We start from the raw sequence: 144,179 nt of genomic DNA, 5'->3' as shown, positions 1-144,179 counted from the left end.
CGCAAAGATCATGATAATTATATTGGATCCATTGGAACACAGGTTATTTTGTGTCCATTTTAAAAAGTAACAATTTTGGACATACAAGGTTTCTGCCTGACCTCCATACTTTAACTTCCCCTCTTTTCTCTTCATTATTTGCTTGAATAAAGTTATAACTTTTTTTCCTTCTAGTGTGTCTGAGTTTTTTACAAATGGAACCAAATGGACCCGTGGTCCATTTGGTTCTATTCGTAGTACTGACAGTATACGTATCCAGGCTGTTTATGTAATGACAGGGTACAGTATATGTAGGCCTACGCTAAGCTGTATAATATAGTGACAGGGTACATTAGATGTATACTAGGTTGTATAATATAGTGACAGGGTATAGTATATGTATACTAGGTTGTATAATATAGTGACAGGGTACAGTATATGTATACTAGGTTGTATAATATAGTGACAGGGTATAGTATATGTGGCTCTTGGTCACATAGCAAACTCACATAGTTAAACCTATTTGTGCTTTATCTATTTTTGATAAAGTTAAAAATATAGCTTTTTTTTTGCCCTGTCATAGTATCAACTAAACATTTTTTTTAGCTTTAACTGTAAAATTTGCACTATCAGCGCCGCTTGCGTTGCGTCATTTAACGGGTGGCGGGCCAGCGGTTTGCGTCGTTTGCGTTCAATGCCCGTCATTCGTGAAGAATATGTAAGGGACTGGACCAGTTTTTTTTATTATTGGGTCACGGCCAGCGTTTGTGTGATTTATGTCTCGTAGCATTTCGCGTCATTTGCGTTAAGTAATTTGATTTGCGTCGCGTCTCAGGATTTCACGTCATATCCGTGCAGGTAAGTCTTCATCACGTCAGCCCACATCACATAAGTCCATGGTGTAGTGTAGTGTAGTATGTGATGTGGATTGATGTGATGTATGTGTTGTCATTTCACAACACATGCGGGTAAAAATTACATTTGATTTCACGTCGCTTCCGTCATATGCAGGTAAGTCTTCATCACGTCAGCCCACATCACATATGACCGTACACGGGGGCCGTATGTGATGTGCATTGATGTGATGTATGTCTTGTGTTGTGTCATTTCACAACATATGCGGGTAAAACATCATCACGTTAGTCCACGTCACATATGAACATATGTGGAGGTATGTGATGCATGTCGTCCTTTACGTCGTGTGTCGTTTCGCGTAATTGTATTGCCGTTGTACCGTTTCAGGCTATTTGCGAGTAAAGCTTCATCACGTCAATCCACATCACATAATAATAATAATAATAATAATAATAACATCACATTACTGGTCGTAGGGTTAGGGTTATATGTGATGTGGATTTATGTGATTTTGTGATTATTTCACGACATTTGCGGATAGCTCGTCATTCACATCGGTCGGCAATTTTTTCTTTTAGGCGAGGTACACGCCATTGTTTACAGTAGGTCAGAACAGGGAGAGATGTAGGGCCATCATTCATATCATATGCATTTAATGACTTTGGTTATTCCTGTTGCTTGTTTTGTATGTTGTGTATTAATGTCATTCATAGTGTTGTATATTGTGTACTAATGTCATTCATAGTGTTGTGTACTAATGTCATTCATGCTGTTGCTGTATTGTTGACAAATATTGGCACAATTGATTTTGCGTTGCGTCATTTGCGGTAAAGCTTAATCACGCCAATCCACATCGCATATGACCAGTATGTGATGTGAAGGTGTTTGACGGATGTCGGCATGTGCATCACGTATAGTTACTCGTTATTTGTGCCGTCATTTGCGAGTAAAGCTTCATCACGTCAATCCACATCACATAATAATAATAATAATAATAATATAATAATATAATATAAACGATACATACAACCATATGACCAGTATGTGATGTGGACTTCGTTTCACGTTGTTTGCGTACAATGCTCGTCATTTGGCCGGAGAATAATGAAGAAAATGGACTGATGCTGGACTGAGACTGATGCAGAGAACATGAAACAAAGAATGCTGCTGCCATTGCGTCATGTGCGCCTCGTATGATTTATGTCAATCGTTCACAAATGATGTAAATTATACGAGTCTCTCTATCTATCCCTCTCTCTGTCTCTTCATCCCTCATCTCTCTATCTCTCCCCCTGCTAAGTATGTTGGTGAATGTAATGCACATTACAAAGTGCTTTGGTTAAAGGGACTATAGATAAATGCACCATTTAAATTGAAACTTTGAATTGAACTCATAGGCATCAGCTAGCAGCCACTGTGACACTGTGTAAGAGGCAGTTCAGTCACTGTAGACTGTATTACTTCTGGAAAATAAAATAAACATTAGTCATAACTGTGTGATTGCATTCTAAACATTACAGTCATAACTGATGTCATTCAAAATGTGTAAGCTCTATATTTAACAGCTACCAGGCATTGTGCCACTGCAGAGGTTCCCAAACCTTTTAGCTCAGGACCCAAACTAGTGAAGATAATAGATTTGCAAGCTCACAACGAGCATGTAAATCTATTTTCACAACCTCTTTTTTTTGTTTTGTTTCTAATTTATTGCTTAGATTTGTTGTTTTCACGAAATGGCACATGTTCTATTTTGCTTGCTTCTTATATGTGCTTTTAATTCATTTTCATTTTACTATTTGACCCCAGAAAAAATAGTCACTGTTTGAATCTGGATCTGAAATTATCAATAAACAAGCAATGGCAAAAACACACTGGAATGTAAACATTTCAGTGTAAAGATTTTCATAACGTTTTAGCTCGAGACCCAAAAGAGAAATGTGATGTCTCCCTGGGACCTAGTGAGAATAGCAGATCTACAAGCTCGGCTTGTAGATCTGCTATTTTCATTACTCTTATTTTAATATTTTAAATTGAATTTCTTTGATTTTTGTTTTTAAATGTATCGGGTTCTTTTGAAACATAAGAACGTTTTACTACTCTAAATATTGTATTTTATTCATGTAAAACAAATGTAGGATGCTAAAAGGAAAGAGGAATATTCACTGACTGATCTCAAAAATAAATTAAAACTGGCAGAAATAAAGACTCACTCCATAAAAACCTTAAGGAAAACTCCTCAGACAGAGACTAAGAACATATATTTTTATTTTATTTTTTCTATGTTCATAAAGTGCTCCAAGTGCTCAAAGTGAAAAGTGCAGCGACACACATTTAGGTCGTAGGACCATCGTCAGTGCAATTAAAGCTTCATCACGTCAGTCCACATCACATAATGACCGTAATGTAGTGTAGTGTAGTATGTGATGTGGATTTCTGTGTTGTCATTTGTGGGTAAAGCTTCATTATTCATGCCGGTCAATAGGCGAGGCACTGACGATGGTCCTTTGACCCAAACGTTTGCTGCTGCACTTTTCACTTTTAGCACTTGGAGCTCTTTATGAGCATGAACAAATAAAACACTAATATATTTTTTTAGTCTCTGTCTAAGGTGTTTTTCTTAAGGTTTTTGTGGAGTGAGTCTTTTCTTCAATCGGTTTTTATTTTTTTAAAAGATGTTAACATAGCTACCCATTTATGGTCTGTAAATGATTACATTATTACAAATTTTAAAAATATAAAATTGGTTGGAGGAGTCGAGATTTTATTTCACACTTGTAAGTTTTGTGGACATTTTTGTTTTTTGATAACAAATATGATCTATATGTCATTTACCCGATTAAAAGCATTATCAGGTTTTTATTAAAACAAAGTAAAACAATGTCTACAGAGCTTTAAAAAGTGTTAAATAAAATAAAGTTCCTCTAAAAATGTCAATCTTAATTGTGAAACTTAATTACATGTTGCTCATGTACTTAATCCATAGGGTTAGGTTTTCATCTGCCGTAGTTGTAGATCTTTAATTAAATGTTCATGTACAGTGTGTTAATCCATAGGGTTATGTTTTCATCTGCTGTAGTTGTAGATCTTTGAAATGTGTAAATCAGTTGTTCTCAACCTTATTCTGGATCTGACCACTTAACATGGCAGCCGTGTTAAGTGGACAGATGGGTGGGCCTTTTCAGATCATGCTTTAAAGACCAATCAATCCATTGGTACTAACTTAGTATAAATTATTTATTTAGTATAACTTTTTTATATTAAATCTTAATGTTTTTGCCAAATATTTAGGAGGAGAACCACTGGTTTAAATTTCAACTAAATGTAAGTTGTATGTCAAACAAATGATTCCCCTACTTTATGGAATTGCTTCTTTTTTAATTTACTTTATTAAATTAGTTTGAGCTTGTAGATCTTCACTCTTGTAGATTTTCATTATTTTCTTTTCTTTATGGAATTTCTTATTTAGCATTTTCCTAAATTACATTATTTTGAATGTTTTTCTTTATTTTTGTGACATTGATCTTGTAGATCGGCTATTTTCACATTGTATAATGTTTTTTGGACATCAACAATATTCCAATATGTCATATCTGCTCTATTCAGAACAAACCAATGTCATTTTCAAATGTATTTAATACATTACAATGTTCAATGAACCGTAATCCACAGGCCAATCACCTGCTGGAAGCTTTGATTGAATACTTTAACAGGTTCGGGGGAGGGGTGGGGGGTGGGTTATTTACTCATGACCCAAGAAAATGTGTCCACGACCCATTATTGAGTCCCGACCCATAACTTGGGAAACAGTGGACCAGGGTCCATTTGTTGCCTTAAATGTATGAGGTTCTTTTGAAATATGAGAACTTTTTATTTCTGTAAATGTTTTATTTAAAAAAAATGTAAGAAACTAAAAGGAAAAAGAGGAAGATTTATAGACGGAGATTAAGAAAATCTATTTTTGTTTTATTTGTTTCATGATCATAAAGTGATCCAAGTGCTCAAAGTGAAAAGTGCAGCAACACACATTTAGGTCATAGGACCATCGTCAGTGCTATATCATCAGATCTAATCATTTGCGGTTAAAGCTTCATTACGTCAGTCCACATCACATAATGACCATAGTGTATGTCTGGTGTAGTGTAGTGTAGTGTAGTATGTGATGTGGATTTATGTCTTGTATCATTTTGCGTAATTTGATTTGCGTCTCGTCATATCATTTCACGTCACTTATAATTCATTTGCAGGTAAGTCTTCATGTCAGTCCACATCACATATGACCATAGGCGCTGTTTGTGATGTGGATTTATGTGTTGTCATTTGCGGGTAAAGCTTCATTATTCACAGCGGTCAGTAGGCGATGCACTGACGATGGTCCTTTGACCCAAACATTTGCTGTTGCACTTTTCACTTTTAGCACTTGGAGCTCTTTATGAGCATGAAAAATTAAAACACTAATATATTTACTTAGTCTTTGTCTAAGGAGTTTTCCATAAGGTTTTTGTGGAGTGAGTCTTTTCTTCAACCGTTTTTTATTTTTTATAAAGATGTTAACATGGCTACCCATTTATGGTCTGTAAATGATTACATTATTACAATTTTCAAAAATATAAAATTGGTTGGAGGAGTCAAGATTTTATTTCACACTTGTAAGTTTAGTGGACATTTTTGTTTTTTGATAACAAATATGATCTATATGTCGTTTACCCGATTAAAAGCATTATCAGGTTTTTATTAAAACAATGTCCACAGAGCTTTAAAAAAGTGTTAAATAAAATGAAGTTCCTCTAAAAATGTCAATCTTAATTGTGAAACTTAATTACATGTTGCTCATGTACTTAATCCATAGGGTTAGGTTTTCATCTGCCGTAGTTGTAGATCTTTAATTAAATGTTCATTTCTGCTGTAGTTGTAGATCTTTGAAATGTGTAAATCAGTGGTTCTCAACCTTATTCTGGATCTGACCACTTAACATGGCAGCCGTGTTAAGTGGACAGATGGGTGGGCCTTTCCAGAGCATGCTTTAAAGACCAATCAATCCATTGGTACTAACTTAGTATAAATTCTTTAACTTTTTTATATTAAATCTTAATGTTTTTGCCAAATATTTAGGAGGAGAACCACTGGTTTAAATTTCAACTAAATGCAAGTTGTATGTTAAACAAATGATTCCCCTACTTTATGGAATTGCTTTTCTTTTTTGAATTTACTTTATGAAATTAGTTTGAGCTTGTAGATCTTCACTCTTGTAGATTTTCATTATTTTCTTTTCTTCATGGAATTTCTTATTTAGCATTTTCTTAAATTACATTATTTTGAATGTTTTTCTTTATTTTGTGACATTGATCTTGTAGATCGGCTATTTTCACTTTTTATAATGTTTTTTGGACATCAACAATATTCCAATATGTCATATCTAATCCATTCAGAACAAACCAATGTCATTTCAAATGTATTTAATACATTACAATGTTCAATGAACCGTAATCCACAGGCCAATAACCTGCTGGAAGCTTTGATTGAATACTTAATTAACAGGTTGGGGGGGGGGGGTGGGGGTTATTTACTCATGACCCAAGAAAATGTGTCCACGACCCATTATTGAGTCCCGACCCATAACTTGGGAAACAGTGGACAAGGGTCCATTTTTTTCCATGTTTCCTTAAATATATGAGGTTCCTTTGAAAAATAACGTTTTATTTCTGTACATTTCTTTCTTTTTTTTTATTGTAGGAAACTAAAAGGAAAAAGAGGAATATTTACTGACTGTAACTGGTCTCAAAAACAAAGCAAAACTGGCAGAAAAAAAGACTCCCTCCACAAACTCCTTAGACGGAGACAAAGAAAAGCTATTTTTATTTTATTCGTTTCATGACCATAAAGTGCTCCAAGGGATCGAAGTGAAAAGTGCAGCAGCAAACATTTAGGTCATAGGACCATCGTCAGTGCTATATCATCAGATCTAATCATTTGCGGTTAAAGTTTCATTACGTCAGTCCACATCACATATGACCATAGTGTATGTCTGGTGTAGTGTAGTGTAGTGTAGTCTGTGATGTGGATTTATGTCTCGTTTCATTTTGCGTAATTTGATTTGCGTCTCGTCTTATCATTTCACGTCACTTCAGTCATGTGCAGGTAAGTCTTCATCACGTCAGTCCACATCACATATGACCATAGGCGCTGTATGTGATGTGGATTTATGTGTTGTCATTTGCGGGTAAAGCTTCATTATTCACGGCGGTCAGTAGGCGAGGCACTGACGATGGTCCTTTGACCCAAAAGTTTGCTGCTGCACTTTTCACTTAGCTCTTGGAGCACTTTATGAGCATGAACAAATAAAATGCAAATATATTTTCTTAATCTCTGTCTAAGGAGTTTTCCTTAAAGTTTGTGTGGAGTGAAAACATGGCTACCTATTTATGGCCTGTTCATGAATTTTCCATGGCCAGACATTTGGGATCAATAAAAGTAGGAAAAAAGGCTGTTATTCTAGTCCGGACTTGTCCTTTAACATGGCAGCCTTGTTAAGTGGATAAACTAAATTGGTAAATGGATGAACTGTGACGGGATAGATGAGGGAGGTCAGCAAGAGTTTTTTTTGTGCAAATATTAATTTGAATATCTGTTAGTTTATTGTATCTTATCTGTATTTTGTTTTAGTTTTTCTCCTTTTTTATTGTTGTAATGTTAATTATTGACATGTATTTTGGGTTATTGTTTTCCTGTTTTCTTCTTGGTCGTCATGACTTCATAGGCTTGTCAAAATTACATAATAGCATTAGTCTTGATGGATAATATCATTGGAAATTATGTAATATTTGCACAAAAAATATTTCAGTTGTAATGTATGTTTTGTTTTAACTTCCATTTACTGTATTTGAATGTGATGGTATTCTATGTATGTGTTTACCTTGTTTATTGTGAGTCACTCTGGACAAAGAGTATAGATGAATATCTACATTGAAAATTGTGAAGTGACTTTACTGTTGAAATGTAAATGAGTGAATGTTACCATGTGATTTGTAAATAACAACATAAAAACAAAGGCTCTGGTGTGGTTCTCCTGGTTTACCGGGATGGGGTTCAATTCCCTGCAGTGCCCTACTCATAGTGTTGTATTTACCATTTTATATGGTCTGTTTTATTTATGTTCATAGTGTTGTATTTACCCTTTATGGTTTTATTCTTTGTTCATTGTGTTGTATTTACCCTTACATGGTTTGTTTTATTCTTTATGTTCATTGTGTAGGGTTGGGATCCTTCATTATCATTATAATTGTTGATGACCAAATGGACCATTACAGGTCTGTAACTCTTTAGTGTACAAATGGAACCAAATGGACCCGTTATGGTGGTCCTTGAAACGTAAAAGTTTGAAGACCACTGGTATTGTAATGGTTTATCAGACGTGAAGTCCACACACCAGCTCTTAGTGTGATGGATACGGTTCCAAATGCTAACGCAGCTACAAGCTCTTAGCCTGTCTCAAAGTGGGGTCCGGGGACCCCCAGGGGTCCTTGGGGGGATTTCAGGGGGTTCCCAGCTAGAGTAGTTAAGGTAGCATCATAAACATTTTAACCACTTTATCCATTTACTAGAGTCTCGGGGGACTACGCCCCCCGAGACCCCAGCCGTTGCGCGGGGCTTTGCGTTTGCTGGTGCCTACGTGTGTCTGTCTTTGTGTTTGTGTCGCTGTAGCACAGAGTGGGCATTAGGATGGGATGTATGCTCCTTTAAGGGAGGTGGATCGTGGGATTCTGTTGTTTGCAAAGAGGCGTTGTGAATATTGTCTCATTGCAGACTCACCTTATTGCCACCTGATCGTGTGAGTGAGTGTTGTGTGTACGTAGGGCGGAATAGCTTGCGGGGTTGTGTGCTTTTTTGTTTGCTACTGGGCCTTGCATAGGAATGGATATTTTGAAAAGATGTAACAGTGTAAGGAAGTGTCTTTTGTGTGAAGTGGTAGGCCTTGACAATTATGTAGTGCAAGCATAAATGACACATGGAAGAATGCAACAGATGTACCTCAATGGGGAAGAAGCAGATGTCCATGTTGTAAGGAAGTTGGCACGTCATCAGGTTCCAGAGATTGGCAACGCAGGGCCTGCAGAATGGGAGTGAAAGAGCAGCCAGGAATCAACCACACAATGTGACATGTTGAAGAGGGATTATGTGAAAGGAAAGGCAGTGATATGTGTGTGAAGTGTTAAGCAGCAGCACTATTAGTTATGTGGATTCATGAGAAAGGAATGTAACAATGCATGAACCTTGCCTCAAGGGGGACGAAGCAGTAGTCCAGGAAAGAAGCAGCAAGGCCGGCAGGTGGCGCGGGTTGTCATGAGAGGCTCTGCAGAATGGCTGAATGGCAGCGGTGACTTTGATGACAGCGGTTGTGGTGCTGTGTGATAAGCAGAAGGGGGTTGTGACCTATGTGGTGCCAGAAGTTGTTGGAACAGTACGGGATAAAAGTGTATCCCTGTATCACAACGACTTTGGCAACCACCAATTGGTCAGCTCATCGTCACGTTGATTAGGGGGGAAAACTGTAGTAATAGTAGTGGATTGTTTGTTTGACGGGGGGCAACTGCAGGTGGTGGAGGACTGCTGTGAGATGGTCTGTGGAACGGGCACTGGTGTGCGGGCAAGGCAGTGAAATGTCTGTGAAGTGGTAATTTGCGTCATTGTCAGCAGCACTTATGTAGATGAATGAGAAATGGCACATGTGACAATGCAGCAGACGTACCTCTTTGTGAAGGAGCACTTGACCATGAAGGGAAGTTGCAACGGGCTGAGGTTACACAGATAGTCATCCATGACAGAGGCTGCAGAATGGGAGAAATGGAGAAGGCGGGAAGGAAGCACACAATGTGAGACGTCCACCATGGATCATGTGACAGTGAAGACAGTGATTTGTGTTTGAAGCGGTAGGTATTGTCAATTATGTAGAGCAATTACAAATGGCACATGGAAGAATGCAAGACTTTTACCTCAATGTGGAAGAAGCACTTGTTTGAAAACCACATTTTCAGTGTGGTCTGTCTGGTGCGGAATGGCAAACGTCAGGGCTGCTGGGTCACCCGTCCTTGAACTGGTAACATAAAGCTGTCCGTGGCTGAAGACAGGGGACTGTAGCCAGACTCCCACTCTTCTGAGGGACTTGTTGATGGTGGTGGCAAAAGCAGTGCGGATCGGAAACTGTCGTCTGGCCCAGTCAAAAGGGAACTGTCCAGCTTCAGGAAGTAACTTGATGCGAGGGATCAAGACTTCCTGTTGTGTGGCTGCGATTGTGCACAGCAGGAGCTTGTTGTTGAGGGACCTCTGGAAGAAGAGTTTGGTGCCATTGCACAGTCCGTCTTTAGGGCTGATGTTGCGGAGTAGCATCAAGGGCATTCCAGGCTTGAGGGTGATGATGTGGCGGGGAAATCCACTGGGGCAGAGGGTGTTGAGATATTTGATGGTGAAGCGCATAACATCTTGGTAGTCCACCAGGGTGTCAGCACTGGTGAGCTTGGTAGCCATACCTGGCATCCAGGTCTCCATGATGTCATTGATGGTGTCCACCTCTTTGTTGGTAGGGGCAAGCAGTGATCTGCCGTGCAGCCAGTCAGTGCGTGCGTAATTGGTTGGCAAGTCTGGAAACACTGTGTTGCAAAATTCTTTCATGGATGTGGCCTCTGCGACGTTGTTGCGATCTGTGTTAGGTTGAATGTGGAAACGCATGCTTTCAGGGATGGAGACAAAGTCGTTGGCATCATTTGCTGTGCCATCGCCAAGGCTGAGGGTCCACGTGTCGAAGTCCTCCAGACGTGGGTCTCCACTGGCCTTGACGCGCATGTTTTCTGTGAGGGAGAAGACGGAGAATTTTTCCCAGAGTTTGGAATTGTTCAGGCAGCTGTCTATAATCTGGCCCTCATTGGCCCCTCGAATCACTGGGAGACACTGTCGGAAGTCACCTGCCAAGACAATAATTTTGCCACCAAATGGAGTGTTTGTCTTCTGGAGTAGGTCTTGCAGTGAGCGGTCAAGTGCCTCTAGCAGGTGGCGGTGCATCATGGTGGCTTCATCAATCAGCAGGAGGCGTGAGCGGCGTAGTAGTTTGGCCAGGCTGCTCTGTGCTGTGATGTTCAAGGTAGTGTTCTTTGTGAGGTGGAGAGGAGCTTTCAGGCGCGAATGGAGCGTTCTGCCGAGGTGAAGGAGTTGGGCTGCAATGCCAGTGGTGGCCATGGCAAGGGCAATGCAGCCACCTGGTTCCAGACTCCGCACTGCATCTAGGAGGGCATTGAGCAGGAAGGTTTTACCGCAGCCTTCACGTGCAGATATGAAGACTTGTAGGCTTTGTTGTTGTGTGACAGCTGACATGACTGTGTCGTAAATCTGTTGTTGTGCTGTAGTGAACTTTGGTATCGTTGCCTCCACAGTGGCGGAGAGCTCGCGCACATCGTAGTTCATTTCTTCACGGATGAGGGCGTCTTCCATGTTGACCAGCCCATGGACATTGGCCTTTTCAGCATCAGTCATTGGTTCCAGGAAAACGTTGTGGAGGTCCTGGTGATGTGACTGGAGTGAGGCTTGTAGATCCAGTCGGACCATGGTTTTCAGCTGGTCCTCAGTGAAGGAGAGATTCCTAAGCTGTGCTGTGCGCTTGAAATCATCAGTCCACTGTGACCAGTTGTCGTTGAACAGTGTTTTGGGGTCAGCTGGTTGGCAGAAGAGGAGGATGATTACGAATAAGAGACGAATCTGTGGGCACAGCTGTGTGATTGCAGCCTCAGTGAGGACAGTGGCCCACTCGTTGTCGTCATCCAATAGGCCGAGCTCCCTGCACACTTCCTTGTAGGTTTCCAGGGTCCTGCCATTGATGGAGTAGAGGTCATCAAAACTTGTTTTCCCTCTGCAGTGGTCATGGTGGAGTAGCATTCTCAAGTAGAAGACGTCGCCTGCCACGGGGTTGACGGTGTGGACGCGACCAATGGTGACTGCCTTTTTTTTCCTGAGCTTCCATTTTTTGGTTTGTGGTAGGTAGGTGTATTTCTGAGGCATGTCAACATAGCGCGGCATGGTTGTAGGGTCGAAGTGTGGACCTGCGAGGGCTTTCTGTTTGTCATTGTTGTCGAAGAAAGCAGTCAACTCTGTGGCCCTCTCCTGCTGCACCACAGTCTCCTCATGACCATGGGCAAAATAGACTTGCTGCTGCTCTTTCAGATGCAGGCGGAGGGCTTTGACAGGAGGGTGGTTCTTTGATATGTTGAAGGAGAAGAGTTTCCAGCAGGCCTCACTGGATCCAACTCGCGATCCACATACTCGCGAATCTCATCACGTGCCTGTTGGACCGTCCGCTTCAGCAGATACCATTGCACGGTCATGCCCTTTGGCAGGCAAATGTAGATAGGGGTGTGGGTGTAGAGAGTAGTAAATGCAGGCGTTGCATGTTGGTGTGTATGTAGTGTGGTGTGCTGTTTGTGGAGGGGGAAGCAGTGTATTAGTTATAGGGCATGTGTGAAATGACTCTGCCGTCATGTGGAATGTGAAGTGCATGGAAGTGCAGAGGAGGGGCAACTAAGGAGCAGAGATAAGGGCAAAGAGGGCTGTGTGTTGCAGACAGAACATGCACACACACACACGCAATGCACAGGGAGACACATACCCAGACTGTGTGCATGTATGTGGTGTGTGAGTATAGGGTGTATGACAGTGCAGAGGAGAGAATGTGTGCAAGAGTGGAGAAGAGCATAAGTCATTACCTTGTTTGGGAGACAGCTGCAAGGAAGGTTGTGTTGTGGCTGCAGCCTGGCGCAAAAGTCTCAAGGAGCGTCTCTGTGTGTTGGGCTGCGGTTGGTGCTGCTGGCAGCGTGTGTTCTTTGCGAGGAGTTGAGCTGAGAAGTGAAGACAGTTGGCTATGAAGTAGTGTGAGGAGCAATTATGCAGTGTGGATGAGAGGTGCGTGAATTGGCAGTAAGGCAGTCTGTGTGATGTAAGTGATAGATATTGGGGGCTGGTGTAGTAGGTAGCTAGTGTTCAGTGTGAAGATGTACATAGGAATGTGGGGTGGAGACGGAAAGAATTGCACACACATGTATGTTGCGGTGTATATAGTGTGTGGTGCTGTTTGTGGAGGTGAAGCAATGTGAAGGTGAAAGGCAATGAGGGCAAAGAGTGTGATGTGAAGGCCAATGCAACAGCAGAGGACGTCCACCTGAGGACAACAGATGTGCGCAAGGACGTCTGTGTCATGCAGACAATAGAGTGAAACACAGACACTCTGTGTGACAGAGAGACACAGACACACAGACACACACACACACACACACACACACACACACACACACACACACACACACACACACACACACACACACACACACACACACACACACACTGCCACACAGACAGACACACACACACACACACACACACACACACACACACACACACACACACACACACACACACGCGCGCGCGCGCGCGCGCGCACACACACAGACACACAGGCTGTAGTTGTGTGTGCATGGTGGTGATGTGAAAGAGTAGGTAGTACATGGATGACAGCGGACTGCATGAGTGGAAGTAATGAGAATTGCATTAGGCAGTACCTTGCTTGTGAGGCAGCTGCAAGGAAGGGCCTGCTGTGTGTGCAGCGTGCTCCGGTGTGTGGTGACTGTGTTGATGGTGTTGTTGTTGTTCTGTGCCAGTAGGCAGGTGTGTGCTGAGGCGATTGGGTTGATGGTCTGCACCTAATAATGGAAGACAGTTGAGGTGGATATATTTGTTGCATTGGAAAGGCAAGTAAAGGCATCAATGAGCAATGTGTTTTTGACATGGTAGGTGTACTGTGGAAGAGAAGTAGGTGAGGGTGATGTGGTGAGGATGTGAAATAAAGAGGTCCCTGAAGTGAAGAGAATGTGTTGGAGGGTCAATGTAATAGCATGAGTCATCACCTGTGGCATGGTGCTGGGTGAATGTGCGTGTCCGTGTGTCTGGCGGCTGTTGCTGGTTGTGCGGGTGTGTGTCCTTTGCGAGGAGTTGAGCTGGGAAGTGAAGATAGTTAGAGATGAGGTAGTGGAATGAGCAGTAATGGCATGTGGATGTGATTATTGCAAGGACGGCTGCGTGTTGCAGACGATAAAGGGCCACGCACATAGACAGACACACAGACTGGCAGTGTTCCTCTGTGTGCATGTTGGTGATGTGAGGGAAAAGGTTGTACATATGCTTTTGCGAAGAGAATGGCTGGAAGTTTGGGAATGCAGTGAAGTCTACCTTGGCTGTCAGGCAGCTGCAATGAAGGGGTGTGAAGCTGGCGTTGTGGTGTGGCATCATGACCGGCATCTGAGAAGTGATGTGGCATGTACAGTATATGAGGTAAACATTGGATGAAAAGGATTAAGTGCAGGTGGGAGACGTGGCGTGCTTTGGGTGGACATAGAATGTGCGAGAAGGTGAGTGTAGTCATGATGGGAAAGTGTGCGCCAGTAATGAGCAGTAATGCGATATATGTGAATCAGTGAGACAAAAGAAGTGGTGGTGTGTTGTTGTGCTGGGCAGAGCATATGTTGGTGATGAGAGATTATAGGTGGGAAATAGTGTAGAGTGGAAAGACTGCATGGAAGGGATGAGGACAACAGAAGTCATCACCTTGGCTGTCAGGCTGCTGCGGTGAAGGTGTGGGAGGTAGGGCTGGTGATGTGGACTCACTTCGTGCTTGTTAGCTGAGAAGTGAGGTATGCATGTTAATAGGTGTTGAATAGGATTGACTGCATGTGTGGTGACACACACACATATGTATGCATAGTGGCTGTGGCATGATGTGTAATGATATGCGCAAGGGAAGAGCTAAGGACATGCAATGGAGGGGACTGCATAGTGAAAGAGACGTACAGAGAAGGTGGTGAAATGGAAGTACTGCATTACCTGATGTGTGTGGCAAGTGTGGCCGCTTGCGTCGTCTAGCCAATGCAGGCCTTTTCCTTTTCATGACTGCCAGACAATGTGACGGTCCCAAGCAGGAGTGGGGTGGTTGTAGGTAAACTGTGAAGTAGGGAACATTGTGAGGCAGTGTAAGTGTGGTGTGACACCTTGTGAGGGCAAATGAAAATGTAATAACGGTGTGTACAATACAGCTGCGTTCCTCATAGACATGCTGTGCAAAGTGCTGTGGCCAACGAGAAGCAGCAAAAGGCACAATAGGATTGACAACGTAAAAGAGGGCCGAAGAAAACAATGTCTTGAAAGTAATGGGTCCAAGACAACATAACAGGCAGTGAGGCAAAGAGTGAAGAGATGAATTAGAACATAGAGAGTGGGAAGAGAGGAATGGAACTGAGTGCTAGAGTGAAGGAAGAAGTGTCGGCATGTGCTTAGAAACACACGTGCAGTAAGTGGGGCCACAGACAGCGTGTGAGGTGATGGGTGTGTATGGCGTTGTTGTGATTCAGTTAGATGGAGACATGGTGGCAGTTGTGGTGTGCAACGGCTCCTTAGTATAGTTTTGTGTGTGAAGATGTTGTATTGAATGATGTACTGCCTTGGCATGAGATGACATTACATTGTTGGTATGTGAAGGCGTGATAGCATGTGAAACATTTGTAGTGGCAGTGTGTTAAAGAGCAGTGTGCTGAGGTGGTTTGTAAACATGTATTGGCATTAATGTTAGCAGTCATGAAATACAGGGGAAAAAAGCATCCGTTTAGAAAACAATCATACATGTGCATAGAAAGAGTGTGAATTAGCATGGAGAAAATGCGAGGTTGTGAAAAGCATGGAGATAAGATGGGAAGATGAAAGAAAGAGGTGAAAACATGAGTGTTAAAAAGGCATTACACATTACATTGTTGGTTTGTGAAGGCGTGATAGCATGAGAAACATTTGTAGTGGCGTTGTGTGAAAGTGGTGTGTGCTGTGGTGCTTTGTAAACATGTTATGGCATGAATGTGAAGAGGCATGAAATAGAGGCAAAAGAACGTGCATCCGTTGTAAAGACAATCGGGTGCATTTCTCCTTTCCGACATGTCGCCTTTCCGACGTTGACGAACCCTATACCTAACCCTAACCCTAACCCTAACCGCACGCGGAAGCCACTAGTCGGAGTGGTGACATGTCGGAATGGAGAGTGAACACCAAGACAATCGTACATGTGCAATAGAAAGGGTGTGAATTAGCATGGGGAAAAGGCAGCGTTGTAAAAAGCATACACATAAAAGCGAAGATGAAAGAAAGAGGTGAAAACATGTGTTAAAAAAGCATTGCAAAGTGCATTGTGTATGTGAGTGTAAAGAAAGGCTCCATACTAGAGAGTGGGCTCAACTGGGGAGATCTTGAAAGAACCGCTAAGAACCGAGTGAAATGGAGGACACTTAAGTCAAGTAAGTCAAGACTATATTATGTTGTAAAAGAAAGTATATGCTGTCATACTACGTTGGATGTTTCCATAGTGTAAAAGCAACACCACATGAAGCCACAACCTCCCCAGTTTGATTACAGAAAGAGAACATCAATTGCAGTCAAAATATCATCGCCGCCGCTAGCATCACTCAACGCCATTGTCGGGAGTTTACATCTTGAATTATTTAGCGGAGTGACGAATCTGCCGATCCACACAAACCATCTTTTGACCTCTCCCTTCAACCTCAAATATGCCCTTAAACATCTCATCGATGTGAAAGGCCTGGCTGCACAAGAGAAGGTGGAGATGCTTCACAAATCTGATGATTGGGGGTTTGAATCTTAAATGTCCGGTGCAATGACATTTTCTGATATTTTTATACAACTACATTCTGACAAGGAGCACGTTTTTAAGATTGAGTAATTAAGATTGTTTTTTAAGGGACTTTTGATACAAAAATACACAAAAATTAGTTTAATTTGTTTTGGGCATCTATTGTTAGGTATGCCCATATAATAACGTGCAGCTATGAGTATCACACAGGTGAACAAAATCAAGATAAATTCATACTCATAAAAGTGTATATCCCTCCTCACACTTTCACTCACTCAATGACATATGTCAGTAACATGGTCAGTATCATGGTCAGTTAAAACTCAGTGTCAAAAGTAGCAGAAATAAGCGATCTACAAGACCCCAACATATCGTGTGTGACGTGTGTGGGTGTGTGTGTGTGGGTGTGGGTGTGGGTGTGGGTGTGTGTGTGTGTGTGTGTGTGTGTGTGTGTTTGTGTGTGTGTGTGTGTGTGTGTGTGTGTGTGTGTGTGTGTGTGTGTGTGTGTGTGTGTGTGTGTGTGTGTGTGTGTGTGTGTGTCTTTAATTCACAGAGAGGAGGAAACCAGACAAACTGCTGTCCTGTGCATTTAGGGGAATAAAAAATACCATTACATCACCCTAATAATAATAATTTGACCTATTTGATCCTGTGGCGTAGACTCAGTTTCCAGCTTTACCCAGCTGATGGTTTACCACAGTTAGGGGTCCAATGCCTTGCTCATAGACACGATGACACACTCCGATGAACTCTCCAGGTGGATTCTCTCTCCATTCAGCTATGAAGCCTCGCACTGCACCTTCCATCACCATGTCCTGAGACACTTGTTCAGACCTACAGTCTGTTCTGTGTTCAGAATGTTCAGTTTTTTTTTACATGCAATGATGGGGTCCTTTCCAAATGCAGTAATGTTATGCTAGTAACACTAGGTTAGAGGGGAGTGCTGATGCGACGCGTTGTGAGCTTTTAGATCTGCTATTTTCAAACATTTTAGTACTTTAACTTTTGGTACTTTAAGCACATTTTGATACCAATACTTTTGCATTTTTACTCAAGTAAACTTCTACATTGCAGTATTGACTTAAGTCAAACATTTGAGTACTTTTTCCACCAGTGAAATTCATTTTATTTAAATGGATTTATGCCTGATTCAAACTTACTTTATACATAGCTAAGCTTTTTTTTTCGTTTCGGTAGTGACACTACCGAAACAAAAAAAAAATTGTTCCCCCAAAAACCTGTTAGGAGTGCGTTTCAGGCAATTTAAAGTTGATTGGTAGTGACTTTTTTGTGACTTTTTTTTGGTCCCTAACATTCATCGAGCTCTGGACTTAGATTTTTTTTTTTCGTTTCGGTAGTGACACTACCGAAACGAAAAAAAAATTGTTCCCCCAAAAACCTGTTAGGAGTACGTTTCAGGCAATTTAAAGTTGATTGGTAGTGACTTTTTTGTGATTTTTTTTTTCCGTTTCGGTAGTGACACTACCGAAACAAAAAAAAAATTGTTCCCCCAAAAACCTGTTAGGAGTACGTTTCAGGCAATTTAAAGTTGATTGGTAGTGACTTTTTTGTGATTTTTTTTTTCCGTTTCGGTAGTGACACTACCGAAACGGAAAAAAAAATGTTCCCCCAAAAACCTGTTAGGAGTACGTTTCAGGCAATTTAAAGTTGATTGGTAGTGACTTTTTTTTTGGTCCCTAACATTCATCGAGCTCTGGACTTAGTCATTTTTTTTTCGTTTCGGTAGTGACACTACCGAAACGAAAAAAAATTGTTCCCCCAAAAACCTGTTAGGAGTACGTTTCAGGCAATTTAAAGTTGATTGGTAGTCACTTTTTTTTGGTCCCTAACATTCATCGAGCTCTGGACTTAGTAATTTTTTTTCCGTTTCGGTAGTGACACTACCGAAACTTGGTAGTGTCACTTTTGACTTTTTTTTTGACTTTTTTTTTGGTCCCTAACATTCATCGAGCTCTGGACTTTGTAATTTTTTTTCCGTTTCGGTAGTGACACAATGGTGTCACTACCGAAACGAAAAAAAAATTGTTCCCCCAAAAACCTGTTAGGAGTACGTTTCAGGCAATTTAAAGTTGATTGGTAGGGACTTTTTTTTTGGTCCCTAACATTCATCGAGCTCTGGACATTTTTCGTCATTTTTCGTCACCAGCATTTTTTCGTCACCAGCATTTTTCGTCATTTTTCGTCACCAGCATTTTTTCGTCACCAGCATTTTTCGTCATTTTTCGTCACCAGCATTTTTTCGTCACCAGCATTTTTCGTCATTTTTCGTCACCAGCATTTTTTCGTCACCAGCATTTTTCGTCATTTTTCGTCACCAGCATTTTTCGTCACCAGCATTTTTTCGTCACCAGCATTTTTTCGTCACCAGCATTTTTTGTCATTTTTCGTCACCAGCATTTTTTCGTCATTTTTCGTCACCAGCATTTTTTCGTCACCAGCATTTTTTTCGTCACCAGCATTTTTCGTCATTTTTCGTCACCAGCATTCTTTCGTCACCAGCATTTTTCGTCATTTTTCGTCACCAGCATTTTTCGTCATTTTTCGTCACCAGCATTTTTCGTCACCAGCATTTTTCGTCATTTTTCGTCACCAGCATTTTTTCGTCACCAGCATTTTTTTCATCACCAGCATTTTTCGTCATTTTTCGTCACCAGCATTTTTCGTCATTTTTCGTCACCAGCATTTTTTCGTCACCAGCATTTTTCGTCATTTTTCGTCACCAGTATTTTTTCGTCACCAGCATTTTTCGTCATTTTTCGTCACCAGCATTTTTTCGTCACCAGCATTTTTCGTCATTTTTCGTCACCAGCATTTTTTCGTCATTTTTCGTCACCAGCATTTTTTCGTCACCAGCATTTTTTGTCATTTTTCGTCACCAGCATTTTTTGTCATTTTTGTCAAAAAAGTTCCCCCAAAAACCTGTTAGGAGTACGTTTCAGGCAATTTAAAGTTGATTGGTAGTGACTTTTTTTTTGGTCCCTAACATTCATCGAGCTCTGGACTTAGTCATTTTTTTTCCGTTTCGGTAGTGACACTACCGAAACGAAAAAAAAATTGTTCCTCCAAAAACCTGTTAGGAGTACGTTTCAGGCAATTTAAAGTTGATTGGTAGTGACTTTTTTTTTGGTCCCTAACATTCATCGAGCTCTTGACTTAGTAATTTTTTTTCCGTTTCGGTAGTGACACTACCGAAACGAAAAAAAAATTGTTCCCCCAAAAACCTGTAAGGAGTACGTTTCAGGCAATTTAAAGTTGATTGGTAGTGACTTTTTTTTGGGTCATTTTTCGTCACCAGCACTTTTTCGTCACCAGCATTTTTCGTCATTTTTCGTCACCAGCATTTTTTCGTCACCAGCATTTTTCGTCATTTTTCGTCACCAGCATTTTTTGTCATTTTTCGTCACCAGCATTTTTTCGTCACCAGCATTTTTCGTCATTTTTCGTCACCAGCATTTTTCGTCATTTTTCGTCACCAGCATTTTTCGTCACCAGCATTTTTCGTCATTTTTTGTCACCAGCATTTTTCGTCATTTTTCGTCACCAGCATTTTTCGTCATTTTTCGTCACCAGCATTTTTCGTCATTTTTCGTCATTCCCGTCATTTTTCGTCATTTTTCGTCACCAGCATTTTTCGTCATTTTTTGTCACCATCATTTTTCGTCATTTTTCGTCACCAGCATTTTTCGTCACCAGCATTTTTTTCGTCACCAGCATTTTTTCGTCATTTTTCGTCACCAGCATTTTTTCGTCACCAGCATTTTTTTCGTCACCAGCATTTTTCGTCATTTTTCGTCACCAGCATTTTTTCGTCACCAGCATTTTTCGTCATTTTTCGTCACCAGCATTTTTTGTCATTTTTCGTCACCAGCATTTTTTCGTCACCAGCATTTTTCGTCATTTTTCGTCACCAGCATTTTTCGTCATTTTTCGTCACCAGCATTTTTTCGTCACCAGCATTTTTTTCGTCACCAGCATTTTTCGTCATTTTTTGTCACCAGCATTTTTCGTCATTTTTTCGTCACCAGCATTTTTCGTCATTTTTCGTCACCAGCATTTTTTCGTCACCAGCATTTTTCGTCATTTTTCGTCACCAGCATTTTTCGTCACCAGCATTTTTTCGTCACCAGCATTTTTCGTCATTTTTCGTCACCAGCATTTTTCGTCACCAGCATTTTTCGTCACCAGCATTTTTTGTCATTTTTCGTCACCAGCATTTTTTCGTCACCAGCATTTTTCGTCATTTTTCGTCACCAGCATTTTTCGTCATTTTTCGTCACCAGCATTTTTTCGTCACCAGCATTTTTTTCGTCACCAGCATTTTTCGTCATTTTTCGTCACCAGCATTTTTCGTCATTTTTCGTCACCAGCATTTTTCGTCACCAGCATTTTTCGTCACCAGCATTTTTCGTCATTTTTTGTCACCAGCATTTTTCGTCATTTTTCGTCACCAGCATTTTTCGTCATTTTTCGTCACCAGCATTTTTTCGTCACCAGCATTTTTCGTCATTTTTTGTCACCATCATTTTTCGTCATTTTTCGTCACCAGCATTTTTCGTCATTTTTCGTCACCAGCATTTTTCGTCATTTTTTGTCACCAGCATTTTTCGTCATTTTTCGTCACCAGCATTTTTTCGTTACCAGCATTTTTCGTCATTTTTCGTCACCAGGATTTTTTTCGTCACCAGCATTTTTCGTCATTTTTCGTTACCAGCATTTTTTCGTCACCAGCATTTTTCGTCATTTTTCGTCACCAGCATTTTTCGTCACCAGCATTTTTTCGTCACCAGCATTTTTCGTCATTTTTCGTCACCAGCATTTTTTGTCATTTTTCGTCACCAGCATTTTTTCGTCACCAGCATTTTTCGTCATTTTTCGTCACCAGCATTTTTCGTCATTTTTCGTCACCAGCATTTTTTCGTCACCAGCATTTTTCGTCATTTTTCGTCACCAGCATTTTTCGTCACCAGCATTTTTTCGTCACCAGCATTTTTTCGTCACCAGCATTTTTCGTCATTTTTCGTCACCAGCATTTTTTCGTCATTTTTCGTCACCAGCATTTTTCGTCATTTTTCGTCACCAGCATTTTTTCGTCATTTTTCGTCACCAGCATTTTTCGTCATTTTTCGTCACCAGCATTTTTTCGTCACCAGCATTTTTCGTCATTTTTCGTCACCAGCATTTTTTGTCATTTTTCGTCACCAGCATTTTTTCGTCACCAGCATTTTTCGTCATTTTTCGTCACCAGCATTTTTCGTCACCAGCATTTTTTGTCATTTTTCGTCACCAGCATTTTTTCGTCACCAGCATTTTTCGTCATTTTTCGTCACCAGCATTTTTCGTCACCAGCATTTTTTCGTCACCAGCATTTTTTCGTCACCAGCATTTTTTGTCATTTTTCGTCACCAGCATTTTTTCGTCATTTTTCGTCACCAGCATTTTTTCGTCACCAGCATTTTTTTCGTCACCAGCATTTTTCGTCATTTTTCGTCACCAGCATTCTTTCGTCACCAGCATTTTTCGTCATTTTTCGTCACCAGCATTTTTCGTCATTTTTCGTCACCAGCATTTTTCGTCATTTTTCGTCACCAGCATTTTTCGTCATTTTTCGTCACCAGCATTTTTTCGTCACCAGCATTTTTTTCGTCACCAGCATTTTTCGTCATTTTTCGTCACCAGCATTTTTCGTCATTTTTCGTCACCAGCATTTTTTCGTCACCAGCATTTTTCGTCATTTTTCGTCACCAGTATTTTTTCGTCACCAGCATTTTTCGTCATTTTTCGTCACCAGCATTTTTTCGTCACCAGCATTTTTCGTCATTTTTCGTCACCAGCATTTTTTCGTCATTTTTCGTCACCAGCATTTTTTGTCATTTTTCGTCACCAGCATTTTTTGTCATTTTTGTCAAAAAAGTTCCCCCAAAAACCTGTTAGGAGTACGTTTCAGGCAATTTAAAGTTGATTGGTAGTGACTTTTTTTTTGGTCCCTAACATTCATCGAGCTCTGGACTTAGTCATTTTTTTTCCGTTTCGGTAGTGACACTACCGAAACGAAAAAAAAATTGTTCCTCCAAAAACCTGTTAGGAGTACGTTTCAGGCAATTTAAAGTTGATTGGTAGTGACTTTTTTTTTGGTCCCTAACATTCATCGAGCTCTTGACTTAGTAATTTTTTTTCCGTTTCGGTAGTGACACTACCGAAACGAAAAAAAATTTGTTCCCCCAAAAACCTGTAAGGAGTACGTTTCAGGCAATTTAAAGTTGATTGGTAGTGACTTTTTTTTGGGTCATTTTTCGTCACCAGCACTTTTTCGTCACCAGCATTTTTCGTCATTTTTCGTCACCAGCATTTTTTCGTCACCAGCATTTTTCGTCATTTTTCGTCACCAGCATTTTTTGTCATTTTTCGTCACCAGCATTTTTTCGTCACCAGCATTTTTCGTCATTTTTCGTCATTTCCGTCATTTTTCGTCATTTTTCGTCACCAGCATTTTTCGTCACCAGCATTTTTCGTCATTTTTTGTCACCAGCATTTTTCGTCATTTTTCGTCACCAGCATTTTTCGTCATTTTTCGTCACCAGCATTTTTTCGTCACCAGCATTTTTCGTCATTTTTCGTCATTTCCGTCATTTTTCGTCATTTTTCGTCACCAGCATTTTTCGTCATTTTTTGTCACCATCATTTTTCGTCATTTTTCGTCACCAGCATTTTTCGTCACCAGCATTTTTTTCGTCACCAGCATTTTTTCGTCATTTTTCGTCACCAGCATTTTTTCGTCACCAGCATTTTTTTCGTCACCAGCATTTTTCGTCATTTTTCGTCACCAGCATTTTTTCGTCATTTTTCGTCACCAGCATTTTTCGTCATTTTTCGTCACCAGCATTTTTTCGTCATTTTTCGTCACCAGCATTTTTTTCGTCACCAGCATTTTTCGTCATTTTTCGTCACCAGCATTTTTTCGTCATTTTTCGTCACCAGCATTTTTCGTCATTTTTCGTCACCAGCATTTTTTCGTCATTTTTCGTCACCAGCATTTTTTCGTCACCAGCATTTTTTTCGTCACCAGCATTTTTCGTCATTTTTCGTCACCAGCATTTTTTCGTCACCAGCATTTTTTTCGTCACCAGCATTTTTCGTCATTTTTCGTCACCAGCATTTTTTCGTCATTTTTCGTCACCAGCATTTTTCGTCATTTTTCGTCACCAGCATTTTTTCGTCATTTTTCGTCACCAGCATTTTTTTCGTCACCAGCATTTTTCGTCATTTTTCGTCACCAGCATTTTTTCGTCATTTTTCGTCACCAGCATTTTTCGTCATTTTTCGTCACCAGCATTTTTTCGTCATTTTTCGTCACCAGCATTTTTTTCGTCACCAGCATTTTTCGTCATTTTTCGTCACCAGCATTTTTTCGTCACCAGCATTTTTCGTCATTTTTCGTCACCAGCATTTTTTGTCATTTTTCGTCACCAGCATTTTTTCGTCACCAGCATTTTTCGTCATTTTTCGTCACCAGCATTTTTCGTCACCAGCATTTTTTGTCATTTTTCGTCACCAGCATTTTTTCGTCACCAGCATTTTTCGTCATTTTTCGTCACCAGCATTTTTCGTCACCAGCATTTTTTCGTCACCAGCATTTTTTCGTCACCAGCATTTTTTGTCATTTTTCGTCACCAGCATTTTTTCGTCATTTTTCGTCACCAGCATTTTTTCGTCACCAGCATTTTTTTCGTCACCAGCATTTTTCGTCATTTTTCGTCACCAGCATTCTTTCGTCACCAGCATTTTTCGTCATTTTTCGTCACCAGCATTTTTCGTCATTTTTCGTCACCAGCATTTTTCGTCATTTTTCGTCACCAGCATTTTTCGTCATTTTTCGTCACAAGCATTTTTTCGTCACCAGCATTTTTTTCATCACCAGCATTTTTCGTCATTTTTCGTCACCAGCATTTTTCGTCATTTTTCGTCACCAGCATTTTTTCGTCACCAGCATTTTTCGTCATTTTTCGTCACCAGTATTTTTTCGTCACCAGCATTTTTCGTCATTTTTCGTCACCAGCATTTTTTCGTCACCAGCATTTTTCGTCATTTTTCGTCACCAGCATTTTTTCGTCATTTTTCGTCACCAGCATTTTTTGTCATTTTTCGTCACCAGCATTTTTCGTCATTTTTGTCAAAAAAGTTCCCCCAAAAACCTGTTAGGAGTACGTTTCAGGCAATTTAAAGTTGATTGGTAGTGACTTTTTTTTTGGTCCCTAACATTCATCGAGCTCTGGACTTAGTCATTTTTTTTCCGTTTCGGTAGTGACACTACCGAAACGAAAAAAAAATTGTTCCTCCAAAAACCTGTTAGGAGTACGTTTCAGGCAATTTAAAGTTGATTGGTAGTGACTTTTTTTTTGGTCCCTAACATTCATCGAGCTCTTGACTTAGTAATTTTTTTTCCGTTTCGGTAGTGACACTACCGAAACGAAAAAAAATTTGTTCCCCCAAAAACCTGTAAGGAGTACGTTTCAGGCAATTTAAAGTTGATTGGTAGTGACTTTTTTTTGGGTCATTTTTCGTCACCAGCACTTTTTCGTCACCAGCATTTTTCGTCATTTTTCGTCACCAGCATTTTTTCGTCACCAGCATTTTTCGTCATTTTTCGTCACCAGCATTTTTTGTCATTTTTCGTCACCAGCATTTTTTCGTCACCAGCATTTTTCGTCATTTTTCGTCACCAGCATTTTTCGTCATTTTTCGTCACCAGCATTTTTCGTCACCAGCATTTTTCGTCATTTTTTGTCACCAGCATTTTTCGTCATTTTTCGTCACCAGCATTTTTCGTCATTTTTCGTCACCAGCATTTTTCGTCATTTTTCGTCATTCCCGTCATTTTTCGTCATTTTTCGTCACCAGCATTTTTCGTCATTTTTTGTCACCATCATTTTTCGTCATTTTTCGTCACCAGCATTTTTCGTCACCAGCATTTTTTTCGTCACCAGCATTTTTTCGTCATTTTTCGTCACCAGCATTTTTTCGTCACCAGCATTTTTTTCGTCACCAGCATTTTTCGTCATTTTTCGTCACCAGCATTTTTTCGTCACCAGCATTTTTCGTCATTTTTCGTCACCAGCATTTTTTGTCATTTTTCGTCACCAGCATTTTTTCGTCACCAGCATTTTTCGTCATTTTTCGTCACCAGCATTTTTCGTCATTTTTCGTCACCAGCATTTTTTCGTCACCAGCATTTTTTTCGTCACCAGCATTTTTCGTCATTTTTTGTCACCAGCATTTTTCGTCATTTTTTCGTCACCAGCATTTTTCGTCATTTTTCGTCACCAGGATTTTTTTCGTCACCAGCATTTTTCGTCATTTTTCGTCACCAGCATTTTTTCGTCACCAGCATTTTTCGTCATTTTTCGTCACCAGCATTTTTCGTCACCAGCATTTTTTCGTCACCAGCATTTTTCGTCATTTTTCGTCACCAGCATTTTTCGTCACCAGCATTTTTCGTCACCAGCATTTTTTGTCATTTTTCGTCACCAGCATTTTTTCGTCACCAGCATTTTTCGTCATTTTTCGTCACCAGCATTATTCGTCATTTTTCGTCACCAGCATTTTTTCGTCACCAGCATTTTTTTCGTCACCAGCATTTTTCGTCATTTTTCGTCACCAGCATTTTTCGTCATTTTTCGTCACCAGCATTTTTCGTCACCAGCATTTTTCGTCACCAACATTTTTCGTCATTTTTTGTCACCAGCATTTTTCGTCATTTTTCGTCACCAGCATTTTTCGTCATTTTTCGTCACCAGCATTTTTTCGTCACCAGCATTTTTCGTCATTTTTTGTCACCATCATTTTTCGTCATTTTTCGTCACCAGCATTTTTCGTCATTTTTCGTCACCAGCATTTTTCGTCATTTTTTGTCACCAGCATTTTTCGTCATTTTTCGTCACCAGCATTTTTTCGTTACCAGCATTTTTCGTCATTTTTCGTCACCAGGATTTTTTTCGTCACCAGCATTTTTCGTCATTTTTCGTTACCAGCATTTTTTCGTCACCAGCATTTTTCGTCATTTTTCGTCACCAGCATTTTTCGTCACCAGCATTTTTTCGTCACCAGCATTTTTCGTCATTTTTCGTCACCAGCATTTTTTGTCATTTTTCGTCACCAGCATTTTTTCGTCACCAGCATTTTTCGTCATTTTTCGTCACCAGCATTTTTCGTCATTTTTCGTCACCAGCATTTTTTCGTCACCAGCATTTTTCGTCATTTTTCGTCACCAGCATTTTTCGTCACCAGCATTTTTTCGTCACCAGCATTTTTTCGTCACCAGCATTTTTCGTCATTTTTCGTCACCAGCATTTTTTCGTCATTTTTCGTCACCAGCATTTTTCGTCATTTTTCGTCACCAGCATTTTTTCGTCATTTTTCGTCACCAGCATTTTTCGTCATTTTTCGTCACCAGCATTTTTTCGTCACCAGCATTTTTCGTCATTTTTCGTCACCAGCATTTTTTGTCATTTTTCGTCACCAGCATTTTTTCGTCACCAGCATTTTTCGTCATTTTTCGTCACCAGCATTTTTCGTCACCAGCATTTTTTGTCATTTTTCGTCACCAGCATTTTTTCGTCACCAGCATTTTTCGTCATTTTTCGTCACCAGCATTTTTCGTCACCAGCATTTTTTCGTCACCAGCATTTTTTCGTCACCAGCATTTTTTGTCATTTTTCGTCACCAGCATTTTTTCGTCATTTTTCGTCACCAGCATTTTTTCGTCACCAGCATTTTTTTCGTCACCAGCATTTTTCGTCATTTTTCGTCACCAGCATTCTTTCGTCACCAGCATTTTTCGTCATTTTTCGTCACCAGCATTTTTCGTCATTTTTCGTCACCAGCATTTTTCGTCATTTTTCGTCACCAGCATTTTTCGTCATTTTTCGTCACCAGCATTTTTTCGTCACCAGCATTTTTTTCGTCACCAGCATTTTTCGTCATTTTTCGTCACCAGCATTTTTCGTCATTTTTCGTCACCAGCATTTTTTCGTCACCAGCATTTTTCGTCATTTTTCGTCACCAGTATTTTTTCGTCACCAGCATTTTTCGTCATTTTTCGTCACCAGCATTTTTTCGTCACCAGCATTTTTCGTCATTTTTCGTCACCAGCATTTTTTCGTCATTTTTCGTCACCAGCATTTTTTGTCATTTTTCGTCACCAGCATTTTTTGTCATTTTTGTCAAAAAAGTTCCCCCAAAAACCTGTTAGGAGTACGTTTCAGGCAATTTAAAGTTGATTGGTAGTGACTTTTTTTTTGGTCCCTAACATTCATCGAGCTCTGGACTTAGTCATTTTTTTTCCGTTTCGGTAGTGACACTACCGAAACGAAAAAAAAATTGTTCCTCCAAAAACCTGTTAGGAGTACGTTTCAGGCAATTTAAAGTTGATTGGTAGTGACTTTTTTTTTGGTCCCTAACATTCATCGAGCTCTTGACTTAGTAATTTTTTTTCCGTTTCGGTAGTGACACTACCGAAACGAAAAAAAATTTGTTCCCCCAAAAACCTGTAAGGAGTACGTTTCAGGCAATTTAAAGTTGATTGGTAGTGACTTTTTTTTGGGTCATTTTTCGTCACCAGCACTTTTTCGTCACCAGCATTTTTCGTCATTTTTCGTCACCAGCATTTTTTCGTCACCAGCATTTTTCGTCATTTTTCGTCACCAGCATTTTTTGTCATTTTTCGTCACCAGCATTTTTTCGTCACCAGCATTTTTCGTCATTTTTCGTCATTTCCGTCATTTTTCGTCATTTTTCGTCACCAGCATTTTTCGTCACCAGCATTTTTCGTCATTTTTTGTCACCAGCATTTTTCGTCATTTTTCGTCACCAGCATTTTTCGTCATTTTTCGTCACCAGCATTTTTTCGTCACCAGCATTTTTCGTCATTTTTCGTCATTTCCGTCATTTTTCGTCATTTTTCGTCACCAGCATTTTTCGTCATTTTTTGTCACCATCATTTTTCGTCATTTTTCGTCACCAGCATTTTTCGTCACCAGCATTTTTTTCGTCACCAGCATTTTTTCGTCATTTTTCGTCACCAGCATTTTTTCGTCACCAGCATTTTTTTCGTCACCAGCATTTTTCGTCATTTTTCGTCACCAGCATTTTTTCGTCATTTTTCGTCACCAGCATTTTTCGTCATTTTTCGTCACCAGCATTTTTTCGTCATTTTTCGTCACCAGCATTTTTTTCGTCACCAGCATTTTTCGTCATTTTTCGTCACCAGCATTTTTTCGTCATTTTTCGTCACCAGCATTTTTCGTCATTTTTCGTCACCAGCATTTTTTCGTCATTTTTCGTCACCAGCATTTTTTCGTCACCAGCATTTTTTTCGTCACCAGCATTTTTCGTCATTTTTCGTCACCAGCATTTTTTCGTCACCAGCATTTTTTTCGTCACCAGCATTTTTCGTCATTTTTCGTCACCAGCATTTTTTCGTCATTTTTCGTCACCAGCATTTTTCGTCATTTTTCGTCACCAGCATTTTTTCGTCATTTTTCGTCACCAGCATTTTTTTCGTCACCAGCATTTTTCGTCATTTTTCGTCACCAGCATTTTTTCGTCATTTTTCGTCACCAGCATTTTTCGTCATTTTTCGTCACCAGCATTTTTTCGTCATTTTTCGTCACCAGCATTTTTTTCGTCACCAGCATTTTTCGTCATTTTTCGTCACCAGCATTTTTTCGTCACCAGCATTTTTCGTCATTTTTCGTCACCAGCATTTTTTGTCATTTTTCGTCACCAGCATTTTTTCGTCACCAGCATTTTTCGTCATTTTTCGTCACCAGCATTTTTCGTCACCAGCATTTTTTGTCATTTTTCGTCACCAGCATTTTTTCGTCACCAGCATTTTTCGTCATTTTTCGTCACCAGCATTTTTCGTCACCAGCATTTTTTCGTCACCAGCATTTTTTCGTCACCAGCATTTTTTGTCATTTTTCGTCACCAGCATTTTTTCGTCATTTTTCGTCACCAGCATTTTTTCGTCACCAGCATTTTTTTCGTCACCAGCATTTTTCGTCATTTTTCGTCACCAGCATTCTTTCGTCACCAGCATTTTTCGTCATTTTTCGTCACCAGCATTTTTCGTCATTTTTCGTCACCAGCATTTTTCGTCATTTTTCGTCACCAGCATTTTTCGTCATTTTTCGTCACAAGCATTTTTTCGTCACCAGCATTTTTTTCATCACCAGCATTTTTCGTCATTTTTCGTCACCAGCATTTTTCGTCATTTTTCGTCACCAGCATTTTTTCGTCACCAGCATTTTTCGTCATTTTTCGTCACCAGTATTTTTTCGTCACCAGCATTTTTCGTCATTTTTCGTCACCAGCATTTTTTCGTCACCAGCATTTTTCGTCATTTTTCGTCACCAGCATTTTTTCGTCATTTTTCGTCACCAGCATTTTTTGTCATTTTTCGTCACCAGCATTTTTCGTCATTTTTGTCAAAAAAGTTCCCCCAAAAACCTGTTAGGAGTACGTTTCAGGCAATTTAAAGTTGATTGGTAGTGACTTTTTTTTTGGTCCCTAACATTCATCGAGCTCTGGACTTAGTCATTTTTTTTCCGTTTCGGTAGTGACACTACCGAAACGAAAAAAAAATTGTTCCTCCAAAAACCTGTTAGGAGTACGTTTCAGGCAATTTAAAGTTGATTGGTAGTGACTTTTTTTTTGGTCCCTAACATTCATCGAGCTCTTGACTTAGTAATTTTTTTTCCGTTTCGGTAGTGACACTACCGAAACGAAAAAAAATTTGTTCCCCCAAAAACCTGTAAGGAGTACGTTTCAGGCAATTTAAAGTTGATTGGTAGTGACTTTTTTTTGGGTCATTTTTCGTCACCAGCACTTTTTCGTCACCAGCATTTTTCGTCATTTTTCGTCACCAGCATTTTTTCGTCACCAGCATTTTTCGTCATTTTTCGTCACCAGCATTTTTTGTCATTTTTCGTCACCAGCATTTTTTCGTCACCAGCATTTTTCGTCATTTTTCGTCACCAGCATTTTTCGTCACCAGCATTTTTCGTCACCAGCATTTTTCGTCATTTTTTGTCACCAGCATTTTTCGTCATTTTTCGTCACCAGCATTTTTCGTCATTTTTCGTCACCAGCATTTTTTCGTCACCAGCATTTTTCGTCATTTTTCGTCATTTCCGTCATTTTTCGTCATTTTTCGTCACCAGCATTTTTCGTCATTTTTTGTCACCATCATTTTTCGTCATTTTTCGTCACCAGCATTTTTCGTCACCAGCATTTTTTTCGTCACCAGCATTTTTTCGTCATTTTTCGTCACCAGCATTTTTTCGTCACCGGCATTTTTTTCGTCACCAGCATTTTTCGTCATTTTTCGTCACCAGCATTTTTTCGTCACCAGCATTTTTCGTCATTTTTCGTCACCAGCATTTTTTGTCATTTTTCGTCACCAGCATTTTTTCGTCACCAGCATTTTTCGTCATTTTTCGTCACCAGCATTTTTCGTCATTTTTCGTCACCAGCATTTTTTCGTCACCAGCATTTTTTTCGTCACCAGCATTTTTCGTCATTTTTTGTCACCAGCATTTTTCGTCATTTTTTCGTCACCAGCATTTTTCGTCATTTTTCGTCACCAGGATTTTTTTCGTCACCAGCATTTTTCGTCATTTTTCGTCACCAGCATTTTTTCGTCACCAGCATTTTTCGTCATTTTTCGTCACCAGCATTTTTCGTCACCAGCATTTTTTCGTCACCAGCATTTTTCGTCATTTTTCGTCACCAGCATTTTTCGTCACCAGCATTTTTTCGTCACCAGCATTTTTTCGTCACCAGCATTTTTCGTCATTTTTTGTCACCAGCATTTTTCGTCATTTTTTCGTCACCAGCATTTTTCGTCATTTTTCGTCACCAGGATTTTTTTCGTCACCAGCATTTTTCGTCATTTTTCGTCACCAGCATTTTTTCGTCACCAGCATTTTTCGTCATTTTTCGTCACCAGCATTTTTCGTCACCAGCATTTTTTCGTCACCAGCATTTTTCGTCATTTTTCGTCACCAGCATTTTTTCGTCACCAGCATTTTTTTCGTCACCAGCATTTTTCGTCATTTTTCGTCACCAGCATTTTTTCGTCACCAGCATTTTTCGTCACCAGCATTTTTTGTCATTTTTTGTCACCAGCATTTTTTCGTCACCAGCATTTTTCGTCATTTTTCGTCACCAGCATTTTTCGTCATTTTTCGTCACCAGCATTTTTTCGTCACCAGCATTTTTTTCGTCACCAGCATTTTTCGTCATTTTTCGTCACCAGCATTTTTCGTCACCAGCATTTTTTCGTCACCAGCATTTTTCGTCATTTTTCGTCACCAGCATTTTTCGTCACCAGCATTTTTTCGTCACCAGCATTTTTTCGTCACCAGCATTTTTTGTAATTTTTCGTCACCAGCATTTTTTGTCATTTTTCGTCACCAGCATTTTTTCGTCACCAGCATTTTTCGTCATTTTTCGTCACCAGCATTTTTCGTCATTTTTCGTCACCAGCATTTTTCGTCACCAGCATTTTTCGTCATTTTTTGTCACCAGCATTTTTCGTCATTTTTCGTCACCAGCATTTTTCGTCATTTTTCGTCACCAGCATTTTTTCGTCACCAGCATTTTTCGTCATTTTTCGTCATTTTTCGTCATTTTCGTCATTTTTCGTCATTTTTCGTCACCAGCATTTTTCGTCATTTTTTGTCACCATCATTTTTCGTCATTTTTCGTCACCAGCATTTTTTGTCATGTTTCGTCACCAGCATTTTTCGTCATTTTTTGTCACCAGCATTTTTCGTCATTTTTCGTCACCAGCATTTTTTCGTTACCAGCATTTTTCGTCATTTTTCGTCACCAGGATTTTTTTCGTCACCAGCATTTTTCGTCATTTTTCGTTACCAGCATTTTTTCGTCACCAGCATTTTTCGTCATTTTTCGTCACCAGCATTTTTCGTCACCAGCATTTTTTCGTCACCAGCATTTTTCGTCATTTTTCGTCACCAGCATTTTTCGTCACCAGCATTTTTTCGTCACCAGCATTTTTTCGTCACCAGCATTTTCTGTAATTTTTCGTCATCAGCATTTTTTTCGTCACCAGCATTTTTCGTCATTTTTCGTCACCAGCATTTTTTCGTCATTTTTCGTCACCAGCATTTTTTCGTCATTTTTCGTCACCAGCATTTTTTCGTCACCAGCATTTTTTTCGTCACCAGCATTTTTCGTCATTTTTCGTCACCAGCATTTTTTCGTCACCAGCATTTTACGTCATTTTTCGTCACCAGCATTTTTTCGTCATTTTTCGTCACCAGCATTTTTTCGTCACCAGCATTTTTTTCGTCACCAGCATTTTTCGTCATTTTTCGTCACCAGCATTTTTTCGTCACCAGCATTTTTCGTCATTTTTCGTCACCAGCATTTTTCGTCACCAGCATTTTTTGTCATTTTTCGTCACCAGCATTTTTTCGTCACCAGCATTTTTCGTCATTTTTCGTCACCAGCATTTTTCGTCACCAGCATTTTTTCGTCACCAGCATTTTTTCGTCACCAGCATTTTTTGTCATTTTTCGTCACCAGCATTTTTTCGTCATTTTTCGTCACCAGCATTTTTTCGTCACCAGCATTTTTTCGTCACCAGCATTTTTCGTCATTTTTCGTCACCAGCATTCTTTCGTCACCAGCATTTTTCGTCATTTTTCGTCACCAGCATTTTTCGTCATTTTTCGTCACCAGCATTTTTCGTCATTTTTCGTCACCAGCATTTTTCGTCATTTTTCGTCACCAGCATTTTTTCGTCACCAGCATTTTTCGTCATTTTTCGTCACCAGCATTTTTTGTCATTTTTCGTCACCAGCATTTTTTCGTCACCAGCATTTTTCGTCATTTTTCGTCACCAGCATTTTTCGTCATTTTTCGTCACCAGCATTTTTTCGTCACCAGCATTTTTCGTCATTTTTCGTCACCAGCATTTTTCGTCACCAGCATTTTTTCGTCACCAGCATTTTTTCGTCACCAGCATTTTTCGTCATTTTTCGTCACCAGCATTTTTTCGTCATTTTTCGTCACCAGCATTTTTCGTCATTTTTCGTCACCAGCATTTTTTCGTCATTTTTCGTCACCAGCATTTTTTCGTCACCAGCATTTTTTTCGTCACCAGCATTTTTCGTCATTTTTCGTCACCAGCATTTTTTCGTCACCAGCATTTTTCGTCATTTTTCGTCACCAGCATTTTTTGTCATTTTTCGTCACCAGCATTTTTTCGTCACCAGCATTTTTCGTCATTTTTCGTCACCAGCATTTTTCGTCACCAGCATTTTTTTGTCATTTTTCGTCACCAGCATTTTTTCGTCACCAGCATTTTTCGTAATTTTTCGTCACCAGCATTTTTCGTCACCAGCATTTTTTCGTCACCATCATTTTTTCGTCACCAGCATTTTTTGTCATTTTTCGTCACCAGCATTTTTTCGTCATTTTTCGTCACCAGCATTTTTTCGTCACCAGCATTTTTTTCGTCACCAGCATTTTTCGTCATTTTTCGTCACCAGCATTCTTTCGTCACCAGCATTTTTCGTCATTTTTCGTCACCAGCATTCTTCGTCATTTTTCGTCACCAGCATTTTTCGTCATTTTTCGTCACCAGCATTTTTCGTCATTTTTCGTCACAAGCATTTTTTCGTCACCAGCATTTTTTTCGTCACCAGCATTTTTCGTCATTTTTCGTCACCAGCATTTTTCGTCATTTTTCGTCACCAGCATTTTTTCGTCACCAGCATTTTTCGTCACCAGTATTTTTTCGTCACCAGCATTTTTCGTCATTTTTCGTCACCAGCATTTTTTCGTCACCAGCATTTTTCGTCATTTTTCGTCACCAGCATTTTTTCGTCATTTTTCGTCACCAGCATTTTTTGTCATTTTTCGTCACCAGCATTTTTTGTCATTTTTGTCAAAAAAGTTCCCCCAAAAACCTGTTAGGAGTACGTTTCAGGCAATTTAAAGTTGATTGGTAGTGACTTTTTTTTTGGTCCCTAACATTCATCGAGCTCTGGACTTAGTCATTTTTTTTCCGTTTCGGTAGTGACACTACCGAAACGAAAAAAAAATTGTTCCTCCAAAAACCTGTTAGGAGTACGTTTCAGGCAATTTAAAGTTGATTGGTAGTGACTTTTTTTTTGGTCCCTAACATTCATCGAGCTCTTGACTTAGTAATTTTTTTTCCGTTTCGGTAGTGACACTACCGAAATGAAAAAAAATTTGTTCCCCCAAAAACCTGTAAGGAGTACGTTTCAGGCAATTTAAAGTTGATTGGTAGTGACTTTTTTTTGGGTCATTTTTCGTCACCAGCACTTTTTCGTCACCAGCATTTTTCGTCATTTTTCGTCACCAGCATTTTTTCGTCACCAGCATTTTTCGTCATTTTTCGTCACCAGCATTTTTTGTCATTTTTCGTCACCAGCATTTTTTCGTCACCAGCATTTTTCGTCATTTTTCGTCACCAGCATTTTTCGTCACCAGCATTTTTCGTCACCAGCATTTTTCGTCATTTTTTGTCACCAGCATTTTTCGTCATTTTTCGTCACCAGCATTTTTCGTCATTTTTCGTCACCAGCATTTTTTCGTCACCAGCATTTTTCGTCATTTTTCGTCATTTCCGTCATTTTTCGTCATTTTTCGTCACCAGCATTTTTCGTCATTTTTTCGTCACCAGCATTTTTCGTCATTTTTCGTCACCAGGATTTTTTTCGTCACCAGCATTTTTCGTCATTTTTCGTCACCAGCATTTTTTCGTCACCAGCATTTTTCGTCATTTTTCGTCACCAGCATTTTTAGTCACCAGCATTTTTTCGTCACCAGCATTTTTCGTCATTTTTCGTCACCAGCATTTTTTCGTCACCAGCATTTTTTGTAATTTTTCGTCACCAGCATTTTTTCGTCATCAGCATTTTTCGTCATTTTTTGTCACCAGCATTTTTCGTCATTTTTTCGTCACCAGCATTTTTCGTCATTTTTCGTCACCAGGATTTTTTTTGTCACCAGCATTTTTCGTCATTTTTCGTCACCAGCATTTTTTCGTCACCAGCATTTTTCGTCATTTTTCGTCACCAGCATTTTTTCGTCATTTTTCGTCACCAGCATTTTTCGTCATTTTTCGTCACCAGCATTTTTTCGTCATTTTTCGTCACCAGCATTTTTTCGTCACCAGCATTTTTTTCGTCACCAGCATTTTTCGTCATTTTTCGTCACCAGCATTTTTTCGTCACCAGCATTTTTCGTCATTTTTCGTCACCAGCATTTTTTGTCATTTTTCGTCACCAGCATTTTTTCGTCACCAGCATTTTTCGTCATTTTTCGTCACCAGCATTTTTCGTCACCAGCATTTTTTCGTCACCAGCATTTTTTCGTCACCAGCATTTTTTGTCATTTTTCGTCACCAGCATTTTTTCGTCATTTTTCGTCACCAGCATTTTTTCGTCACCAGCATTTTTTTCGTCACCAGCATTTTTCGTCATTTTTCGTCACCAGCATTCTTTCGTCACCAGCATTTTTCGTCATTTTTCGTCACCAGCATTTTTCGTCATTTTTCGTCACCAGCATTTTTCGTCATTTTTCGTCACCAGCATTTTTCGTCATTTTTCGTCACCAGCATTTTTTCGTCACCAGCATTTTTTTCATCACCAGCATTTTTCGTCATTTTTCGTCACCAGCATTTTTCGTCATTTTTCGTCACCAGCATTTTTTCGTCACCAGCATTTTTCGTCATTTTTCGTCACCAGTATTTCTTCGTCACCAGCATTTTTCGTCATTTTTCGTCACCAGCATTTTTTCGTCACCAGCATTTTTCGTCATTTTTCGTCACCAGCATTTTTTCGTCATTTTTCGTCACCAGCATTTTTTGTCATTTTTCGTCACCAGCATTTTTTGTCATTTTTGTCAAAAAAGTTCCCCCAAAAACCTGTTAGGAGTACGTTTCAGGCAATTTAAAGTTGATTGGTAGTGACTTTTTTTTTGGTCCCTAACATTCATCGAGCTCTGGACTTAGTCATTTTTTTTCCGTTTCGGTAGTGACACTACCGAAACGAAAAAAAAATTGTTCCTCCAAAAACCTGTTAGGAGTACGTTTCAGGCAATTTAAAGTTGATTGGTAGTGACTTTTTTTTTGGTCCCTAACATTCATCGAGCTCTTGACTTAGTAATTTTTTTTCTGTTTCGGTAGTGACACTACCGAAATGAAAAAAAATTTGTTCCCCCAAAAACCTGTAAGGAGTACGTTTCAGGCAATTTAAAGTTGATTGGTAGTGACTTTTTTTTGGGTCATTTTTCGTCACCAGCACTTTTTCGTCACCAGCATTTTTCGTCATTTTTCGTCACCAGCATTTTTTCGTCACCAGCATTTTTCGTCATTTTTCGTCACCAGCATTTTTTGTCATTTTTCGTCACCAGCATTTTTTCGTCACCAGCATTTTTCGTCATTTTTCGTCACCAGCATTTTTCGTCATTTTTCGTCACCAGCATTTTTCGTCACCAGCATTTTTCGTCATTTTTTGTCACCAGCATTTTTCGTCATTTTTCGTCACCAGCATTTTTCGTCATTTTTCGTCACCAGCATTTTTTCGTCACCAGCATTTTTCGTCATTTTTCGTCATTTCCGTCATTTTTCGTCATTTTTCGTCACCAGCATTTTTCGTCATTTTTTGTCACCATCATTTTTCGTCATTTTTCGTCACCAGCATTTTTAGTCACCAGCATTTTTTTCGTCACCAGCATTTTTTCGTCATTTTTCGTCACCAGCATTTTTTCGTCACCAGCATTTTTTTCGTCACCAGCATTTTTCGTCATTTTTCGTCACCAGCATTTTTTCGTCACCAGCATTTTTCGTCATTTTTCGTCACCAGCATTTTTTGTCATTTTTCGTCACCAGCATTTTTTCGTCACCAGCATTTTTCGTCATTTTTCGTCACCAGCATTTTTCGTCATTTTTCGTCACCAGCATTTTTTCGTCACCAGCATTTTTTTCGTCACCAGCATTTTTCGTCATTTTTTGTCACCAGCATTTTTCGTCATTTTTTCGTCACCAGCATTTTTCGTCATTTTTCGTCACCAGGATTTTTTTCGTCACCAGCATTTTTCGTCATTTTTCGTCACCAGCATTTTTTCGTCACCAGCATTTTTCGTCATTTTTCGTCACCAGCATTTTTCGTCACCAGCATTTTTTCGTCACCAGCATTTTTCGTCATTTTTCGTCACCAGCATTTTTTCGTCACCAGCATTTTTTGTAATTTTTCGTCACCAGCATTTTTTCGTCATCAGCATTTTTCGTCATTTTTTGTCACCAGCATTTTTCGTCATTTTTTCGTCACCAGCATTTTTCGTCATTTTTCGTCACCAGGATTTTTTTTGTCACCAGCATTTTTCGTCATTTTTCGTCACCAGCATTTTTTCGTCACCAGCATTTTTCGTCATTTTTCGTCACCAGCATTTTTTCGTCATTTTTCGTCACCAGCATTTTTCGTCATTTTTCGTCACCAGCATTTTTTCGTCATTTTTCGTCACCAGCATTTTTTCGTCACCAGCATTTTTTTCGTCACCAGCATTTTTCGTCATTTTTCGTCACCAGCATTTTTTCGTCACCAGCATTTTTCGTCATTTTTCGTCACCAGCATTTTTTGTCATTTTTCGTCACCAGCATTTTTTCGTCACCAGCATTTTTCGTCATTTTTCGTCACCAGCATTTTTCGTCACCAGCATTTTTTCGTCACCAGCATTTTTTCGTCACCAGCATTTTTTGTCATTTTTCGTCACCAGCATTTTTTCGTCATTTTTCGTCACCAGCATTTTTTCGTCACCAGCATTTTTTTCGTCACCAGCATTTTTCGTCATTTTTCGTCACCAGCATTCTTTCGTCACCAGCATTTTTCGTCATTTTTCGTCACCAGCATTTTTCGTCATTTTTCGTCACCAGCATTTTTCGTCATTTTTCGTCACCAGCATTTTTCGTCATTTTTCGTCACCAGCATTTTTTCGTCACCAGCATTTTTTTCATCACCAGCATTTTTCGTCATTTTTCGTCACCAGCATTTTTCGTCATTTTTCGTCACCAGCATTTTTTCGTCACCAGCATTTTTCGTCATTTTTCGTCACCAGTATTTTTTCGTCACCAGCATTTTTCGTCATTTTTCGTCACCAGCATTTTTTCGTCACCAGCATTTTTCGTCATTTTTCGTCACCAGCATTTTTTCGTCATTTTTCGTCACCAGCATTTTTTGTCATTTTTCGTCACCAGCATTTTTTGTCATTTTTGTCAAAAAAGTTCCCCCAAAAACCTGTTAGGAGTACGTTTCAGGCAATTTAAAGTTGATTGGTAGTGACTTTTTTTTTGGTCCCTAACATTCATCGAGCTCTGGACTTAGTCATTTTTTTTCCGTTTCGGTAGTGACACTACCGAAACGAAAAAAAAATTGTTCCTCCAAAAACCTGTTAGGAGTACGTTTCAGGCAATTTAAAGTTGATTGGTAGTGACTTTTTTTTTGGTCCCTAACATTCATCGAGCTCTTGACTTAGTAATTTTTTTTCCGTTTCGGTAGTGACACTACCGAAATGAAAAAAAATTTGTTCCCCCAAAAACCTGTAAGGAGTACGTTTCAGGCAATTTAAAGTTGATTGGTAGTGACTTTTTTTTGGGTCATTTTTCGTCACCAGCACTTTTTCGTCACCAGCATTTTTCGTCATTTTTCGTCACCAGCATTTTTTCGTCACCAGCATTTTTCGTCATTTTTCGTCACCAGCATTTTTTGTCATTTTTCGTCACCAGCATTTTTTCGTCACCAGCATTTTTCGTCATTTTTCGTCACCAGCATTTTTCGTCATTTTTCGTCACCAGCATTTTTCGTCACCAGCATTTTTCGTCATTTTTTGTCACCAGCATTTTTCGTCATTTTTCGTCACCAGCATTTTTCGTCATTTTTCGTCACCAGCATTTTTTCGTCACCAGCATTTTTCGTCATTTTTCGTCATTTCCGTCATTTTTCGTCATTTTTCGTCACCAGCATTTTTCGTCATTTTTTGTCACCATCATTTTTCGTCATTTTTCGTCACCAGCATTTTTAGTCACCAGCATTTTTTTCGTCACCAGCATTTTTTCGTCATTTTTCGTCACCAGCATTTTTTCGTCACCAGCATTTTTTTCGTCACCAGCATTTTTCGTCATTTTTCGTCACCAGCATTTTTTCGTCACCAGCATTTTTCGTCATTTTTCGTCACCAGCATTTTTTGTCATTTTTCGTCACCAGCATTTTTTCGTCACCAGCATTTTTCGTCATTTTTCGTCACCAGCATTTTTCGTCATTTTTCGTCACCAGCATTTTTTCGTCACCAGCATTTTTTTCGTCACCAGCATTTTTCGTCATTTTTTGTCACCAGCATTTTTCGTCATTTTTTCGTCACCAGCATTTTTCGTCATTTTTCGTCACCAGGATTTTTTTCGTCACCAGCATTTTTTGTCATTTTTCGTCACCAGCATTTTTTCGTCACCAGCATTTTTCGTCATTTTTCGTCACCAGCATTTTTCGTCACCAGCATTTTTTCGTCACCAGCATTTTTCGTCATTTTTCGTCACCAGCATTTTTTCGTCACCAGCATTTTTTGTAATTTTTCGTCACCAGCATTTTTTCGTCATCAGCATTTTTCGTCATTTTTTGTCACCAGCATTTTTCGTCATTTTTTCGTCACCAGCATTTTTCGTCATTTTTCGTCACCAGGATTTTTTTTGTCACCAGCATTTTTCGTCATTTTTCGTCACCAGCATTTTTTCGTCACCAGCATTTTTCGTCATTTTTCGTCACCAGCATTTTTTCGTCATTTTTCGTCACCAGCATTTTTCGTCATTTTTCGTCACCAGCATTTTTTCGTCATTTTTCGTCACCAGCATTTTTTCGTCACCAGCATTTTTTTCGTCACCAGCATTTTTCGTCATTTTTCGTCACCAGCATTTTTTCGTCACCAGCATTTTTCGTCATTTTTCGTCACCAGCATTTTTTGTCATTTTTCGTCACCAGCATTTTTTCGTCACCAGCATTTTTCGTCATTTTTCGTCACCAGCATTTTTCGTCACCAGCATTTTTTCGTCACCAGCATTTTTTCGTCACCAGCATTTTTTGTCATTTTTCGTCACCAGCATTTTTTCGTCATTTTTCGTCACCAGCATTTTTTCGTCACCAGCATTTTTTTCGTCACCAGCATTTTTCGTCATTTTTCGTCACCAGCATTCTTTCGTCACCAGCATTTTTCGTCATTTTTCGTCACCAGCATTTTTCGTCATTTTTCGTCACCAGCATTTTTCGTCATTTTTCGTCACCAGCATTTTTCGTCATTTTTCGTCACCAGCATTTTTTCGTCACCAGCATTTTTTTCATCACCAGCATTTTTCGTCATTTTTCGTCACCAGCATTTTTCGTCATTTTTCGTCACCAGCATTTTTTCGTCACCAGCATTTTTCGTCATTTTTCGTCACCAGTATTTTTTCGTCACCAGCATTTTTCGTCATTTTTCGTCACCAGCATTTTTTCGTCACCAGCATTTTTCGTCATTTTTCGTCACCAGCATTTTTTCGTCATTTTTCGTCACCAGCATTTTTTGTCATTTTTCGTCACCAGCATTTTTTGTCATTTTTGTCAAAAAAGTTCCCCCAAAAACCTGTTAGGAGTACGTTTCAGGCAATTTAAAGTTGATTGGTAGTGACTTTTTTTTTGGTCCCTAACATTCATCGAGCTCTGGACTTAGTCATTTTTTTTCCGTTTCGGTAGTGACACTACCGAAACGAAAAAAAAATTGTTCCTCCAAAAACCTGTTAGGAGTACGTTTCAGGCAATTTAAAGTTGATTGGTAGTGACTTTTTTTTTGGTCCCTAACATTCATCGAGCTCTTGACTTAGTAATTTTTTTTCCGTTTCGGTAGTGACACTACCGAAACGAAAAAAAATGTGTTCCCCCAAAAACCTGTAAGGAGTACGTTTCAGGCAATTTAAAGTTGATTGGTAGTGACTTTTTTTTGGGTCATTTTTCGTCACCAGCACTTTTTCGTCACCAGCATTTTTCGTCATTTTTCGTCACCAGCATTTTTTCGTCACCAGCATTTTTCGTCATTTTTCGTCACCAGCATTTTTTGTCATTTTTCGTCACCAGCATTTTTTCGTCACCAGCATTTTTCGTCATTTTTCGTCACCAGCATTTTTCGTCATTTTTCGTCACCAGCATTTTTCGTCACCAGCATTTTTCGTCATTTTTTGTCACCAGCATTTTTCGTCATTTTTCGTCACCAGCATTTTTCGTCATTTTTCGTCACCAGCATTTTTTCGTCACCAGCATTTTTCGTCATTTTTCGTCATTTCCGTCATTTTTCGTCATTTTTCGTCACCAGCATTTTTCGTCATTTTTTGTCACCATCATTCTTCGTCATTTTTCGTCACCAGCATTTTTAGTCACCAGCATTTTTTTCGTCACCAGCATTTTTTCGTCATTTTTCGTCACCAGCATTTTTTCGTCACCAGCATTTTTTTCGTCACCAGCATTTTTCGTCATTTTTCGTCACCAGCATTTTTTCGTCACCAGCATTTTTCGTCATTTTTCGTCACCAGCATTTTTTGTCATTTTTCGTCACCAGCATTTTTTCGTCACCAGCATTTTTCGTCATTTTTCGTCACCAGCATTTTTCGTCATTTTTCGTCACCAGCATTTTTTCGTCACCAGCATTTTTTTCGTCACCAGCATTTTTCGTCATTTTTTGTCACCAGCATTTTTCGTCATTTTTTCGTCACCAGCATTTTTCGTCATTTTTCGTCACCAGGATTTTTTTCGTCACCAGGATTTTTTTCGTCACCAGCATTTTTCGTCATTTTTCGTCACCAGCATTTTTTCGTCACCAGCATTTTTCGTCATTTTTCGTCACCAGCATTTTTCGTCACCAGCATTTTTTCGTCACCAGCATTTTTCGTCATTTTTCGTCACCAGCATTTTTCGTCACCAGCATTTTTTCGTCACCAGCATTTTTTCGTCACCAGCATTTTTTGTAATTTTTCGTCACCAGCATTTTTTCGTCACCAGCATTTTTCGTCATTTTTTGTCACCAGCATTTTTCGTCATTTTTTCGTCACCAGCATTTTTCGTCATTTTTCGTCACCAGGATTTTTTTCGTCACCAGCATTTTTCGTCATTTTTCGTCACCAGCATTTTTTCGTCACCAGCATTTTTCGTCATTTTTCGTCACCAGCATTTTTCGTCACCAGCATTTTTTCGTCACCAGCATTTTTCGTCATTTTTCGTCACCAGCATTTTTTCGTCACCAGCATTTTTTTCGTCACCAGCATTTTTCGTCATTTTTCGTCACCAGCATTTTTTCGTCACCAGCATTTTTCGTCACCAGCATTTTTTGTCATTTTTCGTCACCAGCATTTTTTCGTCACCAGCATTTTTCGTCATTTTTCGTCACCAGCATTTTTCGTCATTTTTCGTCACCAGCATTTTTTCGTCACCAGCATTTTTTCATCACCAGCATTTTTCGTCATCAGCATTTTTCGTCATTTTTCGTCACCAGCATTTTTTGTCATTTTTCGTCACCAGCATTTTTTCGTCACCAGCATTTTTTGTCATTTTTCGTCACCAGCATTTTTTCGTCACCAGCATTTTTTGTCATTTTTCGTCACCAGCATTTTTTCGTCACCAGCATTTTTCGTCATTTTTCGTCACCAGCATTTTTCGTCATTTTTCGTCACCAGCATTTTTTCGTCACCAGCATTTTTTTCGTCACCAGCATTTTTCGTCATTTTTTGTCACCAGCATTTTTCGTCATTTTTCGTCACCAGCATTTTTCGTCATTTTTCGTCACCAGCATTTTTTCGTCACCAGCATTTTTCGTCATTTTTTCGTCATTTTTCGTCACCAGCATTTTTTCGTCACCAGCATTTTTTTCGTCACCAGCATTTTTCGTCATTTTTCGTCACCAGCATGTTTTCGTCACCAGCATGTTTTCGTCACCAGCATTTTTCGTCATTTTTCGTCACCAGCATTTTTTGTCATTTTTCGTCACCAGCATTTTTTCGTCACCAGCATTTTTCGTCATTTTTCGTCACCAGCATTTTTCGTCATTTTTCGTCACCAGCATTTTTTGTCATTTTTCGTCACCAGCATTTTTTCGTCACCAGCATTTTTTCGTCACCAGCATTTTTCGTCATTTTTCGTCACCAGCATTTTTCGTCATTTTTCGTCACCAGCATTTTTTCGTCACCAGCATTTTTTCGTCACCAGCATTTTCCGTCATTTTTCGTCACCAGCATCTTTCGTCATTTTTCGTCACCAGCATTTTTTCGTCATTTTTCGTCACCAGCATTTTTTCGTCACCATCATTTTTCGTCATTTTTCGTCACCAGCATTTTTCGTCATTTTTCGTCACCAGCATTTTTTCGTCACCAGCATTTTTTCGTCACCAGCATTTTCCGTCATTTTTCGCCACCAGCATTTTTCGTCATTTTTCGTCACCAGCATTTTTTCGTCACCAGCATTTTTTCGTCACCATCATTTTTCGTCATTTTTCGTCACCAGCATTTTTTCGTCACCAGCATTTTTCGTCATATTTCGTCACCAGCATTTTTCGTCATTTTTCGTCACCAGCATTTTTCGTCATTTTTCGTCACCAGCATTTTTCGTCATTTTTCGTCACCAGCATTTTTTCGACACCAGCATTTTTTGTCATTTTTCGTCACCAGCGTGTGACACTACCGGTAGTGTCACTACCGAAACGGGAAAACAAATTCACAAAAAAGTCACTACCAATCAACTTTAAATTGCCTGAAACGTACTCCTAACAGGTTTTTGGGGGAACATTTTTTTTTTCGTTTCGGTAGTGTCACTACCGAAACGGAAAAAAAAAATCACAAAAAGGTCACTACCAATCAACTTTAAATTGCCTGAAACGTACTCCTAACAGGTTTTTGGGGGAACAATCTTTTTTTCGTTTCGGTAGTGTCACTACCGAAACGGAAAAAAAAAAATCACAAAAAAGTCACTACCAATCAACTTTAAATTCCCTGAAACGTACTCCTAACAGGTTTTTGGGGGAATTTTATTTTTTCTTTTCGTTTACCGAAACGGGAAAAAAAAATCACAAAAAGGTCACTACCAATCAACTTTAAATTGCCTGAAACTTACTCCTAACAGGTTTTTAGGGGAACAATCTTTTTTTCGTTTCGGTAGTGTCACTACCGAAACGGGGAAAAAAAATCACAAAAAAGTCACTACCAATCAACTTTAAATTGCTTGAAACGTACTCCTAACAGGTTTTTGGGGGAACATTTTTTTTCTTTTCGTTTACCGAAACGGGAAAGAAAATTCACAAAAAAGTCACTACCAATCAACTTTAAATTGCCTGAAACGTACTCCTAACAGGTTTTTGGCGGTACAATTTTTTTTCCGTTTCGGTAGTGTCACTACCGAAACGGAAACAAAATTACTAAGTCCAGAGCTCGATGAATGTTAGGGACCAAAAAAAAAGTCACTACCAATCAACTTTAAATTGCCTGAAACGTACTCCTAACAGGTTTTTGGAGGAACATTTTTTTTTTCGTTTCGGTAGTGTCACTACCGAAACGGAAAAAAAATTACTAAGTCCAGAGCTCGATGAATGTTAGGGTCCAAAAAAAAATTCACTATCAATCAACTTTAAATTGCCTGAAACGTACTCCTAACAGGTTTTTGGGGGAACCATTTTTTTTTCGTTTCGGTAGTGTCACTACCGAAACGGAAAAAAAATTACTAAGTCCAGAGCTCGATGAATGTTAGGGACCAAAAAAAAGTCACTACCAATCAACTTTAAATTGCCTGAAACGTATTCCTAACAGGTTTTTGGGGGAACTTTTTTTTTTCCGTTTCGGTAGTGTCACTACCGAAACGGAAAAAAAATTACTAAGTCCAGAGCTCGATGAATGTTAGGGACCAAAAAAAAAGTCACTACCAATCAACTTTAAATTGCCTGAAACGTACTCCTAACAGGTTTTCGGGGGAACAATTTTTTTTTCGTTTCGGTAGTGTCACTACCGAAACGGGAAAAAAATGACTAAGTCCAGAGCTCGATGAATGTTAGGGACCAAAAAAAAAGTCACTACCAATCAACTTTAAATTGCCTGAAACGTACTCCTAACAGGTTTTTGGGGGAAACATTTTTGGTAGCACTTTACAATAATGACCCGTTATAAAGCATTTATAAACGTTTATACAAAAGTACAAAAGTAGTTTGTAGACTATTAACAAATCATTAACAACCTGTTTGTTGACATTCGTAAATGATTACTAAAACCTTTTTAACTACAGTTACAAATCATTTGTAAAGTATTAGTAAGTAGTGAACTATTCCTGAATAAGCCATTTATATACATCTGTAAAATATTATTAAATCATTTGTAACGACCCATTCTAAAGCATTTATAAACGTTTATAAGCAGTTTGTAGACTATTAACAAATCATTAACAACCTGTTTATTGACATTCGTAAATGATTCTAAAACCTTTATAACTACGGTTACAAATCATCTATAAAGGTATTAGTAACTATTCATGAATAAGCCATGTATAATACATCTGTAAATGATTATTAAATCATTTGTAACTGATGTTACATAATATATACAAGCTATTGGTAGCTTGTTCATGTTTAACATATGCTTTGTTAAACATTCCTAAAGTATCTATAAATCCTTAGTACATGTTATTATGTGCCCTATAGTAAAGTGAAGACAGTTCATCATTTACAACTGTCTGTTAATGTGTTTGTTCATGTTTAACATGCTTTGTAAAACATTCCTAAAATATCTATAAATCCTTTGTACATGTTATTATGTGCCCTACAGTAAAGTGAAGACAGTTCATCATTTATGACTGTCTGTTAATGTGGACTTTCTCCTTACCTGTTGTAAACTACCTGGCTTTCATGAATGCAGACACCAAACAATTACTAGAATTATCATTCATGTTAAGCAAATGATGCCTAAGACATTCGTAAAGAGTATGTAAACCATTTGTGGTGTTAGGAACCAAAAAAGTCACTACAAAGTACCACCAATCAACTCTAAATTGCCTGAAACGTACTCCTAACAGGTTTTTGGGGGGACGATTTTGGCCTCCACACTTAGTGATTATTTCGGATTTAACTTTCGTTTCGGTGGTGACCAACTTTCGTTTCGGTAGTTTGATTACAAAATGTAAGTTGTGTAAAAAATAATCTGACTATACTAAGTTGTTATTTGTTTGTTTAAGTCAGGCTATACTCTACTCAGAGTCATAAGTTTACAAAATGTACTAAAGTACAGTGAACGTCTGTGCGGTTTGTCTTCATCACTGAAAATAACGTACATGTAAACTGATGTCATGTGCAGTTGGATTGAAGAAACACAACCATTTCACTCCTAATAATACCTATTTGATTTGACATCCTGACTTACTGCTGTAACTGAGGCTTGAACCTGTTACCTGTGGCTCACTAGTCAGTGACTCTATCCATTCACCTACAGCTGTTTCCTTGGAATCTGTGGTTCTGAAACTTTTTGTTGTCAACCCCCCAAATTGACATGTATTTGGGCAGTGGACCCCAATGTGAAAAGATGTAGTGTCAGGGCCCCCCATGAAAAAGATTTATATTTATGCTGTAACACATTTTTTTTAAAGTTATTTGTCTTGTTTGTTGTTCAAGTCAAAGCACCAGGAAGGCTGTACTTGTCAGCCATCTGTTAGCTCAATGGGTTGAGACGCAGTATTCATGATCCAGAGGCCATGAGTTCAAATCCCATTGATGTCTTTCCTATGATTCTTTCCTTTGCAGACTGGCTTCCAAAAGATCAACTGAAAACTACCAGGAAGGCTATATTTGTCATCCAACTGTTAGCTCAATGGGTTGAGACGCAGTATACGTGATCCAGAGGCCATGAGTTCAAATCCCATTGATGTCTTTCCTATGATTCTTTCCTTTGCAGACTGGCTTCCAGAAGATCAACTGAAAACTACCAGGAAGGCTGCACTTGTCAGCCATCTGTTAGCTCAATGGGTTGAGACGCAGTATTCATGATCCAGAGGCCATGAGTTCAAATCCCATTGATGTCTTTCCTATGATTCTTTCCTTTGCAGACTGGCTTCCAGAAGATCAACTGAAAACTACCAGGAAGGCTGTACTTGTCAGCCATCTGTTAGCTCAATGGGTTGAGACGCAGTATACATGATCCAGAGGCCATGAGTTCAAATCCCACTGGTGTCTTTACTGTGATGCTTTCCTTTGCAGACTAACTTCTAGAAAAACAAGTTAAAACCACCAGGAAACCTGTAACTCTCAGCCAACAGCTTAGCTCAACTGGTAGAGCGTCTGTCCAATAACATGACTTGACTTGAGTAGGTTCGATTCCCACTCGAGTCAAGTGTCCCCGGTAACTTGGGGCAAAGGATAAATTGACTGATATCCTTAGTGATGCTTCCCTTTGCAGACTAACTTCTAGAAAAACAAGTTAAAACCACCAGAAAACCTATAACTCTCAGCCAACAGCATAGCTCAACTGGTAGAGCGTCTGTCCAATAACATGACTTGACTTGACTTGAGTGGGTTCGATTCCCACTCGAGTCAAGTGTCCCAGGTAACTTTATCCGTTGCCCCAAGTTACCGGGGACACTTGCCTCGAGTGGGAATCGAACCCACTCAAGTCAAGTCATGTTATTGGACAGACGCTCTACCAGTTGAGCTAAGCTGTTGGCTGAGAGTTACAGGTTTCCTGGTGGTTTTAACTTGTTTTTCTAGAAGTTAGTCTGCAAAAGGAAGCATCACTAAGGATATCAAGTCAATTTATCCATCACTAAGGATATCAGTCAATTTATCCGTTGCCCCAAGTTACCGGGGACACTTGACTCGAGTGGGAATCGAACCCACTCAAGTCAAGCCAAGTCATGTTATTGGACAGACGCTCTACCAGTTGAGCTATGCTGTTGGCTGAGAGTTACAGGTTTCCTGGTGGTTTTAACTTGTTTTTCTAGAAGTTAGTCTGCAAAGGGAAGCATCACTAAGGATATCAGTCAATTTATCCATCACTAAGGATATCAGTCAATTTATCCGTTGCCCCAAGTTACCGGGGACACTTGAATCGAGTGGGAATCGAACCCACTCAAGTCAAGCCAAGTCATGTTATTGGACAGACGCTCTACCAGTTGAGCTATGCTGTTGGCTGAGAGTTACAGGTTTCCTGGTGGTTTTAACTTGTTTTTCTAGAAGTTAGTCTGCAAAGGGAAGCATCACTAAGGATATCAGTCAATTTATCCGTTGCCCCAAGTTACCGGGGACACTTGACTCGAGTGGGAATCGAACCCACTCAAGTCAAGTCAAGTCATGTCATTGGACAGACGCTCTACCAGTTGAGCTATGCTGTTGGCTGAGAGTTACAGGTTTCCTGGTGGTTTTAACTTGTTTTTCTAGAAGTTAGTCTGCAAAGGGAAGCATCACTAAGGATATCAGTCAATTTATCCGTTGCCCCAAGTTACCGGGGATGAACTGGACACCATATTCTCAGTAGCCTACTGTACACTATTTAATGGGAAACTGCAACTCAGTAACTGTTGTTTACACACAAACATTGACTGTATTGACCTCAGAGATGACTTCTGTGTACTTATACTGTATCTTATTCAACTCATCATGAGCAGAGCTTTCATTAGAGCCTAATAAGAAGGCTCTGTGACGATTTTGAAAGAAAACCCTTTTGGAGCTCATAATTGGCAGCCATCTTGCATTTGAAGGTCAACAATAGGTCAAATCATTATATAAACACCAAATATGTATTCCTTGACCAAAATAAGCTCTGAAACCATGTATTGTGCATCTTTGTAGGTCAAACTATTAAAAAGTTCATTTTCACGGTCCCCATTTTGGATTTTGGTCTCTCAAAAATTTTCCCCGCCCCTTTTAAAAATACACCCCGGCTAAATTTGTTTAATAACCCTCCTAGATGACAAATCCATTGAGAAACGGACCTTCGCTCTCCACGGTCACGGAAGTGCCACAGATGACCCAACTATGGTGGCGCAAGAGAAAAGGAGAGGCCTCGCAGGTGGAAGGTTGGGCGTTTGAATCTTGGTCCTGGTAAATCTCTATCTTTGCTCTTTTTAAGGCAAGGAGCGTGGAATCAGCCCGCCTCCCTCCTCACGCCCTCTTTTAGCTCCGGTAGGAGGGGGAGGAGCATGGGTAAAGCCCACCTCCAGTGGGAGGAGCTTAATACATTTACATAATAAGCAAAGTAATTTGTGTTATATGTCATTGACATTATTAGCATTATAGCTGACTTATTTGATCACTGTTTTATGTTTTTTTTATTGAGGCACTTTGAAGTTTTGTATTGATTGTTGTTTTGGTTGTTTGAGATATTTTGTATTAGTTGTTTGAGTGGTCTTTTGTATTAGGTGAGCTTTGAACCCTGAACCTTTGGTTTATAAACCGTTGATTCATCTATTGAGCCACGCTGGCATAGAAGATGCAATTGGGAATGTAATACTTAACTCACCTTTCACAATTTAGATGGAAAGTGAAAAATGCTCTTTGGGAGCTTTGAACCCAGAACCCTCGGATTTGAAACCCCTGAGTTATCATTTGAGCCATGATAGCATGGAAGAAGCAATCGGGAATGTAATAGTTAACTCACCTTTCACAATTTAGATGGAAAGTGAAAAATGCTCTTTTGGAGCTTTCAACCCAGATCCCTCAGATTTGAAACCCCTGAGTTATCATTTGAGCCATGCTAGCATGGAAGAAGCAATTGGGAATGTAATAGTTAACTCACTTTTCACAAATTAGATGGAAAGTGAAAAATATTCTTCTGGAGTTTTGAATGTAGTATGTAAGATGCATACTAAATTCAGGGCTGCGTCCGAAATCACATACTATATATTTAGTATGCCAAATAACATTTTAGTATGTCCAAAAGCTTAGTAGCTATTAAATATTGCTTGGTAGATACAAAACAGTTGGCTGAAAATAGCATACTGTGTTGTATGTAGTAGGCCTATGTTAGCATGTGGTTTAGGACAGACCCTCCAGCAGAATGTCACATCACACATTGCACATGACAGCTCAGTATAATGCATTTTAATTTCTTCCAAGGCGCACAACAGGTTTAACAGGCTGTGAATGCATTAAACAAGATCTGACAACAAATGTGCCCCAAACCCCAATACAGTTGTCATGTTTCCATGGAATGTACAGTACACTGGTTTTCACTCATAGGCCTATATACGATGTTTGCATGCCTACAGCAGTAACCAAACAAGTGGCACTGAATATATTTTGAATGCATAGACGAGAGACGACATAACAGAACATCAAAACATTTGTTGCATATTCCGCACATAGATTAACTGTATAGAAAAGCTCTTCCCAGCACAGTGGCTACAAAAAGGGTTCACCCCCTTTACTCTCTACAACTTGGTCTTCAGAATGGGATGGATATTCAGAAAGATGCATCAAGTATAAAATATCCCATTAATAGTTTGTAAAAGAAGTCACCTCGATCACTAGAGCTTAAAAGTTACTTTTGAAGAAGTTTTATAAGGTGTTTCATACAGTGGGGAATATTCAAAAGCAAATAATCCTGTCACCACGTGAAAGTACATCATGTTAATCACTAGGTTGTTCTGTCCAATTTAGTGCCTAATGAAGGTCAGAGCGACCGAAACGTATCCCTATCAATACATGTTTTGTAAGTTAAGACAGGGTGCGGGACTCCTCTTTTTTCTGCTCTTCTAGTTCATTACTCCCACACACCTGTCCGTCTCCATAGGTGTGCTAAAGGACCTTTTCTTCCAATGTCCAATTTAGTAAAATTATAGGAGGAGAAAATGTGCTAACCATATACACTACGTTTTCACATAAGGGGATTTTTATACTTCAAATAAAGGGCATATCTCTATATACCAGTTTGACAGTACATAGAGCAGATTTCATAACAAACATCCCAAATAAATGCATTTTGAAGTAATTTTGTAACCCGAAAAATGTGCAAAAAGTCAAAGGGGGTGAATTCATTTTCCGGCCACACTTTACGAGATTGACATTCAACACTAGGACTAGTCAAAACAATGGGTTGTCATTCCAAACTATGAGGAAAGTGTCAGTTTTATCGTTAACACATAGCCCTCTGAAAACGCTGACAGTCTCACCGGAAGGAGTAAAAACCTCAAGACACCCCTCTGTGATACAAGCCCTCATTTTAGGAGGATGTGCAAAACCTTCTACTAAAAACAGCCGGCGGTCCTTTCAAAAACACTCATTTTCAATCAGGGAACCACCCACAACTTGGGTCAGCAGACGATCCATCCATCCCACCATCTAATCGGTCCGTCCTCGGGACATCACAGCGAGGAGTAGCAGCACATTCCACTGGACATTAAGAGAGGTAATACAGTGTCGTGGTCTCAAAGAGACTCAACTGTCATTGGCTGTGGTCTGGGAGAGGAGGGGCGGTAGGCGTGAGGGGGCAGGGCCGTTGAGCCTGTCCAACTCGTCCACCTGGGGCGTCGCAACGGCGCCCACCCATGCGGTGCCCCCTGGTTCACCCGTCGCCGCCAGGTTCGGCACGCTTTTGCTGCGGACGCACTGGAAGTCCACGTGGCGGCTCTTTCCTTCCTCCTTCTCCCAGGAGAGCTGGATGAAGGGCCTCTGGACGTAGTTGTAGATGACCTCTGACCTACCGCCAGGACGGCGCTTCACCTTCTCTTTACAGGTGGGATATCCTGAAAATATGGGGAGAAAACTAGGGTTATTGTAGTTAACTAAAACTAATGAAATAACAAAAACTAGAGCTGAAAAAAAGAAAGAAAAGAAACATTTTTTGTAAAAAAAAAACGAATTTAAACTATATTATGTGTTTAGTCATTGTCAACAGCCAATATCTAATTATATAAACGACAAGTTACTTCCGCGCGCCGCTGACGCTATAGCCACAGCTCTGTAATCGACTAAACACAACACGGACATAGCACATGTCCGTGTTGTGGTAGCCACGGCCGACTTTCACAATTTACGGGTGGCGTAGGGCACCCGTCATTGCTCACTCCACAGTTTCCACGTCGCAACATAATTTATTACACTCACCACATTTCGGACAAAACGGAAGGTGAATCACTTTCTTACCGTTTACCGTGCGCACCAGCGACACCGAACGGCGACGGGTTTCGCCGAAACAACACGAACGGCCGCCATTGAAACTCCGCAGCTCTCTCCGTTGCCAGAATAAAACAACAGCAGCGCCTCCTTCACCTCCCCTTCACCGTGTCTTCTGCTTCCACGCTCAATTCAGGTGACTACAATGCTAATACATTCACGCTCAACCTCACAATCATAAGCTTCTCCGTTTAGTGTTTCATTTGCGCGAGCGTGGAAACAACTACAGCGCGCACCGTTACGGCATCTGCTAAGGGTAAACATCAGGGTTGCCAGGTTCAGGTTGGCATGCCAGGTTCTCTAAAAACAAGCGGCAGAAACAAGCAACCACCTTCATGAAAAAAAAGAAACCACCGAAGGGGTCCGCCATGTTCCAGGGGGGTCCCAGCGCGTCCCAACACTCCACAGGATCCGCGGACCCCCTGCGGACCCCCTGCAACATAACAAATGTAATTTCTTCTAATTTTTTTTTTTTTTTCTTTTCACTTTTCCAGTTTTACTGCGGCGATTTGGGTACCCCAATATACACACGCCCACGCTGGGCCCCGTGCGCGGCTGGGGTTGAGGGGGGCGTAGCCCCCCAAAACTCTAGTTTGTTTAAAAATAGAGAAAATAGCCAATCTGCAAGCTCACAACACTTGTGTATAATAATGTTTTGAATAGTTGAATGCTTTTTGAACCATGCGACGGTATCACACATTGAAAATAGTCGATGTTCATACAAGCTCACAACACGTTGCATCTACATTCTAACCACATCATGTGGTCCAGAGGATTAATGTCAACTCCATAGACACATGAACAAAAAAACAGAATAAGTACCACATCGTGGCACTGCCTTTTTAAAGAAAAGCACTGTTTCCCTGGGGTGTTCCGACGCTCACCTTCGATTCCTATCCTGATATTCTTGAGGCCTCTCTCCTTCAGTAGGGCTTTGGCCACGTCTCTGTTCTCAATGTACTTGAAGAAACGATACAGCTTGGAACTGTACAGGACTGGAAAAGAAACACAATTTCAGTGGTGGACAGTAACAACGTTCATTTACCCGAGTACTGTACTTAAGTAACATTTTGACTTAACTTGAGTATTTGTATTTATGAATGCTTGACTTTCACTCCACTACATTTCAAAGACAAATATTGTACTTTTGACTCTACTACATTTCTAGGAAGGGAAAGATACATTAACCACTTAAGCACTATTTAAAAAATAGTGAAAATAGCAGATTTACAAGCACACGTGTCACGATGCAAGGCGTTTTATTATTATCTAAAAAGAATTATATCATTGAAGAATTCTGGAAAATCTTTTCCCTATTTTTAAATTTCAATACAGCAATGCATCTATTAAAAAGTAGATGTAAAAAAAAAAGTAAAATGTACCTTGTCATTTCTACCATTGAATACTTAAGCATTTTTAAAAGCATGTTCTTTTGAACACTTTAAAAGCAAGTACTCCAGTAGTTTAATTCAAGTACAAACTTGACATAGCAAATTTCACTTCTTAGCGGGGTAATATTTGACCAGGAGGATCTATACTTTGACTCAAGTAAACTGGGGGTAGAATACTTAGTCCACCACTGCACAATTTGCTACATTCAGTCAGTGACACAAAGGAGACATTAAGATGCAACACAAAAAGGGGTCTGGACAGAGTGACTGGCGGTGCGTACTCTGGGAGTACTCCTCCCCCATGGGAGGAGGGTGCTCCTCGTCCCAGTCGACGATGTCATCCTCAGCCAACACCACGATGTGACACTCTCTCTCGCCTCCCTGGGCACACGCCACCATGGCTGGCATCACCAGCTCCTCCAGGAAGCCTTCGAACTGCCTCCGCGCGCCATCGTTGGACAGCTCGTGAAGCAGGGCACCTGGAACAGGAGAACAAAGGGTTAGCTCAACAATAAGTCATTCAGTTTGAACGGAGACTTGGAATCGTTGCTGTCCAGTGGAAACCTTGTATGTCCAAAACTGTGACTTTTCAAGAAATGGAAAATGGAATACTTTACTTTAGTGGTTAATTTGGAAGGGACATGAACGTCCTGTATCTGTACACGATTTTATGTAAACATACCGGATTTTACCAAGGAGTTCATTTCTATCCGTAGCCCCCAAACAGAAAACAATGAATAAAATACAAACATAACAAATACAGAAATTAACATTCAACTACACGTAATAAAAACAATGGAATCTAAGAGATCATAGGTGATCACAAAACCATTTAACCATTGTTTTCTCATGATTGTGACTTTATACCTCCGACAATTGAAAGGGGGGGAAAATGAGATTTAAGTCACAATTGAGAATTGGAATACTAAACAACTCGAGATTTTTTTATTTTGATCAGTGGCGTAAAAAGGGCTTGTAGTGAAGAAAGAGGTGACGTTGAGAATACTGACTGAGGTCGCGACATTTGACTGTGCTGGCGTTGAAGTTGATACAGAGGTAATCACAGGCCTCTCTGAGCTCCGCCACCGAGATGCCATCTGGACACTTCATCACACCTGTCTGGTAGAAGTTCTGACACACAAGAGAGCAGAATCATTAAACATACAAGTGTTATTGATAAGAGAGAGAGAGGATAGAGAGAGAGGGGAGAGATGAGAGGGAGGGAGGGGAGAGATAGATGGAGAGAGAGAGGGGGGAGATAGAGAGACTCACAAGTATAACCTGAAAGATGTTGGCGCTGATGCCCTCAGCCAGTTCATATTCTCCTTTCACATTGGGCCTGGTGAAGTTGTGCTGCCTGGCCGGCCCAAACATTCTGCAACAACAATCGCTTTTATCTGTAGATGTATTTTTTTGGCAGTTTTTGTTACATTGAGCGGGACATAATGCTGAGAAAACCTTTTCTAGTCTTAAAAACTAAAGAAATACAGTTTTCCTGTATATTATCATATTCTTATGAAGAAATACTGGTTACACCAATTGACACAACCCAGTGAAAGGGAGAGAGGGAAAAGGGAAAGAGAGTACCTACAATGAGTGACCCCGAATCCTATCATTACACATCCCTCAAAAACCAAAGGATCAACATAGAATAGAGTCTCCTCAGTCAACTGGTCCTGATGACTAACAGACTAGCATTAAACCCTCCTAACACTACTAATAATCTGGATATCATTTCTTGACAAATCCAACCCAACCACATTATCAATCGAATCAACAAAAACAAAATGATGAAACCCATTTGATCGCATAGTACACTTGATCTCTGGCTCTAAATAGACTGTGAAAAATCGTAACTTTGGAAGGCAGTAATAGCCAATTGGAATGTGAGCTGAAAAATTAGACTTATACATCTTGACCACATGACCACAGAGATACGGATAGTATTAGCAAAAAGTGTGTTTTGAAGAAAACGCAAAAATAGCTGAAAATGTAATCTGGCACAAATGGCCGGGGCCTATATGGAGGAGAGTGAAGATCCAAGGAATCCAGGGAAAAAAAGTTTTGGTTGCACAACCTACGGTTCACGAGTGATAGGCCAAAACGTGAAGTGGGCTGTTTTAGTGCCACCATGAGGCCGATGTGAAAAATATGGGGTGCCGGTTCTCCCTTGGCCTACTGTGAATGTGCGTGCAAAGGTTCACAGCAATCAGGCCGCTGCGTTCATAATTTGTGGCATTTTGTGCAAAACAGGCCACTCCCGCAAACTTTGGAAGCCAATCGTAGCCAATCAGGATCAAATATGAAAAATTAGACAGATACATCTTGATCACATGACTATAGAGATAATGTGTACCGATGTACAAGAGGTTTGGACAAAATCTGTAAGAGTAATATAAAAACAAAAAAGTATATATACGGCGTATAACAGGACGATGTGAAAAATATGGGGCAGAGGTTCTTCCTTGGCCTCCAGGGAGTGTGCGTGCAAAGGTTCACGCCGATCTGTCCAACGGTGCTGGAGATTAGCTGTTCATAGATGGACACACGGACAGACACACACACGGACGGACAGGGGCAAAAACATAGTCTCCGGCCTTCAGCCGTCCGGTGGCAGAGACAATGAAGTCAATTAATAACCTGGTTAATGATTACAGTATGTTGTCCTGAAAAGTACCTTCCCAGCATGGTGTCTGGATGTGCGGTGAAGGTGGCAGGATCCACTACAAAATGCCTGCTGTCCACCACCAGTGTGACCCTCTCATGGTTGGTGCCGGGTCCAGGGTTTTGTCTCCTCTCCTTCAGTCCACTCATCTCTTTGCTTCTCCACCTACCTCTTGGACACAGGAGACAACATCCTGCCACTTATACTGTATGTCTGTGGTTCTCAACCTTTTAGATTTCAAGGACACCCAGTTCGATAAGCACTAGGCCACGGACCCCCATTTAATACTACTTTTTTAATCTCTAGTCTGGGACCCCAATCTACACTCTAAAATCCTCAGTGTTAATTTAACTCCAAGAGTGTAGAAATGGAACCAAATGGACCTGTCAGGGGACCATTAATACCAGGTCCATTTGCTTCCTATACTATCAATCATTGAGCTGGGGACCCGCTGGATCCCCATCAAGGACCCCTGGGGGTACCCGGACCCCACTTTGAGAACCACTGCTATATGTCACCACCTCAAACGTAGCTCTGTCCCAGGGCTATAGACACAGCACCATATGGATTAATGATTCGTTTACAAAACGTTGTCATCTCTATTGGCACAGACATCAGCTAAACTGAAGAGAAATCATCAGTTAGATTAACATTAAGCAGTAAATCTCAAATAGCTGTTTTTAAAGGGAAAGAGAGAGAAAGAAACCTGTTGGTTTGTCCTCCTGTCTTCTATAAGTGGATCTGGACACTTTCAGATCAGCACAGCACTGGGCCTTCTGAGATCTGGAATGTCAAAAAAACATCATCAGTGTTGAGAAGTTCTGCAGTAGGGCTGCAGCCTGCAACTATCCATTATTTTCAATTATCCTATTGATTTATAATCGACTAAATGATGTGTGATGAATGACTGGGACTACCTCAACTTGCACGTGCCACCATATACACTGTCTTTATGTATTGTCTTATGTCTGCAGCTTTTTAGTTTGTTACTCCAAGACAACATTCTCCTAAGGGAGATACATAAAAACACAGAAACAAACTATAAGGCACGCACATCCACTCACTAAAAAACAGGTACTGGGATGAGGTCAGAATCCAACAAGAATAAAGTCTGCACCCTGGGTCATGCTTCAAAGCTTTAAAATGTATTGGTTCCTTCCTTTACACCATCATTGGACGTGACGTTTCGAGCCTACCGGCTCTTCATCAGACCCGATGAAGAGCCGGTAGGCTCGAAACGTCACGTCCAATGATGGTGTAAAGGAACCAAGAGGTAAAGGGCCTTTATTGTTCTTCTTCATTTAGACAGACGGCAGACACAAAGCTGGCAGGGAGAGCATATAGTGTGTAAGCCACAGGAGGAAGGCACTAGCAGGATTCATCCTAGGTCCTGTAAGGATATGTTCGGGTCCAGAAGCAGACTACTATGACATTTGTAAATATACCTGGTAAATGATTCATCTCGGTTTTGTTCAAGAATAAATTCTAAAGCTAAATTCTTCTATGAAAATGCAACATAGCAGTGTGGAGCTCACATTAGGAGTTATGGGTTCAGCTAGTTCTGGTCACGTCATACTAATAATGGCTACACCTTGCACTAAAAATATGCAATGTAAAATATGCACTAAATAGGCAAGGCTATCCATTAAATAGCATGTCAGAGAGGACAAATGATTTGCTGCAACAACAAAGTATAAATGCATGTCAAAACCAACACATTGACAATACATAACACACACATACTGTAAAGTACTGTAGCCCAATATAGAAGAACAGAATTGTACATCTAGAATTCAAACAAATAAATAAATAATAATAATAATAATAATAATAATAATAATAATAAGCACAAATAGCCTATATGGTCTTGATGGCCTTTGCTACTCTCAAACATCATCAACGTGGCATGACATGTGTCATCATTCCGAATAATAGGCTAATTCACCATAACAAAGACTACTATACTGATTATTAACCACACATATAAACCGCAGAGTTGTACTTAACATTTCTTGAATAAACCATTTTCCACAACACAAGCCGACTTCCTGTTATACACTATAAATCCATGAATCATCAAGAAGTACAGTATGGATGGATAGCAGTAATTGAGCTGTTATTACACGATCTGCAGGCTGCCAGGTATCAATTCAAATGTAGCAGCTGCTGTGACATTTTAATGACATCAGCATTGCAGAATGTGCGGTGCAGGTATACTGTAGGCCTATGAAGAATGAATTAGCTGCTTTCTATGTACACACAAACACATACAGCTGTCATGCAGTGGTTGCTTTATATTACACATCCTGTCTCCAATACAGATGTTCAGAAGCAGTGCTGCTGCAGGCAGCTGCATTATTAGGCTAACCACACGATAATACAGTAATCTGAACGAGGACAAGTTGGATCAGATGCTACATGTTGAATGTAAGAGAAAACGGCCAAAACTCACGTCAGTTTCATGCTCTCGCTGCTGCCACTGCGACAGAGACGCGCATGGCCCGGTTCGGTTCAGATCGGATCGGTTCGGAGGTCCAGAGTGTGTTTCAGACAGTCCACCTCATCGGGGTTCGGTCCGGTGTGTCATGTGTCTTTATGTGTGTTTCTTCATAAAGCTCACCTTTGCGCACTGTGTGTGCGCCTGCTGACCAGTGTTGCCATATTCTGTGAGAGAAATAAGCAACCAGGTCTAGGAAAACAAGCCCAAAAGAAGCAACTAGGCTAGCCTTATATCAAGACTCTCGTAGATGTTGTTCTTGGTACATAGAAATTGATCTATTGAAGATTCTGACTTTCAAATGTACATATTTTTATACATGTTTTGATTGTATTGCTGTATTGTTGTATTATGCTTTCTGCTTTATATATATTGTCGCCAATATTTACAAGCAACTTCACAGAAAAAGAAGCCCAAAGTCGCTTATAAAAAGCCGACATGGCAACACTGCTCCTGATATGTCAAGTCACCCAGAATGAAACACATTTCCGGTCAAGTGTTTCAAAATAAAACGTTTCCATGACCATAACAGTTTTTCTCTTTACTTTAAACTTTTTAACAACGTAGTAGCATAGCATGCAAAAATCATAGTATAACTTTTTATAACATGGATGATAGCAGCCTAATAGCATAGCATATTGTTTATTATTATGCTGTTATTATTCTTCGATGAATTTGGTAGGCCTACCCCAATGGCAACAAGCGTGCTTTCTTGGGTTTATCCTTTTAGCATTACATCTGTACTTCTTTTGCAAACTGTTAATAAAGTATTCAATCAATAAATTATATTATTATTCTACATATAATTAAAGAAACCTCAGTCAGACAGACAGACAGACACTCTCTCACACTCACACACACACTCACACACACACACACACACACACACACACACACACACACACACACACACACACACACACACACACACACACGCCTGTTCCGCATGGTTCTCCTCAATGGGTTGACCAATTGATCTGTACTTGCAAACGGCCATTGACTATTTAGTCTTTGGGCCCAGACCAGAATTTTCACTAATCAGGGACACTCAGGGTGGCAAATTCTAGTTTGGTATTTTTAAAAGGTCTATTTACCTAGATAATATTTCAACATGATAGCCCTTACCAAGTAGCCTAGTAGCTTAATCCCAGTTGTCAGCCTTCAATGACACCAACCATAGTTCCAAAGAATGAAAAAATCATCTAACTGTTTTTGAATAGAAAATGTCATACAGAGGGAAAAAAACATTATTCAATCTCTTTCATTCACTTATTTAACCACATGAACCCTAGCATGCCTATTCAGCAAATGGCATGTCTACAATCTCACAACACCTCACGTTGTGATACGATGTGAACAGCATTTTCACTAATCAGGGTCACTCAAGTGCAACATTTGCTAATTCTAGTTTTGTATTTTTGAATAGGTCTATATCCCTAGATTATATTTAATCATGATAGCCTTCCCCAAGTGGTAGCGTAGTCACAGTTATCAGTCTTCAAAGACAGCAACCATATATTCAAATAATGAAGAAAGCGCACCACTTTTTTTAATAGAGGACATGTCATACAGAGGAAAAAACTAAGAATTTTCTCTCTTTCATTCACTTTAATCAATGAACATCATCATAACTGTCATACCAATATCAATTCTTCAGTATTTGTCATCGTCATCATTATCATCATCATAATCAATCAGTTCCACTTCATCTTCCTCCTCTTATTTCTGATTGCTGCAGGTTTGTAGCTTGCACATTTCTGTGCACTTTAATTTGTTGGCAAGGCAGGAACAGTCTGGAACCTTGCAGGTCCGTACACACTTGCAGGCCATAAGTTCCAGGACAGCCATTGGTGCTGAGGCTGACACCAGGCTGGTAGTGCATGTGGAGTGGGCTGTTTGTGTGAAACAGTGCAAGAGAGTTGTCATAGTCTCCAATGACACACACACCTTCACATTACTGCTATACTACACCCCATACTTCCAAGCACTGGGGATGAAGGAGTATCTGGCAGCAGTATGGCACTGGTGAGAAGCGGCGCATCCTCCAACTGCATCAAGCAGTCTCTCATCTTGGAGCAAGCCAAGACAGTGATCAAGGCACATATCCTGACTGGAGATGACTGCATGAGTAAGGTGGGGACCAAAAATGGAGCTATGGCTTCTGACCCAGTACAATATCTGACAAACTTTGGAGAGGCAGACACCTTGACCGAACAAGACACAGCGTTGACAGAGAAGTACTTGGTGCGTGTCTGGGCAGGGCCAATTCAAGTACAACAGCTAAGACATTTGATGACCTCAGGGTAGAAAACTATACCAGTGCCAGTGGTGGAATTGATACTCTCACTCCCACAAGTAGTGTGATCAGAGGCCACATTCAACGAGGTGCCCTTCTGGTGCATAGGGCTTGCCACCTGTTGCGACAGCCAAGGAACCTGAGGCAAGACTAGCACCAATGGAACATGGATGGGAGGAGCACTTTGGTACACTCCCGCCATAAAAGTGTCTGAAGGCCTTACCACCAAGTCTGCAGTATGCAAGTGTTCAGGCAAGTGTAACACTCGCCGATGTGGGTGCCGTGCTGCTGGAGTTCCGTGCATCATATTCTGCCATGGAAAATTTTAAAATCCATCCTGTAAAAATCCATCACACTAACCTGCATGCACACATATGGTGCACTTTGAGAGGAATTGTTATTTGATTTTGTGTTATGATTTTATTTGTATATCATTTTGTAGGTCTCTAACACTCTTATTTGCTCATTTCCAAATTAAAATAAAAGTTAAAGGGGATATATATTTATAATTGTTATACAGTATGTCTCATGTGTATGTCTTTTGTTATAAATAAAACAAATCATTATTGGAAAAAAATACAATGAAAGTGATTGTGAAGAACACAATTATTGAGTAACTGAGTTATTTAAAAATGACATTGACTTTGATATTTCAATGACAAGATGCTCCTTAATGGTCAAAACAATATCAGAAAGGAACTAGAAAATGTGCTCCTCGGAGCACAGGTCTCCGCCAGTACTGTTCCTGATTAATCCCGTCTTACCTCACTTCAAAAGATATAAATGATCTTTTGAAGTGACACACCTATTTATAGGTCTCTATTTCATCATGCGTCTCGCTAGCCAATCAAAGCACACCCTTTCAACATATTGTCACGTGTCACGTGAAGCTTGACCAATGTTAGCTTGGTGGACACACGGAAGGACGAGAACGAAAACATAGTTTCCTGGCGGAGACAATTATAAATGTCAGAATTAGTTGAATTAGTCTTATTGCACCTGTTTTTAATCCTAATAATGGCCAAGTTATGGCCAAGGACCTTTCAAGGTCAACATCACCCAAAGTGGTCATAACAATATCAGAAATTAATTCCCCACCCCACAATTAGTCAAAATGGAGGTATTGCATGTGTATATACACTCAGAAACAAAGAATTTGGATTTTCATCATAGCCGATGGCGGCTATATTTGATTTGGCCATTGCGCCATTCGTGGCACTATGGCGGACGAGCACCTCTGTGATTTTTCATGTCTAGGTACCCATTGTTCAAGTGAGAAATTCTCCTACCACCAAATTGCGAACGGGTCTATAGGCCAGGTACAGGACTACTGTGCAGATAATGTGGGGAGATAATGACAAAAAAATGAATATCCTAAAAAAGTATTAAAGCTACTCATTTGAAAAGGCTATCATTCGAGCATGGGGATCGGTGGGGGCTCAGTGACGGGAACGGCAGTTACCAACACAACAGAAGTAGCACAAGGGTTCACAGGTGAGGTGTGGGTTGGGTTTCCACAGGAGGGCTGGAGGCAATCACCCTTTTCAGAATGATGACTTTCAATAGAAAATGTGTCCATTAGTGGTGTTCAGTGGAGTCCTCGGAACTGAGCAGGAGTGGGTGTATGACACACAGGGTGGATGAGTGGATTGGCAATCTGGAGCAAGAGGAAAATACCTGGTGGGCCGATCAATATATGGCCATGCCATTATTAATTTATAAAATAATTATACAGTATATATATATTTTTTTCATCCTTGCTAACTACCAGCTCACAGAGCAGAGGTATCATGTAACACTGGCCAATCCTGGGCTAACCACTGGCCCACAGAGCAGAGAGAAAGATACATACTATAAATGACCCGTTGACTTGTTTCTCATCTGAATACATGGCTCAGACCCAGCCACACCTTGTGGAGAGACAGCGTTGATGAAAGTGAGTCAGTGTGTGAGAAAAATAATTCAAAAAGCTAATGTGCAAAAATGGAGGTGACAAAAAAGCGCAAAGGGGGTACAGAGAAGTTAAGGGATAAAAAAATGTATCCTCCATATAAGAGCAACACACTCTCCTTGTTAGTGAGTAGGCTACTGTAGGCTAACTATTATATAATTTAAGGGTTGTGTAGTTGTGTAGTTATTTATTTTACTCGAGGCTCCAGAATATGAAAGGATATTGCTCAGTAAACGTGGTGTTATTAAGGTGTGTTCGTTTCGTATGTCCCTTGATGCGATGGGGCAGGTCGGTTGAGCATCTGTGTGCCAGTTGTGGTATGTTGGTCTGGGCCAAAAAGTCCAGGGCCGAATTTCTGTCCAAGTCCATCCCTCAAGGATGTGTTTATGGCAGGGGATACATGGGCCAAGTCATCTTCATTTACAGTATATATAGCACATTTCAAAACAACAGGGGTTGACCCCAAGCGATTTCTATTCGAGGCATATGCTGAAACAAAAAAAGATAATTATTCCAAATCCATTAAAGCAGGACTAAAGTGTAAAACATGAATCACAATAAAATTATAAAATCAAAAGAAAGTTGGTCAAAGTTAAAGAAAAACAGATCAAAACACTGAAAGACATAAAGAATATGTGACCTAATTGAGCAGGCGGAGCAACAGAAGGTGAGAAGCCACGTTCTTGCTGTCGTACGACGAAAAACAGCGGACAAGCTGTCTGACTGTCTCAGCTATTTTCGAAGTGCGACACAGTCCTGCGAGTATGAATTTGGCTTAACAGTGGGGTTCGGCCATGGTCTACGTCCGGGGTAAATGGAAAGTCCCATGTGGAGGGAGGAGGACAGTGTCCTCTCAAACCCAGAATCTGTGTTAGACATACATTGTTCAATCATTCATCATTGCCAAAGACAATTCATATGGCGATCTTTTGCACAGTCTTAGGTAAAGGAAAGAATAAGCAATTTAAGTTAAAGAGGAAAATCTTTGAATGTATGCATAAGCTTTTCTGGGTGATGATGGTCCAAATGGCTTCTACTATCAGCTGATTTATTATATTAATTAAAAAAAAAGGATTCCAAATCACCATTTGTCTTAAAAAACAAAGGCATTGTGATAAATACCATATATCGCGTTATTATATAGCGAGTTTTGGTATTGTTACATCCCTACAATTAACATTTTACTTAATTTGATTCAATAACTAATTCAGAAATGGGGTAAGCAGAGGTTGGGGTGGGTTGGGATGAGGCGTTCCTGTTGGGGCGCTTGCGGGTGCGGCGGGTATGACGTGTGTAGCGTGTGTAGCTGTCCCCGTCCACCAGGGTCTCTGGAAGGGACTGGAGGCGGGTCTCTGGAAGCATCAGAATGAGGATGAAGCAGATCATGGTACAGCACAGGAAGAGGACGTGATGGAGGAAGAAGCCCTTCTGGTTGTGGAGCTCCATGATGAAGTCTGTCACTATGCCGAAGTTGGCACAGGCCAGAACCAGGCCCAGACCGCCACCCCGGATGACAGTAGGGGTGATCTCAGCACAGTAGAATATGCTCAGGTTGGTGACCGCATAGGAGGCGACCATGCCGATGAAGGAGAAGGCAAAGTTGATCGTATCCAGCACAATGTCGGTTTCTTCCAGCTTTTTCCCCAGCAAATCGACGATGCCCAGCTGCAGCAGCGATGCCAGCATGGTAATGATCATGAAAATGAGCAGGCTCCAGCGCCGGCCCATCATGTGCACTGTGCAACACATCGCCATGGTGGACATCATGGCAATTGCCACCATGATGTAATAATTGGCATAGAATTTATGGAATATCTGGGTTTCCACGGCCATAGTCAAGCTATGGTGCATCCCATAGCCTGTCAGTGAATTGATGCAGAGCACAACAATGTTCTTCCACAGGTTATTGGTCCCGATGATTTTCAATAGCCAGGTCTTCTTGGGTTTCTTTTGAAGAACCTTCTGCAGTTCTGCAAGAAGTTGTTCTGACTCTAGCTCTATGTTCGCCTGATTTTTCTTTGCAATATGACTCATGATCCACTCGTTGGCCCTGGAGTACTGCTGCGTGGCCAACAGCCACCGCAGTGACTCAGGGAAGATCCATATGTAAGGGATTACAAGCAGCAATGGGCAGATTATGACAGCCTGGAGGATCTGCCAGTCACGCCAGAAGAATGCCACTATTGGCATCAGCAGCTGACCGAGCAAAATCACAAAAACGCTCATCATGGTCACCGTGAAACGCCATTCCGGAAGACAGAACTCAATTCTGAGAAGATAGAGGGGAAGTATGATCCCTGCCAAGCAGAAGCCCTCAAGGAACCGAAAGATGACGAACATGGCAAAGTCTGTAGAGAGGGACACGGTCAGACCAAATAACAATAAGAACAGCACAGAGAGTATCAGCACCGGAATACGGCCAAACCAGTCGGCGAGAATGCCAAACACCAGGTATCCAAAGATGCTTCCCATCGTTAAGCATAACCTTGCATAGGGGACCCTCAGTGCTTTGTCACATACCAGACTCCACTTGGTAATCACATTCTCCACAAGTCCATTTTCCAGCGTGAATTCCCATTTTTCACAACCCGTACATTGATCCTTATTACCCTTCTTTGTGCCAGAAATTTGTTTGGCATAAATGACCGGTTGAGTGCTGTTACTATTTGGACCATGAAATGAACTGGAATTACTAATACATGTTTTGCTTGGTTGGGCAAGATAAAAGTGATTTGAATGTTGGATGAACCCAATAAATAACGCTGGAATCAATGTCAGGACAATTAGCCATTTCTGGTATCTCCCAAATCCTCCGAGAAATGGCAGAACATGGTCGTCGACGCTTGTCAGCGGGGCTTGGTGAGATGTGAAGCCGTCGGCTGGACTGCCGAGCTGTCCCTCGGACATTGCAGTTGTGCTCATTGCAGGAAACAGTCAAAAATCTAATAACTTTCATCCAAAGGAGGACACTGCAAACCGCAAGTAGAATATTTATCCAGGACCAGTTTTTATGGTGGTGGTGGTGATGTCAGTTAGTTCATCTCCATATTTGGGTATAAACCACAGACAGACAACATAGATTCATGGAATGCATACATAGAATATAGAACAATGGGACTGTGTTATTATAAATAGTAATAACACACAGTCATACTATCCATCAGTGTCCTTGTTCAGCTTTGCCATTGGGCCTTGATATTGATTACGTCATCCTTTTGTGCATGCTGCCAGTAGGATGAGGAAGTAAATCGCAGAATACTTTTCACATTTTGTGAATGGATTTTTTCCCCTCCACATTTTTTGAGTGGTGCCAACCACTCCTATCTGACTTTGTCTATGTGTCCGTGTGTATGTCCGTATGTCCAATAAACAAACATTGATGACAACATCAATACGGGGCTCATCAAAGGCACCACTCTCTTCACAGAGGGTGTGATTTTTGAATTCATAATGTCAGATCTGCACTCCACTGAGCGCACATTTCTCAGTCAAATTTGTGCTTGAGTTGGAGTACTTGCTCTTAAAAATACTTAAGTATTCAAAAGTACACGCTTTTACAAATACTCAAGTATTCAAAAGTTAAATTTTTAAATTACATTTTTAATATAAATGCATGCTGTATTAAGATTTTCCATGAAAAAAAGGCAATCATAGTGAAAATAGCAGATCTACAAGGCAAGCTCACAGTGTGCCACTATATTTGAAATACAGCTTATTAATTCATAATGTACTTTTTCCCTTCTTAGAAATATAGGGGAGTCAAAAGTACAATATTTGTCTTTGAAATGTAGTGAAGTGAAAAAAACAACAGATACTGAAAAGTTTATGCCCAACGTACAGTACAGTACTCAAGTTAATGTACTTTGTTTCTGCCCACCACTGTCCGAGGGTGGGCTATAGGTACTATGTACTGTATTAACATTGCTTTTAATGCTGTCAGTAGCTACTATTTCTGCATTTACAGTGTTTTAAATTGCAATTTAAATGTACCACAAACACTCAATATTGCAGATGTGGTGCTTTATTTTAAGCAGTGTTAATTTAACTTTCTTTAGGGACAAAGTTCAAGTCCCATAACTCTCACGCAAGAGAATGTATGTCATTTCTTCACAATGAAATAGGGCAGTGGTTCTCAAAGTGGGGTCCAGGGACCCTCAGAGTTCCTTGAGGGGGTTCCAAATGGACCCTTACAGGTCTGTAACTCTTGAGTGTGTTCAAATGGGACGAAACAGACCCATAAGGGTCCGTTTGGTCCCATCTGTACACTCTCAGAGTTATGGGGGGTGGGGGGTCCTTGACTTAAAAAGGTTGAGAACCACTGAAATGGACAATCCACAGTGCAGTTGGCTGAGCAAGCCCTGCTCAACTGACAGCAATGTATAATCTTAAAAGTTCAACCCCCCCCCCCCCACCTCCAAACCGGTGTGTCACATAAAATGGTGTGCCAGGTCTGGTTTGAACATACTTAGCTGACCAGGGTCCGCCAGGGCTCTATACTAGGTCCACTAGCATTTCCCTCTACACCAAATCACAGCCTAAAATAGCTGATCTACAAGCTCACAATGTGTTGTGTTGCGACACGTTGTGAGCTTGTAGATCTGTAGAGATTTGTAGATTTTTCAGAATAGGGACGCTAGGGTTCATGTTCCTATCACCCTACAGCGTCACGCTGGGGGTGAAGAACACTGGTTAAAAAGGACATTAATAAAAAAAGGGGGCCATTAAATAAAGTTTTGATTCACCCCAGGGCCAGGTGCAAGATTGTAAAAGGCGATAGAGACAGTGAGCGACTGCAATAGTTTCACTGTGAGGTGTGTGGGCTCGCATCATGTCCTACCTTTTTGTCAGTGCAATTAATTCCTCACTCCCAACCAGAAAAAAGAAAACCCAACTAAATCTCCTTATTACACAAAATAAAGTCTTAAAGGCAATTTGTACAGCATTTCATATCACACAAGTTTGAGATCATTCATTTTCACTCCTCACATTTGTTATGTACACTTGTTGTATAGCATCGGCATGTAGCTATATGTACATTTATGCATATTCACACCACATATATAACACTCCTATGATGTATACATTTGCCGACTTGCACATCAGCAGTAATTACTATATTTATAAACACCGTTATATGAAATAAGAACCAGTGTAAACGTACTTAGTGTTCCTAAATATACAGAGTGGATGAAAACACTTAAGATTTGCATATACTCTTCATATCACCTTCATAAAGTATGTGCTTTGTGAAAATGTTAGGTAAGCTCTCTAGAACTATCTTTACTAAACCAAGTGCATGGGGTGTACGCATGTGATGCAGTTGGATTCTTCACACAAACAAACTTGCATCTGCATCAAAAACACCTGTTCCCTTCCCATACTGGGTAAGTAAGTAAATACACACTCGATGTTATCTGGTTAACAGATGAGATTGGTAAGAGATGTTAACACCCTCCTTAGGGCGAGATTATCCTTATAGGGACTTGGTAATGACTCAGGACGTCCTGCCACAAGAGGTTAGGGGAGACCTCCGTGGTTTTGTCACTGAGCTAGGACTCCAGCAGTAAGCAGTCAAGTGACAAAGTTCAAGTCCCATAACTCTCAGACAACAGAAAGTATGCCATTTCTTCACAATGAAATAGGGCAGTGGTTCTTAAAGTGGGGTACAGGGACCCTCAGAGTTCCTTGAGGGGGTTTCCTTACAGATGTATAACTCTGAGAGTGTAGAAATGGAACCAAATAGACTCGTAAGGGTTCATTTCCATCTGTACACAATCAGAGTTATGGGGGGGTCCTTGAATTAAAAAGGTTGAGAACCACTGAAATAGACAATCCATAGCACAGTTGACTGAGCAATCCCAGCTCAACTGACACAAATGTATAATCTTAAAAGTCCCCCCCCCCCCCCCCACCACAATCAAACCAAAATGCAAAGTACTTCTCCACAAAATGGATCGGAGAACTCCGTGGCTTTGTCACTGAGCTAGGACTCCAGTAGTAAGAAGTCTTCATTGTCGTTGGGCGGCAGCATGAGCTGCTGTTCGTAGTAAAGGCTCTTGGCGTAGTTTACTTCTTGAGAGATTTTGATGGCGAGACTCTCACTCTTCACGTGAACCTATGAAGAGAGCAGTGTGATCAATGTGATGGAAGACTGGGAAAGCCAAAGACCTGTGGGGTGTTTGGTTTTTATTGGAGTAAAAGTCATAAGTATCCCAAAAATACACATACTCAAGTACAGATAGAAAAAAAGTACTTTAAGGCATAGTATGTAACTTTGCCCTTTGTTTACATAACAAAACAATATATCATTTTTTTTACCAATCATTTCCCTCTAAGCCAGCACTCATCAGCCACTGAAGTAGTGTGGTGGTGTTTACCTGCTGTTTTCACTGTCACAATTCCTGTGTGAATGTTTGTTAATTAATATGCAAGAGAGCGCCCTCTAATACAGCTCTCTCCGAGAGAGAGGCCAAGTTTGAATCCTTGCTTACAAACAGCTAGAGAAGTTACATAATATACCTTTAAGTACGGTACTCAAGTAAATGTACTTTCTTTCTGTCCACCACTGCGTGACACTACACAACCAAGTATGCGTCAGGCATGCGGTGTCTCACCATGGGCTTCTGATGCGAGGGGCCAGGCATAGCCACGCCGCTGCTGGTGCTCTCTGCCTTCTTGGTGAGCTGAACATAGACTTTTCCGTGGTCCTTAGAGACCAGGCAGTGGTAGAGGTCATCGTACTTGACCTCAAGGAAGATGGCCTCACGGTCCACATACTCGCCAGGTTTCAGAAAGTAAACCACCTTGGAGGAGATGAGCACGCAGTAGGTGTCGATGGGCTCCACTGCAATGAAACTGATGATGGGGAGGGAGGAGGGGTGTCAGAAATGTATCCTTCATCTCAATACTTTTATTAAAAAGGACCATACCGTTTTTTTGTTTATACATCTTAGCCCGCTGACCACAAATCACACAAATGAACTAATTAACCACTGATTTAGCAGATGCTCTTAGCCAGAGCAACTTAAGAACGCCAATCAACAATAATCAAAGAAAGAAAGTGCTAAAAAAGTATTGTTATCATCGTGCTTATTTTTTCAGGATATAATAAGGGGTAGGACAGAGTGGATAGGAGAATCTTGTTGTATACTTGTACTTGTTAACACATTGAGTGCCAAAAACGGTCCGGACCGTTTTTGAGAAGCTATGCGTTATGTGCCATAAATGGTCCGGACCGTTTTTGGCCCATTTTTTAATATATATTTTTCCCACGTGGGGCGCTCTAACGAAACTTTGGGATCATCCAAGGAGTCTCTACGAACGAGGCCGGGTGTGGATCCATGTCAAAAATGCTTCCGGTCGGCCGCTCCAATGTTAACTCCTTGACTAAAGCCTTAATATCTCCATTTATTTTTAACGTGGTGGAAACGAGCCGTTTTCGATCGGCGATCACTCTGCAATGGAGGATCGCGTTAGAAATATTATTGTTCCAGGCGTTAGTCGGGACCCTCCGCCGTCTCGCACGCAGGTTTTGTTTACATGCGCGTCCTCATCGGGGCTTCTACAGCACGAAACATATCAGCGTAAGTGGATGGAAGATATGCTGGCACAAGATGTACCCTATTTTAATAAACCTCTGGTACACAATGTGTTAACTTGTTGTTAACTAGTTGTACAAACTCTTGTTTTATTGTTTTATTGGATCTTGTTTATTCGATACACTTATTTGTTCTAGCTCTTGCTCATTTGATTTTCCTATTTGTCTCATCTGTTTAAGAAAGTAGGTGGCTGATATATTGCACTTTTACCTTAGCGCTAGGTACACTCTTGGTTGCTTGTTTTTGAAGAGAATGCACTTAAGACTTCTGGTGATTAGTAGTTTCGTTCCCTACCTATGTTGAATGCACTTATTGTAAGTCGCTTTGGATAAAAGCGTCTGCTAAATGACTGTAATGTAAATGTAATGTAATGAATCAGAGCAGCAGGAGTGGAATTGCAGTCGCAAGTCAAAGCTCTCCATCTACCGGTCAATCTTCATTCCTACTCTCACCTACAGTATGGTCATGAAATGAAGGTTTTCTCAGAAGGGTGGCTGGCATCTCCCTTAAGCCCGATTCATACTTCATACACATGACAGAGCATAAAAGAGAGTAAAAGAGTGCTAAAATTCTTGGGTTGGTATCCTAATTTATATATAACAGATTTTCAATTGAAAAACTTATCGTGTCACGGTTTTCAGTTAAAAAATTATTTCTGCTGAGTCATGCAACTAATGGCCTAGTATTGAATGCCAACACCTTCCTCTCGTATCTCAACTGTCTCCCTCTAAGCTTTCTAAATAAAGAAAGAAAGAAAGAAAGAAAGGGTGAAATCAGAGAAACTTACAACTCAGAGTGTATGTTGTCAGTGAGGCGGAACAGTTGCTCCTGTCCATCGGCCTGTGTAGGGGAGAAGCGAGGCAGGAGGCCCTGGGGCCCCTTACAGCAACGAGGCTTCCGGACCCTCTGCACACTCAGCCTGCAGGGAGACCAAAAACAGACGCTTGTAATGCAATGCAACAGTCTGGAGTCAGCAGTCACAGTGAAAAAGGCAATAATAACAATACTAATAACTAGAAAATGTGCTCAGGTCTCTGCCAGGTCAGGTAGATTATTGTTTAAAATCAATGTTCAATTTTCAAAGCAATGTTTAAAATCCATCGGCCTCCTGGGGGCACTAAAACAGACATGAGTGAACTTTCACGACAATAGGGCGCTGTGTTCATGATTTGAGGAATTTTGCTCAATGCGAACCACTCCTGCAAACTTTAGAATAGATGCATATCTTAGTGGAGATGTGCAGGATGGAATATGAAAAATCGGATAGATCAGTATTGATAACATGCCCATAGAGATAATGTAATAAAGCAAAATCGGCCTCCTGGTAGCGCTATAACAGGCCGATGGGGCAGACGCTCTGCTCCGGCATCCAGTGAGTGTGTGTGCACAGTTTCAAATCGATCGTTGCGGCGGCGGAATTTAGGCGCTACAACATTGAAACGCACCGGTGAAGCGTCCTTTTGTGCACCCCTGCTCTTTTGCACGACAAAATAGGGCATTAATGAATTATGTAAACACAAGGTTCTGCCTTACAGCGACGATATACAGTAATGACATATTCAGCACGTCTATGATGATGTTAAAATGAGAAAAGGCTCCACCTGTGGTTGCTGAGGCTGGCCATATCCCTGACCGTCTGCGCCGTCTCCGAGGCAAAGTCCAATGCACCGGCCACCGGTTTAGTCACCGTGCCAACCAGGCCTTTGCCCAGGCCTGAAAAGAAGCCGCTGACGCCACCTTCGGTCTTCACCCCTTCCACAGTGGAGGTGATAATGCTAGTCATGCCACCAATGATACCTGAAGAACATAAACACAGTTTAAGCACTTTCAATCTGGTGTTCCTATTTTGGCCATGTTCAAACATTTTCAATCGTTTTGTTTTTGAAAATAGAAGCTCTACAAGCTCACAACGCGTGTGACGTGTTGTGAGCTTGTAGGGCAGCAGTTTTTGCCGATCATATATCTGTGCCCAAGGAGGCTGAAACGCCTACGAAAACGCATGCGAAAAAAGACTTCAGTGTGCAAGCTCCTTAAGTCTTATGTTTTTTTTTTACCTTAATTGATCTATCTAAACTCTTTGATCAACTGACAAATGCAAGACAAGTAACAATAACAGAGTTACCTCATTAACACTGATAATAACACTAACAGACATCTTCGCTGGTGTGTTGTTGTTATAGAACAGGTTCTGCACAGTCAACAGTCTTACCGTGAGCCAGTCCATGGATCCCTGCCACCAGATGCTCTCCGCTGGTGGCTCCGTGGTATCGGATGTACTCGCGTTCACTCTGGTGTCGGTTGTCCATGGTCTTGCCCAGACCGTCCGACAAGGTGCCAGCGAACTGACAAAAAGAGAAGAGGGAATGACAGGAGTTCAATTGCATTCGTGCCACAACATTAGAAAGCTCACAACATAGCCTAATGTAGCTATCCTGGTTGATAATATAAGCATGTCTTGTTATCATCATCAACGTAGTAAACATAGTTTTGTCACGCAGCACCACGTTCACACGGCACCATACAGATGCAGATGCATACAACAGAGAGAGGGCGAGAGATACCCACAGAGGGGGATAGAGATGAGAGAGAGAGCAACAGTTATAAAAGACGCAGTTTGTTTGATGTTACGTCGTCAGTATTATTGGAGCATGCCTCAATTTCGGACTCAGGGAACATTGCACAGAATATGTCTGTGCAATGGCGATTGAGACAACGAGTTAACCGAAGTACTCAGAAATACCAGGGATTTGTTTTGATGTAGAAGCTGCTTTGTCTCTCGCTTTCACTTGTCATCTCGCGGATAGAACGATGATAGCTAACTGCTCACTGATGTCCTCTCTTCAATGTTCCTCCACAACAGCAGAGAGTGATAGCCTAGGCTTCGCTCATTAGTCTGAATGCGTCCCCTGTGTGTGGCATTGCCATTTAAAGACCATTGAAGCATTAACTTAAGACCTTTTAAGTCTTTCTAACGCCTTATATTCACATAAATTAATACTTTTTAAGACTTTGTAAGGATCCCTGGAAACCCTGCCATGTACACCTAATAGTGAATGTTTCAAGTTCAACCTCTCTAACCACAATCTCAAGCAAAATGCGGACAAAAAACAAACTATAAAACAAAGAATAAAAGCAGAGTAGTGGTAAAGGGAATCAAAGATGTGAGTTTAAAAAACGTGGCGCACCTTGGCAGCAGAGTTGGACACACCATGCGTAACGTTGCGGATGAGGCCGCCCACGTTTCCGTACTTGATGAGCTCGGACATGCCCTCTGTGACATCATTGAGGAGCCCCATGGGGTTTCCCAGGAAGTCTACCGAACCCAGGATCTGAGCCGCCTGGCTAATCAGCTCCTATTCGGGGGGGGGGGGGGGGGGGGGGCACAGCCATAGATTATTCATTTCATTAACTCCTAGTTTTTTTGTTGTTGACGCATTCCTAAGCCAATAATTTGATGCCCGGCAGTGGTTCCGGTAGGAGACACAAATAGTCTCCTTTGTGTCTCCTACCGGAACCGCTGCCTACCAGTCCGCTGGTCATCAAATTATTGGCTTAGGAATGCAACAAAGACAAAATCCATTAATTAATCTCCACGGTGTGACTAATCCATAGAAAACATTTTTTTTTTTGGGTGAACTATCCCTTTAACCAAAAATGTATTTAAAAATAAATTGTAATCTTGCTCATGTATACATTTTTCGATTAGACTGAGATTAACCAAGCCCTGTATTATACTTAGTTGTACAATGTTGCCGTGCAAAGACTGTGAAAATAGCTGATATACAAGCTCACAACCCGGCGCATCCCAACACGTTGCTTGTAGACCCGCTATTTTCCCTATATATATTTTTTTATAAGCGTTGATCAACCATAATTGAGCCAAAATTTTAATCGGCCAGCCCTAACCGTGTCGGGAACGCTCCTCTCACCTCTCTGAAGTGCTTGAAGATGTCATTAATGATGATCTCCTGGGTCTCGTAGGGGTGAACCCTGGTGAAGGGGTACATGTTGATCACAGCGTCCTCAAAGCGAATGAGCGGGAAGCCCAGGGTTCCCTTGAGAGCCTGTGGTGAGTTTAAGATACAATGACATTGAGAACAAATACTGTGTGAGTGCAGTGGAAAGTGACAGCACTGGCAGTACTCAATAGGGAAAATCTACTGTATGCTGCATCTAATTTGGGGAATTATGCTCGGTTATGGTGGCACACCAAGTTGTAATGAAGGCATGCACAACCCTACTTACTATCATGTCATGCTACTTTTATTACAGTGATTGCAATTCAAAACATTGTAAGCATTTGGTGTCCCAAGTCAAAATGTTGCTGTTGTTAAATGCATTACCCAACGTCTTTGTATCAATAGACCAGTGGAGTGGATGTAAGACTTATTACACTTATTACAGAAAGAATGCTTGACACCAGAGAGGATGGTGGGAAAACTAAAATGAACATTATTTTACATGCAATTGTATTTACTGTAGTTTTAGTTTCAACTAGTTTTTATTTATGTTTCAGTTGAAATATGTTTTAATATATAACCTTGGTGGATGTTGACAGTTGCCTTACCTTTAAATCAGCAGGGAGCTTGTGAGAGGTGAACACACTCAGTTTGACCTGAGGCAGGCTGATCTTCAGGTTCTCAAAGTAGTACCGTTTGATAGCACCTGTATCCTCGCTGGGCCGCTCGTAAAGATTCTCGTCCAATCTCTCCACCTCTGGATTCCATTACACATTGCACAAGGATCACAGCATAAATTATTCATGAAACTCAATTTATGTTTTGTTACTGTTAAATGAGTCTCAGCGCCACAGCTAACTACAGTATGCTCACCTGCATCCGTCTGTCCGTATCCAAAGAAGCTGAGCAGCTTAAGCAGTAGCTTCTCCTCGATGATGACAGTGAAGCGTCTGGCCGTCACCATGAGATGCTGTGGAAATACGCAATGACTATCGGTTTACTTTCCATACAGTCCAAACTGAATGGGTCAAAATCACAACCATTCTTTTGTATATCACTGCAAAGAATAGGAAGAAATCTGTGATGTGGTTCCTTTGACAAAGTTGCGAGATTAGCTCTGGACAAACAGACAGATACACAATGAGAAGCCACAGTGTAAAAAGCATGCAAGTGATGCAGAAACCGCAGATGGCCAATATATAATTTTGCCTGTTTGCAGCAGCAAGAACATTTTCTCCAGTTGTGGATGCATGAAAACTACAGGTTACTAGCGTAACAACGGTTCTTTAATATTCAGATTTTTTAGCGAATAATAGAAAAAGGACTCACCTTGAAGAGGTCTGTGAGCATGAGGTTGCTTGGAACCTTAACAGAGTTGACCTGCAGGGCGGCGCCACTGTCTACCATGCTGCCGTCACTGGAGCCGGGGGTCACACAGAGCATGACGGGCTGAGTGGTGCCCAACAGCTGGTTATCCACCTGGATGTTCTGGACTTTAAGCTCCAGGACCTCGCTGGCAGCCGTGCGGGTGAAGTGGACGTCGATGCCGGACAGAGTGGTGAAGACGAGCTCCTCCGGCAGCTTGTTGACCAGAGACACACCAACACCTTCCTCCAAATTCACCAATACCTGTTCAGCATTATATCACCACAGGGATTAGCCACTGCATCATTTTACAGTTCATGCATTCCATGACATTGCGTTAATCATTTAAACCCTATTTCGGTGGTTCTCAAACTTTTCTAATGTCAAGGAGTGCCCCCATAAATCTCAGAGTTACAGACCTACAAGGGTCTTACTCTTTTGGAACCCCCTCATCAATGAACACTGAGGGTCCCTGGATCCCACTTCGAGAACCAATGCCTTCTTTCATACTCCGTATCACATACATGTATGTGATTCACATACCAGATTCAGACCTCTCCACAAATTTTCACTTCAGATTCACATTTGAAGTCAGTGAGCCAGCCGGAGAAAGTCTTCTACTTAGAAACAATAACTAACAGTATTATTACTCTGCCTTTTGTCTGTTAAAAAACTGAAAATAGAGCAAAAGAAAAATGGGAAAAAAGTAAGGAATCCTTCCCTAGAAAGAACATAATAGGCATCAAATGACAGAGATGAGATGATTCACTAACACCTACTGACGGCTGCCATAAGGACTGAACCACTGTTGAGGCTCTTGTACAGTACTAGAGGTTCCGGCCACTACGCAGCCCTCACATGTAGAGTTCGGGCGGCCCTCACACCTACATTGCACCGCCGATCCGACTGATATGGGCATATATAGAGCAGGGGTCGCGCTAGGATTTTAATCTGCCGGTCCCAATGTCCGGAAGGATTCAAATTTATCGGACATCTGTCATAATTATTTGTATGCATTAATGACAAGCAGGTGCGTAAATACAGCCTAACACTTAGGCCTACAGCATTATATTTTGGATTGAGCTATTTGAACATGAACCATCATAATATACACATTTTATATAGCAGGGTCATCTTACACAAATACATTAATTACCATTTGCGCATGCTGCGTGTGTAATGGTTTCTCAATAATCAATTGCGTTTGAACGCATTTTCTAATCAAAGGGCACCGCACAAAATTGGGCATTTCAGATTAATCCTTCATTACGTGGCTCAGCTGACCTGTTAGGGCAATACATTATAGACCACTACTCACTCACAGGAGGTTATACTGTATAGTTAGGCAGTGGATGCCGTCCGTGCGTCTAGTTGGGACAGCCGTGGGAAAGTTGATGAGTTTTAACGTGTCCACCTCATAGAGTTAAAAATAGGTCCACGATTATGATTAACGTTGTGTTTCACCTGGATGCATTGCCATAGTTGCAGTAGCCTATAGCTATTAAGAGTATTTACGCGTCTGTGTTGGATATTTCATCTTCAACCTGCACTGTTGTTAAACTGTAGGGCAACTTGCCAACTTTACTCACAAGTGCCCTTGTAATAGCCTAGTATCTGTGACATATTCTAACTCGTAATGACACAACTTGTGTGTGACTGACTGTTAAATACACAACTTTATATAATGTAACCCATGCCATGCATTATTACTTGTGCATAGGGAGGATGTGTAACTGATGTGAATGTGTCTCCATGTACCTCTAGCTCCTGTTCAGGCTCTTTCTTCGGAACATTGTCTTTGTTCGGATCATCCTCCGTGGTGGAAGCCCGGATCATTCTGCGCTGGTTGAAGTCACTGATCTACACACACAGGCATAGAGAAACTAACTGTTGCAAATGGCAGGTCTCTGTGCACAACAGTTCAGCTAATGCAATCCTGCCAATTTGAAATCACACACTTGTAGACACAGCCGATCTACAAGCTCACAGCACATCACGTCGAGTTGTGAGCTAGTAGATCTGCTATGTTCGGCACACAACCCTGGCGTGCATCAAAGTATAAGGGGAACACCACGGAATATCAGCTTTTAGGCCATAATAATACGATTTCCGGTAAATAATACTACTAATGGTAAAACATTTATTAAAAAATGTAAATAAATCCAGGGTATGAATTATTAAATGATCTTTTCCTAACCTGCAGTACTCGTGTTGGTCCGTCCGGTAGCACTTGGACCGACAGCACCCCAGAACCAGGTCTCATCTTTTGGTTGATGAACTGCTGGTCTGGGCCAGGATTCATAAATCCAGAGTCTGGTCCCAGAACTACCTCTGCCCCATCGTACAGTCCTGACACCCCGCCGTTGGCCTGAGGGTCAGAGATCATTCATTTCAGAAAAGTAACAAAAGTTGAAACACTACAATCATAGAATTGTTTTGTAGAACTCACAAATAAATTCACAAGGCAATTACCGGTAGTAAAAGTGTTTATCTCAGTTTATAGTCTGCCAAAATTTTGCACAAAAATACTCAAAACATATTGTTGCTCTCGGGCATAAACCTTGTAATTCCATATTTCAACGTATGTGTTTTTTAGTAAATTAACGCCCTAGATCGTTATACAAGAGTATCATACAAAAGTTGCGAAAATAGCCGATCTACAAGCTTACATCACAATCAATCATTGTACAAATAAATTACAGAAATCTCTGTGTCTTTACAAATTTGTCTTGATAACTTTTTTAGATTTTTTTGGCACTAGTTTGAAAAACGGATAACAGTGCAAATCCAGAGGATGGTATGTGTGATGGAAGCTCTGACCACCCACCTGGACTACCAGACGGGGGAGCCCACAGGTCAGCATGCCTGAGCTAAAGTGCCATGTCTGGGTGGTGCTGCGACGCGAGTCTGGCCTCCTCAGCATCAGTGGCTCATAACTTGGGAGAGAGGAAGACAGAGAGAGAGAGAGAGAGAGCGAAAGAGAAGAGAGAGAGATCAGAATGGTCCTGTCTGTGACCTACCCGACACAAAATGCCTCACAGCAACAACTTCCATGTTTGAATCTTAAAATAAAATCTGTACCTTTTATGTCCTCTCCCAACAGAGAGAAGTAATAATCTCCAAAGGAAGAACCTCAATCCCACATTTTTAAAATCTCCTCATGGTGGTGCTACAAAAGCCCATTTCACGTTTTGGCCTATGACTGTCGAACCGAACCGTACAATCAACACCTTTTTCTCCTGGATTCCTTGGATCATGACTCAACTTACATGCCTTGTTTGTGCCAGATTACATTTTCTGTTGTTACGTTTTCTTCAAAACACACTTTTTGCTACTACTCCTACAGGCTTACAGAAATCGGTACACATTTTCTCTGGGGTCATGTGATCAAAATGTATTAGTCCGATTTTTCAGATCCACATTCCAATTTTGCATTCCAATGTTGGCGGGCCGTGAGTAGAAAACCCGGCCTGGCAGAGACCTGTGCTCCGAGGGGCACACTTTTCTATTTGCAAATGTAACACCCGGGATTCAAACTTCGTGGGAGATCAAATCTACCACTCATACAAGAAGGAATCCCCACTTGGCCAAGGGAGATACTGGGCATATGAGCTTCAGGCAGTACTACTTGTAAACCAATAGGTGTCCTACCAATAGGTGTCTAAATGTCTCAGTCGAAGACTAAGGAGACCACTTCCATCCACTGCAGACATGCTACACTAGTTATATTGGACTATTCATATATTCTACCATGCAGATTGTTCAAAATAAAGATGTATCCATAATAGTTTTCTGCAGATTGCAGGTTTAAAGGAATTGTATTTAATACATTTTCTGCTCATTTATACAATTTCCCTGCATGTTAAGACAATGTATTTTCAAAAGACTTCAGGCCACCTTTCTCTCTCCATGGAGAACCACTATGCAGGGCTCTGTTGTGTCTGGTAAACCAATGGTTCTCAAACTTTTTCATGTCAAGGACCCCCAAGTTGATTATATTTGGACGCAGATGCCCATCTGAAAAGATTTTTTGCCAGGGACACTCATTGTTAAAATGTTTCAAAAATATTTTTGAAAAACTTTTTTCCCCCCAGCTAATGTATATAGGATTATAGTGGTTAAACTTAATATGATGCAACATTAAGTCATTTCCCTGGGGACCCCTGAGCTACTATAGTATACTAACCTGTTATCGGTAACGGCTGCCAGCCCAGCGATGTCCAGAACCAGGGAGGAGTCCAGTGGGCGGGGCTGGGCCGGCTTGCTCTGTGGAGGGGAGGAGCCTTCATGGCAGAGCATGCCTGTACCCGTCATCCTCCACAGCTGAGATCTCTTCCCAGGCTCCTGTTTAGTTTATTTGACAAGTATTAACATACAGTTAACATTCAATCCGGGAACGCATCTACAAATGTCTTCTAAATCCTTTTCTGAAACACTTAAGTTGCGATAATATCAGTGGTTCTCAAACTTCTTCATGTCAAGAACCCCCAAAATTAACACAGTAAAGTCCAGGACTTCTTTCCATTGTGGTCCTCATACACACAACAAATACATGTCCGAACACATGAGCGACAGTTCAATCAATACACATTTTCCAGTAAACAATACACATAAAACAAAAAAAAACCTGAACAACCCTTACTAACCTGCAATGAATTAAATATACTACCTATATCATACTGGGCCCTTATCCTAGCTTAAATGTCCTCAAATTCCTGAGCAACACAAGGGACATGCTTGGGAATATATTCATGCACTGAAAAATCCTCAGCATTCATTTAAGAATAGATATGGTACCAATTGGACCCTTAGGGGTCCATCTGGTGCAATTTGTACGCTCCTGGAATAAAATGTAATTGGTTGTGCTGACATGATTTTACAAGGGCGTCAACGATATCAAAATTACAATATCGACAGTTCCTGAAAAGAAGAAAAACAAAACAAACATTTTAGATGCTTTCCTAAAACAAAGACCTTTCAGAGCTGGCCAGCATTTCAGGCCAACAAAATTACTTTGAGTATGGGAGGAATGCTTTCATTCTATCCATTTTAAATCAAGTATAAACATTGGTACCGTCATTATTTCACTATGTAAAAGTACTCTTCATGGTCTAAGCATTAGTTCATGATGCCTATACCATGTACTAGACCACAGTACCTTCTTTTTCAGGATGACTCTCTGAGTCTTGGTCTCCACATCCAGAACCAGTTCAGCAGACCCAACCACACGCTTCTTCCCAACAGGCCTCTTACCAGCATCCCTGGATCAATGAAATCACATTCAACCAGGTGTCCTTATTCTGGGGATGTGTCAAATGCACTTTCTTTTCTAAACTAAAATAAAAAAAAAATGTCTCCAAACATATTACATTAAAAAAGTCCACACATGCCATGGTGCAATGCATTGTGAGCTTGTAGATTGTTTATTTTCAAATAGTCAAAATATAAAACAGGGCTTAAACGGTTCAATCATTCTCCCAAATCAATTGGCTTTATGAATAAACGTTCACATATAACAAAAACAGCATATTTTTATACATTATTTTATATATAATCATAATGAGGGGGGTCATTTCAAATGGTTCATGGTACATACTGTGAGAAGGTGTACGTAGCCGCTATGTAGATGAAGTTCTCGTAGTACAGCTTGTTGTATTCGCTGAAGAAGTTCATGTCGGCTGTGACCTCAGAGGAGCCTGCACCCTTGGCGGTGAGGGTCAGACAGGGGGGCAGAGTGGGCTCATCACAGGCAAAGTCCAACACTGCGCCTGCTTTCACCTCGGTGTGAAGACGCATGTCAGCCACACCATGCTGCCAGAACTGGATAGGCACCTGGGAGAAGAGGATCATTGAAGGAAGAGTGAGCTCCATCAATCAATCAAGTATTTCCAGAACATTATGTTTTTGAATTATGGACAAAATGCCATTTTCTACACTGAACCAACAGCTAAAGCTTCTTCTAACTCAGTGCTTCTCACCCTTTTTAATTTCAAGGACCCCCATTTTGATATGCATAGGCCATGGACCCCCATTTGATCCGATAGTTTTTTCGGATCAAATGTAAAATCCTCAGCGTTAATTTAACTATTGAGAGCGTACAAATGGAACAGAGCCATACAAGATGGGTTCATTTGGTTCCTTGGAGAAGAAGGGAAGTCCACACACTGTTCTGTAGCTCTCAGTAGAAAGGTTTTATTAAGGCGACTACGTTTCGACCCCCCCCCCGGACCCCACGTTGAGAACCAGTGTTCTAACTTATGTTCAATGCGGAAGTCATTGCACAACATCTGAGAGGGTGTATCTATTACTGTACGTACTTCAGAGAGGTTGACAATGCGGAATGGTGGTGGCAGCTGGTCTGTGTCACTGAAGCAAATCTGGTAGGTAGCTCCCTTCAGGGTGATCTCAGCCCTCAGGAAGAAACAGTTTCCCAATGTGTCCCTGTTAGAAAAAAGCATTGAAACATGTGACTTCAATTTCATAATGGAAGTGAATAGTGGACAACTTGGGCTGAAACATTTCCCAAATTTGGAGTCATATGTCATAGAGACATCATAGATGACAGAAGCAATAGGCTAGCCTCATGAAGTCCAAGATCAGCTCAGTGGCCTTGTGGTTAAAGTGTCCACCCTGAGATTGGGAAATCGGGGTTCCATTCCCCCGGCCAAGTAATTCCAAAGACAATAAAAATGGGACCCAATACGTCCCTGCTCGGCACTCAGCATCAAGGGTTAGATTGGGGTTTAGTCCCAAATGACATACTAGCGCCATGCAGGGGGTGTCCTTGTACATCAAGCCACCTCATGCTGCGGAAACAGGAGATAAGCTCCTGACCTATGGGCCACATGGCTCTGCAAGGCTTACTTAATGCTCAGAAATGAATTAAGTCATTCAAAAAAGACATGAACAAATGTCTTTCAAAAGTGTGTTGGGCACCTCATGTTGATGTGGAAGGATTTTGGCTTGTTGACCTCGAAGCCCCCAGACCAGGTGCAGTTGGGTGTGTCCATGAGCCGCACACAGAGCAGCTGATCGTAGTCATTCCTGGGCCAGTGGAAGACCACACTGGAGCCTGGTGGCGTGGAGATGTAGTGCTCTGGGTTAGCTGTGCCCTGGGAAACCATTCACATCATGTCAGGATTTTTTTTTTCATTCACATGTGATAAAATAATTAACCAAATAATTAACCACTTTAAGATTTTTTTATAACATTGTCAATCCCCCCCGATAAAAATAAAATAAATAAAATAGAGCATAAGTGGTTAAAATACCTCTGGTTTAAAGAAAAATATCTCACCTTTCCCCTCGCAAACTCTCTCTGAGAAAAGGCGAGTTTGTGTGAGGAACGATTGTCCAACAGGTAACGTGGGGCAAAGGTCACAATATGCGTGTCCCTGTAGCGTCCCTTTCCTTTCCGCACACTGATACCTGTTTTTCACAAGCCAATATCAGTATCATTCAATTTAAAATTCCACTCAATTCAGTTGCCTAGTACTATGTTGAAGTGTACTGTATCACTGTGTCTTGCCTATGTTGTAGATGAGGCCGGGTCTGTTGCCATGCTGAATGACCTTTACTGCCCTCACACCGCTGCCTCCGTCCAGGGAGAAACCCTGGCACCAGCCTGGAACGCCATCCGGGTGGATCCCTTTCCCAATTCGCATTGTGCACCTGGGCATTCATCCAGGAGGATGGAGAAAAGGGAGGGAAGAAATAATAAGAAATGGAGAATTGTTTGTAAAAATGTGACAGCTTGACAAAACCCTTTAGCAAAATATCCACTTTTTATGGCAGTGCAAGACTGCCATATCACATATCATACAGTATGTGATGCATTTATCTTTCTACAGATGTAGGTAATAACACACCAAAAAAGTTAGGACCAGGCTATCCTGAACTTTTTTAGTGCTTATTAAGTTATTTTGCACAATGCAGAAGATGCCAGCTAGTAGCGAATGTGGGAGGAAAATGGATTATGACTGCTGATGCCAACCACTTACATGGCAGGTTGCTCCTTGTCAGTGTAACAGAAGAGCAGAGGACTGAGGCTTCTGGCTAACTCGTGCTCCTCAAACTGACCCCCCGCGTCCGTCTTCCCGTTGTCCTGGCGGAAGATCAGTGGCAGACCTGAGGGAGGGAAAATTATGAGTTAGTAATCAAAATACTCTTGAAAACGTTCTTGATGTTTGACTTTATGTCTTTGCAGCAGCATATTGTAGAGGAATTTTCAAGCTGTTGCTGTGAAGAGGGACATATTGTGGTTTTTAACAGTGATGGCAGGAAAATAAAGCCAGGTAGGAAAATAAAGCCATATTATACTTAGATGTACAATGGTCGAGCCGATCCAAAAGCTCACAACTTGTGAGCTTGTAGATTGGCTATTTTCAGCACAGGACACTGGCGCGCAACTAAGTATAGATCAGGCTTTAAGAGCTTATGGTATGTACAAATGTGACCTCTCCCAACTATCACTGAGGTTTTCTATTCAGACATTAATGAGAAACGATGCCGATTTGCATTGCTTAACTAAGCGGCCTTGGGGGATAACTGGGGGATAATTACCTGTCTTGTTGATGAGCCAGTAGGGAGCAGAGATGAGTATCTTCAGAGCTCCCTGCGCACGCAGGATGATGCGGATCGTAAGGCAAAGCAGGCGTTTGTTAACGTCATAAAGCCGCATGCGCACAACGTAGTTCTGCGTGCCAGGCGGGATCAGCAGCTCTTTGCATACAGGGAAGTTCTCTAGCAGTACACCTGAAGGGAAAACATTAAAATGCCAAGAAAGAGATAAGAAAGAAGAAGAGAAATGAAAGAATTTAATGATAAATGCCCTTTTAACCCTTTTAGATCACCTCGTCGGTCATATCATGCTCCTATTTAACAACAACTCCGTTGCCTTGTGGTCAGAATGTCGGCCCTGAGACTGGGAGGTCGGGGGATCCATTACCCGGCCGGGTCATACCAAAGACTATAGAAATGGGACTCAATACCTCCCTGCTTGGCACTCAGCATCAAGGGTTAGATTGGAGTTAAGGGGGTGTACTTGTACATCACACTACAGAAACAGGCCATAGGCTCCTGCCCTATGGGCCTCATGGCTCGGTAAAGCTTACTTGATATTTAGCAATACATGCCAAAAAAATATCTTATATAATCTTATATCAAAACACAGCCATGTTTTCTTGTGTGTTCTCGACTCCCAACCAAACCCAAAACTAGCCTAAAAGAAGTGCTGTTCTCCAAATACAAGTGGACATAGCTTAACTCCCTGAATAGTAGAATCCTCTGCCGCCCGCCCCCACCCCTCCTTTCTCTGTCTGTCAATATACCTTATGATGCTACCGAGTTTATTGTATGTATTACTTGAATACATTGAGTACAATGTACCACAATGGAAACAAGCCCCTGGGGCTTTTTATGTTATTCTTTTAGCATAACCTTGTACTGTACTGTACTTGTATTACCTGTACTGTTAACTCATTGAGTGCCATCAACATGCCAATGACGTGTTTGTGTTTTTGAAAAAATAGTAAAAAAAACTTCTTCTTTTTTTTAACATGTTCAGAACCCAAGATATCATCATATGAAGATTTGCAGCTCCATCCACTCCTTGTTTAACTTAGAACTGAAAAAGGCTGTATCTCGCTTCCTAAGCACTTTTTGTTTTCTGTGAAAAAAACGCTGGCACTGGGACAACATCATTTTGAAATAATTCTGGCCAATCTAGCACTCAATGAGTTAATAATCAATAAATCAATTCCTACAAAACAAAATATGAAGTGCGCTCATGTAGGCTTGGACCAACAAATTTCAATCAATAATATAATTCATGACATCCACCCATCAATCAATCGTCAACGGTAATTCTCCATGTTTGACATGCCCACTTTTCAACGTTGACATAAGATTCCTCCCTACGTTATGTTCCCCCTACTGTACCTATCCTATCACACTCGGAAATACTATGTCACATACAGTCGATACTCTTGAAATGCTGTTTCACCAGGACTTTAAATGCAACACACTGGCTTTTAACGTTATTATCGTCAATGTTGTTTACCTAATGTCTGTTGTGAAATCGGTTAATTTATCAACCACTTCTGGGGGCAACCAACGATAATTTAGGTCATTTTCTAAAAATGACTAGTGTAAAACAGCTTCTTTCTTTTTTTTTGCTTGTAAACCCTGCCCACATATACAGTTAGTTAGTTATGCTGAACTGAATTCCAACAGGGATGGCTCAGTAGAACTGACATGAGCAGAGATCTGACCTAGCTCCATGTTCTGGGAGGTGTCAGCGGCGTGAAGCACAGCCTCTTTCCCCGGCTTCAGGGTGCCTTTGATAGACGTTCCCTTGATGTAGTAGTTGAGGTCACAGGGCAGCAGGTTGGCCACTACCACGGTGGGCAGCAGGTAGATGGTGTGGCCCGGCTGGCGGTAGATTTGCTGGGTGCCACTGGACACCGTCTTGGCAGGCTGCTGGTCTGGGTAGTTCTCCTTTTTGATCACCACACAAAACCTGGGAGGAGATGCAGAGGAAGGACAGAGGAGTCAAGGGAAAGGAAGTGGAAAATAAGATAAAGGGCGTGTAGAGTCCTGATATGTGCGGATCACAGGTGTATCTCATTTTTGTTTGAAAGTCAGAGGCACGTTCACGTGGAGAATCATTTGCATTGCTCCACACCCCATTTCAGACCCCCCATAAAAAGGCAACCGGAAACTAACGTCAGACAAAAAGCTTCATCACTCCTCAAAATTGACAGATCTACAAGCTTACAATGCGGCGGTACGCACCCACTTGACAACTTGTAGATCAGCGGCATCGCAAGCGAGTCTCTCACGCGATGGATCTGCTTGCTAATAAAGTAAATAGCCTACTCTCACGTGTAATGAGAATAAGAAGTTAGTTTACAAAGTTTAACCTCACGACTAAAGGCTAATAAAACTGGGAAAGGATATTATATAATTATATTGAACAATTGCTCACTCACCTTTGCCGAGGTAAAAACATGATGCTGGAATTCGCCAATAATAAATATCCGATAATGTTTTATCAGAGCTTTATTGATTACAGAATACGGAGGGGAATCTGTCCTTTGGACGAGCATACTATCCGGAATTGGAAATGGAGTAATGGACACAGCTAGATTTCATCCATACTATACTGCTCAAAGAAATGTGGGGAACACTTTGATCCCTTAACTATTTTGAGTTTTCTGTGTACATACTGCTAACAAAAACAGCTCAAAAGAATTAAGGGATCAAAGTGTTTCCTTAATTATTTTGAGCAGTGCATATCGTAGCGCAACATTGGAGTTGGCATGAAAGCCCAATAGGCAGAAACTGCAAACACGCTGAGGGATCTAATAATTCGGCTCTAAATGAGTCAACTGAAAAGAAAAAAAAAATCGGTTGAATTTATATGTGTTGACAAATGTTGGGCACATACATATTTTATTTGAGGTTTGGCACTATTGTAATTGATCTAGCATGAAGAATAAGGCATTCTAATGACATTCGCAAGCTTTGCTACCATGTAAGTCTGCCTCCGAGCAGGCCCATTGTGTTTTAACTTTTAACTTCTGGTCACTTGGCTGCAAGCAGACATTTTGGGTTCAATACTTTCCCCTTCAACATGTTTGACCATATTTACCTAAAGTTGCGTTTGAGGTTGTCCTCAAAATCTGCAGACTGGCACTCTCTCTTGCCGCTGCTGACCTCGCCGGGTCGTTCCACGCTGGTCCAGTGGACAGGAACCTTACAAAAGAACAGGCCCAGGCCTTTGGGTCGAGCCTGTAGCCGCCAGGACGTCAGGTGAAGGGGCACAGCTAAGGCCTCACCAGGCAAGATGGGTGGTAGCACCACTGGCTCTGTGGGCACATGGTACAACTCAATCATTAAGTGCGGATTCAGACTGGGTCCGATTGATTCGAACCGTTCCAGAGTACGATTGCCCTCTCCCCACTGGCCAGCATTCACACTGGCCAAGATTCTTCCGAACCCGAGTATACTTCATTCGACTGTAATGGTACTTAGGTGCCTCAGGGGGGCGCTGTGGACTATGGGGCTTTGGGAGATAGAGAATGTCATGTGACAGAAGAAGAGTCAGTTGTCAGAGTTTAGAGCGAATAATAAAGTTTGTGTTCCTGACGTTGCCTTGAGTTATAATATTAACAGAACAACAATACACAACCAAAGCAGTGTGTCTTTGAAACATCGCAACGTAATGCCGGCTGCAATTACCGCATGACCGTTACGTCACTGACGCATCCTGGGTGGCATAACAGCGACGTCACAGACTAATCCGTGGTATTTTTATCCTAGCGGCAGGGCTCGCTACACATGTGTTTTTTCACGCTCGCGCTACTCAAACACTATCTGGATTATTATTTCATGTCAACATTCAGGTAGAACTATCAGAAGGTATATAACCCAGGTAGAATAATGTGTCACTAATGTGATATAAAAATGATATATGATTAGAAGTCTACTTCCTTCTGTTGGTACGGATGGCTTTCACATTGCAGCGTTCCGTACCAGAGTATGCATCAATCGGAACCCAGACTACCTCCCCAGGTACCCATTCCTGGGTACGGTTCAGCGTTCCGTTCCAGGGAATGGTACGCAGTGTTCACACTAATCACAACATCTGGCAAGAGGTCCTGGGTCCGCACTAAGAAACTAATCTCTCAAGAAACTAAGCCATAACAAACAAGAAATTGCTGTGCCTTTGGCAGCCTTGTGATCATTATAAGTGGACATAAATGACACAAATAATGACACAAATAAATGTGTTGCGTTAACAGTGTTGATCACACATGGATGATTTCCCCCCCCCCCACATTTATGTTTCAATGCTTAAAAAGAAAAATAAGAAAATGCGAAGAGATATCTGAAACCTAATCACGATATTGCCAAGATATCTTTCAGTCTTTCTTCAGATCAAAATAAATGGGAGATGTGAACTCACTGTCTGGGGCAGACGGGCTGTCCAATCTGACCTCCATGGGGACCTCCAGCCTGTTCTTGACCATGAGGGCAGAACGGACAGTGATGACCTTCCTAGCACTCCCCTCCATGGTGATGGAAAAGACCACTCTCACAGGCGGCAGAGCCGAGAACTAAGGGGAGAACATTTCCACACACATGGACATGTTTTTAACCACAGACAGGCAAAAGCTTGCAGACAGGCAAAAATTGCCTGTCTGCATGCTCAGAATAAGTTGTAACACTTGCTTGTAGTTTGGCTAAGTGAATTAATTGGAATAGAGGGAAAGGAGTAGGGGGCCAACTGGCCAAGTATAGTTGGGGGACACCGGTCAACATATTTTTGTGGGAGGTCAGTTGTACAGTATGTCGACCTCGAATTCAATGTATTAATTAACAATTACTGTATACAATAAATCTTGCCAGACTTACATAGACATGAGGGTGGATGATGTTGGTTCTACTGATGGGACTGCCAACCTATAGGAAAAAGATAATAACTTTTCTCATAAAGCTCAGAGCCAATCTGTGGGTTGACAGACCTAGACACAGAGAACGTACAATAGCATCATCAAGATCACTTTTTCTTTACTTTCAAATTCTAGGCTCCAAGACACCATTATCACACTGTTCATTCTACAATAACCTATAGACACCCTTTGAGTCTTCCAAACAATTCATCCATCATCCGCTCACTCAGCACATGCACCACTCACGGTGTTGGACGGATTGTTCCTGTCTGGAGCGGCATAGCGGAAGAAGACGCCCACTTTGTCAACGGACACAGGTTTGACCTGCTCCCAGCCGCCCACGCGCACCAACAGCTGGTGAAGCTTCAACTCATGAGTGTGTCTGCAGAGAAGAGGAAGGTGGGTTAAGAAAGATCCTTATTATCTAATGAATTACATTTGAATATTTCTTTGTAGAAATTCATGTGCTGCAATGTGCAAACACAAAATTAGTATCATATTAAAATGTGCTGCTGCACTTCTTCATGGCAGGTAATTTAGACCAAAGGACACATGCAACTGTGCTAATGCGGCGACTGTGATAACCTTTTAACGGTTTATTATGTCAAACAAAAATGAGGACAAAATGTCAACGTTTTTTACATTTATCTTTTAATAGTTTTTTTAATAAAAATGTCTCCCAATTTCCAATATCTGTGTAATCCCTTGTCGCTGCTAATTCCTACGGTTGGTCCTAGAGAAGGCCCAAACAACCACGTGTCTCCTCCAATACGTATGATGTCACCGGGAGGATGTAACACATGCGGAGGAACACGCTATTCCACCTAGTTCCACACCCCACTGAACAGGCACCCTGACCAACCTGTAGGAGTCGCTAGAGATCACCCTACCCACCTCGCTTCCCTCCTGTGAACATGGCCAAGTGCGCTCGTTGAAACGCCTGGCCAATCCCGATGCACAACAAAATGTTAAACAATTACCTATGACGCAGTTTCTCACGGGCCTCAAATTCAAATGGGATCTCCTCCCCAGGCAGCACCTCTCTCCACTGGCTGACGTTGTGCGTGTCGTCTGTTCCTGGCCCATGCATATCAGAGATGGAGTCAGCACTGCCACTGTGAGAGAGAGCCACCCTGTTGGGGACATGGGCACACAATAGAAGAAGAAAGGAATGTATTACTGTATATTTCCATTCCAACAACATGGTTTTACTGAAAACATTGCACCTGGCTACAGCTGCTATTGACGATGAATATATACCACCCACGTAGTAATACAGTTTCTCACAGCTCCGCTTCAAACATATTCCTCTAATCTAAAAATAAACATCTTTTACACCTGGATTGTTAGCAGAAGGAAGGGGGAGCCCCGCACATTCTCTTCACTTACAAAAACATTATTGGTAAAGATGCAACGTTTCGCTCACTCGGGCCTTCAACAGGCATAAAGAATCAGCTGGCACACAGCCAGTATATACAGTATGACAACTCTCAGAAAGGCGAGGGCCAATCAAAGCCACACGCCAATCCGTTACCATGGAGAGGGGCAGCCCAGGTGAGTTAAGGTGGCATTTTTCCCACGGTAATATGAATATTCTTAAAGAACAAGAATAAATGTGCCAGTGCCAGTTGTTCCATTTTTACAGTAAAATTAACAGTCACAGTGTATACTCACTGACCTTGTGGGAGTGGTGGTAAGAGTAGCGAACCACATGGTACATCCCGTATGATTGCGCAGGGCGTATGGAACAAAGGGCTGCCTCTTCTTAGAGAGTTTAACGTCAGCTGGAAAACAGTCACAGAAGCAAAAAGTCACATTCAAAGAAGGGACAGGTATTATTGACAGTGTGTTACTGTGATGATTGTATTGGCATGCACCTTGTTTTGCTTCTATTGCACGGAATAGCCAACATAGCATGAGTGGTCCAAAGAAAAAGAGAAAATATTTTGTAGTTTAGAAAAAGCCATTAAAAACCTTCTAATTGAAGTCCTTTTATACAGGACATTTATTTGGGACTCATTTACAATGCTTTGGCCATTAAAGCTATAAATATGATATTATGTACAGTATATAATCTCAAATTAGGAATTTGAAGATTTTTGTTTGTTTGTTGATTATGGACTCGCCGCCAAACTGGGTTGTGGGAACAAATTTAAAACAAGAACAAACTTTAAATTAAAAAACATTTATATCAATGTTATATTACCCAAATAATACATTTTGCAGAGCGCTTTAAAGGCTTTTTTCTTTTAAATATAAAAACACAATTGACGAAAAATATTCAAAAATATGGGTTTACATAAGAAGCTCTGAACTTGGTTGCAGGTTCAGTATGTCCAATATTTAATTAGTATTCTATGGTGCATGACAATGCTCTGCAACACTGTACATGTTTATTGGAAAGAACAAACTTACTCAGCATTAGCATTATCTTAGAAGGATTACAGTCAAGTGTACATACTGTAATGACGGAAATTCATTAGTACCTTAGTTCATAAGGTACATGTCATCCATGTTCTCACAATGACTGCACCATAGTGCACAAAATACTGGACACAAAGATCAAAAGGCAGACAAAAAGATGATACATTCCTTTACCAAAGAAATCTGAGATTAACTGATTAATACATGCAACAACACAATGTATATAATACTGTATAACAAGTGTCATGATGGTACACCTGGTGAGATTACCATCATGTTCATAATCAATGAATTCACTCGGTTGATCAGATATGACAGATATTTTAGCCCTGCCAGTGCACAGGGGCTGTAACACCTAGTTCAAACCAAAGACTTGCGACGAGCCAAGTTGAAACCACTTGCAACAGAATTCTGAAAACTGTGGTTTGCTAAATTAGAAAACTGGACAGTATACATCAAAGGCAACAAGCTGAGACCATTTACCATTTCCAAAGCATCAGCTACTTCTACTTCTACAACCTACTTCTAAGATGTGCAGACAACATCAGCCAACCTGTGATGGGGTAAATCAGACCACTGCGATTTGTCTCGGCAACGTTCTAGAGGTTTCCTCTCATTGCAAATCTTTGGGCTGAACTAGGCTTGAATGAGGATGGCAATATCAGCTGGTTGGTTGGTCGGTCCAACACTATGGTCCCAAACAAGATATGTCAAAAGCTACTGGCTGGATTGTCATGAAATGTGCGGTGCACATTCATGATCCCAAATGATGAACCCTACTGGTTGTGGTAACTCCATGGCCTTTCATGTAGCGCCACCCATAGGCCACAATGTCCTTGTTTCACTATGGTCTAGTTGGGTGTAAGGAGCAGCACATACTCTAGGACTCATAGTCTAGGGGTCACTAGCAGGACTTTTAGAGTCTTGTTCAAGTGTTCACTGTCCTTACGCCCACTTGGCAAGTGGAGACTAATGTAATGGAAACAAATGACAAACGCTAACTGTAATTTTATGGTGATGGCAAGACTAATGTTTTCTATCAAACCCCCCCCCCCCAAAAAAAAAGGATTAAATGCCTTAATGTGAAGAAGAAACGAGGAAATGCTAGTATAACACAGTTACAGTGATGCCTCGTTCCGTTGAGCTCTCTCTGTGTGATGTCCGTAATTCTGTTTAATATACACAGTATTCCCTCTAGTGTTCAAAGCAAGGAAATGCATTCATTTTACAGATGAATTGAAACATTATTTTTTAATTGAGTACTGTGAAAGTACTATAAATAAAATATTATGTTATTATTAACACAGTCAAGCACCTGAATTAAATGAAATGCTGTCTTCTGCTTGTTTCCTGGCACACAATACATAGTTTCTCCAAAATCCGTAAAAAAGTTTTTAATCATGTGTACCAAATTATTTTTTCGTACTCTCACGTAACTTCCCATAGAAATTAATTGACTAAACGGAAATACAGACATCACACAGACCTCAATGGAATCGAAAGATTTCTGTTGTGAAATCAGATTAAGTGTCAGTTTTAGTATCTCCAAAAAACATATTTCAAGTCAAAAATATTGTTTTGGTTGTGAATATTCATTTGTGTAGCATGTTTAACTAAACAGCAGCCCTGATGACTAGTGTCTGGCATATAAGGGTGTTGTTAAAGAGGCTTCCTTCAATTCATTTTCATTGTGTTTTTCATAATCCTTTACAGCACAACAATTTCACAGACTGTGTATTAATTGCAACAAGACAGTGAAGCCACTCGGCACACCATTAAGCTATACAACTTGGTGTGTGTAAGGTGTATAATGGGATGAATTGTTATTAAATAAACAATACCATGTGAGTTGAACGTGAGCAGATCAACACAAGGTGGACCTTGTTTACCTACAGTATCTCCTAAGCCCCTTAACAACAAACCTGTCCATGCAGAATAGCCTTTTGGCCATGTCACCCCTAAATGCAATGGCTGAAGCCAGATTTTATACTTAGTTGCACGTCATGTGCCGAAAATAACCGATCTACCAATCTCACAACGCTGCTTGTAGATCTGCAATTTTCGGTGCTCTACACTCCACGCAATGAAGTATATCAATGCCCTTAACAGTGCATATGAAACTCAGTATTGTTGCTTTAATCAAATGTTTTTATAATAAATAATTGTACATGTAAACTTGCTAGAAGAATTGCCCATCCAAACGGCACCATATTTCTCCGCCTACACTTTCAGTATTTAACGTATTGGCTCAGAGCTTGGTGGCCAATGTATGATTTGTGTCTCAGTGAGAAACCAGTTGAGAACCACTGTCCAGGTATACAGTATTAACTGGAAGATGTAGACAGGAATTGAGGAAGCACTTGAGATTATAATCTGCTATAGGGAGGCAACCTGACTCTGAGCTCTGAGCTCTGAACTGTACCTCTGGAGTGAATCTGCTGCTCAAGACAGGTCAAGCTGGCTGTGCTCCTAGTTCTAAGGTTGGCAAGAGGAGCACCTGACAGCAGAGAGAGACAGTCACCACAGCAGAGAGACAGAGACATGCAGAGGGAGCAGAGAAGAGGTTTAGGAGAACCAAAAGTCCCATATTAGGTATTATTTCAGGTTAGCATCAGAGTGAAACGTGTTAATAGAGAAAAAAGGAGGAAAGGGGAAAGACATTTAAGCTCTGCTTTAAACCACCACTCCTGGTACAAGATGATGGAAAAATACACACATAGACTCAACAATTAATATTATCGAACAAGGATGGTTCTAGTTCACTCTATTCAAACAATTGGATAGAGTGGACTTTCTTCATAATTTAAACGATTTCCCAAACTTTCATCATGGGAATGTGTTCCACTCAACCTACTGAGTAATTATTGAATAAATGAATGATTTAGTGACATAATATGAATCCCAGTATGTTTATTACATTCTGAATACTTTATTAACTGTCCACAGCCCTGACGAGTCCAATTTTTAAGCCAAAGCCTAGGAAGACAAGGTAAAACATCTTTATCTAATATACAGCAAAACACTTATCACAACAAGCCTATCAAGCAGTGTATTTCAACAGACTTCTGGTGCTTGTTAGTGCTTTAATTGCTTACAATTTCAGTTGAAGTTAGTTTGTTGACCAGTATCTATGTAACAATCAGACAGGAACCCAACAAATGAGAAAAGAGATAACACCAAGCAGCCACACGCTAAACCATTTAGTAGGGCTTAAGTGGTTAACACTAATTTAATATCACTTATTCTATTCTATTCCAATTAGCCTGGTCAGGTGGTAGTATAGTGAAAATGGCTGTTGAATGCTGGGGTGTACCACTGTTGCTTGTGATTCATTTAATTTAGGGTTTTTAACACATTCACTGCCAGGCAGGTACTATGCATCCGCTTTCTGTTGCTGCTGCCAGGGTTTTTTCGATTTTTCTAACCTTTTTAAGTAGTCACAGAACATTTATCTCCAGTATGATCGATTCCCTGATGGTTGCTAATCACGGAGGGTTTCACTGTGCTTCCGTGAAGCAAAAAAAACAAAACATAGTAAAACACACACAGGAGCCGAGATACAGAATATTTCCCAAATACTTTAACCAAGAAGTGAATGGATCAGTAAATCTTTGGATCACGTTATCTCCTGGTTCTGATGTAAAAAAAAATACGAACATTTAAAAAAGAAGTTATTATTAGTATTATTATTTGGGAAAAAAACGTTTTAAAACGTTTTTTGGCACGCAAGTGTTGTATTTGAAAAAACGTTTTAAAACATTTTTGGCAGGCATGTGCGATTAACCATCATGTAACCATTCCGGTTAGCAAATAAAATCACCTGCCATAGACAGAGAAACATTGGTTTGATAGAAGAAACTTACTTTGTCCAAAGCTCGGAGGGTCCACCGAGGAACCCATCCAAGGCATGGTGGGAGAAACCGAGGGAATTTGCTCCTCTTCCTTACAATAGTCGGCCAGCCAGGAACTTTTGGTGTGGTTGTACTGTTCTGGAAGGTCCAGATGAAAAGACAATCAACACAGGGTGTTGGAAGGAATTACAGAGTAGTCTACAGTTATGCTGTTATTGTACAATCAGGAGAAGATTCCATTTAACCACTTAAGCCAAATTTAATTTACAAATATGTGACACATTGTGCCCAAAAATAGGCACAACAGGTTTAAAGTGGTGAAGTAGATTTTGTTTTCTCAGAGAAAGCTTCTGAGAAAGAAACGATTGTCAATACTATGTACAGTACACTTCAGCATTACTGAATTGGTCTCCACTGAGTTCAGATGATTTTTCAAGTAAACTGAGGTATTTGAATATTTCTTGCATATTTCTATACAGACGGTGAACACTCTGGTCCATGGCCATGGTGGAGAGGGGTGGGGGTACTGTGTGTACATGTGACGCCTACCTAGCAGGACAGAGGTGAGGTTGACGTCCAGCCTCTGCTTGGCACGGACCCCCATCTTGAGGCGCGGAGGATGGAGGCGTCCAGCGGCCTGCTGCTGCCAGGTCAGGAAACAAGGCCAGGGCTCGATGAAGGGCTCCCAACCTGATGGACAAAGTCACGACACAAATTCACATCTTTATTTAACTGCATGAACCCTAGCATCCCTATTCTGAGTATGTTATAGGTGAACATTTGGCATAAATATCCAAACAATCCTGCGAAAGAATCCTTGTAGATCTGATATTTTCGCTATTTGATGTACAACGAAGTATATAAGGTTTAAGTGGTTAACCCTCTGGAAGAGGAGTGACGTTGACGTCTGATTCAAATCCCCCCCGTTCAAGTACTCTTGAGCCAAAACTGAAAACTTCAATGCAGTTAGCAAGCCCCTTGGGTCTATTAATGTTGCAATAAGGCCATTCGATGACATATTTCAACAATCTTTCCTTACCAGACAACTCTCTGTTGTAGTAATCTCCAGACAGCGTGAAGCTGGCGTTGCCCTCCTGGGTGGAGCCGATGCGCTGTAGTACGTACAACCCTGCCGCAAGAAACATTGTGTTGACTAACAATCACAATTAAAATCAAGTCAACTTGACACTTCAACATGTTCTTTAACAAAAATGGCAAATCATAAGCTGGTGCTAAGTTGGGGTTATGATAAAAAATGATCAATAATTTGAATGTATTGCAGCAGCCAAAGATGCATGTTTTTTCGGCAACTGAAATTGAATTCAATGAAAGGCTACTCCATGACACTTAATTCTTACACAGTCACTCACTTCATAACACTGTTAAAGCTGCAATCGTACATTTTTATGTCTTAAGAGGGTTTCAAACCTGGGTCTAGCGAATGAGAGGCCAAAATGTCTAGCCCTCTGCCCGTGCTTGGCCTGGAGAGATTGCGCTTATGAGCTTCAGGCAGTACAACTTGTCAACCAGTAGGTGTTCTATCCGACACCTGTGTCTAAATTTCCAAATGGAAGAGTTACATCCACTGCAGATGTAGTAGTTATATTGTATTGTGTTATTCACAAAAATAAGTTCCAGGTTGCAGCTTTAACAGAGAAACAAATGTTGGACGTCCACTCACGAGAGAAGGTGACCTCTCCCAGTGGAATGTCACAGTCCAGACAGTCGTCGATGAGGCAGATACACACGCTCTCAGCCTTGACCTCCACCCCGGACAGAGGTGCAGAGTGGCTGGTGGAGCCTGAGTCAGCCCGCGCCCTGCCCTGGCCGGTCATGTTCTCAGCATTCTCCAGGAGCCACGTGGCAGCTTGGTCCAGCTGGCCTGATGGTGTAACAACCATAAACACTCAAATATTTGTATTAATTTAAATCATTTTTAATTGCGCGTTATTGCCGTTATCTGACCTATTCAATCAACCAGTCAATCATATTCATCCAACCATGGGAAACATAACTTGAAGCCATTTCAAGCATTATTCTCAGTAAAATCCTTACTGATAATTTGACTTCAAGTGTGTATAAATGTAAACTAATTAGAGTTAATACTGGATTTGACTGTGTTCTATCAGTCTATAAGATCCACGCTGTGATCTGGGGAAAACATCGATTCATGGCTTGTCTCACCTTTACAGCGAACTAAGGCTGTCTTGCAGTCTTCTTTCCTGAAGCCCAGGTCCTGCAAACGGCTCAGCTGGCCCGCTAAAACAGGAAGGAATGGGATCTTTGAATGCTTAATTAGAGCATCATTGGTCAAACATTCAGATCAAAGATATGTGTTGGCCTCTGACTCGGGATTTTAAAGTAAACAAGCACACATTTACCGGTAAATAAAATATGGGACAAGGTGTGCCAAAGAATCTCCACAGATGGTTTGGGGAAAAACATAATTAAAGGAAGACAATGGGAAAGAAAACTAATTCACTTAGGCTTTTGGATTGGTTGTTAAAGTAAAATTACACTTTGATAGAGGTTTGGGTTGTGTAGTTACCTTGCCATAATTTAACGAAGCTCAATCAATTTAATATTTAGTTACCGATGCATGCAGTTTTATTCCCTCAAATGACCAACACTTGACTGGGTAGGTTCACTACAGTACCTATCAAGGCCTCAGTCTTGTGCCTGAAGAGGTCTTTTTGTGATGCTGCTGGCTCAGTGGTGACCATGGATGTGTCATTGTGGTCACCAGGCAACGGTGTAGTGGCAGTAGGGATGGACTTGGCGATGGCCAGGAAGAGAAGAACATCATTGTAGGACAGACGAATGTCTAGCGCAGGGAACTGGATCTGTTAAAACACCAGACACAGACTCAATGACTCAATTTCAAATACCCTGTATGTTGCTGATACAGTTAAGATTCTACTAAAATGTAGGCTCACAAAATATTGAATGTCTTGAAGCTAAAGTCCTGCACTGCATCAGAAGAACACATTATTTTTAAAATGTAATCAACATTACAATTTTTACATATACTTAACATATACATATAAAAGCAATTCATTCCAATGCAATCAAGTACTACTACCTGGGTTACATAATAAATAGCATATAATAATAACAAATATCAAAACATAGTGTCAAGTAAAATACAATAAAACCTAATACAGCCTATGTAAGCTCACTATGTTTGAGAACCACTTATATATTTTATTCTGTATCCCATTCTGCTACTGGCTACTCTAACATTCCAATTTTCCCTAAGCGATAATTAAACCTCTCTCCCAGCATTATCAACTGATATAGCTTTAAGCTGCTAACATGCTAACCTCCAGCAGCGGGGGGAAGTCCTCTATGTTAAAGGCGTCCAATAGCCCAGAGCTGCTCTGGTAGGTGGGGCTGCCACACAGCTCCACCTGAATGTTGACAGGGTCGATGATGGACAATGCCGTCTCCTGCTCACTGCCCAGACGACAAGAGAACACCTGGGGAAATGGAGAGACACAACGTTTGTCACAAGGACACAGCATCAAATCGTCACAGGTGAACGTGAATCCGCTAGCTAGCTCTATCTGATGCTAGTCGTGTTCACCTCTATTCCAGCCAGGCTGCCAGAGAAAGGCCTGTCTATCAGGCGAGGTTTGTAGGTTAGAACAGTGGTGCCCTTCAGAATAATAGCGTTGGTGTCAAGACAGGATGAATCCTCCACAACCACAAACTCTGTACCTGAGAACCGAAACACAATCATATCAATGAAAACAGGTCAAAAGAAACGTTGGGGATCACTGTTATTAAAACAACTGCAATTGAAACTGTAGTTTTTTTGCTGCCAGTCTCTGACCTGTGACATTGATCTTGACCTCCAGTTTGTGGTCCTGAATGACAGGTACCGTGGACCTTTTGGTTACTACGCCACTCTTCACCGTCTTGGGCATGAAGGCCCCGCTGGACGTACCCGGATCACTGCTGCCACTGGGCCAGCGTTGGCGAGGCTGGGCATCGCCGCTCGTACCCTTCTCAGCCGGCATGCGAAGGAAGTCCCGGACCAGCTGGAGCCAATCGAAGATTAGGAAGACCCTCAGGTTGTTCAGGACCACCGTAAAGCAGGAGCACTCTCTTGTGGACCTGAAGGAAACATAGAAGAATGGTGAGTTAGGATGATAAGGATACTTGGTTTCACAGCACAGTATGGATCGCTTAGTTCTTTTAGCTAGTTGAAAAAGAGCCATAATAATCTGCCCCTGATAATGGCACCTGTAATGCAGTTCCATCTGCAGTGATGCCCGGTTGGTGCCCGTCCTGGAGGGCTGCAAGATACAGTTAAAGACATTGTTCTTGGTGCTGCTGTTGGCCTCAGTGGTTTTCCTAGGCCCGGGGGGCCGTGTGTCATATGCCAGCAGAGAATGAGACACAAGGTTGACATTCTTGGACCCGTTGGAGTAGCTCTCGAACAGCACCTTGGATTTCATGAAATCAAACCTTTGGCGAGAAGATAGGAAATTGTCATCAGAGTAAAAAAATGGTCATGGTAACATTTATATTACTGTTTAAACCATTAAGACCTGAGGCCAATTCTACAAATGAGACCCCCAGAAGATTTGTTAAAAAAATCAAAATTATTCAAAATCTTTCAAAATGTATCAATTATTTTCAAAAATAGCAGATGTACAAGCTTGCAGCGCAGCACAAAATGACACGCTGTGAGCTTGTATAATCTGCTATTTTTAAACCGTTGAAACATTTGTATCACCCTCATATTCAGCTACAGTAGACATCACTGACATCATTGACCTTTGTCAACTTCCTTTCCTGTTTTAGAAGCTACTTCAAAAAGGCAAAATAATAGGTCAGCATCAGGCCTCTGCGGTCCTACCTCGCGAGTGAGTGTTTGTGTCCGTCCAGAAGTTCCAGGCTGACGTCCATCATGTCCACTAGCAAGGACATACTGGTGTACACATCACCGCCCAACACCGTCTAGGGAACAGGTGGAAGTGGGTGTAAAGCTGTGTGCGAGTAAAGTCTCTGTAGTCTCACACACACAGAGAGACACTTTAGTTTTTAAGTATGCTTTTACTTACTGTACTATGGTTTTATTTCAAATATTTCACTCGATGTCTCGCTATGGGAGAGCGCCCTCCGGCGTGATCACACAGAAGTACACCTTCATAAACTTCCAGACAATTCTATTGGCTGGACTGACCTTCCTCTGACTGGAGGTCCCGCCCTCATCCTATATCAGTCAGTGGAGGGTCATTTTCCCTAATTCAGTTTCTCTTCTCGTTCGCGATCGAGGAAGCACCTTCTCAGTCCACCTTATGAAGTCAGTACGGCGAAAGTCTCAACAGGACAGGATAATATCCCGGACCGCGAGACGCTACTGATGGTAGGTGTTGACTTTCTTTACAAAACCTGTGATAATATCGCAAGTTGCCCTGCTAGGAACTTAATACGTTCCATAGCCAAGCTTAATAAGCTAAAAAGAAAGCATAGTCTGCTTACATAGTAATCGTGATTCGAAGGACGAGTTTAATACACTCTCCCTAGTCTCACCCTGATTACTAGCCACAGCTAGCCCTGAGCTAGCTGTAAAGAACAACACGCCAGTATAATATACTCGGCCCCAGTGTTTGTTTCTTTCAAGCCTAGCAGCAGGTTGCCAGAGGGAGAGCCCTGAGCTCTCCTCAGCCCCACAGACTGCTAGCCACAGTTAGCCACGAGCTAGCTAGGGAAAAACAAACATGTGAGCATAGTCCGCTCAACCCCTGTGTTTTCGTTTTTTCCCTCCTCCCTGTTCTGTTCCCTAAAGCTTAAAACGCTTAACGTGAACGTGGCCTCCACAACTCTGAGGAGCAGGACCGGGTCCAAGAGCCCCGGTCCCGCAGAAAAGAGTGCGGGACGCCACCGGGTAGTATCATAATACTACCGGCTAGCGTAGCATGTCGTCACCGAGAGCTTAACAAGCTCCCACTAGTGACACTTCTTGCAGGCTACCATGCTAACACAGGGTAAACACGACATCTTAACATCGTGTTTTTCTCCAGGGTGACTTCTCACCCACAAGCTGACACCGAGTAAACACACCAGCGTCGTCCGCTCTTAGTGTGCTTTCTCCGGGTCAGCTCTGCACGCCACCAGCTAGTGCCATAAGATACCAGCTAGTTTTTAGCATGTTGTCACCAGTGAGCTTAATAAACTCCCACTAACAACACGTTTGGCAAGCTATAGCAAACACGACAGCGTCCCTGCTTTACATTGTGGTTTTTCTCCGAGGTGGTTCTTAGCCAAGAGCTAAAACACTGAACAAACACACCAGCGGTTACACTCTTAAATGTGTCTTTTCTCTGACCAGCTTAATACGCTACCAGCTAGCTTAGTGCGTTGCCATCGGTGAAGCTTAACAAGCTCCTACCAGCAACACGTTACACACTGCGTGCTGACACAGAGTAAACACGACAGCATAACCTGCTTCACATCGTGTTTTCTCCCAGAGGTGGTTTTAGCCACGAGCTAAACACCGGGCAAACACCAGCGTAGTACGCTCCTACTGTATTCCTTCAGAGACAGCCCTGTACGCCGCCAGCTAACATAATATGCTACCGGCTTGCTTAGCACGTTGCCATCGGTAAGCTTAGAGCTCCCACTAGCAACACGCTTTGCACACGACGTGCTATCACTGAGTAAAACATGACAGCATCACTGCTCCACATCGTGTTTTCGTCTCTAAAGTGGCCTCGTAGCCACGAGCTAAAACCGAGCAAACACACTAGCGTTAAACGCTCCTAGTGTTTCTCTTTCAGCTCTGCAAGCCACCAGCTAGCATCATAAACTACCAGCTGGGCAGGCTACAGTTAGCTACACGCTAACACCGACATCGTGTTGTTTCTCTGGGACAATAAAAGCTTAGAAAGTTTTTTCTCCCATACACGACTCCCTTGTTTATAGACCTTGCCACAAACAGGCTCCACGCGTGTTGTGAACAATGACCGCTGCAGTCCAGCAACGAAGGGACCCCTGTCCCTCGAAAGAGTGCGGGGTCTGCGGGAATAGAATGTCGGGTCACGACGAACACAACTCATGTGTTATTTGCCTGGGACCAACCCACGCAGCCCGAGGGCCGTGTGAGGAAGGTCCGTTCCGCATAAGCATGCGGACTAACCGAACCTAGGTTCGTCAGAAAAGCGGGCCAAACATTTCCAGTCCCTTCTACACCAAGTTAGGAAGAGGACACGGACGAGGCCCAAAAGTTACTCCGGGGTACAGAATATGTCCCCTATAACCAGGTCATTGAGCAGGCGACTGGCCAGTAAAACGAGCCTCTCCCCACGACTCATACTCGACCTCGAGTTGCCAGCGGCGTAGCCTATAGCCACAAGCCGCAGCCAGTATGAGAGAACGGTTTTAATGCCTACTCCTGTTGGCAACCAGCACTGGGGCAACAGTTGACGTGTCCTGGGCTGAGCCCTACTCTTCCGCTACCCGTGGAAGAAGGGGTTGCCACACACCTCACGTCAGAAGCCACGGCTCTGACACGAGAGCCCAAATCCATTGCGAAGCACGCGTCGCCTAAATGGCAGGCGTTCTTGCCTGCAGTTTACAGGCCAGGAGGAGCACCCTAGCCAGCCAGAGGCAGGCCTCGGGTAGCTACTCTACAAGGGTGAAATACAGAAAGGAGAGGGACATGGCTGGGACTATGTCAGGAGGAGACGGTGGACACCGCCTCCCCCTCTCTCTCTGGTGGTCCTGGAGTTCTGATGACCGGGCGGGCGAGGCGAACACGCTCCACCGCCCGATGGAAAGGAGAATGACTTTACACACTATACATTATGTGGATAATGTTGTGTGAATATAAACATGAGTTACGACTGTAACCCCGGTTCGCTGATACTATGACCACGATGTCTCCTTGACAAGACATCGGAGTGGTTATTGGAAATTGAACCCTCTCTACCTGTTTCTCCAATAAAATTCAAACCGTTACAGCCTGAATTTCAGGGGCACGGCAAAAAGAAATGAAACAGGACAAAACCAGAACATAAGGGACACACGCTCGCTACCACAGAGGTCTCACAGACACTTCAGGGTAGCGGGGCGAATACTCGCCATGAAGAGAGGACGATTACGCCCTGTCCCCAAGGGAACGGCTCACGGTCGACTCTGTTCAACCACTATATGGCGCCATGGCACCACAATCGAGCCTAACCAGTGTTGTAGGAACCCCACTGTATGATATCGGAATGGATAAGGTGCAACACACCACAGTAGGTGCTGCACTCTATATCCAGGGATGTATACTACAGTTCGCCTCGAGACCTCCCCAGGCTAGTGGAAGCGATCTTCTCTTAAGCAGGGGACAGGCGGGCGACTTTCTACAGGAAGATAATTCTCCCTGTTAGGAAAACGAACTGTACAGGAAATAACCAGAGACCAAGCTAACAGCGGGCTCTATTCGTGCTATTCCTGGTCAAAAAGAAGGGGGGGGGCTGCGTCCGATACTGGACCTAAGAGCCCTCAATCAGTATCTAAAGGTGTTCAAATTCAGGATGTTATCAAATCCGTCTCTCCGCATGGTGCGTCAGAGAGACTGGTTCACATCGATAGACCTAAAAGACGCCTACTTTTATGCTCCTTTTTACCCACCACACAGAAATCTCTGTTGTTAGGGTTCTGAGGTTAAATTACGAATACACGGTGCTACCGTTTGTAAACGTCCTCAGCCCCAGAGTATTTGTCGAATTCACGCAGGTTGCGATTGGCCCTCTGAGGAGAGAAGGCACTCGCATAGCGTCTTACATAAGATGATGGGCTGCTACAAGCCGACTCAAGGATCAGCGGCAAGGCAGCATACTCGGAAAGTGGTGTCTCACCTACTGAAATCAAGTTTTTAGGGTCAACTGCGTGTTGGTGCCTGCACAAACAGCGAAATTCATAGGCAGGACTCTGAACTCACTATTGTTCAAAGCCAGCCCGCCACCGAAAAGGATCAGTCCTTTTTGTCCTGCCTGGCACAATTTTGCACGGGCCGGAGGGTCTCCTTCAAAATGTGCATGTGAATGTCAGGTATGATGGCCTCAGCCGCATCGCTAAGACGGCTGGGCAGTTGCAGTCGTGTGTTGGTCGCAGAGGAATGTGTGACAGCGCTGTGTCGCTGGAGGAATCTGTGATTCCTCTCAGACGACTGGTCTCTGCACCCGGAGATACCAGGACGGATCTGGGATCGTTTGATCGCCCCCTGGTGGATCTTTTTGCCTCACTGGAAGACACGGGATGTCCGTTGTTTTACTCAGTGGAGGGTGCGGTGCCTCTGGGTCGAAATGCACTAGTGCACAAATGGCTCAGAACTATTTTTACGTTTTCCTCCGCTGTCCCTGTTAGCTCCCACACTCGTGAGAGTGAGGGACCAGGGGCTGATGGTGATACTGGTGGCCCCAGAATGGGGTCACTGGGTGTCAGTCGAACCTGTCCTGTACGACCGCTCGTGGCTGCTTCCGTTACGCAGAAACATGCTAACGCTAGCAGGGGACGAGTTAATTTGTCCCTGACCAGGACATCTGACTCTCTGGGCTCAGCCCATGAGGGGATGAATTTGAGTACAGCACTGTGCCGTTCCAAACCCATGTCCATTAAGTTCTTCTGCAGGACTTAGTGGATAAGGGCAGAGCCTTTTCCACAATAAAAGTCTACTTGGCGGCTATCTCAGCCTGCCGTATTGCTTGAGGCCGAGACGGTGGGTCAGCACTGCCTGATTTGTCGGTTCATGAAGGGACCAGACGTCTCTTCCCGAGTCAAAGTCCCCGGTGTCACCCTGGGATTTGAGCCAGGTGTTGGACTCCTTGTCTCGGCCACCTTCGAGCCTCTGTGTCAGATTGACAGAACAACTGTCAATCACGACTGTGTTACTGATGGCTTCAGTGACTACTGTAGAGCTCAGTGATCTTCATGTACTGTCAGTACACGGGGAGTGTACACAGTTCAAGGAAGGGACCACAAGGGTGGTTGTCAGACCCAGACCTGGGTGTGGGCTAAAGAACCCCTTGGTACCAAGTGTCCTTGTGACCTTTTAATGCGTTTCATCCGCCTCCTTTCGCCTCATGAGAGGATGAAAGGTTACATTGCCTTTGTCCGGTTCGGGCTTTGGAAATGTGCATTGGCAGATCTAAGGCTTTGAGAAAGTCAGATCAGCTATTTGTGTCATGGGCTCCACGGATAGTGGGCTAGCCCATTGCATAACAGACACTTTCCCACTGGATTGTAGAGGCTATTCAATAGCCAATTCCAGTGGTGGGATGCTGCCCCAGTAAAACTGAGGGCACATTCTACGAGGGAAATAGAGACATCATGGGCCCTCTTCGGGGGGGTCTCCATCTGAGATGTCTGCAGTGTGGCATGTTGGGTTTAGGCCTTGACATTTGCCAGGTTCTACAGTTCGGACGTAACTGCAGCCCCTGTGGCGCATACAGTACGGTCCTTAGTGTAGCCTCCAGACACGGGGATCAAGCCCCTAGGCTGGTTACTCTGGACTTCGAGATAACAATCAGGGAGTGTATTATATCTCCCATAGCGAGACATCGAGTGAAATATTTGAAATAAAACTATAGGTTACTGGACGTAACCCCGGTTTTATGATAATATAAGCGAGATGTCTCGAAAGACACCCTTCTTGTTTACGAACGAGAAGAGAAAGGTTATCTTGAATTAGGGAAAATGACCCTCCACTGACTGATATAGGATGAGGGCGGGACCTCCAGTCAGAGGAAGGTCAGTCCAGCCAATAGAATTGTCTGGAAGTTTATGAAGGTGTACTTCTGTGTGATCACGCCGGAGGGCGCTCTCCCATAGCGAGACATCTCGCTTATATTATCATAAAACCGGGGTTACGTCCAGTAACCTATAGTTTTATTCATGTAGTGATTTTTTTGTAGTTTGTATTTTTATCTCCAGATGAGGGTATCTGTGTATTGTCTGTTGCTGTTACCCACTGCACAAATGAAGTTCCGAAAGGAAAATGAAGTAATTTACACTTGATTGCGCATGGTTTCTCACACCAAATTAGCCAACCTACAAGCTCACGGTGAGCTTGTAGATCTGCTCACTCACACGCACACAAATAATAAGGACCTTTATCGGCATAGCACCATTCACACACAAAATGTTGTTCCTGGTTGAGAAGATACAAAACGGAGAAAAAATGGACAAAGTACGAGTGGTTGCTGTGCAGCAGCCTACTGTAAATGGCCAACACTATTAAAATAGACACAAAGTCAGAATAAAGACCGAAGGCGGTACACAGAAACAAGAGAAAATGTAAGAGAAAGAGTAAACATAATTATATTTAGGGCTGTGTGAGCTTCTCTCACATGGCTGCTGGGGTCCTGGAGGTTGTAGGGTCTCAGAAACTCCTCCACTGGTTCTCCCAGGTTGTTGTCCAACAGGCCTCTGATCAGCTGGTAGCGCTCCAGATCCAGAGAACAGTGGACTGACGACAGGCTGCCATGGATGGACAAATCTGGGACTGCATGACTCAGGTCCCTGCAGTGCAAACAAACACCAAGGTATTTATAGTTTTGCATTTTTCATTAGTTTGTGATTTTTATTTCATTTCGACTTTTTGTTTCCAATTTCAGTTAAGTTTTTTTAAGGCTTTGTTTTAATTTAGTTTGTATTAGTTTTAGTGTTAGTTTCAGTTTCTTTATTACAATATGGGGTAGGTTGGGGGCAAGATAAAAAAAATCAGAAAAATGGCGAAAATAGCAGATCTGCAACACAAACACACACACACAAAAAATAAACAGGTGAACTGGTTTGGGATGAGATGTGGATCAAAGTCAAAGTTGGACTTAAAAGTGGCATGAACATATAACATACATGTATATATAACATATATATATTATGCATAGAGATCACATTTGTCATGTCTGTCAAACAAAACCCTACCTCAAATAACATGTTAATGGGCAAGTAACTGACACCAAACTAATGAAAATATTAGATCTACAGCTCGGCTATTTTCGGCATGCAAGTATAAATCAGACCCACCTGTCCAGATTGCGCTCCACTTTGAGTTTAAGGCGGCAGCGCTCCTTCAGCAGGGTGTCTCCGGTGCGCCGGACTGAGTAGGAGGGGAACACCAGGTCACAGGAGTCTGGTGGCTGCTTCCCACCGCCATCCCACAGCTGACAGGGCAGACGCTCTGCTGCAAAGATGTCCATCTCCTGGAGGTCCAGGGCAATGCAGTCCAGCAGGCACACATGCTCTTCTACCGTAAATCATCAAACAATAGAAATATTTGGGATTTATCTGGTCTGTGATTATTTCTTTCTCTCATCAGTAAAAAATAAATAAATATATATATACTACTGTAGCATTTTTATTTAGCTTGGTGCCTTGTTTGTACCCATCTACTCCAGGCCAAAGGCAACCACTCAGCACAAAATGTCCTGTGCACGCTGCCAGTAGGCCAAGGAAGTACCTCCACCCATTTTTTCACGTTCTACTTTTTTTTTTAACTAGGCCGGCGCTGGCCTACTTGGGGCCTTTCATGTCGTGAACGATGAAGTCGTTCCATTTATATTGGCTATGCGGCACAAACGATATGCGTAGCTCAGCTAATCAGTTAAGCCGACGGGTCGGGTTAGCCAGCTAGGGATTTATACTGACACTCCACCAATCTGTGAAGCCGACGGTTTGGGTTGGATAATCAGGGAAGCCGATGTATACAATATCACAAACGTTCCAACGTTCCATTACGCAACACTCGGCCAATCAGTTAAGCCGATGGGTCAGGTTAGCCAATCAGGGACTTATACTGGCTTAGCGGCTCAAACGTGATGTGACGCTCTGCCAATCCATGAAGCCGACGGTTTGGGTTGGCCAATCAGGGAAGCTGATGCTTACAATCTCCCGAACACAGAGAATTTCTGTGTTACAGACCTGCATGGGTCCATTTGGAACCCCCTCTAGAAATCCTGCTATATGTATTGTGTCTGATATTGATTATAGTGTACTTGTAAATGTACTACTATGATTTTTAGATTATAGAATATTTTTCATTTTGTTTAGAAAAGCCTCCTGTGGACAGGTGTTGAAAATTACCACTTGTGCTAGAACACTCAAGCAATGCATCTGGTTTGTCCAATGTGATTTTGATGTCCCTTTCAAATAAATAAATACACATTTTTTAAGGTCGTCCTAACCTGGGATATGAGAGTCCTCATCCCCAGGCATTCCCCCCAGTTCGAGGTGTTGTGGTCTGTCCACTGGGACTGCTGAGGAGGTGGAGGAGGACGTGGAGCTTTTTGTATTCTCCTCCTCACTGCTCCTTGCTGCTGTGCTCTGGGTCTCTGCAGCACTCTGCTGCACACGGTGCTTTGCAGGGAACGCCAATGAAAAAGAGGAAGCACAAAGTTAGCCTTTTGGTTAATTGAGCAATGTGATAATCACATTATACAATCAATGGCTTTCATGTCCACAGAAATATAGTTTGTTCACAAAAACACAAAACAAGAATCACCATTAAAATCACATCTGTCATCATCTCAGAATCAGAATTTATTGTCACATCACAGGTTTACAGAGGTAAAAAAGTGAGTGAAATTTGTTTTCGTGCATAGTTCTCAGAAAATAAACTAATTCCACACAAGAGTTTCCAGCTTTAGACTGCAGCTAAAAGCCCTTTGAAACACTTTATGTTTTATAAAATTACTCAAAACAAGATCATTGTTGAGGGAGTCAAAATAAAATGCATTTGAAACTCACATTTTAATAGCTATTATTAAAGGAATACACTATAACGGTTTCAGCGAATAAGGTATTTGAATAATAGCATTCAGTTAGCATGCTCAATGCTTTACCACACTGTGTACTGTGCTACAAGCTAGCTTGACGTTCCAAAAGGTCAGCAAGCAGAACCCTGGCGTGGCGTCCCTATTTTGATCATTATAGGCAAATATTTTTTATTTTATATTTTTTTCATAGGCTGCGATGCAAAGTGTTGTTAGCTTGTAGATCTGCAATTTTCGCTATTTGTCAAACGATTAAGTATATAGCACTTTAGAGGTTAATGTGGTCCACATGTCGACTATACATCAGACATGGAAATATTAAACTATCTGTTGGTGAGGAGCTTATTCACCAAAAAAGCAGTGCATTCCTTTTATGCTGTACATGCAAAACCAGTTTCAGAGTAAAAGTCCAGTCCACCACACACGCATCCACAGATTGTTCACTCACACTCCAAACCCCCACAAAAAAATGTATTTCCTTGTACCTTGTAAATAGATGGATCCTTGTATGAATTTGCATGCAATATCAAATTCTTCACAGACAATACAAGACGCAGGTGAAATACTATTACAACATACACTATCTCCTCCCTTCAACATTACACAACATTATGAAACTGTTAATAAGACATAAGAATAACAAAAAATATTTAATGACTAAAAGTGTGACTTTCAAACTATTGAAAGTACAATGAATTGCAAGAAGACAGTTCAGCGGACAAGGTTTAGTTGACCATTGAACCATGGCACATCATTCCCAGAAAAAAACTTTTAATTCTTTTAAAATCCCAGACCAAGTTTATGTCAAATTCAAAACAGATTAGTTAGTTAAGTGCAATACCACACATTTTAAGTTATAGCATAGTGTGAATTATAACTGAATAATTCAATCGCATTCAATATAATTCATAATAATTGAACTGCACAGTCTGCAGGGGGGATTTAGGGAGCAGTGGGCACTGTATTTATAAAGCATTTTCCCTCTCACTGAGCTCCAGGCATGCTGGATCAGAGACGGGCATGCAGCATTCTAGCCAGTATAAGACATTACTGAATCAGTTTTGGCAACAGGGTTTTCCCTAGTCTTGCGTTGCCAGATCATTAGAGATCTCCACCTACTGATACGGCTAGGGACATCTAAATTCAACATGGTTTCCAGTTGGAAACAATTCAGAGATAAAAAAAATAACTGCATTGCTGCATTGCACAACAAATGCAAAGACTTTAGGGCGGTCATTTATTTCGGGGCTGTGACAGGGTTGATTTCCAAAGCAGCAAGTGTAGGTTTGTTAACGGCCGTTCTCGCCACTGTTCTAGGAACTACATTAAATTTAGATGTCAAGTATGATAAAGTATGAAGTTTTAACAGCATTGCATGCTTGATCAATACAGTTATTAAGTGGTGGGCAGAAGTGCATAAGGGAGAGTTAATTGCTTGGAGGAACGATGTGCCAACAGGACTCACCAGAGAAGGGAAAAAGCAATGGACCATGGTAAGTTTCTCTACCTTGTCCCAGAGTGAGAAGGTACCATGGCTGCCAGCGGGAAGGAAGCGGTTGCGTATGCGCAGCTGGCCCAGATTGGCCACAATGAGGCGTGGCGAGCAGGAACTCTCTGGGATGAGAAGCACGGGGGCACCCGCCTCGATGTCCAACAGCACCCGAGATGCTCTCTGAGGGTGATCACGTACCTGGACACAGAAACACCAGAGGACAAATTGGGAAATGTGTGTATGTTTAGTTTTTTTTACCTTTATTTACTGTAACACTCGGGGGTTAATTGCCTCGCTCAAGAGACTCTGGGGATTCAAACTGTCAACAGGAGAACAGCTGTCTGTGCAAGTTTGGCACAGACAGGAACAAAAAGATTATTATTGTGATTTTATTCTCTGCCCTTTTTTTTAAATAATGTTTTCTATAAAGAGGAAATAAGACATGCTAGAGTAAAGAGGGAGATTGTAAAGGAGGCAGGGTTTGAAAATCTATATTTAGCCAGCTCTGGGCTAATCAAATGAAACCAAGTAGTATGCACTTTGGATCAAACACAGTAAGGATTGACATAGTACGGCATAAGCTTCTGCTTAAGCCATTAAGGTACAGTACAGCCAATACTGCCAATGTTGAACTACAGCCCAAACAAAGATGTCTGGTGTCCTGGGTCAGTGCGGGGAACTTAATGCGAGGTGACAGGTCTCTGTGCCTCCTGCTGTCTTCTCATCTTTGTTACCTTCTTGATAGGACAGCACACAGCCACAGTGACAGACTTAATGCCAGTGGGATAATCTTGTTTTACTCTAACACGACACAGGGGCACAAGGGTGGCTTCTTGAATGCACAAAAAAATCAAATTTAACTCCTTTGATGTGCCATGTGCCATGCCCTTTGATGTGACATGCACTCCATGGCGCCCCCATAGTGTTAAATGAAATGTAAAATAAAGTGGAAATGCCTTAAAAGAAAATATCACTCAAAAAGCACTCACAGCTTGGCCCTCCATGGCAGCCCTCTGCCTGCCGAGGACATCCTGTAACTGTGTGAAATGTTGGATGAAGGCCACCACCTCGGCCTGGAAGCGCTGGGTGTGCACGTACTGCACCGAGGCCATCTGGAGGGACACTTTGATGTCACATTCCCGCTCCAGGTCTGGGTCGGGTTCGCCGTACCTTTCAAAGAGGAAAATGGTGAGCCCCTCCTGTGTTAATTGTCCTGTTAGCCCTTGCATGTACCGACCGTATATATGAGCCCCGACCTCTCGTTGGTCAATTGCCAGATCAGTCAGAGTTTTTATGTACTGGTAAAGTTCTGTTCATTTGTGTGTCAACTCTACACTTGTGTTCTTACTACAACCCGTGACATATATACATAGATCAGAATATACATAGATCAGATGTTCTCAAACTATGGGTTGGGACTGCAAAAGGGGTCACAGGAAGGTGAAGGTGGGATTGCACATTGACAAAAGAAAAATGTATCCTTCCCATTAAGTTTTTTTTTTATTAAGGTTATCGCAACAAATATAGCTACTTTATGGTTCCATTTACAAATGTGTACAGAAACACTTTTCCATATCTTTTAAACTACATTGATAAGATACAATATCAGCGCTGTAAATGCATTTTATAATAAATATTCCTATTTAAGGCAAGCAATGTATGGTTTATTTTTTAAATATGCTTTATTTCTTTTAAATTGCACTGTAAATCAAGTGTGGGGGGTCGCCAAAACATTTCCCCAAAAAATGGCGTGACGTCTTGTGTATTCCTGTTGCAATATTTCATATTTTACATCCAATTGATGCATCAGCTCTACACAACAGAGTAATCTGTTAAACAATCATAGCCTAATCGAACTAAGTGATACATACTTGTAGATGTTGAACACCAAGGCCTCCCCTCCCCGTGTAGTGAAGCGTTCTCTGTACAGGTCACCGTGTGGGGTTAGGTCACTCAGGGATAAGCTTCCCAGACTCCCATGCAATTCCATGTCACCCTCTGAAATATATAACATTTGGTGTAAGGAAATGAAATCACAATGTTGTAATGTCACTATTATTTACACTATTTCATGAATATTGATTATTTGATGACTGGTATATTATGAATACAGAGAGCATTGTACATGTTATGGCATTTTATTATTTACTAATTATTTTACAAACCCTGCATTTCCAGATGTGCAGATAATTTGGAAACACTCGCTTTCGCAAGCTCATTGGTTTTCTTGTTTAGCACAAGAGACAGGGAATGCACCTGTGAATGGAAAGGCAAACATCAATTACTGTGTTTTTGTATTCATTTATTTTTTACGATGCCTTATGGTATAACTGTTCAATTAAAGAGAACCCAAAATATCTTTGCAGAAAATAGACATTTTGGCTATTACAAAATTTGGCAATTAATTGGTATTGGACCGAAAGTTGCCTAATCTTTTACAATAGATTTTGCAAAACTATCATCCACATTAGCATCCCATGAATGCACAGGTATCACTCTGACAGATTGGACTACAGTAAAAATGAATTATCCTTACGGAAAATAAAGATACACCACAGCTACTGTATAACCAATAACTCTCTGTCTGTCACCCATATTCAGTTATACTACAGTTAGTTCTGACCTTGCGTTTTGGCTGAGAGGTATTCTAGTGAGTGCCAATATCTCCCGATTCCAGAATTCAGACTGCATTACTGCATTGATATTATCATAAAATATCATTAATGAAAATGTGGTTTAAATCACAATAATACACTTGATATCATGCTATAGGGCATAGCAGTGGCAGACATTTTGTTGTTCTACTCAAAAAAAGCCCATTATTTTCCCCCAATTATTTTAAGCCTAGAATCAAGCTATCCAGGCTCCTGGTGAATTATGACCATAAAATATTTGATTCTGTGAAAGAAAATAATTGAAAACCGCAAAACAAAGGGTATTTAATAAATATAGTACATCATATGATTAAATATTCCTTTTTCTTTTCTTCACAGAATCAAATGTTTTATGGTCATGATTCACCAGGAGCCTGGATGGCTTGATTCTAGGCTTAAAATAATTGATATAAATATTTTTGGAAATCTCTATGGGAAAAATGAATGGCCTTTTTTTGAGTGGAACCACAAATTGGCCGCCAGTGCTATGCCCTATACCGTGAGACATTGGCAGTAGTGTGCTGCTGATCTACTGTACTCTGTCTCATGCCTATGACAGCAGCATGCAAGTGCCAAAATCTTGAACTGAAGCATTATTGCTTAACACATCGGGTGCCAAACACGGTCTGAACCGTGTGTTTACATAGTGGCGGTTCCGAAGCTTCGGTGCCGAACACGGTCTGAACCGTGATTTCAGTCTTTTTGTTTTTTTCGTTTTTCTCCGCGCGGGCGGGGCTAGAGCAGCTCTGGGAGCACCCATTGTAATCCTGCGAAGGAAGTGCCAGATCGCTCACCGGAAACACTTTTTTTCCCCCCATCCGCTTCCTGTCTATTTCCTACTTTGAAACGCCTATATCTCCAAATCTGTTTCCTGTGGGGAAAAACGGTCATGCGCGATGCGCGATCCCCCCCCCGTTGTAACCCGCGAGTGGAATGTTATGGTTCCAGCCTGTAGCCAGGCTCATGGCAGAACATGAATCGATGCTTTTTTTTGCGTGGATTTGCTTGTAACGCACGCCGAAACTTTAAACAGCAAAGCGCAGTCAATGGGGAGAATGCTGGCACCCACGGTAAGTTGTTATGAAAAAATGCTGGCACCCGATGTGTTAAATATTGCATTCGAAATGGATTGAAATTCCAGAGACCTACCTTGAGGTCAAACTTAGTGTTGACAATTTCAATTGCCTCCTCCTCCACAATATCTGGGTAATATGCGTCTGATTCATACAGCGGATGCCCTGGTTCGAGCTGAGGTGACACGGTAGGTTTCACTGCATGGTTATTGGCAGTGGAGCCAATACCAAAAAAGTCAAGGATGACAACCCAGGTCTGCAAAGTGATCAAAACATCCAGGCAATTGAAGTCGACGTCAATGCTTCGCCCCACACTGCCATACCGCGATTTAAACTCTGGGTGGCGCCGGTCCACCAGCAGCACATTGATGTGTACCAGTGAGTCATCGAAGTCAGGGGGTGGGTGCGGGGAGGGCGTGTTGCGGGTTGGGGATGGTGGCGGGGTGCTGGGGCACTCTGGATCTTTCTTAGCCTTACGGTTGGTAGCCGAAGGTGTGCTCGGATGCCTCTGGTACAGCTGGAAGACGTTGCGTGCCTCTTCCATGTGGGCGGGGAGTGAACGAGGCATGTCGGGGTAGAGTGCGTTGGATGCTGAAGGGCAACTCTGGGACAGGTACTCCTTGGGGCTGAAGGTGGAGGCCTTGGGAGCTCCGCGGGACACCATCAAGTGCTTGTACTTGGACTCTGGATTCTGCTCTAGGAGGTCCTCCATCAGCAGCGAGCGCAGGGCGAATTGGATTTCCAGTGAGTGGGGGTGGTCTTTGGTGAAGTCCCCCACCAGGTCTTGGAAGCAAAGGCTGACTAAACCCTGAGAGCCCTGTGTCAGGTCTGCGCTCAGCTGGACCTGAAGCTCGGCCACACTGAAGGTGGCTCTCACCTGAGTGAACGACGGCAGTTCAAGAGGGTGGTTGTGAGGTGTCAGTGGTAAGGGAGAGGAGAGGGAGTTTGACAGAGAAGCGTACGAGAAGCTGATGTGAGGAGGATCCCTGGCAAAGAACCCTCCCTGGGGGTCCGGGAAACGGTGAGGTTTGGTGGAGGAGGGGGTCGGAGGTGGCGGTGTTGGTGGCTGACAAGATGTCGCTCGCTGCTCCTCAATCAGGGAGAGGTTGTCCAGAGTCTGGAGCACCTGCTCGTACACTGGCTTACATAGGAACACCTGTTGTCAGAAAGACAATGCAACTAAATAATCCCCTCAACCAAAGGCTGCTAATTTTGAGCAGAGTTTTTTTTATAAAAGAGACAAAAACATAACAGTAAATCCACCTGTTAATCACTTAAATTGACAGTATGACAAATAGTGAAAACAGGCATATCTGCAAGCACACAATGCATCATACTATGACGCATTATGAGCTTATAGATCTGCTATTTTTGACAAGTAATTAAAAACAATTTGAAACATTTAGAAAATTTACCCAAAATAGGCATACCAGGGTAAATGAGGTTAAATGGCACCCTTGCAAAAGCAATCATTTCTTTAGAAACATAAACACTACGTGTTATACCTGAACAGGATTCACAAATTTGCCCTGGATTCTCATTAAACCTGAGCTCTGGCAGGGCTCATCAGCGGTGAGAAAGTTAAACTGGATGTCTTCATCAATGGGAATTTTCTCCACAGTGAACTGGATGGTGGTGTCCTTCAATATATGGAATGCTATCAGAGAAAACAAATAATTGAATATTTTAAAGCAATTTAATGTCACAATTGCACAATAGACATCTTTATATGCAAACAAATGCACACATTGTACAGTCATGAATACAAAAATAAAAGTCTTCTCACCTTTTCCCCGACTGAGATAGTCAAAAAAGTCATGACGTGTGAACTGTGGCTCATCCTGACTGATGCTCCCATTGTGGGAAGGTGACATGCTGGAACTTGGGAAGTCATTTCTGGGTGCCTTCCGCAAAACCAGATGACTCGTATTGAGTGAATAAAGCCGGATATCTTTCACCAACACCTGCAATCGCTCTCCTTCAGAGTCCTGCCCAGTAACAAAGTTTTGGATCTTTATGCTCCCCAGGTGACCCACCAAAAGCTCGTGATGGCCAGGTTTGCGTGGAATCGACACAACTGGCGATTCAATGCTGATATTAAGGGTCAACTTTACAAAGTAGGAGTCTAAGGTGGGTTCCTCCTCTACTACAGTAAGATCCACCTCATCCTCGTATGCCGAGTCGAACCAATTATGGCTCTGAGTACGTCTCCGTGAGGGAGTCTCAAAAAGAGAAACCATGCCAGTGTACTCTGCTGTCTTATTGACCAAGACCGTCGACACTTTGGTGGCAGCACTTTTCAACATCAAGCGGAAGTTGTCTTCTACTTCGTTGGCAGACAAAGTAAGCTCCTTCAGGAACTTGGCCGAGTGGTTGTAGTGCAATGATGCCATCTGAAGCTCCAATGAGCACTCCCCCTGGGATTTCTCCAGAAAGTGGAAGTTCAAGGCTTCCGAAGAGGAGCCTCTTGTGTCTGCAAAAAAGGATACCCCACCAGAAGGTGAGGAGTCATCCTCCACATTTCCAATGCTGACCACAAATTGACTTCTGCTTCCTTCCTGAGTCAGGTCCACCAACTGCATCGACCCCAAAGAACCATTGACATCCAAACGGCTGCCCATGGACACATTGACCTTGGTGCCACTGATGCTGGCCGTTGCTATTTTCAACCCTTTCTTTTCTGCACCTAAGACAGTACCAGTGGAGACGGTCCTAAGGAGTAGCAGGTTGAGGCGATGGATCTCCACTGTTAGCTCTTTGTTATGGTCATAAGTGGACTGGTAGGTCTCCCCTCTCTGCTCATCATCTTCAGGCTGAGTTGCAGGTTGTTGCGTCGGTGGAGTCCAGCTACTCTCGTCTTTGGGAAAAGACTTCTGGAGGAACTTGAGCAGCTCCACCATGGTTTCAGGGTTGACAATAATGTCCAAGCTATTGACCTGCATGGTTGTCACCTGGAGGGAACTGTCCAGGTTCATAGAGGGGCAGTCTGAGCTGACAAACTGGTACTCCAGTTTAATAAGGGCCTCTTGATCTTTGAGAAAGGAACTGAAAGGAGGCACTCCAGAGGATGTTTCGTTAGTAGCCATTCTTTCAGGCGAGACTGGCGATGAAGGCTGGCTCTCTCGGATGCTGCCCGTTGGTAAGTCAAAGCTAAGGTGCTTGTGAGAGGCCACCAAGAGGTCAAAGTCTGAGCCATAGGTCTGTAATGTGTCAACCAACAGAAGGCCATGGACAGTCAGGGAGACTTCGGCGTCATAAGGCCGCTTGACAAAATGAGCATTGGTGCCAAAGACCTTGAGGACAGAGATGTAGCGCCCGTCACTCTCCACACCAAGCTGCATGTAGTTGATGTTGAACTCAGCCAGAAGGAGGCGGGATTCCACCAGCACTTCTCGCGTGTGCTGCTCCAGGGTCGTCACGCTCTGGGTCAGGTTCTTGGCGGAACCCTGGAGCTTCCACGAGCTGTCCTCCCTCTGAAAGATCTTTTCGTGCCGCAGAGTCATTGGGTCAGGGGATTTTTCATTTTCGCCTTCCTCTGCCTCTTCCCCCGCAGGGGGGCCATACAGTCTGGCCAGGCAGCTCCTGAGGGCAGTCATTTTCTCCAGGTTGATGTGAACCTTCAGGTCAGGGAGGGTTGCAGACAGGACTGCGCCGGGCAGCTGGGGGTCTGAAGTGTAGCGAAGTCTCTGCTCCAGTTGCAATAAGACGTTGAACTTCTCCACAACATGGGTGGGCCCTACCTCACTCTCCTGGAGGTGTTTCCAGTTGTCCTTATAGCGGCCAACCATGATCTGCAGGTCCTTGAAGGACAGAGAGTACTTCTCATAAAGCTTCCTGCTGTATGCCTGGCTACTTCCGGGGGATGTAAGGCATGAAAGTTCAGGATTCTTGGGCTGTTCTTTGAAAGGCATTTCTGGTTCAGGAGCTGGAGACTCTGGGGGTGTGCCAAGTGGAGTCTGATATTCATCTTCATCATCACTCAATTCCTCCCCTTCAGGTTGAGTGGCTTTTGATTTGGCCTTGGTATCATCTTCAAAAAGAACACAAATAACAGGTATAAGATGATTTTATAAAACTGAAATGCCATAGAAAGGCTGATATCATCACTGTCGGTTGGAAACCTTGTATCTATAAAAAAAACTAAAAACAAACTTGTAGATCTGTTATTTAAAAAAAAAAAACATTGATTTGTTGCCTATAAGATTGTGGCTAAATGTCGTAACTCCATTAGAGCCATTGGAAAAGGTTTCTCTTTTTTTATTTTATTTCATGGACATACATGGTTTTCCTAGATCTCTGTGTGACTGCGTCTGAAATGGAGGCTCATAGGTTGGGGAACAGCGCCATCTAGTGTAAACACTGATTGGACATGTTACACGTCAATGGCACTCTGGGCTTTGGAAAAAATGGACGTGTTACGCGTCAATGGCACTGAATGAGTTAGGGAGGCTTGACGCCGAAACGCTAATAATTAAAAAGTACCAGAAGGTTTGTTTGTTTTAACTGGCAGGGGCACACAACACGCCCCCCCCCCCCATGACGATGGGCCTGTTGTGTATGCTATTTTACCTTGAGAGTTGGTAAGTAGAATTCGGCCCAAATCCACCACGACTAGCATAGGGTCGTCTGATTGGAAGTCATCAGGGAAAATCACCTGGGGCGCGCAGATGTCCAGTTTCATGGTCCAGCGCTTAATGTTCTCCTGCCAAGGCAAATATAACAATAGGATTTAGTTGGATGTGATTTAATCATCAATTTCACATTTGATTTCACTTAATCTACTTCTTACAATGAACTCTCCAACGAGCAGTTGATCAATAGTCTGTCTGATCTCTGCTTTGGTCTGCATCTTCAGCTTGTTGTACTGCCTCCTAGCAGCTTCTGCTACTCTCAGCTCCAATTCTGACTGGTATCCAAAACCTGGGAAACAAATGAGTATTTTAGCAACACAAATGTAACTTTCAACTGATTACATAATGGATAAACATTTGAAAAAGTTTCTTAACTTGAACGTGGAGTGCATTTCTTTGGAATGTTCATGTTCTGGTAAATGTTCTTTTCTAATCCCTGACTGAAGTATGAGAATCCTGGGCGAATGCATTTCATCATCATTTTACTGTAAAGTATTTTTTAAGGTGAAACGATTAGGTCTTTCTGATTCTGAAACTGACACTGATATTGCTGAGTGGCCTGACCACCATGATGTCGTAATGAGTTTCTTGGAACTTCCATCAAATATAATTGAGCAACACATCACTACTAGAGGGAAAGGGTGAAAGGGGAGACCTGGTTAATCCCGCAGGGAAAATCCAGTTTTCAGCTTCACCCAACTGGCTGCTCAGATGGTTTTGATGAGCACTCGAGGGGAGCAGTTAGGGTTTAAGTGTCTTGCTCGGGGACACTTCGACACAAAGCCGGGGTTGGGAATCAAACCTGGGACCAGGTTTCCCAGGTGGCCTCTCTACCCATTCAGCTAGGGCCAGCCCTTACAGTTGTACAGTACATTGACAGTCTAATAACGGCGTGGACTGGCCTGGCCTTCCTGTCCCATCTTTAGCTATTGATAGCAGAGCATGTGAGCGGAGTGGGGGGAAATGCCGCTCCACGGGGCTGTTGTCACGCTCGCTATTCGCTCATGTTGACTCCCCCCCCCCCCCCCCCGCTCACCTTCATTTGCGCACCGGTCGCCCCCAGAAAAGAAGCCTGTTATCCTGAGAGTGGCTAATTAAACACATCGGCAAACACATCGGCACTGCCTGAAGACCCTAGTTTCCAGTGCGCTCTTTTCTGGAGCATTTAAAATAGATAGGATTTTGTTATTTATTAATTATATAAATTATTAGCCTATAGGTAATAATGTAGCCTATTATATTACCATATTTAACTAGGCCTAGTAAGTCTAGTTAAATAAGAGAAGCCTATATATCATATGCCTAGTTGTCCTTCTGTAATGTTTAAAATAAGAGTTAATTATTCAACAAGTGTTTGTGCATTATTATATTTTATTTATTTATGGTAATATATTTAACCACACAAACATAATTTAAATGTCACTGAATAACTTTCAAATTCATGGTTTAAGTTTCTAGCTGAAGAAGAGTTATGAAAAGACCAAATTCAAATTTTCCAACGGAGGTACGGTATTTTATTTATTTAGAATAATGACATTCTTAAAAATGTATGTCGGAGAAGACCGTAGGCCTTTTATGCCACTGAACACAACAACACAGTAGGCTTGTTATCAAACGTATATTAATGAACTAACTAAATCGGCATGACTACAAAACGTCTCACAGTAAAACACACATAAAGAAAATACACATTCAATGTGTTTGCTTAGACCTACTTCGCTATTTGAAAAGCTCCATACAATCAAGTGCTGTTGGCTTTAGGCTACATTACCAGAAATGTATACAAAAAAGAAAAAAAAAGAATGCTACATTATAATGTGTGAAATAAAATAATAAAAGCCCTGCTGGCTGATGTAGCATATAGGGCAAATAAAGAAAGACAGTCGTTCATAATAGCCATTAATGAACTTTAGGCCTATTGACTTTTGCGATAAATTAGGCTATTCGTTATTTGTCACTTTGTGCATTTAAACATATAATAAAACTTAACAGAGTGCTTGTGTGCACTGCCTACAGTACCTTTGAGTTAACTTTCAAGAACACTAGTTTGGCCAAAGTCTGAGGCTTCAAACTCATGCTGTGGTTTCTTGACATCAGACCAGCAGCTGAGAACACCCTTTCTGCACTGGCAGAGCCACTGGGAATACTGAACACTTTGCGGGCTACTTTAGTCAGGCGTGGAAAGGCTGTAGAGTTTGTTTTCCAAAAGTCAAGGACATCTTCATTTGGGTTCGATCTTGGGGAGGAAAGGTAGCTTTCAACTTCACTTTTCACATCTCCTGCAGCGTGCTTCTCTGAGAAATACGACCCGAACATGCGAGCACTCTTGATTACATCAGGTGCGGGATCAGGGGATGTGGTGGTAGTACTGGTTGATTCGGCGCCGCTGGGTTGAACTGCTGCGGTCATTTCCTCCGTTTCTTTGACGAGGAGGTCACGAATGTCTCCAAGTTTGTTGCAAACCAAATCATCTCGGATTATCCACTCGGTTTTGAAACGAGGATCTAATACTGATGCTAAGACGATGTGTTTATCATCATAGTACATTCTGTAGCGGGTTGACACATTATTGGCCAGTGTTTCAGCAAACGAAGCAATACCTATTGGAAGGGCAACATTGGAATTGACGAGCAGGGATTTGAGCTCGTTCACAGAGGGGAGAATCATCCCTAAATTCCCAAGCTCCTGTTGCATTTTGTCTGTAAGGTCAGCCAGCGGTGACAATACTTCGACAAGGTGAGTCAGCCGACGCACGTCATTTAAGGTGAGATTTGCAGCGGTAGTCTTAAGTTTGCTTTGCCATAATGGATCTTTTTCAAACAATTTAAGGACAGACACGATCACGTGTAACTGGTTGCTCCATCGTGTCAGGCAAGCAGTGGTGGGTCGTACACCCAGGCGGTCGGTTTCCTCCGTGTCCAGACAACTCTTGCGCACACTTTTCACCAACTTCCCAACTTTAAGCAACAGGCGATTTATATCATCATGCTCGTTAATAGCGTCTTTGATAGCTAACTGAAGCAGATGAATTGGGCATCGCAGGTGTAAACTTGACACGGTGATGTACTCGTTTATCATATTCTCTACATTATTGGTAACCTCGTCCACTTGGTTTTGTGAGAGCGCAGGTAGTACCACAATTTCATCCTCTTCCTCCTGTCCATCATCGGGCGTGGCCACTTCATCATCCTCCTTCTCCTCTTCAAGGTCAGGGAGGATATTTAATGCCTTGATCATGTTGCTGGCACAGTCAGTCACAACCCGAATCACGCGTTGATGAATGTTCCAATTTTTCAGCACACTTTTGTACTTTTGGTAAATGCGGTCTGCGGTATGGTGCCCCTGTATGTGCTCACAGCTCAACAGAACTGTGTGGCCCTTGAACGTCCCATCTATGAAACTAGCCACAAGGGCAAGGAAACTGTGCCCTCTTCTATTTGTCCAAATGTCAGCTAAGAGAACGAATCCTTCACCCTTTTCCAGTAGATTTCTTAGCTTGGTTTCCATCTCTTGCATTGCATTTGGCATAAGAGTGTCCCGGACAGTATTGTAGCAGGGCGGAGTATAACCTGGTTGGGCCATTCTGGCAAAGTGTCGCATTCCTTCACGCTCTCCTTTACTTAAAGGTTCGTAGTCCATGTATATCATTTTAATGAATGATTCATCCAGTTCGCTTTTTCTTTCCCGTGTCACGGTAGGGCCCTTTCTCCCAGTGAAAAACTTTTGCAGTTGCTCACTCTGTTTCTCTGTTTGTTGTTGCTGCGACTCTTTATCTATAAAACAAATGCATGCTTATTAGGTCTACATTATATGCTGGCTTTTGCAAATTACCTATTTCAAAACGGCTAATAATGACAACAAACCTTTTTACCTCAGTATGTTGGCGAAGTATGTCGTCATGTTTCCTAGCGATGTGTCTTTTCAGATTCCAATTTCAATCTTTACTGACTGTTATACTCTCGCCACATTCCATCTCGACGTCACAATCTTCTGTTTCTTTCATATGAATAATACATCTGTACGTTTTGTCTGCACATTTTTTTTAAATACTTGGCAAACTCCATGTTTGTTGTGGGATTTTCTTTTAAGCACAATAGTGATGTATGTATACAAAGCACAGCATTGTGGACCGGTCTACTGGGGCCGGGCATGCTCAAACGTGTTGTTTATTGGCGATTTGGGGCGCACAGAGCGGCATCTGATCGGAGGGCGGTTCCGCTCCGAAGATGCTCTGACCCATTTTAAAACCGTCTCCACGCTCAATTCAAAATCCCGCCGCTCCGCTCCCCGCTCCCGCTCACATGCTCTGATTGATAGTTAGTTACTAGTAGTAAATAAGTGGTGTGCAGTAAGTGGTGTGCAGTTTGAGAACAAAGAATACTGTACATACAGATAAACCCTGTTCTAGACATCTTGGCCTTCGGCCACAGTGTAAAAATGTCTGTAACTGACTCACCGGAAGGGTGGACCCGTCCTTTGTAGAAGAACTCTGTCACTTTCTTGATTGCTTGTGGATTGTAGATGATGTTCAGAGGACTAGTTTTCACTTCAAGTCTTCTCTCAAATTTACACCTCACAGGGTTACGCTCGTAGATCATCTCAAACACAGGTGCAGCAGAAGAATCTGTATTGGTTCCTGCCAAACACCAAGAAAACGTACAGTATGTACATGTATACGAGTTGGGAAGTGGAGGACGGGGACTGATGCATGCCGACTCAAAGCACCCATCATATAGAGAGCATATCATTGCACATATCATTTTAGTAAATGAATGCTATACTTCGTTATACAAGTGTCACGCAAAAGTAATGAAAATAGGCAATTTACAAGCTCACAATGCGTTGCAGCTTGTATAGTACTGTAGATTGGATATTTTTGCTACTGGAGTTTAAGTCTGTCTGTGGATCAATGACAAGTATCAACAATTGTGACTAAATAATAACATGGGATCCATTGTCCAAACATAAAGTAACGGTTTTAGACAAGGTTTCCGACCAACAGTGATGATATTCTGATACAAACTGTCAGTTTAAGAGCACAGAGAATAGAAATCTCACCTGAACTCCTGCTGGACTGCCCTGGTTGATGGACGGCAATGACAACCTTGTCCTGCAACAATGGCCCAACGATTAACATTGTTAATGACATAATTATGTAGATACTCCTCATTTACATTATATTTATTGAGGATAAGCACAAGACTAAAACATGTGCTACAAAGTTACGCAAGGAGGCACTGCATAAGTTTATAGTGCTTTTAACAGCACAGCTCCTATTAGTTTCCTACTTTAAATGTTTATCTTATCGTATCTTAAAACTTGCGATTCTAGAATGACGTCGGGCAGAAACCTTGTATGTCCAAACATTTTAAATAAAAAACCTATGTTCCAATTGATCCACTGTAGTTATTTTATTTTATTTAGTCAAAAGCTTGTGTTAATACTTTGTTTGATGAATGAATAGCAAAAATAGCAGATCTACAAGCTCATAGCTTGTAGATTGGCTATTTTCGCTACTTTCACGCATCACTTCTGTACGACTAAGTAAGACATTTATTTACGAAAAAAACATTAAAAGTTGAAATATGGAAATACAAGGTTTCTGCCCGACAGCGCCTATGTGTATTTTACTCACAGTTTTTGGAGCCACAAGAACAGGGAAGATGGAGCCCTGTGTGGTCAGGTCCCTGAGGAACAATCCCCCAAGCTTGACAGACAGCATAGAAGACTCAGAGCGAGGTAGGGACTCCACTATCACCTTAACCCCTGACAAGAAAAGAAAACCACTGTATTGCATTAACCCTGAAATCCCTATTTTGGGGGGAAAGTTCTCGAATTTTCCCCAAAATTCAAAACATTGAAATAACAGCTCTACAAGCTAACTAAACATTGCGATGCGAGGTGTTATGAGCTAGTAGATCGGCTTTTTTCACTATTCATCATACTGCGAAGTCTAGGGTTATATTGCATAAAATGTTATATATACATTTTTTTCTTTATTTATGCAAACATATTGTCTTTATTTATGCAAGTTTCTCCTCTCGTGTGATATATTTCTTGTGATTTACTTTTTTTCCTTACTGGAATATTACATGAAATGGTTCTCTCTGACATTTTGTTTCATGTGAAAGTTTTCCAAATACATCATCAGAATAATAATATTAATCAAGCTCGAAGAGAACAGTTCCTTCAATGAACTGCTCAGATATACCTGAGAATTCCAGCTGGATGACCCCACTTTCGTTCAGGGTGTCCCCTCTCCTGTCCTGGTGGAACAGAGTCACACTGCCCTTCTCCAACAGAAACTCCATGCGAGCAAACAGGTGGTCTCTCCTGGTGAACGTGTTCAGTGTTTGAGAGTCCTCCAGCGGGTCAAACAGGTCCTCTGTCTCTGCTGACGTCAGGAGCAGGGTAATTATAGTTTAGTAGTTAACTGCAATACAAATAAGGCTTTACTGTATATACTGTAGCTAATTGAAACTGTATTGTTTATTAAACTACCTAAAACTAACATCATATTGAAAATTTCCTTAGTTTTAGTCGAAGTTTTAGTTTTAAAATAACAGCTCTACAATCTCACAATGTCTCACATTGCGACATGCTACAAATCTTGTTTATCTGCGTTGTTTAGCTTTTGCTGAACTTGTTGAATCTTGCCCATGACTAATCCATAACAGAACAAAAAAAAGAAAACTAACCCTAAAAACGATGCCTTTTCTGTTTTTTCCGTATTGCTTACCAGGTTGTTTTCATGTTGCTTTTTCCATTTATCTCTTTATTAATTTTCAAATTCATTGTTAGCACTATGCTAACCACTTTTCAACCTGCCGTCCCTATTCTGGGCATGTCATTATACTGTAGCAATCCACAAGCTCACAACGTGTCAAATTGTGAGCTCGTAGATTAGAGTTTGAGTTGTTAAACGAGGCTCTATGCCTCAGCGTATAAAGTGTTTCTCACCCAACATATCCCAGGTGCCAGGGCTTGGTAGGAGTTCCTCTGGGACCTGGGTATCTCCGTACCAGCCTCCCCAACCAGGGAACCAGGACTGCAGGTACTGGATCATCCCAGAGCTGCCGCTCTTGGGGATGGTGCTGACTACTAAACAGGGTGGAGGGTTGCTAACGGGCTCACGCACACTCTAGGAATGGAGAACGAAAAACAGTGAGGACAGAAAACAGACATCTGGAAAAACAACACTACAGATAAAACAGTAATATAAGTGAGGCATAAACATCTGGATGTTATCCATCTGAACATACTGTAGAAGAGCTAATGGTTTTGTCTGACATGAGTGAAGCCGAACAGGGTATTCTATGGGGCCACAAAGATCCCATCAGGATCTTTGTGGCCCCATAGAGGGTTTCTCTAATGCCAAGCGTCTGCGTACTGTACTGTAAATCATCTTAGCTTGCCTCTGCGATCTCCTCTTCCTTTCGGAAGCGGTCGTGGACCAGTTCCCTTAGAATCTGTAGTTCCTCCAACGTCTGCTCATCTTCCACTCTCTCCAGGTCAAACTGTATGACAAAGACAATGGACAATGGACATGGACATTCAATCAAGAACGTTTTTTTAATATCTAGAACAATCTAATGAAAGAAACCCAACTGTTGATAATAATAAGCAGCAACTTTAAAAAAATATATGAAATCATAATTATTATAAACTAAATTAAGAAAAATCACATCTATCATAATATGGCTTCAATTAGGGGTTCTAAGATAACCACACAACCCCCTAGCATTCCTATTCTGGGCATGTCATAATAGGAGAACAAACAATCTTTAGACAATTTATGCTACTGTATTTGATGTACAACAAAGTATATAGCAGTGCTTCTCAAACATTTTCATGTCAACACCCCCCAAATGAATATGTATTTGGCCACCGACCCCCATCTGATAATATTTTGTGTCAGGGACGCAAATACAAGATTTATGTTGTTTTTTGTTTTCTTTATATTCTAAATTCTTCCCATTATTTTCCAAGACTTTTTGCATTGTAAGCTTTTAATAATAATAATTAAAATACATATATATATATATATATTTAGATAAATATTGAAAGATTAGTCAGAATGCTTAAAAATGCTGGCAGAAGCTACAGCCTGTTTTAGAAAACCCCTGGCAGTGAATGTGTTAAAACTAATTCTGCTGGTGACCGCCTGGAACTCCCTCAAGGATCCCTGGGGGTCCCCGGACCCCACTTTGCGAAACACTAGTACTATATATAGGGTTAAAGGGTTAAAGTGTTACCTCCTCATCTGGGCTGAGGGGCGTTCCCGTCAGCCTCTGGAAGTAGAGGTTGGTGTAGAGCAGGGCGTCCCGTGCTCGCTGCAGGGCAAAGGACCAGCTACCCCTCCGACGCTGCTCCCTGATCACATTTAAGTTGGCCTGGATAGCGAACAGCCACCACTGACGGCAACTGTAAAGACACACAACGACAACGCAACACAACTTGACTATTATTCAGTAGCTAATTGAGATGTGAATGAGTCCCATGACACACGTTATATGAACTGGCAGTCATTTCCTTCAGGGTAGGATTTCACTTACTGTAAAAGGGTTGCTATATTGGACTACTGTATTTAACTAAAAATAGAATTATCTTAAAATAAAACAAAAAAGAAAAGTCAACACAAGAGGGAAAAGCAAGTCTATAAATTGTATTTTACGAAGTGATTTTAAAAATAGCAATAAATTTGTCTTCCCCAGTAATACCCTTAAAATGGTATACTTCCATTAAGTTCCATAAGAGCTTAAAATCATGTTTCTGTGTAAGAAAATAAACCTTGTTAAAGTCTGTTATAATGTGTGAACATACTTCCCAACAACCGGAACTTTGGGTCTCCACTGGCGGTAGTGCATCTCTCTCTCCCTACGGTCCAGCTCTTTGAGGAAAGCCATGATCTGCTGGTACTGGATCTAACAACAAACAAGGCAGCAGTGCAGGTGAAACAGGGTGACTAAGTGTATTATGAATCACTCAGAAATACCATAGGAGGCACAAGGTCACTAGGTGAGATGGTGCAAACCTGTGACAGGCGTAAGGACATAGGTTCCAGCTGAACTTGGGCTTCAATTCGTGGGGTGTGGCGGGACCTCAGTGGTTCTTTGGACGCATTTCTTCTCAACAATACCGAGGCGCACACAGGTTCAAAGATGTACTGGTGCTCACGGGTCTGCATGCACTTTGTCATGGCATCCTGCTCAACCAGGAAATGATGAAAGAGGAGTTCATATAATTAGTTCACTGAACGTGGAGAAAAATGTGGGGTCAGACATTTTCCATTCATTCAATTAATGTTTCCTTAAACCAGGGATATCCTCAAAGCGTAGTTTACTTACAGGGTATTAAACTGTAACTTAAGTTAACAGCAGGACAATTTTGTGAGTTTGCTGCCCCCTAGATGTTAAAAACTTAACCAGGCTTCACCTATCATCTGGCTATGCAAGACTAGTAGTTTGCAAACTCACAAAACTGGCCTGATGTCAATACAGAAAGCAATTTTAGCGGCCCTTCCTCTGATTTTGTTGGCATTTTGAGATCACTTAGGTTTCTGAAGCTGCTCCCTGAATATACAGTACATGCTGTATGTTTTCTCTACGCTATGTTTGATCATTTTGACACTCTAGGCCCTATTGGCTAGGGATTCCCTCAGACAGCTTCTGTGTTTGAGTTACTTTTAATATATTGTGTTTTTCCTCCAGTGATATTATTAAATCTCCCCATCTGTGACTGACCTGGATCTGATTGGCAGGAAGTTTTCCCAGCATTTCACACTCTGTATCCCAGTAAACGCTGAAATCTGAAATCTCCAGCTGTTTCTGCCTGAAGAGCTTCTGGGTCTGCCGGTAGGACAAAATCTATTAGCTGGGTTAGGTTTTCCCAAACATGCGCAATGTACCTTTTTTAATGGCTACAAAAAAACGAAACAAAGTATTACAATGCGTTGTGAGATTGTAGATCTGTTAATTCGCTAACTATTACCTATAAAAACATGTCCAAAAAAGGTGTGCCAGGTTGAAAGTGGTTAATTAAAACAGTTTGAAGCCTTCATATGATATGGTAAAAAGAAATCCTGAACAAACTTTAACATTAACCTCCTCAGGTAATTTATTTAAAAGTCAAATATCCTGTAAAGCAGCGATTTATCAACTACATAACACATAGGAAAGGCAAAATGACCAATTCATGCATACAATAAAAAATTACAAAGCAGATCAAAGATATCAAGATTTTTAACACTTTTAAGCAGAAAATACCTTACTTGAGCGTTTCTGTTTTACTTACTGGCTCTTTGGAGGAATTCTGAGCTGCTACATTGTTGATGCACACACCGAAGGAATATGGTTTTTCTGGATCAGAAAAGTCATCTTCAAATCGCAGGTGTACACCCTGAATTTTCAGCTATGGTGACAAGACAGAAAACATATTTTAAGTTTGATTCCAAGCAAATCATCATTTTTTGGATGATGATTTATTGATCATACTTGTAGCGAAGCTCTCCCTTTTGTTCTATCCATTTAGGCATGCGGTTGTCTACACCCTCCCCAAACAGTTTCAGTACACACAGGGACTATTGTCAGTGCTCTTAGGTGGGCGAGCCTTTACCACACATCAGCAGAGCAGACACATGATTTGTACCAGAGATTCTGAGGTTAAAAGGTGGTTTCTGTATGCAGTTGTGCCCCCCCTTGCTCCCATCAGACAGCTTACCTCAATGTTTTCTACGATCCTGGTGACCACAGAGGCAGTGGCGGAGTACCAGTAGGACTCGCCCTTCTGCTCACACTCACTCTGGGAAAGACAAATCAAAACACATTTGCTCTAGTTCTCTGTTTCTCCACTGTATATAGAACAGCATTTTAGTCTAATAATAGGAAGAAACTCTTTGGGCTGCATCTGCAACTTGTCATCACTATAAAACAGTGTCGCTGTCCAGCATAAACCTTGTATCGCCATATTTTAACTTTTCACGTTTTTGTTTGTAAATGAATGCCCTACTTCGTTGTACAAGAGTGTCGCACAAAAGTAGCGAAAATAGAAAATAAATCTACAAGCTACAAGAATTTATGGATTTTATAAATAATGAACCAATGAAAAGAATAGTCAAGGGCTTGTGACTAAAATAATTGAATACTTTCGATGCACTGGAAAACAGGTTATTTTTCCCATTTGCTGAAAAGTAACCGTTTTGGGCATACAAGGTTTCCACCCGACAGTGACGATATATAATATTTGACTGTAGTAAAAACAATGCACATAATACAGCTTTCACAAAGTACACAAGCACATTTCTAACCACTTAAACCCTGTAGTCTTAGTAAACTGAAACCGAGTTGATTCGGACTGCTTTTTCCCCTCTACACCATATCTCTTTGCCAAAAATAGCAGATCTACAAGCTCAGAACGCGTCACAACGATGCGACACAATGTGACTTTGTAGATCTGCTATTTTTGGCTGATGTTTCCCCAAGAATATGGATGCTGGGGTTTCAAGTGGTTATGTTCACCCACTTTCCATCTGTCCTCTAGCGCCTTGAGGAGGCGTTTCTTGCGTTCTCTCTCCTCCTCCCTCTCCATCTCTTCATCGTACTCATGGACCAGGGCTGGGCCGATGATCAGGTTGAGCTGTGACATTGAGATGACCCAGGGGTCACTGTGGGGCCTGTAGAAAGGGATCTGGAGTGTGATCTTCCCAATGAAGCCTGTTGACCAACAACAACATTGGACGAGATCAGATATAAGGGATCGACTGAAGAAACACAACTGAAATTACAGTAAAGAGAGCATCCTGAACATCATCATCTTTGATCTTGTGCTGTGGAGAATCTACAAATAAAGTATCAAAGAAATCTCATTATTAAATCCAGAAAATTCTAAGCATTAAAATACATTTTGTCACCCACAAACATTATGTTGCTGTTGGTTTGCAAGTGCTAGGGTTAGTAAATAGATAACGCTTTGCATAACTGGAAATATTAACTCATTTTGCTGTGGACCCCTGGGGGTCCCCGGACCCCAATTTGAGAACCAATGCTCAAGAGAAAGAATGCAAAGGTCTGCCCAAATAGAGCATGCCTGTGTCAACACAGGTCACATTCCACAGCTGGGGCTGCAAGATAAAGGATGGATGAGAATAGTTTATTAAGATAGCAAATGAAGGAGGCCAGTACAGTTCTAATGTTGAATGACATGCATTCTAATACAGAGAATTACATTGCATGAATAATCACCAGGACCTGTGACAATTATTACATAATCGCCTGATCACAATTATTTGAGATCATTGTAATTATTTTGTATAATCGTCATAATCGTTTCCAGTCATCTGTTTGAATTCATTATAGTGGATCTAATAAAGTAGTCGATCAATTAGATCTGATTAGTCTGATTAACCACTTAACCCTGTATAGCGGATCTATTAGATCTGATTCGTTCATACAATGGTGGTGTACAAAAATAACCGATGAACAAGCTCATAGCACGTCGCAATGCAACGCATTGTGAGCTTTTGGATTTATATCTGCTGTTTTATCATTTTTTACCTTTTTTAAATCATTCATTAAACAGAATCAGGGCAAAAAGTTTGAAATAATCGTGATATTGAATTGAAGTCATATCGCCCAGCCCTACCAATGGCACCAGTCTTCCATACTGGAAGACAGAGAACTACACAAACATTCTGTGCAATGACTCTATTGAAATATGCACGTAAACCAATTGTTGAGCAGCAGCCTGCAGAACCAGATAGCTGGCAAGGTAATATACACTGTACCTAATAGGACATAACTAGAGTGATTGCAGTCCTGCAAGACAAGGTGTGTCTTTCCAGTCTTAGTAGATTAGACCACAGTTACCAGGCAAGAAAATCCAGATTCCATTTGCAAGCATTTCCTGAATAGACTGACAGGCTCATGAGATGACTGCTGAGCAGCAGTGGTGGACAAAGTACTCAACTCCAGTACTTGAGTGAAATTATACTCCAGGTCAAATATTACTCAACTATAAGTGAAAATTGCTAAATCAAATTTGTGTTTGAGTTAGTACTGGAGTACTTGCTTTTAAAAAGTACATGCTTTTTAAAACATTTAGTTTTATCTTTATATCAATGCATTGCTGTATTAAAATTTGGACATTTTCCCGCAAAATGTAAATGTACTTTGTTACTATGTGTCCACCAGTGTTGAGCAGGGAGAAGACAACCAAGAGTTTATGGGAAAAACAACCCCAGAGATGTTGTTTTCTATCCTTGTATCCAAATGACTTATCCACTTCACCTCAAATGTCATTCAAATTACATAGAAGAGAGGAGGCCATTGGCTGAATCAACCATGTATTCAGACAATTTGGCTACTACTCTATTCTGTTCTACAAAATAAACTTGACAAGTGGATGAACAAAGAAGTGTTATCCCCTAATCTTAATGGTTGTTATATATAGAGCATGGCTCAATTAAAACAGTTTATTTTGAAAACTACTCACCTGCTTTGACTTCAAAGGGAAGATCAAACTCTCGCAGGGCATCCTTCCTCAGAGGGAGATTCTCCAGCTCCACCGCCCCTGAGAAAGACCAAGAAACTTACTGAACGAGCGACTAGTTTCATGATTTCCTCACAGATACAACATTCTGGGTCATAACTATTATTCCATTCACTGAAATTCTTGTTTGGGGCACTATATGTATATGTATGTATGTATGTATGTATGTATGTATGTATGTATGTATCTCTGCTGATTGCAAATTCATTTATCAAGACCTTAATTTAACACTGTGAAACACCTTGTCATCTGGCAAGGTACTTTTAAACAAAAGGAAAATAATTCAGCACCTGGAGAGTTCAACCAACTAACCAATTAGTTGGTTGGATACTTATGCATACTTGGATACTTATGACTTTCACTCAACTACTGTACATTTTAAAGACTTTAAAGACCAAGCATTTGGAAGCTGGAAAACAAGGTATTGCTGTTTAAAATATCCCATTACTAATACTGCTACAGTTCAACACATAATATTCAAGGCTTTTGCACTACTTTGGCCAGCCTTCTGTTGCATCTACATATATTCTGTGTAGACAGTCCTTCAGTGTCTGTACTAGTGTCTGTAACAGTTTTTGTATAGTACACCCTGTAATACTGTATTATTATTATCAACAATGTACACTACACACTGACACTTTAGTCTGGTGGAGCATGATGCCAGATGTGCCACACCAACATTTCACACACTTACTATTGGGTTCTTGAATACACTGTATTTAATGAATATCATCATCAAAACGGAGGTAACACAGTGTGAAAAGTCTAAAATGTCACAATAGTGAACAGCAGTGTATTTCCCTTGGCCAAGGGCTCATTCCATCTGAATGAGCAATACGAAAGTTTGGTTTCCCCTTGCAGGAGACACAAAGTTCGAATCCAGGTTGTTTGAGGACTATATGGTTGAACTTGACACTTGTCGATACTCTGCACCTTAATCTTCATGACACTCTTCTTGCACTAATGTCGAGGAACAGATAACAGCTGCTATTGGTATGTATGGGAATGCACTCCAATTTATCTTCCACACATCTCATCCAAGGTAGAAACACAATATGACAACACCACAGCACACATGCATGTTGAATTTACCTTTAAGAAGGGCGATGGAGAGCTGGTCTGTATTTAAGTTGCTGACATATTTCCCCAGGTATGTGTTAAGTACCCAGGCCACAAGTCCCTCCAACATGACGAGGACTCAGGGAGGAGGGGGGAGTGGGGAGCGGCTCAAAGAAACTTGTGGGAGGAAATCTTGGATGATGAAGGTTCTCAGGTTTTACATCCACCAGCCTCCACCAATGGTGGAGGTTATTCAGTGTCTAGTATAGAGAGAAACCAAAACAATTAACCTACAATATTCATCTAGCAACAGAATGTACAGGACCGTTTCTCTATCTTTTAGGCCACTAAGTGTGACTTAATGAATTGAATACACAGGACCACAATGGAAACAAGCCCTTGGGCTTTTGCGTTATCCTTTTAACAATCATTGTTAACCGTCCCTCTGTACAAATTGCAAACTGTTAATAAAGTATTCAATGGCAAATAAGTGTAACAGGAAAGAGTGATCTATGCCCCAGAAATGTTTTCCCCTTCAAAACTTCACAAACATTGACTTGAATTAAAATCATGCAGTAGTTTAACTGAAGTGCAAATTTCACAGAGCAACTTTCACCTTTCACTTTCACAAGGAGCGTCTTGTACTTTGACTCAAGTACAGTATCTATAGATGGGCAATGTGTGCAACCCCAGATAGTTGCCATACATATATGTATGGCAACTATCTGGGGTTGCACACATTGCCCACCACTGTAACCAACTAGCTACAGTACAAAACTGGTCCTGACATATTCTCTTTTACAACAACGTCCTTATAATATTGTAGACTCACTGCAGATGAGGACGACCTCTGAAAGTCCTCATGGAGATATGGATTATGGACCGAGACATCTGGAGTCTGTTCAAGCTGAAGCCCAACGGTTTATACTGTCCATGTCATCATGTCCAGAGGAATGTACTGGTCAGTACCTCCTCAGCTGCATGGCATGATGAGGTCAGACAGTCATCTGCCCGTCAGAATAGACGCTATAGTTCTAAAAACCAGGACGTCCTAAATGGGTTAAAGTCTAGTGTTAAAGAAAGCTGCCTGGTACCAGACAACAACAACACAGAGGAACTAAACAACGCAGACTGACTGGACAAGGTTGTGATCCCAGGCTAACAGTTAGCTAATGTCAACTGTCCCAAACCGAAAGAAAGACAGCAGCGGACAGTAAAGTGACAAGCCAGGCAGCAATTATCCGTATCCGCGTTGTTTATTCACAGAGAGAACAAAGTTAAATCCTTCCAAGGATATGTTTATTCTAATGTAATGAGCAGAATTCTAAAGTTACATGACAGCCCAGCGGACGTAAATAACGACGCTACCTTCCTTACTGGTGGACTTCCAACGGGTAACTTCCGGTCACGTGACAAAAACAAAATAACGTCTCAATTCCATCTCTTGTTAGGAACACTGGGGACATCTAGCGGTGGAAAGGCCACCACGCACACATGACATACATGTTTTTATCAGTGGTGGGAAAAGTACTCAAATTATTTACTTAAGTAAAAGTATTATTCAAGGTTCAAGTTCAAGGAGCTTTATTGTCATTCCATACAGAACAAAATAAAATAAATAAATAATACACCTAAACACAACATAAAACTAAAAACTGTGCAATAACAACAACAGTATTAAAAGCAGCAGCATTAAAAACAGCATTAAAAAAAACAATTCATGTGTCACAGACAGTTCATAGTGCAGAGTTCACGGGTAATCTCACAGACCACTAGATCACTAATGCAATGATCACAGTTCAAGGTCTAGAGTTCATGCTTCTCACAGCTACAGGGAAGATGCTGTTCTTCAGCCTGGTGGTATACTGGCCTTAATGCTAGGCAGCCTCCTGCCTGAGCAGAGGGGGGTCAAACAGACTGTGTGCAGGGTGGGTGGCATCTTTCATGATGCTGGTGGCCTTTTTCCTGCACCTGCTGGTGTAGATGTCACTGGTAGGTAGCTTCCAGTGATTTTTTTTAGCAGACTTCACCACCCGCTGCAGAGCCTTCCTGTCTGCAGCAGAGCAGTTTCCATGCCACACAGCAGTGGTGGAAAGTAACTATTTAGTGGTGGAAAGTACATTTACTTAAGTACTGTTCTTACTGTACTTCACTTGAGTATTTCCAATTTCCAATACTTAAGTTTTACTTCTACTCCTCTGCATCTCGGAGGCAAATATTGTACTTTTACTCCATTACAATTATTTGAAAACTTTAGTTACTAGTTACTTTGCAGATATAAATTATGATATTATGAAACATACATTAATCACTTTAGCCCTATTTTATACATAGGCTATTTGAAATTAGACGATCTACAAGCTCACAACGCGTCGCATCACGACCCGTTGTGAGCTCGTAGATCTGCTATTTTCAAACATTTTAGTACTTTTACTTTTGGTACTTTAAGTACATTTTGATGCCAATACTTTTGTACTTTTACTCAAGTAAATTTAATTTAATTCTGGACTTTTACTTGTAACAGAGTATCTCTATATTGCAGTATTGATACTTTTACTTAAGTAAAGAATTTTAGTACTTTTCCCACCACTGCCACACAGTGATGCAGGATGTGAGGATGCTCTCCAACGCACACCTGTAGAAGGAAGTAAGGACAGGTGTACCCAGCCCCGCTCACTTCAGTCTCCTCAGGAAGTACACATGCTGGTGGGCTTTCTTTATTAAGGAGGCTGGCGTTGTGCTTCCAGGTCAGGTTGTTGGCAATGTGCACTCCCAGGTATTTGAAACTAGAGACCACCTCAACAGCATCTCCACAATGTAGAGGGGGCTGGAGGTGGGGCCACTGTTTCTAAAGTCCACAATCATCTCCTTTGTCTTCTTCACATTGATGCAGAGGTTATTTGCTCTGCACCATGACTCCAGGTGTTCCACCTCTCGCCTGTACTCCACCTCGTTGTTGTTGGAGATTAGTCCCACCACAGCTGTGTCATCCATGTCAGCAGGGTGTACAGCAGGGGACTCAGGACACATCCCTGGGGGGAGCCAGTGTTGAGGATGTTGAGAGATTTTCACAGCCTGTGTGGCCTGTTGGTTAAAAAGTCCAAGGCCAGTTCGTTCACCAAAGTCTGTGGAATAATGGTGTTAAAGGCAGAACTAAAGTCCAGGAAAAGGAGTCTGACATAGGCATCCAGATGGGTTAGAGCCACATGGACCACGGATGATATTGTGTCATCCGTAGAGCGGTTCTTCCTAAACGCAAACTGGTGAGCATCCACGTTGTCATCGAGGCTGGCCTTTATGAGAGCCATGACCAGCCGTTCGAAGCACTTCATGACTATCGGTGTCAGTGCTATTGGACGGTAGTCATTCAGGCATGTCAGCAGGGATGATGGTGGCAGTCTTGAGGCATGTAGGCACTGCAGCCATGGACAGAGAGGTGTTAAAAATGTCCGTCTGCACCTCAGACAGCTGATAAGCACAGTCCCTGAGAGCCCTGCCTGGAATGCCCTTATGGGGCTTGACTCCCTGCAGTGACCTTCTTCACATCCTCAACAGTCACACTGGGGAGTAGCTCACCTGATGGAAGGGTGAGCCTGGTGCAGGGGGAGGAGTTGGAGGCCTTGGAATAGGGCATTAGTTTATGAAGAAAAAATACATTAAAAGTTGAAATATGGAGATACAAGGTTTCTGCCCAACAACAACAACAACAACAATATAAACCTATGAGAAGGAGTACTTTAACCTGAAAGCATAGTGCATCCCAAATGGGTATACCATTCATGATATAGAATCACCAGTAAAATATATGTAACGAAAGGTGGTTAAAATATTATCTGTGGGGCCATTATGGTGGCTAGAAATGCTAATAAGGTCATTTTCACTAATCACTTTTCACAAGCTCATCAGCAAAATTGTGAGTTCATTGCACCTGCATGCCTGCGGTCAGCTACGGGCAAATTACATTAATTCAAACAGTGGATTAAAGGGATTTAGTTTTTTCTACAAAAATGTTCTCATACAATATCCAGATTCCAGATATCAGATCTAGATATCCAGATTCTATCATTATTAAGGACACACATACATGATGTACGTGTTTTATGAATATCATAAAGCTTTTTAACAAAAAAATATAAGATAAAATAACATTGCAAATAAATAGGAAGGGATTAAAATTCAATAAAAGATAGAAGTGAAAATGTAGTAGCCTACATTTTATATTTTCTCATTTGAGTTTCTCACACTAGTGTATTTTTCTGACACTAATAGTGTCAGAAAAATACATAGATGCATTGCTATTGCAGCTATTGCATTGCTATTTTTATCTACAGGCTGCAAACCACAATACATTATTTTATGATTCCAGTCCCTGGTCAGACAATGTTTTTAAGCCCATGTGTAATTACTGTCATGGCCTGATCCCAGCACTTCATCAGATCTGTCAAATCCACTGAGAACACTAATCCGCCCAAATCCCACAAAGTGGGTGTAATCACTCCGACCACTATCAGTAATCAGTAAAGAGGTACAGGAGTCCCCTGTCTTTTGGCCACTCTTCCCGTCTCTCATTGTCTCTGTTTCTACAGCTCATTATTTCACTTTAATTCGGTGTTCTGTACAATGTGAATGATATACATCATTAGTATTGGCAAGTTGTTGAAGTACAAAATGAAGCTTAATCCAGATCCACATTGGCAGGGAAGGCCCATCTGTTCCAGCTGTCGGCTAGCATCTCTGCACGGCATGAAAGTCAGGCGGTCACAGTGCGCACGCACGCACGCACGCACGCACGCACGCACGCACGCACGCACGCACACACACACACACACACACACACACACACACACACAGTCACCTTCGATCTCCCCTGATAAGATTCATGTCACCTTAGATTACACACAGGAGGAAGCGCAGCAAGCTTTTATGTGATATGTGATATGCCATGTACTGTACGGTATGTACTGTACAAGTGAATGTATTGTATACACACACACGATGGCAGGATATCCACTTGAACCCTAACACTGATCTACTCGCGTTGTGAGCTTGTAGATCAGCTATTTTTGGCAAAGATATTTAGTGTAGCCCATGGGAATATGGTCAACTAAGTATATGGCCCTTGGAAATAATGATAAACAAAGTATAGGGTTTAAAAGTTAACCCATTTAGACCAGAGGCCAATTCTAAAAACGCCTTCTAAATCCTGACATGATTTGAAGTTTTCTGAAAAACAAAAAGAATGTATTCAAACATTTAAAAACAATTAATGTTGCTATATACTGTATATTGCAACAACTACACACAGAGGTGTTCCCAGCTTGAAAGGTATAACAACATATAGGTGTTTCAGGTCTAAATGGGTGTGGATATTCACAAACTTCTGTGGACATCTGACCTCGAGAACCTGTCAGCCCAGATCAAGTCCCTATTGAGTGTGGCAAAGGCTTTTGACAAGTCTACGAAGGCCATGACTACTGTCCTACAAAGCCTAAGTCCAGTAACGCAAAAAATAAAATTGATAAAAATGTCTTTAAAGTATTTCAAAGTGTTTTCAAGTATATCAAAGTGATATTGCACAACTGTACCTTGAAAATCATGAAGGCTGATTTGACCTCTGAGACTAATGTAATTATTGCACTCTGGCTTTCTAGGCCAGAAATGTTATCGATCTTGATGTTTCTCCCTTCACTGCTTTTGTATTTTTTCAAAACCTGCACTGAGTCTCGGCCAGTAGGTTTTCTGATATTGTCCGTATGAGTCAGAAAAGCATTTCTTTGGCTTTGGCTTGCACTTTGCCAGAAGCACACACACACACACACACACACACACACACACACACACACACACACACACACACACACACACACACACACACACACACACACACACACACACACACACACACACACACACACACAAGAAGATGCCCCAAATTTGGTCACGCCCTCATATCAGAAAACGACTGCACTGAGAGAGCTTTCAGGCTGAATAATGTAGTGAAACGAAATGAAAATTCAGGCTTGGCGTCAGGCTACTGACGTATTTCAATTTGGTCCTAATCTGAGTTGGTCTGATTTAGTTACACCAAACACTAAACCTGACCTCAAACCCTTATCATTTGCCACAGAGAAATTATTTATACAACTCACCCACAGTGTAGAATTACCTGAATTACATTGGATGTACTCATGGTTTCCATGAGGCTTCCTCCACAACTTGAAGGAAAATGAACACGTGAATGGCTTAGAGTACAATACCTTTGTGAGCTCTATTTGGACAGACAGACAGACAGACAGACAGATAGACAGACAGACAGACAGACAGACAGACAGACAGACAGACAGATAGACAGACAGACAGACAGACAGACAGACAGACAGACAGACAGACAGACAGACAGACAGATGCACGCACGCACGCAGGCACACACACACACGCACGCACACACATCTAAATACCCATATTTGGTGTCACCACCTAAAGTTTAGAGGATTATGCTTGTGGCCAGAATGTTCGCAGTGCCAGTCCCACCACTGAATTGCCATTGAGCAAGGCACGTAATCCCCAGCTGCTCCAGATGAGCTGCTCAGTGACCAACAAACAGTATAAAACCTTTGTACAGGGAAGCTCCCAGGTGTTAATGTGGGTCAACTGCATGAGTGTGGAGCAGGTCATTGCATTCATGCTCAGTGAACCTACCCTGGATAAATATCTGTTAAAGACAAACAATCCAAAAATAATGATATTTGAGTTGAGAAAATGACAGCGGTGAGGTGTGAGACGTATGCCAATGGAACAGCATGAGTGAAGTCTGAGTTATACAGTACTTGGTTGCATGCGGGTGTCACCCCCGAAAATAGCCAATCTACAAACTCACAACACATTGTACTGCAACGCGTTGTGAGCTCGTAGATTGGCTATTTTTGGTGTGCGACACTGGGCCGCAACCAAGCATAAATCAGGCTTAAGTAGCAAGGGAGAATGGCTTTGTGCAATGAGAAGAAAAACAGTGACATTGCAAATTCGAAAGCAGCTTTGCATCTGAGTTCCAACCCAAAAATTGGTTCTGCGCCATGTAACCATGGTGATGATATAGGAAATTTCAGTGGGTGTAGGGAATATCCTCATATTCGGCTGTCTTTAGTTCTGTCTAGCTCCAAATGATTACAGTAGGTGCAAAACCAATAAGGCTCGATGGAAACCCAAGTCAGGTCCTGAAAAAACGTCTTACCTTTCTTGTATACACTCCAATTTGCATATAAGCAAAGGAGAGGTAGTACAGCTGCAGGGGCCTCCCTCCTGAACTGTCTGCTAACACCTGGACACGCCAGACTTTTATTCATAGATGCCATCAGGTACTCAAGAAACAACAGCACCTCCAAGTTCCATCATCACCAATCCACTGGATCCACAACATCCTCTCTAACAGACCACAAGCAGTGTGAGGGTTTCAAATTCACTGTCACCCACCATTATTCTCAATAATGACAATTCTCAATGCGTTACCCTCTGTCTACTTCATATACATGACATGGCCATCTTCACACTGCTCAGTAACCAGTGGTGAAAAGTAACTAAGTGCATTTTCTTCCAGTACAGTACCCTTTTTTTAGACTTTAAACGTCTACTCCATTACATCTCAGGGGAAAATATTGTACTTTTGACCCCACAACAATTATTTGACAGCTACTAGTTACTTTACATATTTGAGCAAACTGATTGGTATTCCCACCCCCAACTTATTTAACTGTGTCGCCACATCCCTGATCTGCAAAGCATTCACAATCATACATGACCCAGACCACCAACCATTAGCACTTTACCCCCTTCCTTCTGACTGTATAGACCACACAGAATGTGCAGAAAGCCCCATTTGTTCAAGAGCTTTGTTTCCACAGCCATACAAGCTTAAAATACAGTAAGTAACCCCCTCTTAAGTTACAGTAAGTTGGTGTGCAGAGTGTCAATCCATGTCTTTGTCTCTGTTGTGTGAGCCCTGTAATTAAATGTTCTTTCTGTTTGTTCTGTCTGTCTGTCTGTCTATCTGTCTATCTATCCCCTCTTCCTATCCTCCCATCCCTCTAGCCTAGCCTAATACAAATGGATGAAAAGCTAGGGAGGAAATAGTTCATTTTCTCTTTATCCAGTGCAGTGCATCAGAACGCATTGTCTACTCTGACACTGACTCCATTAGCGTTGTTTGTGTGTCATGTCCAGAGGGTAGAGTGAGATGTCAAGGTTCACACAAGGAAGAATTGAACCCTCACCCTGCACCAAACTTAAAGTGAATAAATAAACAAACTGAGTGCACTTATGTTTGGTAACTGTGGCCCTTTTCTATTCTCTGTGAGACAGGAGCGTGGGAGATGGTTGGAATATTGGGTCATAACATATCGCCCTGGATCTCCTATATCTATTGAAAAATACTGTACCTGTCAATAGAATAAACCATGACTCCTGTGTGTTCAGAACCATTGGAATGTTCCTTTGTGTATTCTATTTGGAGTAGTTCAAAGGAGTATGATTTCACAGGCAATATGTTTATTGCTCTGTCTAAACCATGAAGTCTAAACCATACTGTAGGCAGAGTTCACATTTGTCTATACAATGTACATACACAGACACACAGATTGTTAGATTGATAGATAATGATTACATTTTAACCAGTTACTCTTAACTGACCTTGCCCAAAGCTGCAATCAAAACAATTATGTCTGTACATTTTATCGGATATACATGATTGACCCCTCGTTCACATTTAATCCAATACATGCATTGCTTTCTGAACTGGAGATCTGCAGGTGTGGCATTGGTACTTTCATACCTATGGAAAGTTATTGCACTACAGTTTGTATATAATCCTGAGCAGGAGCCTGAGATCATGTGATCTGTAGATGCTGCAGGCTGGCCCAGAAGGGGGGAGAGACAGCTGGAAGGGGAGACTGCAGTCCTGGAGCACAGACTGCAGACTGTACAGTACTGTGTTGTCAAAAAATATGTTCTGATAACATGTTAGGTGAGCAGTTGCTCAATATTGTGTAAAATTGTAAATTAAGATTGAACACAGATTTACCCCTACAGTAGTTGTTCATGAAGTTGGTGTGATTAAAAAGAAACATGTCCTCATCACTTACTTTATACTGTGTTGTAATATTGTAATTAACACCTGGCGTTGAGACCACGTATTCTTCTGAGGAACTGTGCAAAGTGTTCTCATTACAGTTCTTCACAAGACTGCATTTATATTGTTGCATACAGTATACTGTGCTGTACACAACAACATGAATGCTTTATAGATTAGCTGCATGTGGTTGCGAAATAACAGTGGACACACACACTCACCCTTCAAAGCAAAATATGTTTAATAGAAATCTTGACTGATTTCCTCTCACACACATTTTGTTCCAAATGTAAATGTAAAATAAATGTCCTCTTGTTAAAGTGCTCATTTGTCATTGCACCACAGAAAAACCCATGAGTACCCAAAGCCTCCACATTTTCCAGGAAGGCTCACTCTGAGGGAAAGAGATGCATCAGTACAATTATCAGATTAAGACATGCATTTTTCCACCAGCTTAATCCCTCCACTATCCACTAATGTTCAATGAGCCTCAAGTGCTAAATAAACTATTGCACCCGGCTCATTGCTCTCTCAATGATTCTTGTACGAAAACATGTCTAAC

At 41.5% G+C, this 144,179-nt stretch overlaps 3 protein-coding genes across 11 annotated transcripts; all 3 read right to left on the bottom strand.

Annotated features, from left to right (window-relative positions):
- Window positions 1-50,728: 50,728 nt before the first annotated feature.
- LOC311053027 (BTB/POZ domain-containing protein KCTD20-like) lies at window positions 50,729-59,512 on the bottom strand. 6 transcript variants are annotated; one of them, XM_084068392.1, is made up of 9 exons: window positions 59,325-59,512; window positions 57,790-57,879; window positions 57,579-57,655; window positions 56,885-57,065; window positions 55,480-55,582; window positions 55,218-55,338; window positions 54,489-54,686; window positions 53,701-53,811; window positions 50,729-52,386 (listed from the first exon to the last, which is right to left on the bottom strand). In XM_084068392.1, the coding sequence occupies exons 1-9, from the start codon at window positions 59,333-59,335 to the stop codon at window positions 52,079-52,081; spliced, it is 1,200 nt and encodes a 399-aa protein (XP_083924518.1). In that variant the 5' UTR covers window positions 59,336-59,512; the 3' UTR covers window positions 50,729-52,078. The 6 variants fall into 6 exon arrangements, with proteins under 6 accessions (XP_083924518.1, XP_083924519.1, XP_083924520.1 ...); XM_084068393.1 differs by having other exon boundaries at window positions 56,885-57,041; XM_084068394.1 differs by lacking the exon at window positions 57,790-57,879.
- A 5,289-nt stretch (window positions 59,513-64,801) lies between these two features.
- LOC311053258 (solute carrier family 22 member 23-like) lies at window positions 64,802-65,956 on the bottom strand (the record flags this gene model as incomplete). The annotated part of the gene is made up of 1 exon (XM_084068719.1): window positions 64,802-65,956. One exon carries the CDS (start codon window positions 65,954-65,956, stop codon window positions 64,802-64,804), a length of 1,155 nt encoding a protein of 384 aa, XP_083924845.1.
- A 1,663-nt stretch (window positions 65,957-67,619) lies between these two features.
- vps13d (vacuolar protein sorting 13 homolog D) lies at window positions 67,620-135,868 on the bottom strand. 4 transcript variants are annotated; one of them, XM_084070204.1, is made up of 69 exons: window positions 135,329-135,868; window positions 134,530-134,756; window positions 133,381-133,458; window positions 131,413-131,603; window positions 130,612-130,692; window positions 130,186-130,302; window positions 129,636-129,740; window positions 128,927-129,097; window positions 128,716-128,816; window positions 128,148-128,316; window positions 127,308-127,409; window positions 126,853-127,033; window positions 126,104-126,286; window positions 125,528-125,658; window positions 124,951-125,002; window positions 124,349-124,528; window positions 123,630-123,665; window positions 120,051-120,181; window positions 119,831-119,963; window positions 117,048-119,291; window positions 116,767-116,918; window positions 115,338-116,417; window positions 113,700-113,790; window positions 113,406-113,532; window positions 112,524-112,704; window positions 111,508-111,732; window positions 109,455-109,626; window positions 108,298-108,517; window positions 107,619-107,790; window positions 101,138-101,238; window positions 100,519-100,743; window positions 100,106-100,389; window positions 99,857-99,990; window positions 99,594-99,749; window positions 98,927-99,113; window positions 98,455-98,529; window positions 97,952-98,152; window positions 97,310-97,399; window positions 96,820-96,960; window positions 96,283-96,408; window positions 91,674-91,779; window positions 90,976-91,128; window positions 90,242-90,377; window positions 89,958-90,005; window positions 89,509-89,659; window positions 88,192-88,408; window positions 86,810-87,057; window positions 85,101-85,292; window positions 84,539-84,665; window positions 84,067-84,209; window positions 83,836-83,966; window positions 83,475-83,650; window positions 82,856-82,979; window positions 82,135-82,370; window positions 81,697-81,799; window positions 80,725-80,882; window positions 79,366-79,474; window positions 78,736-78,906; window positions 78,297-78,398; window positions 76,503-76,802; window positions 76,047-76,143; window positions 75,782-75,930; window positions 75,144-75,278; window positions 74,400-74,567; window positions 73,424-73,556; window positions 72,816-73,011; window positions 72,002-72,133; window positions 70,231-70,471; window positions 67,620-69,731 (listed from the first exon to the last, which is right to left on the bottom strand). In XM_084070204.1, exons 2-69 carry the CDS (start codon window positions 134,624-134,626, stop codon window positions 69,600-69,602), a joined length of 13,137 nt encoding a protein of 4,378 aa, XP_083926330.1. In that variant the 5' UTR covers window positions 134,627-134,756; window positions 135,329-135,868; the 3' UTR covers window positions 67,620-69,599. The 4 variants fall into 4 exon arrangements, with proteins under 4 accessions (XP_083926330.1, XP_083926333.1, XP_083926331.1 ...); XM_084070207.1 differs by having other exon boundaries at window positions 111,550-111,732; XM_084070205.1 differs by having other exon boundaries at window positions 124,349-124,516.
- Between the last annotated feature and the right edge of the window lie 8,311 nt (window positions 135,869-144,179).

The sequence above is a fragment of the Gymnoscopelus microlampas genome (assembly GCF_963454915.1).
Source record: "Gymnoscopelus microlampas genome assembly, chromosome: 10".
NCBI lineage: Eukaryota > Metazoa > Chordata > Actinopteri > Myctophiformes > Myctophidae > Gymnoscopelus > Gymnoscopelus microlampas.
Note: the sequence above shows the minus strand (reverse complement) of the source record. Positions and strands in the feature narration are given on the sequence as shown.

What these genes read in the sequence shown, in the direction of transcription:
- LOC311053027 (XM_084068392.1), bottom strand. An exon ending in GGTGGCACGTGCAAGTTGAG is followed by an intron (nt 57,656 to 57,789) that starts GTAGTCCCAGTC and finishes TTGACATTCCAG; the next exon opens with ATCTCAGAAGGCCCAGTGCT. An exon ending in CCAGACACCATGCTGGGAAG is followed by an intron (nt 55,583 to 56,884) that starts GTACTTTTCAGG and finishes TTGTTGTTGCAG; the next exon opens with AATGTTTGGGCCGGCCAGGC.
- vps13d (XM_084070204.1), bottom strand. Translation starts at nt 134,626, where the DNA reads ATGTTGGAGGGACTTGTGGCCTGGGTACTTAACACATACCTGGGGAAA. An exon ending in GGATCGTAGAAAACATTGAG is followed by an intron (nt 130,303 to 130,611) that starts GTAAGCTGTCTG and finishes TTGTCACCATAG; the next exon opens with CTGAAAATTCAGGGTGTACA. An exon ending in ACACTAAGTTTGACCTCAAG is followed by an intron (nt 113,791 to 115,337) that starts GTAGGTCTCTGG and finishes TTCCATTCACAG; the next exon opens with GTGCATTCCCTGTCTCTTGT.